The sequence below is a fragment of the Ictidomys tridecemlineatus genome, chromosome 12, assembly GCF_052094955.1.
Source record: "Ictidomys tridecemlineatus isolate mIctTri1 chromosome 12, mIctTri1.hap1, whole genome shotgun sequence".
Lineage (NCBI taxonomy): Eukaryota > Metazoa > Chordata > Mammalia > Rodentia > Sciuridae > Ictidomys > Ictidomys tridecemlineatus.
The window spans coordinates 13,517,871-13,662,049 of NC_135488.1; the positions used below are offsets into that span (position 1 = coordinate 13,517,871).

General features: G+C 37.9%; 1 pseudogene across 1 annotated transcript; it reads right to left on the reverse strand.

The window, feature by feature from the left end:
* Window positions 1-61,459: 61,459 nt before the first annotated feature.
* On the reverse strand, window positions 61,460-110,854 carry LOC144369053 (endophilin-A1-like; annotated as a pseudogene). Its single transcript, XR_013428485.1, has 8 exons — window positions 110,671-110,854; window positions 97,784-97,856; window positions 72,773-72,916; window positions 71,733-71,866; window positions 69,782-69,940; window positions 67,429-67,532; window positions 65,130-65,260; window positions 61,460-63,050 (listed from the first exon to the last, which is right to left on the reverse strand). The product of XR_013428485.1 is annotated as an endophilin-A1-like (transcript).
* Window positions 110,855-144,179: the final 33,325 nt, after the last annotated feature.

Sequence of the window (144,179 nt, forward strand, 5' to 3'; positions counted from 1 at the left end):
TCAGCTGAATAGGCCTTTCTTCCTGTCACATACGTGGTACGTTATCTACGAGGATCTCAACATAACCATATTTTGAAATAAAGAGCTTTCTACTTTTAAGAAAGGAAGACTGGGAAAAGTTGTATTTAAAATGGCATCTGGTTTAGGATCCCTTATTCAGTCTCTCTCAATCATCTAACAAAATACCTAAATAGAAACACACAAAAATGAAAACATAAACCACCACCAAAACAAATGACTTATTTTCAGAAAAGAGGATCAATTTTCATTAATTGTGAGATTGGGGAAAATGGGATTTAAAACACAATCCATGATCCTTTGTGCTATAACTCCCGGAAATAGAGTCAGGCACTCACCCCTGCCATCCCCCCGTCCAAATGAACAGGTGGTAGGTGAGAAGACCTTACCAACACTGCCCCATCTTCCTGTGGGTGATACACGTTGAGGCCTGGTGCCATCCTTTGCCCTATTTTCTCCCTACCCTCAGCTCCTTTTTCTATTTCCATCCAAGATATGAAATCCCAGAGAGTGAGTAGAAAGGGCAATTCCCCAAAGAAAATCATAATAGACAGGGTGCTTCCAGGGAGCAGCACATTCTAGGGATTATGGCCTTCTAGGATTTCCATTAGGCCAAAGTGTCAAGAGGTGGGAGTGGTATTTGTCAGTGTAACGGTGCACTTGCGATTTCTCAGCCTAGATTTGAGAATGGATCTAGAAGCTGGGCATGTAGTACAGTGTTCTTCTGCTCGTTTGAAGAATGAGATCAAAGAGGAAGCACAAATTTGTCTTTGAAAAACAGTGTATCTCTCCTTCTTTGAAAATGAGAAATGAGAGGGAAAAGATATCATCAGACCTACAAAAATGTCAGAGTGACCCTAACACTGAAGATCTACATGATGAACCAAAATCTGAAGATGATTTATAATAGTGACCAGAAGGAATTCATAGGAAACCATGTCTTATCCTCAGTAAGAGGACATAGAAGAACAAAAAACCCTTACTGAAAAGAGGCTAAAATGATAAAACAATATATGAGAGGTAATAAATAATGCATAGGTAAGACAGGGACTACTTAGAAAATAAACACTGAATAGCAGAATTTCAATCTATACTAATAAATAAGAAACTGACATCAACTAAAAATCAAATTAGTTTAGGAGTGCATCATATATTAGGAGTTCAATGGAGATCTAAAAGAATTCTTAGATTGTTGTGACCTCTCTAAAACTGCTAGGTTGTTCAGTGGAACAGCATGGAGAGAAAAACCAGCTCCTTAATAACTGCTGAGTTTGCTGTTTACTTGTGGTAAATTTTACATAAAGAATTTAGAGTGAGGAAAAGAGAATATAAAGAAACAACTTGGCACATAAATAGGATGCCTAGTACCTCAGTTGTGGATCTCAGGTTCCCTAGGCTAGGTGTATTTCCCAGAGGAGAATGTGCTGCACTGGGGACTTATTTTGCACCTAAATTTAGACCCTGATTTTATAATAGATGTGTTTTATTCTGAATTCCTTATTTTCCATCTCCCTCAAGTCAAATCATGTTATAGTATGCACTTAATTTTGCAACACACTTTCATCAAGGAATAGACAGCATCAACTCAAAATGGACCAAAGACCTTAATGCAAGACCTGAAACTTAGAAACATAGGGGGAACAGTTATGATATTGTTATAGGCAATGGTTTTCTGAACAGGACTTCAATTGCTCAGTACCTACTAGCAAGAATTGACAAACAGAATTACATCAAATTAAAACACCTTTGCAGCAATGTAAACAATCTCAGGGTGAAGATACAGCATATTAGAATGAGAGAATATCTTTGAAAGCTGTTCAGCTGATTAATATCCAGAAAAAGAATTTTTTAAAAAGTCAACACTAAAATAATAAATAATCTAATCAATATATGGTCAAGTGATTTGAACCAGCACTTCTAAATAGAAGAAGTACAAATGGCCAATAAAATATGAAAACGTGCTCAACCTCTTCTGCAATCAGGGAAATGCAAATCAAAACAACATTGAGGTTCTATCTCAGCCCATTAATTGGGCTACAATGAAAAAAAAAGACAAGAAAAGGAACCCGTATACATTGTTGGTGGGAATGCAAATTAGTACAGCCTCTGTAGAAAACAGTATGGAGGTCCCTCAAAAAGGAAAAAATAGAGACTGAAGATATAGCTCATTTGGTAGAGTTCTTGCCTAACATACACAAGGCCTTGGGTTTGATCCCCAATACCACACACACACACACACACACACACACCCGAAAAATAGAATTATACTGGGATTGAAGATCATTGTGTTAAGAAAAATAAATCAATTTCACATGTTTCATTTCACATGTAAAATCTTAAAAAAAAGACAAATACAAAGATATGAAAGTAGAAGGAGAAATTTTAGGGGTGGGAAAAGGACTAGAGGGAGGAGGAACTGGGTGGTGAGAAGGTAAATATAATCAAAGCACATTAAATGGATGTATGGAAATATCACAATGAAACCATTAATTCATACAATCAATATATACTAATCATTAAAATTTTATAAAGGCATAGAGAGCAGACTTCCTTACAACTCTTTTAGCATATAAGGAGAATGGGGCTCAAATGGTGATTCCCACATTTATTGTTCAAGGCAAAAAAGTTAGGGGATATCAATGAACATCTGGAGAGTCAGCCAACACAAGCAGCCTAAAACTAAAGGCTAGGAAACCGTACATTCCATGTTGTTAAGCACCTAAATTTAGTCCCTGGTTTCATGTTAGATGTGATTTATTCTGAATTCCTTATTTTTCATCTCCCACAAATCAAATCATGCTACAGTATGCACTTAATTGGGGTTGAAATCCTTCCAAACATGTTTGGTGCTCACTAGCTTCCTCTTTATTTGAGGTTAATCAAAAGACAAAGATGAAAATCTCCACCACCAGCCATCTAAAGGGAAACAGATGAAGTGCTAAAACAATAACACCCAGTGTTAGGACCGTAACTAATATCATCAATCAGGCCACTGGCAGGCTGGCCACATCTCCAGCTGTGAGGCTGTCAGGCCTAATGATCTTAGTAGGGCTGGGCTGGAGCAGAGGGTCAAAAGCAGGCTTCCCTGGAGAGCCACACCACTGACTCACTGGTTGGTCCTCTTCCTCTTAAATTAAACTTCAGAGCACGCATGACCAGGAGGCTGGAGCTGGTGGGGTGGCCTCACCCTGCTTGGCTGTCCTGCCTGCACAGGGAAGAGGTTCCAAGTTGGTGGGTGGGTGGTAGTTGGGTGAGCATGGGTGAGTCAAAGAGGAAAGAGCCTGAAGGACCAGGTTGGAATCAGCCAGTAAAAAGCTGTGTGACTGAATCTCCCTGAACCTCTGTTTCCCCAACTCTAAAGTATGATAGTAATAGTCACCTTGCAGAGCAGCTAAGAGGAGTAAATAAGATAAACAAACACAGAGTCAGAGTCAACATCAAAGCTCCTTAAAGGTTTGAAGAGTTTGTGAGTGACAGCCTGAAGCATAGCCCAGCAAATCAATAGCTAGCAAAAGAAGCAATGTGCTTAGTTAGAGAACCAGAGCCCCGGCATGACTCCCGCACACTTGGAGTCAGATTTTGGTTTTCTACTTAGAAGGTCCATGAGCATAGAGAAGAGCCTTAAGGTACTCCTGTACATGTCTGAGCTCCATAAATTAGCTATAATATTTTAAATGATGAGTAAATGCAGCTTTTTTCCATTTATCTATATTTCATTCAACATGAGTACATAATTAAGTCTTATATAATAACATATGTTATCACATATAATATTTCTTTCCTATGAATTATGGAATAAAGCCTACTGTAGTAGGTTTAGGAAGTCTCCCCCACATATTTCACATTGGTTAACTCTCTATGTGGTTAAATAACCAATAACTGTATAGCAGACACATGTGTCTATTATGGTGAGTTTCCAAGAATCCCTGTTATTTTTATTATTGAACATATACTATTGTGGCGGGAGCTATGCTATGTGCTTTGTGTTATTATTTAAACTTAATCCTCACACAAACTTACTCTTGGATTATTTTATTATTATTATCATTATTATTAAAATTATGAAGAGAATTGCTCCAGGCTTCAGGCCTGTCCTCTTACTACCTCTATCTCCTCAAATAAAATGTATTTCTTCAGAAATATTAACTGGTGGGGTGAGCTATCACTTACTAATGACACCAAGAAAGTATGAATTTTTTTTTTCAGGAACAATAAACTCAGAGTCATGATCCTGTTGATCATAACTTCCTGACACAAAACTCCATTTTTAGGGAAAGGAGTCTTAGATATAAGACTAGTCCAAGAAAACTTCATGACCCCACCAGATCTCCCTGAGAGAATTCTCAACCAGCTCCCAGGGAGGAGAGTGGCAAAATGCCCCAAGTCCCTTCTTCTTCCTGACTCTCAGCACCAATCAGAGATCTATCAATCCCCATTGAAGAGAGGCAAGAATGTCACTGAAACCTGAGTTCTTGGAAGAATCAATGTTCAAGGGGAAGATAAACTCAATATCACCTGTGTAGTCACATAGGTCATCCTGGGAGGGTCTCAAGCTGTGATGACTGGGAACTCTGATGGGTGACCCTGGGAAGCCAGATCCCATGGGCACCAGTGAGCCCAGCCCCAGTGAGGGTCGGCAAGGCAAGCCACGTGTGACCTGGGATTTCTCTTTCCCATGGTCACCTGTGAATTTCGAAGACTTTGGACTTTTTCCAACATATGCAAAGTTTTATTATTTATGGTGCCAAAAGACATCAACAATGCAGATGTGTTAGATATTGGGTCAATCACCTGGATATGACATGATTTTTTTTCCCACATACCAGAAAAGATTTTAAATATTACTTCCTGGATCAATGTGGAAATTTTGGTGCCTTTGGCATTTGTGGCATTTTAGTTGCATATGGACAAACTATTCTGTTGGAACAAATATACAAGCACAAAGCAATTCCTTATCTTGATGTTTACAAGTTGTCCAGATCAGATCATCATCAATTATTTCAGAGACAAAAATAAGGCCTGTCAGGTGATTAAAATAATTGACAAAAGTGGATCTATACTGACATACAGATGAAATGATGCAATAATATTTTAAAAAATCGATTTCTGCATTGTCTTTTACCTTGTCAAAATTATGGACAGAGTTGACCACAGATTGGGACAGATCTAAAAAAGCAGAGAAACAGTGAGGTAAAAGCAGCAAGGCAGACGTGACAGGATGAGAAGGCAGGTGGGTAGCAAAACAGAAGGCAGGCCAGCAGAGAATCTAGTTTAGTCCCAGCCCCTCACAAACCACAGCCCACCTCCTTCCCTTCTGTAGCCTATTTCTTTTTGCCTAGTGTTATGATTTATTTATGGGATATCCCTCAAAACTCATGTGTGGGGCTGGGGTTGTGGCTCAGTGGTAGAGCGCTTGCCTAGCATGTATGAGGTACTGGGTTCAATCCTCAGCACCTCATATAAATAAATAAAATAAAGGTCCATTGAAAACTAAAAAAATATTTTTAAAAACTTATGTGTAAAACAATTTAAGAATTTTCAGAGATGGAAATAGTTAGATGATGAGAGGTGTTACCTGTTCCATGGATTAATCCACTGAGATGGTTAACTGAGCCATAACTGTAGGCAGGTGAGGCATCCCTGGAGGAGGTAGATCCCTAGAGCATGCCCTAGAGGCTTGTTCTTCCTGAGGCCCCTTCCTCCCTCTCTGTCTCTGTGTCCTGACCCTGCCATGAGCTGAGCAGTTTCCCCCGACTGACTGCACTCTTCCCCCATAATGTGCTGCCTCACCTTGGGCCTACAGCAGTAGAGTTGGTCACTCATCTATGGACTGACACTTCTTAAGTGTCAAATAAACTTTTTCTCCTCTAAATTGTTCTCCTCAGGTCTTTCAGTCACAGCAACACAAGCTAACAAAAATACCCAACATCTTGGGAGCAGCTGCCCCAACACACCAATCACCTAAATAATTGCCCCAACTACTCCATCTTCTTAGGCCAAATTTCCTCCTAACCCAACTTCACTCCAATATAACTCCTCAATAGATGGACAGATATCAGGAAAGGGAAAGGATCCTCTCAAAATGCACAGCAAGCCCGAGAATTCAGCACTGTAATGACAACATAGGCCCCTCTTGTCATCTATTGGTGGATAAAATGCAATTTTCCTTGAAATTCTGGGTAACTAAAAATATAAGGTCAACGTAGCTGTCGCGATTTCTAATAAACATCCCCTCCGTGCTGAAGAGCCACAAATTTGCTTTTCCTTAGAGGGAAGGTGAGACTTCCTCTGGCCCTGAGACTGGAAATTTAATATCCAGTAAAGACAGAATAAATTCTGATAACAAATCTCCTCTTTCTTCATTAAAAAAAAAAATAAGAAGCAGACAATCAAAACCATCTCCCCCAAAATAAAAAGGGATTAAACTTTATGACCTAAATGTTAATTAGTGAAAGAAAAACAACAAAATATTGCTTTATGGCTTGCTTTCTACCCCACCTTCTAGAAATGGAGGAGGAGGAGGATGTTAAGGAGGAAGGAGAAGGAGGAGGAGGAGAAAGAGGAAGAGGGGGAAGAAGGAGGAGAGGGAGAAGACGGAAAAGAGGAGAAGGAGGAGGAGAGGAGGAGGAGGAGGGGAAAGACAAAGGGGAAGAAAAAAGTAGAGCCAAAATTCTGTATTTATTAGAAATATTTCCCAGTTTGAACAAGGGCAGCCTGTGGGAGAGAGTTGGCCACTCAGGAAGAAGCCAAGGAAAAGTCTCATAGGATCGAAAGTCCTATACAGGATTAGAAAGTCCTATCTGCCTGAAGAATCCAAGGCTGAGGTAGGAAAATGCTGCTTGGGCTCTGGGCTGATTGAATAGCCAAAGCAAAGGAATGGGGTGTGCTTCAGCAGAACTGGGACCTTTCATAGTGCATTTATGGACTGTTAAAACAATTTATATGCTCTAACAAAGACTGCATCCAATCCCAAATAATCTTTCCCTCTCTTCCCAAAGCCTTCAGGTTTCAAAAAAAGAGTCTAGAATATAAATTTATACCTCAAACTTTAGATGAGAGAGGAAGAAAGGTAGATTTAGAAAAAGAAAGATGTGTTTCACAGAGTGTGCACTCGTAGTCTCTTAAAGACTGGTGAACGCTTCCTACACTATGCATTAAAATATAAACAAAAAGAGAAGAGGCATAGCAACTTTGCAAACAGACACAAAATAAGAAAAGAAGCAACGATATTTAGCAGGCAAAGACAGATGATGAACCTAGTCTTGAAGAAAATCTGTCCTAAGAAACAGAAAGATACTCCTTGGAAATGCTTTGAAATACAACATTTTTAAAATATCTTAATTCTGTAAATGAAGATAATAAAACTACAGAGTTGAAAATACACACTGCAAAGCTAGGGAAACTGATTACCAAAACAATCATATCAATAAGTAATTAATAACAAAGAACAAAAAGAATTACTAGAATTTATTATAGTGAATGTAGATGAGAATGACAAAGTGATAATAGCAAATAGAGAAGAGATGGGGTGTGTGTGTGGAGAGAGAGAGAGAGAGAGAGAGAGAGAGAGAGAGAGAGAGAGAGAGAGAGAGAGAGAGAGAGAGAAAATAGATAAAAATAATTCATGTGGATGAGTTAGAGCAAGAAATATATCACCTGACACATTAGAATAGCTACTACTTTTAAAAAACAGGAAACAAGGGAGTAAGGATGTGTAAAAAGTGACATCTTTGTTTACTGCTGGGATTACACAAATACAATTATATATTATATTTTACATAATGTAAAATGGTGCTGCTGCTATAGAAAATGACATGGCAGGGGATGGGGCTGGGGCTCAGTGGTAGAGCATGTGTGAGGCACTAGGTTCCATCCTCAGCACCACATAAAAAAATAATACAGAAATAAAATTAAGTTATAAAAAATGTTTTTAAAAGAAAATGGAATGGCAGTTCCTTAAAAAATTAAATATAGAATTGCCAAATTATCCAGCAATTCAACTTGTTGATAAATATTCCAAAGAATTGAAAGTGGAAGTCAAATAGATGTATGTATGTTCATAGTAGCATTATTCGTAATAGCCAAAATGTAGTAGCAACCTAAATACTGATTTAATAAGAACAAACAAACAAAATATGGTATACACACACAGTTTAATATTATTGTTTGGTTTCAAAGTGGAAGAACATTCTGACACATATTATAACATGGATGAACTCTGAAAACGTTATATTAAGGGGGATAAAAAGCCAGCAACAATGAGAAGTTCTTTATGATTCTACCTACACATGTCACCTAGAATAATCAAATTCACAGAAAGTTGAATGGTGGTTGCCCAGAGTGGGTGGAGAGCTGAATAGGGAATTATTTAAGAGTTAGAAAGTTTCAGTTTTGTAAGATAATAAAAAAGTTCTGAAGATGGATAGTGGATGTGGTTGCAAAACAATGTGAATGCATTGAACTCCTGCACACATAAAAATGGATGAAATGTTAAATTTTGCTATGCTTATTTTACCACAATTTTTAAAAATTAAAATAAATAAATGAGTCACTATATGGATAATTTAGTATTCTTTCATCAGAGAATCAGTAAAACAGAAACAGATATTCAGAGCTATGATTTAAAAAATTCCATTAAATAGAAAATTCAAAATAGAAAAGACCAGAAAAAATTGATATATAATAATCTGCACAGATCTCTCTCTATATATTTATATATCTTGTCTTCTTTAATGGGCTTCAAACAAACAAATAAGCAAAGAATATATTAGAAATGTAGTCAAAAGAAAAAATTTGCTTATAAGGAAAAAACATATTAGCCTGTCCTTTGAAGTTTTCTATAGCAACATTTACCTAATTTTTCTATTTCTTTAAATTTTCTTGTCAACACTTTAAAATAAAGGAATTAAAATTTAAGAATACTATACCCAGATAAGTTGGTATTCAACTAGAGATAGGCCACAAGATGTATTCACAAAATTGAAAAAAATTATCAAAACATAACATACAATTATGAACCTTTCTGGACAAACCTACTTAATGTTGAAATTTAGCTAATCAAGAGATGAATCAAAATAAATCATTCAGAAATGGAAATACCATGGTAAAATATTGATACTAAACCATAAATATATTTAAATATAAAACTAAATCTAAATAAGTGAAGGAATCATATTTATAGGACAAAATATAAATATATGAAGTTTACAACTGTTGCTGCTTTTGATGCTGTAATAAAAATCAATATCCTAATGGATTACAACAATAAATATTGTTAGCTTGCACATATTAAATAGGAAATCAGCTGTGGTTCTGTTGGGTTCATCCCCACATATTTTCTCCTTGTTTAAGCCAGACTGAAAGAATAGCCCAACTTTAGAACATGCTATTTTCATTGTGGAAGTTCAAACCAGTTGGTTCTAAGCCAAAGCATACATTTACATTAAATACTTTTGCTTAGAAGAGGCAAACATCATGTCCAATCACGGTTCATTGGCCAAAGTAGGAAACATGATTAAGCCTACAGTCGTTGAGATGGGACTTTAACTAAATATGGGATTTGGGGAAAGTGGAGTGGGAGGAAACACAAAAATATTAATCTCATCTTTTCTGTAGGGAATCAATTTATACTTTATAAAGTCAACAATGTTGTTACAAACAAAATGTAATGACTTCAACCTCTTAATGTTTTTATCCTTTAACTTTCAAGGATTCTTGTGTTAACTGGTATCTTCTGTGGTAAAGAAGCAATTATGAGAAGTACACCTAATTATTTTAGCTTTTTCCTCTAATTTTGTTATAGTGTTTTTCTATATTGAATACTAAATTCAAGGAAAATTAAGTGTAATGCCTTTTACTTTACTATTCCACATATGGTTGATTCCATTTCAATGAAATTATTCCCCTTCATTATTTTGGTGTGCTAGTTAGCTTTCCATCAGTGTGACAAAATATCTGAGATAATAAAACTAAAAAGATATGAAAGGTTTATTTTGGCTCATGGTCTCAGAGTTATCAATGCATGGTTGCTTGGCCCTATTGCTCTGGGCCTATGGATGTATAATACATCATGACAGAAGCACGTGGCAGAAAAGGGCTGTTCACCACATGACCCTTAGGAAGCAAAGATCCATATGGAAGGGGATCTCCATATTCACCCCAAGGGCATGCCCCAAATGACCAAACTTCCTTCTACTATGCCCCACTTCCAATAGGTTCCATTACCTCCAAATAGTACCAAGCCAAGAATCAAGAATTTAATATATAGGCCTTTGGGAGACATTCCAGCTCCAAATTAAAGCAATAGGTCACCTATTAGTGATGTTATTTGGCATGATTTATTGCTTCTTTCATTATTATTGTCATTATAAGCATTTATCACTTTTACTAATGAAATTAAGTCACCATTATAATATTGCAATGCAGTGCCAAATATGAGTGAGTATACATCTCATTTACTACCCAGGAATTCTTTAAAAAACATTAACATTTTTTATTTAATAAAGTTTAATGCCTCCCTCAGGTCTCCATGATTTTCAGGAACATGTGCCATCCAAAAAGGGAAGTTATTTTTATTGGATGGGGAAGGGAACATTGGATCCTCAGCTTATCTCTCTGTTTTGGTTTTCCTGTCACAGCTGTTACGGTCTGCGTGTCTCCCAGAATTCATATCTTGAAACATAACCACCAACGTCGTAGTATTGTGGGGGAGGCCTTTAGGAGGTGAGTAGGTCATGAGGGCAGAGCCCCTTTGAATGAGATGAAGGCTTTTTACCAGCGGCTTCATGCTGCATTCACCCTTTTTGGTTCTCCTACTTTTCATTATATGAGGAAATGGCAACAAAGTACCATTTTGGAAGCAGAACCTATTCCAGAAACTAAATCCCAGCACCTTGATCTTAGGCTTTCCAACTTCCAGAATTGTAGGAAATAAATTTCTATTTATTATAAATTACCTAGTCTATGGAATTTTGTTATAGCAGCACAAATGGACCAAGACCACAGACTTCATCTCATAATATCATGGCCCCTAGAGATTTATTCTCTTTTTCTAGTTCTCATTTGAGGTACAAAGATCTCAGTGAGGCTGACTGGCATCATCTACCTAAACGTAGCAGAGAGCAATTTCTTCCCTGCAGTCTTACCTGCTTCCTTGTACTTTCCTCCATGGACAAGAAGCCAGGCTACAGTCAGTCTCTGGAGAATCCCCAGCATGCTGTATAGAAACATGTAACATCACAGGCTAACAAGAGTTGGCACCTCTCTGTCTCCATTTTCATTCCAATTTTTGGAGATATTTCCCAGACTAGGGACTAGAAAGGGAAGAATTCACTCTGCTTCTTGAGGGAGATATCAGTGAATGATGCTCTTGAATGACATTCCTTCTCTTTCAAGGTCCCATTGGAGGCACCTAGCATAATCTTGTTGATGTGCTGAGGTTCGGAGGATACAGACCTAGGGAAGTTTTAAGTCCTGTTACATCCCTGTACTGAGGTTATCTTCTTGTTGAATGGAACCAAACCAAATGGGGGAAAAGACATCTAAAGGGAGGCAAAGGGAAGAAGAAGGTAAGGAGAAATCCATTGGTTAACAACTCAAAATTATTGTTTTATCATACTTAAATTGAATTTAAAAAACACTCTATGAGTTCAACCTAGAAGATAGTGTACCTGCCAGGTTATGGGATATTATTTCAGTTTTTGGAAAGGAGATGCTAATAGTTGACAATGAAGAGGTTGAGAGTGAGTGATTTACTGGAAGATTGTTCTCAGCTTACCTCCAACTCAAAGGGAAACACACTTCATCTTCCTCTCCAACATGCCAAGTGCTCTGCAGACCAAGAGACTGCTGAGGAAGGGTCTGAAATATTGGAAGGGGAGTGAGTTGGACGTTGAAGTAGGCCAGCAAGAGGATTTATGGCTAGTGGGACACTACAGTCAGACTCTCATTCAAAGAGAAGGCAAAAAGAAAAAAAGCAACAACAGCACAGCAAAAGAAAATGTGTTAATAAAGAGGTAAGGGTTTAAAAGTTAATTATAGTTCTCAACTTAGCTTGAGAAAAATCTATCTGGAACAACAAGAGTATATTAAGGCAAGATGAATCAAATAATTTCCTGTTTTTTCCTTAGAATTAAAGGTACATATGCATGATGCATAAGAATGAGTCATAGATGTGCATAAAATTTTGAAAACACCTTTGCTTTCTACTGGAGCATGAATCATAGGGCCACATAAAATGAAGAGAACATCTGCTCAAATAGAATGAGTATCCAGAATGGTCCATGGAGAGCTTATGCCCCAGATGAAACATCTTTCAACTTTAATACTTGGGACATTTTCTGTATTCCTACAGGAAATCACTCCAGTATATCACATTTCCCCCAACAAGTAGTGTTGTTCTTATTGTTAATTCAACTAAAATAGGAAACTTTGTAAAACAAACAAACAAAAAACTCACAGGTAAACAAAGTCTAAAAACAAGTACAGATCTACAAGTGTTATCAGAGAGGAATATTTCCCTAAAGTTGATTTTACATGTTTGAAACAAAAATCACTGCTCAATTATGCCTTAGTATTGTATTAAGCAATATTTTTATATTCCACTTCATTCCAGAGAATCTGATGCATGTGCTCTACATAATGTATATAGTTATGATATAAACATGGCAAACTTCCATGATATGGGTCTCACTGTTTTCCCAGATACTCATAAGCAGAAGGTCAAGTTTCCAAAATCTCTAACACCAACTAATTGAACTGATGGGGGGACTGTTGAAATGTATCTTATCAATGATTTTAAGTTTCATCTCAACATCAGTATCAAATGGTCAGTGGCCCAATTGTGGACCAAGACTCACTTGAGGCAAAGTTCTGAATGTCTTTCAAAGAACTATTGCATGACAACTGCCTCCTTGTCATTTCTGCTCGTTTTCTTCCCAGAATTTTTCATGGATTCAGAGACACATCCAAAATCTAAATGATACTTCAGTGTGTCATCTGCCTTTAATCTCTCAGTAACTTTTAGGCAAAAGAATCTTATTCTGTCACTTAGGACCAGTGTTCACCTAAAGAAGTTTACAAAGCACCAAATTCTAACTTTCCTAAATCAGTTTTATCTTGATGTTTGAATGAATATATTTTATTTAGTAAATTATCACCAGCATTGGCTATCTAATTTTTTTTCACTGCTCCAATGTGAGAATATTTGTGTCCCTCTAAAATCATGTTGCAACTTAATTCCTAATGAGAATATTAAGAAGTGGGGCCTTTAGAGGTAATTTGGCCATCAGGGACCCACCCACATGAATGGAGTTAGTACCTCTATAAAGTATTTTAAGGGAACCTGTTTTGCTATTTTGTCCCATCTGTGAGAACACTGGGTTCATCCTCTTCAGACACCAGATCTGCTGACACCTTGATCTTTATCCCAGCTTCTAAAACTTTGAGCAATTCTCACCCACGTCCTGCACAGGTGGTGGAATTCGAGTTTCCTCTGCATGATTTGGGCTGGCTGCGAAATAAAGCTAAGAAAAGAAGGTGGCAGAAAAACCACACGACATCCAAAGTAATTTAGAAAGTGAGGGCAGGAGGGCTCTTTGACCTTAAGGGTCCACTTCCACATCAGAAAGAGAGAACAAGAGCCCCCACTTGCTTTATTTATATGGGGGAAATTCAAAGGTATTCCATAGAATGTTCTTTTGCCAAATTAGGTAGGAGGTGGTCTGTCCAGGACCAATGGGTCACACCCAATTCCACAGCTAACAGAGCAGCTTCCTAGCAGAGGGACTTGAAGTCACACTCATTGTATAATCCATTAAGTGGGAGGGGCCACAAAATAGTGTGCAATGCCAGACCAAAATCTCCTTGGCTCAAGGCTAAGTGAAGACGCTAAATAGCTCAGGAGTGGCTTCCCACAAGCAATAAATTTCTATTATTTATAAATTACCCAGTCTATAGTGTTTTGTTATAGAAGCAGGAAAGGACTAAGGTGAGCATTACTCTAAAAGGGGCTCTTTTCACTACAAACATTGCCATACTGTTTTATGCTTTATGTTATTTTCCTTTTTAAAGATTGGGAGTTACTGTATTAGAAGCACATTTCATACAATGATCTTGGGTGTTTTTTAGAAAATTTGATGTCCAAAGTAAATATACAGGACAGAATATAAGAATGTGGCTTAATAGTCATTTGTTCCTTGTTGGTACTATGAAAATATTGTTTTTTCTAGACCTCCAATAAGGATTTGGTCTTTGGAGTTCATTTATAAGATTGGCACCTGGCATTGTGATCTTTATGGAGCAGAAAATACACACCTACCTGATTCTGCTTTTAGCTGTGTTTGATTTTTAAGTTAGATATTTGTACTACAATTAAGGCACTTTTTGTTTCCATTTGAAAAGAGTTCATCACATCCTAGGCTATAGAATTCCAATATTTCTCCATCAACCCCAAATTTTTCACTGGTTTTATACACTACGTAAGAATGAGAGTATATTTCTTGGTACATAGCCGTCCAACCTCCTGAACACATTTTCTAATCAAATCCTCATGTTCTCCTCATAGATGTTCTTTATATCTGGGTGGGGACAATCTCCCCAAAGTTCAAGCCTGAGGTTACAGGCCTCTGTTTAAACCACAGGGACTGAGGGCCTGGCAGGAGTTGGGGGTGAACGAAGTGAGCCACAGGCATTTAGGGAGTTGGGGCTGCCTTCTTGCCCCCATGAATTTCGTATTACATCCGATACTACAGGGACCTTTTTAAAGAATGAACAATGTTAGTTCCCCATATATACATCAGCTGCTGAGAATTTGCCATGATTCTTGGTTGAGAATGAAAACATGGATCCAAAAGTGTGTATAACTAATAGTAAAATTGGTTTTCCCAAGGGCTGGAAAAAAGAACACTATAATTGGGAACATTTCAAGGGTGTATAAGATGAGCATTCTACACTGGAAAGCATTAAGCAGGGATTTTTACAATACGTGAAATTCATCACGTGTTTTTCTTTATGCTCCTTCATAGAAAAACTGTTACATCAGTCTCCCTGGAGACAAATCACCCATTTGGGCAAAAAGAACCACATCATGAATGAGGGGCAAGACCAGCTTCATCAACACAGGTGTATTTTTGAGTTTGTCAAAAGTGGGAAATGCTTTTTTTTTTTTTTTCCAATAAAAGTAAGCTTTGCGATCTAATCTTTCAGAGGGCCATTTCTTAACTTATAACTTGTATGACCTAAATAGCACTGAATTTTCACATTGTGGAAAGATCATTACCAAATGCATTCTTGATTCTCAAGGAGATATGGGACACTGACTTTGAAATAAAACAAGTGAACAGAGTTTCCTTCCCAGCTCATAGGCAAGAGAAAAGGCTGGGTAATAATGTTGGAGCCATTCGGAGGCAGGTGTGAGCCAACTTCCCAATGGGGAAGTTCCACATCAGAGACCCCAGCATCACACCTGGAACTAATTGGCCTCCTTTTTGGCAAATTCAGTAACTAGGCCAAAGATTAAATAGACCTTGGAGACTGTACAACCACTTCCGCGTTTCTAAGTGCCGTCAACCCCGGGGCAGGAAGGTGGGATGCTGGGGAGGTGGCCCAGAGAAATGGCTGCCCCACTCGTCCCACACCTGCTGCAGGAACACACTAAACATGTTTGTTTTCATAGCACCTAAATTAAAAGCTGGAACATTATGTGGATGATTTCTTTCAAGTTGTATTTTTCTCTATACTAAAATCATTCACTTTTAAAGGAATATAGGTACACAAATTCAAAATAACACTCAATAATTCTGCATACCCTGGAGAAAGTTAGATGTCAAACATTAAAATTGTCTTACTAATTAGAGGGGTTATTTTTAAATAACTTGTTTTTTTTCCCATTTTAAAAAAGATAATTGAATTTTCTTTCTGTTTATGTGAATGAAATTAATGTGTTTGTTTAAATTACATTTACCCGTCATCTTTTCAACCCACATTTCTGCTGTGCCCACCCTGCACTAGTTTCTCTTTGAGACCCTGAGCAAACAAACAATACATGAAAAGAGTTTGTCCTCAGGAGCTCACTGTCTGATGGATGAGATTAATAACCAGACAATTACAATGAAGTGCTATAATTACATAATTGGCAAAGGGAAACAGAGCCCTGTGTGAACATAGAAGGGGGTTGGGGTGGGAGGAGGCAAGAGCTGTGTGTGTGTTGTTTGTTTTGGAGTCTGTGAAGACTTTCAGCTCATAATGCCACTCCCTATCCAAGAGCCCCTGTGTTTCTAGCATGTCCTGGTTCTTGAACTCACAGAAGGAGATTGGTTGGGTGGAGCTCTGAGTCCAAGGAGAAAGCTCTCACAGGTGAGGCGACAGACTTAAGAGGAAGCCAGGTTGTCAAGAGCTGCATGTCTGCAAAAGAGATCAGGTTAACCCTGGGGAATAGGAAGACTGAAGTCTTTTGAGCCAGGGAGTATCATCAGCAGCTTTGTGTGCTGGAAACGCCCTTTGGCTATAGTGGGAAGGATCATTTGGAGAGTGAGGACTAACATGGAGAAACTTAGCATGAAGCCAAGGCTACAATATAGTGATATGTGGATCTGAACTGGGAATGAAAGCAGAGAGGCAGGAACTAAGTTCAGAGACACTGAGTGGGTAAAAGTGATATTGATACTGAGTGATATTGAATATTGAGGAGAGGAACAAGACTAAGGTGAATCCCAGATTTCTGATGTGATTTATGTAGGACAGTTTAAATCGATTGCAGTGAATTACCTCTTCTCATGGAAAGACATATTGTTCATTCATTCATTCATCCTCTCAACAAATATGTATTGAGTCTGCCAGGCCTTGTCTGAAGCACTGGAGATATAATGCTAAGCAAAGCAGCAAAATTTCCTGCCCTCCTGTAGCTTACAGTCCAAAAGGAGAAAATAGACACATCACTTAAAATATGTCACATGGTGATATTTGCTAAGAAAAGGGGATGTGGGGAGTCAGGTGGAGGATGGAGAGTGATGGAGAGGTGCGAGGTAATAAAAGGTGGTTAGAGAAAGTTACATTCCAGCAGAGATAAGCAGAAAGTGGGGAGGGGAGGTAAAGAATGTTCCAGACATGGAAGGAGGGAGTTGATTGTGCAAAGTTTTGGAGGATAGAACAAGGTGCTATTAGGAAGAATCTTTACATTCACAAAAGGGCCACCACCCAAATGCTGGCTATAACAGGACCTAATTGAGGCAGTGCCCTGCCCTTCCTGCCTCCCAGGCAAATACTGCAATTCATTTTGAAAGAAATGCATAAGACCAGTTAAAATAATTAATTGTGAGCCCATTGGACCAGGCCAGCTCCAGTGCCCTAGGTTTCTACATCAGCAAACCAAAGTCCAACTCATTTTCATATTCTAGGAAGATGAAACTTAAGATTAATAGGTCAGAAACTGCCCACTAACCTCTAAACAGAGGCTTTCCACTAGAATGATCCCAAGTAAGACTGCTTCTCCACTTCAACCAATCAAATGGTTCTTTGCCTTGCTTTACATTCATCCTATGAAAACCACACTCTCGTGCTCCTTTGGAGGAGCCCTGAACCACTCTAGTTTCAAACTGCCCTATCCATGAATCCCTGTCTGCTCAAATAAACTCTGAAATTAAAATGTGACAAAGTTTATCTTTTGACTTACCTTGGAGAGTAAAAAAACAAACCAAAAGAAATGTTCTGCTTGTAAGATAGAAGAACCCTAAACTTGTTGGAAAAAGCAGGGTTGTTACCACCAGGAAGTGAACAGTCAAAGAGACAACACTCACTCCTGCAAAAAAAAAAAAAAATGCAGGATGGAAAAGGTGTGGTTGGGGCAAAGAGGGACTAAGTCCTTGGTGGTGGATAAGTTCACTTGAGGGAGATGCAGGCAGAAAAGCAAGGCACAGGAGAATACAGGCGGCAACAACAACATGGGAAAGCTTAGAGGCTCACTAGGGAGGCCAGAGGTGGCCAGAAAGCCTGAAGAGGATGGGCCAGGGGAGGAAGGAGCTTTAAGAAGCAATGGTCAACAGGAGCAAATGCTGCTAAGGGTTAAGTGAGATAAAGCTGCCACAGGCCCAGTGGATTGGAAGTCTAAAAGGAAGGGGTTAGGAGTAATGGGTGCTGTGTTCCTCTTTCAAAAACACCCAAGGAGGAGATTAAAAATGGACATACAATCAGGTGGGGAATTTAGTTGAGTGTTTGTATATGTGTCTTGATGGGGAAAACATAAAGATGATTAAATGTGAGGTGATGGAAGCAGTAAACCAGGGAGATTGCAGATAGGGGAAGAGAATGAGAGGCGAGGCCAGGCTGGAACAGGGCTCTGATGACAGTGAAGGGAGTAGGCTGGGTGGGTACACAGATGGTTGGAGGTTGCGGTGTAAATAAGAGTTCATTTTTTGCCTTTATTATTCACTTCTTTTCCTCTACCTGCCAAGCAACAGGTAGAGGACAATGCTCATTGTTCTCGGTGGAAAAACTCAGCTGTCTGATTCATGAAAAAGTTCCTCAAGTTCCTGGTGAAGGTAAGTGAGAAGCCCAAGTGTTTTTGATTTATTTATTTTTTTTTTAGAGAGAGAATTTTTAATATTTAGTTTTTTTTTTAATTCTCGGCGGACACAACATCTTTGTTGGGATGTGATGCTGAGGATCGAACCCAGGCCGCACGCATGCCAGGCGAGCACGCTACCGCTTGAGCCACATCCCCAGCCCGTGTTTTTGATTTATAAGAGCTGGTATTAAAGATACAAGCCAGGCCTCTAAGACTAGAGCACAAGCCTATAAAACCAGCCATTGGGCATCACAGGTAGGAGGCATGATATGATATCAAATTAAATTTTCCTGCCAGGCAAACCTGTAAACCTAGGGGCTCAAAAAACTGAAGCAGGAGGATCACAAGTTCAAAGCCACCCTCAGCAAAAGCGATGTGCTAAGCAACTCAGTGAGATCTTGTCTCTAAATAAAATACAGAATGGGGCTGGGGATATGGCTCAGTGGTCGAGTGCCCCTGAGTGCAATCCCTGGCACCCCCCACCCCCATTAAGTTTTTCCATCACACGGAAGGAGGTAAAATTCCCTCTTTGGCTGAGGAAAGGCTGGGGGATGAATAAAAGGAGAGCCAGAAAGACTTTCTCTGAGCCTTACTCCTCCAAGTCAAAACTTATGGGATGGGACAAGATGGAAATACCTAGAGAGCCTCAAGGAACTACAGCACCTCACTCACCTCACTCAATCTTGGTGCCACAGGATAGCCAGAGTAGAGAAAGCATGGCCGGGGAGTCAGCCCACCTTTGACAGCCCAGGATCTAGAGTAAGGGAGCGACAGCCATCTTGATCATGGCTGGTTGCCATGGCAAAGGAAAGAGGTTTCTAGAGGATGTTGCCCAGCTTGAGTCACCTCAGTTTTGATAATTAAATATGTCACATGGCCTCAGCCATTCATTAGGACCCAGGAAGTGTATTCAGATATCAGGTAAAGAAGACATTGGAATCAGACTTATGTTCAAGTCCTGGGTCCTCTAATTATCCCCAAATTACAACCTCTCTGGGGCAGTTGTTCTATCTATGAAATGAGGGGAACTTCAGTTCCCTTATTTGAAAGAAGGTCAAATGAGATAATTCACAAAAAAGTCCTGGAACATAGAAAATATTTGGGCACATAGGAAGCATTTATAAAAAATATTTCCACTTCCTTTGTTTGTACACTGGTGACCCATATGGTTATTCTGAAATTCTGAGAGTTCACAGCCTGCCTTCAAGTAATGAATTTTTCTTTTCACAGTGTTAGTAAATCATTTGAAAATCATATTCAACGGTACATTAAACATGTCAAAAGTATAAATGTCATATAATAACTACACAATGACCTTGGATTTTGACTTTTCCATCGTACTTCTACTCTCAACAAGCCTGTTCTGTTATATTATACACAACATAAGAGAGTAAAAGACTGACAGATTGGTGCTGGGTCAGTGTACTGAGAATTGAACTCAGGGACACTCAACCACTGAGCCACATCCCTGACCCTACTTTGTATTTTATTTAGAGACAGAGTCTCACTGAGTTGCTTAGTGCCTCGCTTTTTCTGAGTCTGGCTTTCAATTGGGGATCCTCCTGTCTCAGCCTCCGGAGCCACTGGGATTATAGGCATGTGTCACCGCAACCAGCAAAGAATGATAGATTTTTTGAATCTTGAAATTTGGCCACAAGATTTAAATGAATAGCTAATGGTTATCTGTGGGATTAAAATCCTTTTTCTTTTTTTGAATTTGTATTGAATGGTGGGAGAAATTTCTGGATTACACACTAAATACTATGATGTGAAGTGAACTGGAATACTTTTCCACTAAAGGTAGTATTCTGGTTGTCTACTGCTGATTAACAATCTGCCCAACACTTAGTGCTTACAACAACAATTTAGTTTTCTTTCTCATACTTCTGGCCTGAATGGGCTCACATGGGCCATTCTCACAAGGTGTTTCCCCTGCAGTTGCTGTCAGATGGTGGGCCAGGGCTGGAGTCACCTAAAGGCTGGACAGGTACCTGTGTGGGGACAGTTGGGCCAGATGACAACCAAGTACAAATCCCTCTCCTGATAGAGTCTCTGCTTTCTCCGAGAAAATTCTAGGATTTTTTTTTTTTAAGTTGAGAATGCATTTTGCTGGAGGTAGCATTAGATGTCATGGTGTATAATCCTAACATTTAGTTTGAATAGGAGAGGTGTGGTAAGGTTAGAGCTCAGACTTGAGAAGGTCTCATGGAAGCAGTAAGGCATAGCAGTTAAGACATGAGCTGTAGAGGTGGAGACCTTGGGCTCCATTGACAGCCCCACCATTTTCTAGGCACTCACCCACTAGTTGTATGGCCTTATAGGGCAGATCCTTATCCTCTGTACTTTATTTTTCTCATCTCTAAAAAGGGAATGATAATGCCTACTTAAAATATTATTTGTGAAGATCAACTACGATAATAAAGAGCAACATTTTGTGATCAGGTGGTGCTTTATTAAGAGTTCGATGACTGTAAGAGACAGTGTGTCTGGAGCTGAGCTTGGATGCAGCCCAATGAGTGAGAAATCCCAGGGCTAAGGAACTGGAGTTCAGGATCTCAGATGATGGCTGGAACCAAACATCCCTTGCACTACTTTAAGCCAAAACCAAACACACACACATACACTTTTGATGAGCAAACTTGCTTTTGGATATACTTGTTTCTACCTGCATATATCTCGTTTAAGAGTGTCTCCTAAAGAAAACCATGGTTGTGGCTTACTCTGGTGCCTTATAAATGGGATGTTTTTTATTACAGTGGTTGAAACTCCTTTCCATTCTGTGTATTTGGCTCCAGGGAAAGGGGAAGTTCAGATCACAGCATGCTCTAAGTGGGTGTGTGCCGGGAATGCCCACTTCTGGTCCTTTGTACATAGCACCTCTCCCATAAACTGTCAGATCTCCTGATGACAGCTAAATATGTGCTTTAGATGTGTGTTAAAAATCAGGCATGCCAGGCAGGTTCGAATTTCATCTTACTGAATTGCCTTCTGCATTGGTCCTCAGGAAGGTGTAACAACCGCAAGTACAGATTAAGTTGCTTTCCCGTAGAATTACAAGACAAGGCCCTAGCTGGGGAGATGTTCTTATGATTGAAGGGCAACAAAGAGGGCCTACTGAATGAGTGCTTCAAGAAAAGCAGAATTTAGAAAGCATTTTGTGGCCATTTGTTTTTCTCTATAGAACTTTAAAACACAACTTTAAGAGCTGGTTAAAAACTAGATAGACAGCAACAATTTATATCTTCATCAATATTACTGCTGGGCATAAGCCTTCTACCCAAGTGACAGGAAAGCATCCAGAACTAATTTGAGTTTCCAGGCAGGCTTAGAAAATTATTATGCCTCATCAGGGGGTAGAGCTGAATCTATCTGCTTTTGACCCACTTTGGAAGATGATCTCTTCCTACTACAAATAAACAAATGATGGAAACTCTAGACCAGGGTGAGAAGCCTGACTAGGTAATTTTAGCCATTGACACAGAATTTTTGCAACTCAACAAGATCAAAGCTTAACTTGGACTGGGCAGGGTTCCTTAGCCTCTTCTGTTGTCAAATATGCAGCCTGGCAATTAGTAAGGAGAGGAATGGGCACAGGATGCAGTGCCTTCCGCAAGGTCAGCCAGCCCAGTCACCCTTTTTACAACAAGATCTGTGGTTTCTTTCTCTCTCTGAGGGAAAGGGCATTTTTAAATAGGATCAGCAAAAGTCCTTGTCCAAATTTGTATTATGAGGTCAAGGAATAAAATCATCAGAAAGCTTAAGTAGAAATAGACACAGAGGCAATCAATCAATCTGAAATTAGATGAAGTAAATACAGAATATTACTTAACAAGTATCGGAAGCCTAATAATATGCACAGTTGTGATTTCTAAACCTATTTTTTTTATTTAACTGTATAGAGATAAAAATGGGTTTCTCATGGAAAGCAACCAAATAATGTAACCACTAAGAACTAAGCAAAATTTAGGTACCATTGAAAATACGGAAGCTAGAGAGAGAACGGTGATGATGTTGCTCCTCTGTACCTCAAATCCTAACACTACATGGATTCTAAGAGGGAGGAGTGAACACCTGGTCCAGGTTCAAATAAGAGAAATTAAGGTAGAAAGGAGATGCAAAACTTTGTCACATAGATACTTCCCAAGAACTGGGGCTGCTTTACGGGAGGGAGAATCAAGTGGAAGAGGGATATGAGGCCTTTTTTTTTTTTAAGGCAGTCATGTGATTTTTAACTTGTTTATACAAATTTCCAGGACAAGTACCTGATAAAAGCTGCAGAAAGTAACGTAAAAATGGAAAGGAGTCCCTCCGTGCAGTGAGTTCCCTGCACTCATTGAGGAGGGTCCATTGATAATATTAGGGCAGAGAGATGTGCACATTGGATAAGGATGAGATGGACAACAAGGCAGAGAAGTGCAACGATTACTTTAAGAGCTCAGCACTATAAACAGTCTATCCATTTTAATATGACCCCTAACACTCAACGGAACTTCAGTCACCCCAACAGGAAATAGAGATAGTAGAGCCTATTATGGTTTGTATGTGAGGTGTCCCCGAAAAACTCATATGTGAGACAATGCAAGAAGGATCAGCGGAGAAATGATTGGGTTATAGCCTTAGCCTAATCAGTGAGTTAATCCCTGAGGGTATTAACTAAAGTGGCAGGGTGTGGCTGGAGGAGGTGGGAATCGGGGCGTGGCTTTGGTGTATATTTTTGTATCTGGCAAGTAGAGTCTCTCTGTCCAGCTTCTTGATCAACATGATGCCAGCTGCGTCCTTCTGCCACACACTCTGCCATGACATTCAGCCTCACCTTGAGCCCTGAGGAATGGAGATGGCCTTCTGTGAACTAAGACCTCTGAAACCGGGAGCCCTCAAATAAACTCTTCCTCCACTACTGTTGTTCTGGTCAGATTCTTTAGTCACAGCAGTGAAAAAGCTGACTATCTCATGTTTTAAAAAATAAATACATTAATGCACATAAAGAACTTCCCATTCCACTGGGTAGATAGCACTTAATAAATTACACCTGTTTCTTACAGTTAACCACAAGTATTAGGATTCTGATTAGCCTAGGAGTCAGATGTAAACTTTCTGAATACTCCAGTTTCAAGGAACTTCAGCTACCAATACTTGTGTTTCTAACCACAAGGTGGCAGACAGAGGGTCTCCCTAACATGCTCTGGGATCCAGTTTGGAAAGAAGCAGTGAAAAAGCAGTAAACCATGGAAGGGGGAAGAAAAACGATCCAGGACCCACATGCTCACAGCCAGAAACAAATCAGGGTGGGACTGTGAAGTCAGGTCATGGGTTGACAAGTTTACTGTGCTTTGACTTTTATATGGTTCCTCTTTTGTTTGGTTTTTGTAGGCATAAAGTATCAGTTGAATAAATAGAAGTTTTGCTGAAAGCTGATGCTTAGAGTGACTTTACCCCATAAAAAAGAGAAAAGTGGGACAATGTGGTTAGAAAAGGGAAGCATGTGTTTACATTCCCGTGAGGTAGATGCTGGACATACAACAGCAGCACTCCTGCCACCCATCCACCGCTCCCTCCAACTCAGGCTGGCATCTCTCTGCATGAAGACATAATCCACACGTAGCTAAGAGCCCTTTCCTGCCAACTTTTCTTCCAAACTGACCCTCCCAAAAGTCCTCGTCAAGAAAAATGAAAGAACAACTTCTCCTGGAAAAGGCATTGACATTGGGTTCAGAGGAGTGGATCCTAGTCCCAACTGGGCTACTTCAATAGCTGTTTGGGCTTAGACGAATCACAATCCCAGTCCTCAGCCATATTTTAAAGCAGATGACTCAGCCCTGATTGATCCCCAAGATGTTGTCCCCTCCTCACATCTTACCCTCTAAAGCAGAGAATACCATTCTCTGAAGTCTAGGACCTAATCCTCAGTTACCTGATCTATGATCCACAGTTCACATGAAAGTATCCAGATGCATAGACAGTTCGAACTGGGGAAGAAATATTTGAAATCAAATAGTGCTGCCCCTTCAGTATGATGAAGAAACTGAGACTCAGAACAATAAAGGAATTTTACCAATGATAGTTAATTAGAGGTCAGGCCAAGGCTGGGGTTCAAGCCTTCAGAAATTCTGCTCATTCCCACACATACACAAAACCCACACCCTTTGCACAATGAAATTTCTAAGAGCTTTGTTGAAAACAATGTAGCCTCCAGAAAATTCACCCATTTAAATGGCATAATCCAATAATTTTTAGTAAATTTACAGAGTTATGAAGCCATCATCACAATTTGTTTTTAGAACCTTTTTACCACCTCATAAAGCTCGATGGGTCTGCCCATTTCAGTCACTCTCCATTGCCAACACCGCAGACATTAATCCGCTTTCTAACTTTACACATTTACTCTTTAGTACATTTTGTTTAAGTGAAATTGAACAATATATAATAATCCTTCTAGTTTTAGAGGGAAAAGCAGACCCTCTTTCATCAATAAATATGCTGCTACCTGCAGATTTTTCATAGACTCCCTTTATCAAATTGAGAAATTTCATTTCCATTGTAGATTACTGAAAGGTTTGTTTTTGTTTTTGTTTTGTCTTTTGACATTGAACTCAGGGCTTTACATATGCTAGGTAAGCACTTTACCACTGAGCCACATTCCCAGCCTGGAATTTTTTTTTTTTTTTTTAATCATGAATGAGTGTTAGACCTTGTCAAATGTTTTTTTCTGTGTGTGTGTGAGTGTGTGTGTGTGTGTGTGTGTGTGTGTGTGTGTGTGCATCTATTGAGATAACATTTTTGTCCTCTATTCATATTACTATATTAATATGGCGTTACATTGATTGATTTTTAGATATTAAACTAACATTATAATAATGGGCAAAAATCCCATTTTGGCATGGTATATAATTCTTTTATACATTGCTGGAATCATGATGCTAATGTTTTGCTGAGTATTTTTGCATCTAGACTAATGAGGACTATTGGTAGGGTTTTTTGTGATATCTTTGGCTATGGTTTTGGGATAAAAATGGCCTCATGGAAGTTAGAAAGTGTTCTTTTCTATATTTTCTGGAAGAGTTTTTGAAAAATTGATGTTTTATAGAACCCAGGTGGGCCTAGGTTTTTCCATGAGGGAAAATTTTCTATTAATAATCAAATTACTTATTATAGGACTACTCAGATTTTTTGTTTCTTCCTCAGTTTCATGAATTTGAGTCATTGTATGAATCTTCCTATTTCATCTAAATTTTCTAATTTGTTGAAATAAATTTGTTCATAGTAGTATTACCTTATAATGCTTTTAATTTCTGTTTAAGTGCATCAATAATGTCTCCCCTTTTATTCCTGATTTTGGTAAGTTGTGTTTTCTCTGTTGTTGAGCAGTCACCCAACCTCAGCACTATTAATATGTGGGCTCAATAATTTTTATGATGAAGAGGCTATTATACATTATAGGATTTTAGTGGCCTTCCTGAACTCTATCCTCTGGATATTAGTCAAACACGCACACACACACACCATGATATGACAATTAAACATTTTTCCAGATGTTGACATGTGTCCCCTGGGCAGCAAAATCACCTGTGGATGAGAACTACTGGTTTAAATAGCTTCAATTTTGTTGATCTTAATCTGTTTTTCACTGATATAACGTAACATACATGCTGGGCAAATTATAAACCATAAAAATGTGTTTGGCTCACAGTTCCGGAGTTTGGGAAGTCCAAGATCAAGGATCTCATCTGGTAAGGGCATTTTTACTGTGTCATAACATGGCAGAAGTTATCACATGAAACAGAGAGGAAAAGGGTGCCAAGTTCCCCTTCTTGTAAATAACCCACTCCCACGATAATGGCCTTAGCCCATTAGGAGGGTGGAGCCCCATGACCTAATCATCTCTCAGAACTCCCACCTCCTAATGCATGGAGGATTAAGTTTCCAATACATAAATTTTGGAGGAATAAATGTGAACCATAACTTAATCTATTTAGAATAATCAACTTTTGTTTTCACTGATTATATCTAATTTTTTATTCTTCATTTCATTGGTGTCTACTCTCTCATCTTTCTTATTTCCCACTTTCTGCTTGCTTTGGACCGAGTTCACTTCTTTTTCTTCCCCCTAATTTCTTCAGGGGGAGGCTTGTAAGACAAATTGCATTTAGGACAATTTGGATTTTAGAAAGCCTTGCATCTTAGTATTTTTTATGTATTAACAACCAGAAAATGTTAAAAATTTCTCCTCAGCATTCAATTTGCCTTCCCTAACCAAAACACTATGTAAAGCATTTTATACTTTATCTTCCCTTATTTTACAGAGAATAAAAATTGAAGCTCACAAACTATAAACTATGTAAAGGAAACATAGCTACGTTGTCCTTCTAGCCTCCTTACTTAACCATGTCTTCTTTAAATTACTTGAATCCTTAGTCATTTCTTGAAACTTCTTTCCTACCTACCATCCTCATTCTGACTTATGGTTTCTCTTTTCCTTCACTCACATTGATAGATTAGCTAATCTGATTGAACAATTGCTGCTGATAATATAGTATTATATATATTATATATTATAGTATATTCCATTCATAATTATAGCACTTTCACTAAGTGCTATAATTATGAATGGAACACATAAGTGATCAATTCACAGTAGTTGCTGGGCTCAGAGTATAGTGCAGTGGTAAAGCACTTGTCTAGAATGAACAAGGTCCTGGGTTCCATCCCCAACACCATAAAAAGAAAAGAAAAAAAGTAGTAGTTTTTAATGTAATTCCTATCTTTGTTGTGGTGATGTAGATGATAAAGGAAGTATCTTGGAAAATTTAGACATTAAAACAGGATACTTTCAGATCATGAAGGGCTAAGAAAATAAAGTCACATCAGAAAGGAAAAGTGAGTTAAGTCAGGCTGATAGTCAACCCCAATTCCATGAACAGCTGGCAAAGCCAGGATGGGGTTACTGCCAGGAGTTAGATGTGACTTTAAGCCTCCTTAATAAGCATTAGAGCCAATGCATGGAGACCAGATTCATTCAGTGAGCACCAGCTCAGGAGCAGAGCTAACAACAGGAGACTACAAAGATAAATGAAGGGCAGCACTTTGCAAAAATAGAGTGTCTTGGATGGAGAATATTTCCAACTAGTCTGCATCTTGCCTTTCTGGGTTCACCAGACCTGCCAGTGGCCTTATAAATTGCAGAAAAGCTGTCCATCAGCTGGTGGCCTCCTCTGCCTGTGTGCTGCTGACAGAGGACAGGCAGTTGCCTTACCTCCCCTTGAGACCCATGCATGCTCTGTAGGACCTGTTCAGAGGGAAAGCAGTTGAGCTGCACATTCCTTCCTTGATTCCAGTCCCCTGCTCTCTCAGTCTCTATCCTTGTCCCTGTCCCTTTACCAGTCCCACTTTATCTTCAATTCTCCTTCACTCTTTTTGCTCCTCTCCCTCTGCCCAAACCTGGCTTCTCTCACATTTTTTAATTACAAAGGGCTACATCTGGTGCTAAGTCCAACACTGGGAGAAATATTCCTTCTTCACTTTAAACCCTGCTTCTTTGTAATATCAATTTATCCTGTTTCAGGGCAGCCTGGGTGTGGTGCACTGCAGTTTACAATACAAGAACATATTGTAGCTTTGCATAGCCACACAACTGAGAAAATGCTGAAACCAGAAAACTTGGGCTGGAGCTGAGATTCTATGGGTAGCTCTGTTCTGGGTTGAAATGTGCCTATTAGCTGAGGAATGAGGGATGAAAATAGGGGAAAGTTAGCAGAAAAAAAAGGTTTTTATTAAAAAGGGGGAGAAGGTGCTGCCTGAATATGCCAGGAGCTTTAAAGGTTTTGTCTGACTTAATTTTTGCAACTCTAAGAAGGGACTTTGATTTTCCTTATTTTACAGAGAAGGAAAATTAGGGCTCACAAACTCAAGTAACTTGCCCCCTATGAGCATGTGACAAAGCTGGGCTTCTAACCCAGGGCTGAATGGCTCCAAAGCCTCCTCTTTTCAGTACCATACTGCTTCACAAACCATTCAATGGAGAACATGATGTGGACCTTGGCCATTCTGTGGTCCTCCTTCTTTTGCTTAACAATAGTCCCTAGGGCAGAGAATCCTGGAAAGTTGACAGCTTGAATGTGTCTTGACCGCTTTACTCCCTTCTCCAATCCAGCTGTATCTCCAGAGTTTAGCACTGTCATGACTGCAGTTGACAGTGGTAAAGTTGGAGATTACTGACTGTACAGGACTCCTCCCACCTGGGCCAGGTAAGAACCTAGAAACAGTACTGGAGAACTTAAGGTCAAGGATTATAATACATGAACCCAGAAACTTAGACCACTGAGATCCATGGGAAACTCACCCTACCCAAGGAATGTGCAACAGGGCCTGGATAAATGTGACTGCCTCCCCACCCCTGAGATGTTTTACCATCATGTTTTTAAAAAGGACTTTCTTCTCTCTACTCCTTAGGTGGGAAAACCTAAGGAGTATGGGAAACAGAAAGGCTTCATTTTTATGCTGACACCTCAGTAGAGAATGATAAACTATCTGTTGCTCCATCACTGTCTCAAAGGAGCAGAGACCATCGAGCTTCCTGTTGCTCCTGGGACAGCACCACTTAATATGCATCAGAGTTGAAGCTAAGCCAAGTGAGCAGACAATCAAACCCAATAACACTTATACAGGAGGGTGTCTGGCAGTCAGCAGGAGGCTGCAGGAGGAGACTAACAATAAATGGGACAGCAAAACCAGTTATTAGAAAGATTAAAGGACAACACAAAAATTGTCACTCAGTACTGAAAAACACAATTGAAAATTATAAATTCAATGAGCAAATTGACAAAAAAAATGATCACCACTGAGACTGAAATCACAAGCCAGACAATTTGAAAAAAAATATTTTAAAGAACTGAGTAACAATATAAGACAAAAAGTAAAAAATTAAGACATGAGGTAAAAACATGAAAGTTCTTGAGGATTAATTGAGGCAGCTTGAAAAACAAATGAGTCCCAAAGGAAATAAAAGAAGACTTAGGGGTAAGACCATCACTAAACATAATTAGATAAATCACAGAAGAAAAATTCCTGAGTTGTAGATGGATCTGTGGCTGCATAGTGAAGGCCTCACATAATTGTATGTAAAAACTACAAATTAAAGCAATGTTTTGTGTGGCATGTAATCTACATAAAAATAAAATATAAGACAACAATAGCACAAAGGATGGAGGAAATAAATAAAAGTATGGTGCTAAGGATCTTAAGTTATATATGAAGTAGCATATCACTCCATGGTAAACAAATTAGATACAAATGTTTTAATGTCTAAAATAACCTCAAAACAGATAAAAATTAAAAAGCAAATACCAAGAGCAAACGACAGCTGCACCACTAAAGACCTAAATTATATTAAATGTGAATGGACTAAACCTAACTTTAGAAAGTGATTGTCTGACTGGTATTCAAAAAAAAATAAGCAAGAACAACTATATACCATCTAGAAAAAAAAATGTATCTCAACACAGAGAAGTTAAACACAAATGGTTGGAAAAAGATACACTATGAAATTATTATTTCTATAAACAAAAGCTATATAATTTAGTATATAAAGACTTCTATAAACAAAAGCTATGTAGTTTAGTATATAAAAATCAGACAAACTAGACTTCAAGGCAAAGTATATTACTAAAGAAAAATACATATAAAATGTCAATTCATCAGGAAACATAAAAATACCAAATGTGTATGTTTCAAATAGAATGAAGTAAATGCTTACACCAACATCTAACAAAATGACTCTGCCTTCCTCTTTCAACTCTCTAAATATCTAAAAGTATAAAAACTATTCTTTTCATGGTGAGGCAAAAACAGATTATAGGCCAGACTATGGAGCTATGCCTTTTCTGATCCCTGAGGTAGAATATATGTGTTTTTAAAACCTATATGAGCTCTGGTTTCTCATTCCCTTTGAAAAAATCTTGGAGTCACCAAAACAACAAAAACAAAAATTTTCCAGAATTAAAGGGTGGAAAAATCCACTATTAGAATTATAGAACTTTATACTTCAAATAAAAGAGTAAACAAAATTTGAAAAAAAAAATTAGTAAAGATACAGAGCATAGGCTCCCAATGTTTGGTCCAGCTTCCACAGCTTCTCCCTGAGACCATTTCAGGGAGTCTGCGAATTCAGAATTAATTTCATAATAATGCTGAGAGGTTATGTGTGTTTCTACTCTCATTCTATACTAGAACAAAGCATAGAAGAAAATCTTCAGAATCAGGCAATATGTTCTTATATGGGATATGGAAAATACTAAGCCTACAAGGAAAAATATATAAATTATAGAACACCTGTAATTCCAGTGGTTCAGGAGACTGAGACAGGAAGATCATATTTTCAAAGGGAACCTCACCAAAAAGTAGGGCACTAAGCAGTTCAGAGAGACTCTGTCTCTAAACAAAATGCAAAACAGGACTGGGGATGTGGCTCAGTGGTTGAGTGACCCTGAGTTCAATCCCCAGTACCTCCCCACCAAAAAAATTTAAAAACTTGTATTCATCCAGAGACACCACCAGCAAAACGAAAAGGCAAGTCATGGATTAGAAGAAAGAATTTGCAATAAACACATCTGATGTAATACTTATATACAGAATCCCACAGATTCATAACAAAAGTCAACCAAAATATTTTTAGTTGAACAAGACTTAGTCACTTTACAAAAGGAGACATACAAATGTCTAAGAAGTATATGAAAAGGTGCTCAAGATCATTAGTCATCAGAGAACTTCAATTTTAAAGTCTAGTGAAATGCCACTTCACCAGAATGACTAAAATAAAAAGGAAAATAATATCAAGTTCTGGGGAGATATGGAACACTTGAACTTTCATATACCACTGACTTACAGTGTAAAATAGTATACTTTGGAAAATAAATTGGCTACATCCTAGGTAGTCAAGCATATGCAAATTTATACATCACCTACCAATCTCAAATACACCATAATGAGCAAAATATGTCAAACATGAAGACCATATTCTGTTAGATTCCATTAATCTGAAGTTTTGAAGAAGTTCTATAAAAGGTAAAATTAATCAATGGTATATATCAGTTTTATAAATTGTACTTCAATGAAAAATTAAAAGAGGAAGTCATTTGCCATTTTCCCCCTCCAAAAAGCAAAGAAAATTCACAAAACCAAGGTGAATTCACTTAGCCAGACACACATGAACTGCATTCTTTGCCATTGGAATTCTACATCTTCCCTCAGGCTATCTCTTATAGGAGATCTAATTGCCACACTGTGGCATAGAGACTGAGTGAATCCACCAGACAAGAATTATATCAAATATAATCATATTAATGTAATTTTATTATACTTAATATAATTTTATGTTAAATATTAATAAATTCTGATTTCTTAGTTTTAGAAAAAGAGTAAGAAGTTTTAATGTCTCCTCTTGCTAACAAGTCATTTCAGATACCCTTGGTCTGCCAGTTTGGAAATTGCTGGTTCAAGTCTTTACATCAGGATATTCTGAAACCTGTGGTTCAAAAATGGTCTCAACTGATAGAGCCCAACATGGAGGAAGCGGCCAGATTGAGAAGGAGATTCTAAATCATGCTAAAGCAGTAATATTTTATTCTGTTGACTATGAGTTGCCTCTAATATTTCTTAAGAAAATAAGAACGTGTGGGAACTAAAGACACAGAGGTAAGTTTGGTCTGGCCAAGGTGGTAGTCTGAATTAAGACAGGGACACTGGGGTAAAGAAGAAATTAAGAGACATTCAACAAGCAGAATCCAAAGATGTCCAGGCAGAAACACTGACAAGTCTTGGTGGTAGACGAGATGTGGGAAACATGGCAAAAGAGATGTCATCATCTCCCTGGATTTCTGGCTCACGAGTTGCATTTGTGGTGGTACCCTTAGCAAGGAGGAAGTCCTGGAGGTAGAGAAGGTAACAGTGAATTAAGCTTTGGGCATCCCAAGTCTTCGGTGTCCAAGAAATGTCCAGTAGGCAGCTGGGAATACAACACTGATTGAACAGTGATTGCTGGGAGAACTGCACCTTTCCTCTCTGGTATGATGCTCTCCTCCTTCCTTGCTGTACTTGAGAAGAACATAAATGAATGACATCATCCTATCCCACCTCTCATGAGTTCTGTCCCAAGGTTTGGTGACACCCTGACTCTGCTGATTGTGGACCTTCAAGCTTATATGCCTGGCAGCTTGCTTCCCAGTCTCTTCATCATGGAACCACGTTCATGTAACAATGAAGCTTTTGGAACATGCCAGGCCTTTAGGCTTGCAGTGGACATAATGATGTACACATAGTTGCTCTATGTTACAATTATTAGATTAATAGGGAGATGGCTGGGGATGTAGGATTTGATGGCAGAGTAAGGCTGCAGGAAACAGGAAGGCAACAGAGAGGTAGTGGCCTTTATTGTGACATTGAAGAATTTACAAGAATCAGCTGGATATAGCAAGATGGAGCAGATGAACAAGTCTCATCAGAAGACCATGAAAATACCTAAGGGGTGAGAGAGCCTAGCATACTGACAGCAAGCACTTGCTGACCATGTGTTGTGGCTGCACGCAATGTATAAGGACAAAGTGTTTGAGGTGGGTCTGTAGGAAGATCACGTGGTTTGTCCACAGAGCAAGAACTAAGCTTAGCATGCAGTTTAATGTTTCACAAGCACTTTCTCATCTGAGCTCTGTTATTTAGATGAATAATATTAACAGTCTGGAGCTAGAGAAACGATGTCCTCAACATCATCCCAGGTGTTCAGGAAAAGAACATTTGCTAGCTAGTTAGGGTGTCTGTAGCTAAAGAAAACCAGGTTATGAGGTCAAGGTGTGAGGGTCCTAGAAAAGCCTAGCCAGTGATAAGCCAGCATTGGGCTCAGAATCTAGCTCTAGCTCAGGGTGCAGACATCCAGAGAACCCACCTCAGAACGGTTCCATGGTCAGGCTGACAAAGAGTCAATGGGGCCTAGAATGCCAAAATTGGCCCAAATGCAGTTTCTTCCTGAAATAGGGCTAATTACTTCTCAGGAACGTAACAAATCAATTCTAGTAGACATGGACATGATCAGATTCCTAGGGGAAGCAATAGTCATGGCAAGGACACAAGCAGACACGGAAACCTTGGGCTAAGACAGTGCAATAGTAGGTTCATGACAAGATGGGGGAAAAACACAGGGCATCCTCTTTACCAGAGGTCACAGCTACCCCATGCACACGCAGATAGCCACAGTCTTAGCACATGTTCCTGAAGAGATATCCTGTGAGCTTCTGGATTCTTCTATTGGCTGTAAGTGTATTTATGATCATAAACTATGATTTTCTTCCCTTCATGTTGGTAGAATGTGGGGACTTGCCAAAAGGACAAGGAGCCAGCTTCAACTGTCCTAGTTTTGAGGCCCAAGTAAATTTTGATGTTATAGATTATAACCCATAGAATGCAATGAGAGTCATCAGTCCATACTATATAAATACCTAAATAAACAGATGACAAAGAAATTCAACTAATAGATACAGAAGAAATGAGGCAAATTTTTAAAAATCACTTTTGGCAACATAGCAATATCTGTTCTAACTCTATCATGAGGAATAGATATCATTTGCCTTCTGAAATTATGCACTGAGAAAAACTTATCTTTTTTTCTAGAGTGTTGTTTTCAAATAGGCATAACATGAATCTAATCATAGAGAAGCATCATACAAACCCCAAATGAAAGCGATCTCATGTATTAACTGGCCAGTAATTTTCAGAAATGTCTGACAAGAAAAAGACTGAAGATGTAAAGGGGAAAAAGAGACAACCAACTGCATCATGTCATCCAAAATTGGAGCCTGCACTGGAAAAGTAACTTTATTTTGTGCTACAAAACACATGAGTGTGATCACTGGTAAAATTTAAATAGGCCTATAGAGTGGAATGATAACTATATGACTATTAATTTCCTGGTCTTGATAATTGTGCTGTCATTACATAAAGAAAGTTGTTGTTTCAAAAACACATAAAAATAAAATAAAGATGTTGTATCCACTGAAAACTAAATGTATATATATATATATATATATATATATATATATATACATATATATATATATATACATATTTATTTATTTATTTATTTATGAAAAAATTCTTTCTCTTTAAAAAAAGAAATACACTCTGAAGAATTAGGCATAAGGAGGCATTATGTCTTGATGTAATTTCCACTGATTCAAAGAAAGAATTATAAATCAAATTTGTAACATGTTAACATCTCAGGAATCTCAAAAGTATATGAGAATTCTCTGAAATATTTTTGCAACCTTTATGAAAGTCAAATTATTTCAAAATATAAATATTTTAAAAAGATTTAAAAATAAATGGCTAGAAAATTTCTGTGAGGTTTCTACTTGAAATAATAATAATAAATTGCACAGAATCCCATACAGGATGCACTGGATTATGGCTGGATGTAGGAAGAGATCTCGTCTACTTACACCCCGTGTGGATCCAGAGTGGTTATTTTTCCTGGCTGTTTCCTATTTCCTAATGTTCTCTAGTCTAATTCCATAGTACATACTGCCAGGAAATGGTGCTTATAGGCCCCTAACCCCGGTGCAACCACATTCAATGCTCTGTTGGCACACCTGGAGTCACCTCTGAGCATTCCCTGAGGTCGCAGTACTCCTGGGGCAGAAAACCCAACCCATGCCTCTAACCACAGGTTCTGATTATTTTGCCAATTGTTTCCCCTCTTCAGCATCAGACCCCTCCCCAACCCTAGAACCTGATAAAAGTTTTACAGGGTTTCAAATGAGCCCATGCACAATCACTTCTGGGTTTTAATCATATTCTGTTTGTGTTCATGTTTGATCATATTTTCTAGTGGGAAAATAATCATAAATTAACAAAAACCACAAGCTGTGGCAGGAAGAGCACTGAACTGAGGGTCTTGCTTCTACCACAACTAGCTGTGTGGGTTTGTGTAACTTACTTATATAGTTCTCATTTATAAAATCAGTAAACTGAACTAAATCTTCTTTTGTTGTTGTTATTTTGTTTTGCAGTACTGGGGATCAAACCCAGGATGCTCTATCACTAATCGATATCCCATCCCTTTTAGTTTTATTTCATTTTGAGATGGGGTCTCATTAAATTGCCCAGTCTAGACTTGAACTTGTGATCCTCCTGCCTCAGGCTGGGATTGCAGTCCTGTGCCACCAGGCCCAGCTCCAAATGTTCTTAATAATGATTATAATTGTCTCTGTCACCTCTCAAAACACTGCTTATTTGGCAAGAATGGGATCCTAATTAGAAAAGTTTACCTCCATGTATGTATAATATGTCAAAATACACTCTACTATCACATCTAAAAAGAATAAATAATAAAAAATACTGTTTATTGTTAAAAAAAAATGGTCCTCTGACTTGAAGTAGGTTGCATACCCGTAAGAACAAACTTTTCCTCCTGAGGTGAAGTGATGAGACCTTTGTTTTTGATTCTCAGAGTTGACCTTGGTTTGAGTTCATGGCATTGACACTGCTTCACCCAAGGGAAGGATTATAGCTAAGAGGCAGCATTCCCACACCCAAGTTCTATTTTGTAACAACACCTGCCAGCTTTGCTATGTTTAGCTTAAACTATTTCTGGATACACAACAGTTAATCACCTCTTCAGTGAAAAATTAAAGGAGAAAAAAATGGGAGAAAAAGGAAAAAGAAAACAAAAAGAGAAGTCCTATAATCATTCCTAAATACCCGTAACTGCCCCCATCCCTGAGATTTCTCTGCTATCACTGCAACAGTGGGCACATGAGCTCTGCCTGTGTCTGGTGTCCTCAGGTATCTATTTCCTTCAGTCCTGGCTCAGATCCAGCAGCTCCAAGTTGTCAAGGAGTTGGGAAAGCTGTGCCCAGTTTTGCATGAAAGCCGGATTTGGGCATATGCATTTTAGAATTATTTTCCAGACTCTTCCTTCTCCCTTGGCTACTCATCCATGCTGACGTCTTTGGCACTTATTCCCTAAGTCCAAACTTCTGATACATCATCTCTTCTCTTGGTGATTATTAAGTACAATTCTATTTACTTTTCAGATTTTGCTTTGATCTGATTATTCCTTTTCTCAAAGAAAAAAAAATTCCAAGTGAGAAAGAAAGTTATGCTCAATTTCCCTTGTGGGGCCAGACAAGGGAATACAATGGGAGTCTTATATCCTGGAGGAATGCAAGGAATCCCAAAGATGGGCACAGGCTGCTTGAGCGGAGTGCATTTTATAACAGAAAACACAGGAGCAATAAGAGTGGGCTGAGTATACTTGGTACAGACAGGATAAATAGACCCTGGGACTCACAAGGCCCGGAAGTTCTGAAGGTTCTGTGAAAGAGAGGTGAAAATATTTTTAGTCCTTTAACGTGTGAATTTTGTAAAGTAATAATAACATAATATGAAAATATCAAACATACAAAAATAAGAGTTAGTATAATCAACACCCATAGCATTTCTCTGTATTTGTTTTCTTATGTTTTGGGGTGCGTTTTCATATTTGCTCTAATATATGCATGTGTGTATGTGTACTGCTGAAGCATTTTGAAGGAAATCACAGGCATTGGGATACTTCAGTTCTAAATATAGACATTTTTCTTTCCAAACATAAGGGCATTTTGACTCAAAAGTAATAACATTGTTACTCTTAAAATTAACAATAATTCCATAATATATGTAATACCCTGGTGTCAGTTGTCCTTCTGGACTAAAATATGTTTTATAGTTGATTTTTTTCAAAATAGGATTCAATCAGAGCAAGCCACTTGCTTGGCTGACTGCAGCATTCTGTATTTATCTAATTGTTCCCCCTCTGGTGTCATTTCACTAATCTTGTTTATCTTTTTCTCTTTTCTAGAGATTAAATCTAGAAATCTTGATCCTCAGGCTCGAGATTTTGGGTAGGATTCAGTGATGCTATGGATCACCACTATCCAAAGAAAAACTTGATAACTGGTTATACAACTAAGGACACTAAATTTGGGTTCCCAGATACTACAGTCAGTTGTACCACATAGATAATCTTTGAAATCACTGTGCTGCATATAATATAAACCACAGGTTATGGGTAAAATTAGGTTATAACATTCAAAAAATTTTTAGTGAAATGTTTAAAAGAAGAGAGAAGCACCTATTAAAAACAGCAGCATACTGTTACATATGTGAAATGACTAAGAAAGACATAAATACCACAACAAATATAGATGGTTCTTAACCTTGAAAAAATCCTAAAGTTTGCCTATGGAAATGGGTATCTGTAAGGAGGAAGCTTGTGAGCTATTGGGAGGTAATAGGAGGATCATTTGAAACTGAATGGATAGGCCCAACACCAGATATGGATAGCTACAGCTCATGACACAGACAGTGACATGGTTAGCTGGTAGATGTGTGCATGTATGCATTTTGTGCATCCTACATGGCTTGGCTTATCTGGGTATGGTTTATTGTGCTTACCTTGAATTTGTGATGTACAAAATCATGTACAAGCATGAAGAATGAAAGGGCATCATGCTGAAAGAGTTCCCTTGTATGTGGAGTGCATTGGAAAGAATTTTTATTTCAAAACAAACACTATCAGAATTGACTAATTTGGTAATTTACTACTTTTGTCTTGATGAATCTAGCTTGAAATTCTTCAATCTTTTGTTCTTGTTGAAGAAAAAGCTATCATTTTCATTCCATTTTTCTATTCTTTTGTTCTCTGGTTTGTTTATTGTTCTCATATTTATTATTTCCTTCTTTCTAGTTACCTTTGATTTGCTCTTATATTTATCTTCTCTACCATGTTACTTACATGTCACAAATTCTGGTGGGTTATGTATTTAATTGTTCTAAAGTTATCTAATTGTTCTAAAGTTTCTCTTTAGATACCATACAGCATCACCTAAAAAGAATCTTACAAAAAATCTTGAGCCTAAAGACCAAGACTTCTTTGATTTAATCTCTAGAAAAGAGAAAAAGATGAGCAAGATAAGTAAAATGATACCAGAGGGGAACAATTATAAATACATACAGCATCAGGTTCAAACTATTTTTTAAGATTTCTACATCTGTGAGGAAGCAGTAGATACCCTCTTCCTTACACTTTTTGTTAGACTTAGCTAAAAATCCTAGATATTGTATATAAAAGGAACATAAGAACACTCTGATAGACAGAAAAATACAGATAAGCTAGGGACCTTACCTACTGCTTATTGTGTACAACATCTTAAGACAAGCATGCATGAAAATGGATTGTGCATCACGGTGATATCCACAATATCGATAGAGACAAAGTGGGAATTCTGACCGCCCACCCCCATATGGCAGTAACATCTTCCTGTCTTCAATGTGTTGGCACCTGCCCTCTTCTGTGTGTCCATGAAGACCCAATAGGTAATGGGCTTCCTTGCCTACCTGCCAGGAACAAGCCACACTTCTCTTTCCCCACCCCTCCTGTATAAGATGCAGAGTCTCATAATACATTAACCAAAATGTTCAGGTACAATTCAAAATAACTTGTTATACCAAGAGATAGGAAAATATTAATGAGAAAGACAATAAATAGATGCCAACAGCAAGATGATACTGAGGTTAGAATTATCTGACAAAATTTTAAAGCAGCAATCCTAAAAAACAAAAATCTAAAAATATGCCTGAAATAAATGAAAAAAAATAGTGTCCTCAAAGAGAAAGGACAACAAGAAAATTTAATATGTAAATAAACACAGAATTTAAATTTTTGAATAAGCAATACAATAATTGAAATGAGAAATTTAATAAAAGAGATCAACAGCACAATGCAGAGAACAGGAAAAAGGGAACTTGAAGATAGAACAATAAAATAACTCAATCTGAACTACAGAGAAAAATCATCTGAAAAAAGTCAACAGAGACATGGGGACCTATGACAAAACATCTAATATTCATGTCACTGGAATCTCAGAAAAAGAAAAGAAAGGCAGTGGGACTGAAAAAGTATTCAAAGAAATAATGACTGAAAATTCCTCCTATTTGGCGTAAGACATAAACCTACAGATCCAAGAAGTTAAATAAGTCTCCAACATGATAAATTCAAAGAATTCTATACCAACATATATTAAGAGTCAAAATTCCAAAAACTAACAACAAAGAAAAATTCAATGCAAGAAGGTTCAGAGGAGAAATGATTAGTCTCATGGAATGAAGCCAGGCTTTTGTGGACTAAGACCTCTAAAACCTCAACTAAACTTTTCCTCTTTCAAAAGTGTTCTGGTCAGATCCTTTTAGTCATAGCAATGAAAAAGTGGACTAAGTCAGAGGGTGTGAACACGGTACCTTTTGGCAGGGCAGCAGGCCTGGCACAGTGCAGTCCTTACCTGATTGGTCATGAGGAAGACCTGGTAACTGGGAAAAAGACTGGTTTCTAAGGGCCAACCAGAAAGGTTCTCCATGTTGCCAGTGATTATCCAGGTTTGGAGCAGCCATGGTATAAAAAGTATTTAACCCATTTGATAACAAATGTTATCAAACTGTGGGATAACATTTGTTTCTTTTCCTATAGCTATTAGGTCACTAAAACAGATTTCATCAGATTATAAGTGCCTTATGAACACAGCACTAACTATAGAACTAATTGATTAGATGATATCAAATATTCTTACTCCCACTTATAGAAGTAAATGGCTTACAAAAGTAAGGTTACAAACCAGGCATGGTGGCATCCACTGATAATCCCACCTACTGAAGTGGCCAAGGCAGGAGGATCACAAGTCCAAGGCCAACCTTACCAACTTAGAGAGAACCTCTGTCAAAATTAAAAAAATATATACATTTAAAAAGGGCAGGGGATATCGTTAGTTCCTTGGTAGAGTCCCTCTGGGTCCAGTCCCCAGTATGTGGGGGAAAAAGTTACAAAATTTAGCCAAGGGACAACACCACATATATGAAAGAGACTTATATAAAGACAGAGTTGGGGTGGAGTATATTTTCTGGTGGCAACTTTTTTTTCCATTTTTGTTTTAGCTCCCATAACCCTGTAGGTTTCCTAGTTTGAGGACTGGGCCAACAGTCTTCTTCAAAGGAATGAGGATCTCTTGCTGATAGAGCTTCTCGTAGGACGTGGCTCCTTCTCTTTCTTGGAATACTTTTCCTCAGGCTTTCCATCCCCCTTAAGGATAAGCTTTAGGTATCTGAGATCTCAGTGTGCATTTGGAGAAAGAGAGCACAGAAAGTCAGAGACTCTCTGAGTCCAGAAGAGCTGGACAATCCTGACACCAGGTTAGGTTCTAGCAAGCCTTTCACCTTTCCTCTTCCTCTCTTTTCTCAGGTTCCAGGGGATCAATGCTGGGACCAGATGGGGGTCTGAAGTTTCTAGGTCATCTAAACACCTATGAATCTAGATAGAAGTCTTTTCTACAGAATTTTATAGATGTTTAGAGTTAGATGTTTGTAAAACTCATAGAAACCTTGATCACTATAATCAAATTATTTAAATCTAACTACTTTCAAAACAATTTAGCACAGTTGGGTAATTGTGAAGTGCTGAAAAACAGCTATGGACCCAAACAATTCCACCCTAGCTCATGCTCAAATAACTGCATCAGGGTAAGATGTTCCCATCATTTTGGAATCAAAAAAAAATGTCAACTAATTTATAATTATTTTAGAAATGAGAGTGGAGTTTTTGTTGTTTTTTGTCAATGGAGGTCTCATTCAAGGATTCTCCATAGCTCATCCATAAGGGTAAGTTATCTTCAAGTTACTTGGGAGATACAATGATGTTTATTATGAAAAGATGTTTTTTTCTAAACTGTCTTCATTTGATTTCCACTTATATAAAGATTGGGTCTGAGTATGTAAGTTATCTCTACCAATTTTCTGCTCTTTAAAATGTTCATATGTTTGCTTGTATTTGGGGGTTTGTCTTTTTGAAAATTAATGCATCCTCACAAAGGTTTTGATGCAGGACAAGGAGGGGCAAGAGGAGGAGAAAGCGAGGAGCAAGGGGAGCAGAACATAAACAAAGAAAAATAAAAACAAAACACATGGTAGCGTGCCTCATCTGCTGCTGACCTTCATGGAGACGCCCATGACCCACAAGAGAAGTTGCTGCTGGTTCTCAAGCTTTTATTCCCTTAAACTCACCTCTTATCAGAGACTGAGAAGCATGTGAACTACTGGATGAAAGGGTTGGATTAGGAATGTGCAGTGCTTTGTTCTATATCAGAGCTCTGGGAGGCTGGGCTGTGTCTGCACAGTCTAGAGAGCATTTCTGGAGACAGTAATATAAAAACAAAACAAAGTCTTTTTGTCTTCCACCCACTGAAAAGGCCTGTCAAACATGCATCAGTTCTCCCCAGCCCCACCTGCTGAGATAAGCAATTATTCTTAATCCTGTGCCTCTGAAATGCAGAGGATTATGCTAGGAGTAAACGTTCTCAGAGATCATGGAAGTGTTTTTTTTAGAAGCATGTGGAGTCAGGCTTCAGTGCTGGAGGGGCCAGACTAACTCCTGATATAGTCATCCATTGATTTTTCTCCTAAATTCATTCATTCAACAGGATAGATTGATAAACCGAAGTGCAGGTTCTGGGTTGGGTCTCAGAAGTACAAAACTGAATAGCACATCCTTGTTTTTATTCACAGTCTGGAAAGGGATACAGGTACACAATCAACAAAGCAAGGTGCCACGCAGCATGATGGTGAAGAAAACGCTTTGTGTGCTCCAAGGGACACACACCCCAGGTCAGTCCTTATGAACCAAGCCTGGGCAAGATGACTGGTATCACAACATTTGGATGAGTTTGGGGGTATTTTGTGCTTGTCTACATTTTCTGTTTCCTTTGTCCTTAAATGAGAAACCCAATCCTAGCTTCTCTTGGACACTCATTAAAATTAGTAACTGCTGCCACTTCATCTCAGGTACTGATATTTCATTTCCCCCACAGCAGCCATTGAGGTGCCTCTGGTACCACTGATGCCATTCTTTGCTTGCCCACAGGGAGGTTTCCTTTGGACTTGAGGCTGATTCTCTTTTATCACAATTATTCTGGAATCGAAGGGGAAGACTTCCCTTCATAGCAGTATCTATGACCCTGTAATAGGCTCCAAGATGGAATATACCCCTGATGATATTTGAATGTCCTGCCCTAAGGTATTCAGGTCCATTAAGAAACAATTTCCTCTGTCCCTGGACTAGAGCATACCGCTCTGGTACTCAGCAGGATGCCTCTGCCCAATACCATTTGTGTCTTAATATATATATATATATATATATATATATATATATATATATATATATATATATATATATATATATATCAATTAATATATATATATATATCAATTAATATATATATATTAATAATATATAATTAAATGATTAATTGATATATATTAATATATATATATCAATTAATCATTTAACTACCTACATTTTTTTGCCTTGTCATTCTCTCATGGAAAAATATTCCTTCACACCCAAAGCTCCCCTGGTAGTATTCAGATCTTCCTCTTCTTCCTGCAGATACACCTGCAGGTATTTGCAGATGTTCTGTCCTTCTGAGTCCAAAGCAGCATGAGAAGCAAGCCAAACCCACACAGTTCCCTGCATTTGTTACACTCTGAGTTCCAGCACAGTGCAGAAACTCTGGGTGACCCTTGAAACTTCAGAATGCAGGGAAAATGCTTTGTATGCTCTGTTTTTATATTGGAACTCCTTAAAGAGTTAAAATTGCACAAGGGAAAAGGAGAAGGGAAGACAAAAACCAAGTTATTGACTTACCACATACATGAATAAAACTTTATAACACATTGAATAATTTAATTACATTTCATCTTACTATCCAAAACATGTTAAATCTACAATGAATGCCAGAAAGTCAGAAATACTCTTGATAGGAGATGGGGTGATTTTGTTTACCATCTGGTGTAAATTGCAACATAGCCCAAGGTTTATAAAGTGAAACATTCCCCAAACCTCATCCCATGAAAAGGGGCATTTCTTTTTTCTTTTCTTTCTTTTCTTTTCTTTTCTTTTTTTTTTTTTTTAGGTCTTCTCTGAATTTTTATAGGAACTCTCACAGAATCTTACAGGAACTCTTTCAATCATCAGGAAGTGTGTGAGAGCCAACAAAGTCAAAAACAAAATTTTTGGGCCTTTACTCAACAGGCAATTTATAAGCATGAAATATGCCTCTGGTACATTACTAAACCCTGAAAAATTACAGAATGTAAATAAAACATGATCTTCCGTAATCTCCTACAGAAAACTATTCATATTATCATAAATAGAAAAGGCTTAAAGGAGTCACAGGCACACAGAGATCCCTTAGCAAACAGCTCCTTCAGTCATTAGCATCTGTGCTACAATGGAGACACAAGAGTCTTCAAAGATCTTGTGGCAGCACAGGGAGGAAAGGTGGAGGAAGATAATGCAAGATCCTCCAAGGGGGTGTCCCGCTCATGCCCCATGAAGGCAGTGGAAATGGGGTTCCCCTCAGTGGAATGGGCTGGTTGAGAAATAAAAGCTAGGAAAAGTAGAATAACAAAAAGACCACAGGGCACAGAAAGCAGTTTCAAAAACAGGGGCAGGACAGGCAAGCTGTTCTGATGGATGGAATTCCTAGACTCTGGCCAAAATGGAGCCCGTGCCTGCTTTATTTATATTGGAAACATCAAAGGCCTTCCATAGAATGTTCTTCACCAAAAAAGGTTAAACTTGGGCTTTCCAGTTCCCAGTGAGTTACACCCATCTCTGGAACTATTATGAGGGATCTTCCTAGCAGAGCAGAGATAAAGGTCACATGCATTGGGTAATCTATTGCCCTAGGAGAGCCATGGATAGATACCAAGGCCAAGCCTAAATCTCCCTGCCTTCCATGCAGAGAGAAGATCCTCAAGTAATTCACAGATGGCTTCCCGCAGGGTGCTCTAAGATGAGCATTGGAAAATCAGTGAGCTATTCCAGTGAGGAAGAGGAAAGAGCATTCCAGGCAGGAGGAAGAGCATAAGGAAAGCAAAGACCTGAGTTGACCCCCTGACTGAAGGAATGTGAATGTGTCCTATGTCAAGAAAATGCAGGGTTGAAAAGATGGGTGTGAACAGATGCAAATATCAAGGCAAGTTGGGTCCAGATTATGAAGGACATTTGAAGGTCAGACTTTATAGACAACAGGGGCAAACATTTTTTGGGGGGGGGAGGAGTTGATGTGTTCAAATCTATAATTCTGGAAACTACAATCAGGAGGTTCTTGTAAAACAAGAGGAGATAAAATGAGGAGACCAAAATAGGCACTGAATAGCAGAGAAGTTGACTTAGGAAAGAGTGAAAAGGCAGGCTTTTCTTGTTATGAATTACTGTTAAAACGGTCTTTCCAAGTTATTGGGTACAGTTTTTAATGAGATTCATTTCTATTAACTGCAAATCTTTTTTAATGAAAGGAACAACTGGATTTTTACAATCTGTTCTTCCTCACTCCTTTCCCCAGAGCCTAGGGAGGTAACCTGTTAAATTTTGCAGGCACCACTTGGTGGCAGCTGCTGGAATTACAGGCATAGGACCCCAGAGACTGTATAACCAAGGTGTTTTTGCCAACCTATTGGGAAGTAATGACAACCGTCATGCTGAGGTTTCATTACTTTCTCAGGATAGGAAATGATTTGGGAGGGGGGCGGCTCTAAGAATAAACATTATAAAGGTTCTTGCTGCAGCTAATGAAATGAAATGCTGCCATTCCACATGAGACAGCAGAAAGGGGTGGAGGGCAGGAGCAGAGGACACCAAGAGAAAATAGTCCAATCTTACACATCATCCAAGCCTGACTAATGGACTGCTGGACGTTATAGGAAGAATGATGTAGGAAGACCCCTGTTATTTGAAATCAGAGATCCTTGTTGTTAACCATAGTTGTTTGGTTCTAGGTTTGGCATTAGGGTACAAAAGAACTTAAAATAGATGATTCGTTTAGACTTTGTTTAAATAACACCTTCAAAAATGAAAGAAAAATAATGAGTCCTCTGGCTTTGGCCATTTTGTAATACCCTTCATAAAACCATCCATCAAAACTCCAAACCAATTCCATCATTAAAATCTTTCAAGTACAGCCTAATTTGACCACTGTGGGTCACCTCACTACTGCCACCACTATCCTGCCTCTAGCACCTCTTGACTGTTCCTTGCTCTCTGCAATAACCTCTTGGCTAGCCTCCTTGCTTGCTTCAGCTGCAGATCACCCTTCCCACGGTCAGTCGGGATTTTCTTTCTGAAGAGTAAAACAGATCAACTCACTCCACTGACTTTGAGGTAAAAATTTCATTCCTTACCAAACCTACCAGGTCCTCCCTTATCCACCCTTGCTACCTCTCAGACCTCATCTACCCCCACCCTTACTCCCTTGCTGCAACTCCTGTTGGCTCCTGGCCACAGAAACATGCCAGGCACCCTTCTGATTTTAGGATTTTCTGCAACTTCTTAACTGTCCAGAGTGTTATTATGCCCTCTATGGCACCTACTTCTAATACACCTTCCTCCAGCCCTTTACTATGCCCCTTTCTGTCCCCCATAGGATTTTTTCCTTATACTGTATTATACATGTTTATTTGTTGGTCTCCCTCCCTGGAAAGTAAATTTCATGAAGTCAGGGGTTCATTCTGTTTCATTTAACTGTTTTGTCCCTATTCCTAGAATAATGCCAGGTACACAATAGGTTCTCAAACATGTATTAAAGGCATGAACAACTGGATGAACAATATACTATATTTATTTCCTAACCCCACAACCACTGCTCTTCAGTTCTGAAATAACACTTACCTTTACCTGCACAACATCCTTGGCCAACCTGGTCTAAGTGATTTTCCATGAGGTGAAGGCATAGAATAGGCTTTAAAGCAGATGACACCAGACTATGCTCTTCAGGCCACTTCAGCTCTTCAGATAACTTCTCAGGAACTCAACAGCTGCACACATTCTTCCTACGAAGGGGAATTTAAAATGTGCATCATATTAGCAATAAACCTCAGAAAAGTCAATGGAGGTATGCCATAACTCTAAATGACCTCAATGGAGTCCAGGGATGCATTACCCAAGCAAGATATAACTTTAAATAAACAATGCATGATTTCAATCTTTTTATTGAGTAACTCAGAAACGGCCACTTCTTTGAGGGAAAATAAAAACAAAGCAAGCTTTCTGCTGCAGGAATCAGGGAGGGCTGAAAGGCACTCTAGCCAAAGCCATAGTGCCCTCTACTGGCCATTGGTAGCTAACAAAGATGTGGGCAACCACAAAGAGGAAGCCACTGTTTGTATATTCAGATCCATTCATGGGATTATTAGAAAACATTTCAGTGCCTTCAAAGAAAATGAGCTATAGCTATAATAGAGGAAGATATTCAGTCTGTATTATCAAGCAGGTTAAAGATTACTACAAGGAACAGAAATTTGGAATTAGAATGAGATAGACATTTAATCCAGCAGGTAGAGGTGTAAGAAGTGTGAGATGATGCCTGAGCTGAGGTTTCAAAAGAAACTAGGAGGTGGCAAGGTGCAGAGAGTGTTGTACACACGGGGATTTACATTCCAGTGATGAAACCACAGATGCGGAGGCATGGAGGTGAAAGAAATGTGGTTAGGGACTCCAGGAGTAGAAAGTTAGGATAATTACTTTTGGCTGCCTATCTACCAGTCATTCTCCCACCCATCTTTCCTTGCTGATTTGCTTCTTCTTGGCATCTGAGATAATAATTTTCCTAGTTGCTTTTATGATTAAAGATATACATCTGACCCAATTCTGCTCAATGAGATATCAGGGGACATTGCTGGAGGGATGGATGAGATATAATTTCTTCCATATCAAAACAGGAGACACCCATGAGGGGCACCCTCCACTTTCAATCTACTTGTTGATGTCACAGGAAGCTATTGCTGTTACATGAAGGTGTTGCTATTGCTGCCATCTGGTGACCATGAATGGAGACATTACCAACACTCTGGAGATGGCAATATTTGGTGGCCTCATGGAGATACTGAATCACCCTGATACCACCTATCTCTGGATATTTTATTATGAAGGGGAAAAATAAAGTAGCCTCTTGATCAGATATTCTATTATTTGTAGCCAAGACATATCCATTGCCATGCTCACATTCCATAACATGAGGAACCAACGATTGATTTTAAAAGGTTGTAATATAATGAAATTTGTATTTCAGAGAGTCCAGGTTAAAACAAGCAGAAAATTTATTTATTTTTTTAAAGAGAGAGAGAGAGAGAGAGAGAGAGAGAGAGAGAGAGAGAGAGAGAGAGAGAGAGAATTTTTAACATTTATTTTCTAGTTCTTGGCAGACACAACATCTTTGTTGGTACGTGGTGCTGAGGATCGAACCCAGGCTGCATGCATGCCAGGCAAGCGCACTACTGCTTGAGCCACATCCCCAGACCCAGAAAAATTTATTAAACAAAATGGGACAAAAGGCAAGAAGACCAACTAGGATGCTTATGATGGTGTACATGGAGATGGAGAGAAGAAGGCAAAAATTAGGGCCTTTTGAACTGATGTACACATACACACAATTTTAGAGGTAAAATGGACAAGATGTGGTCATTGGTGGGAGAACTAGTAGGTAAGATAAATGAAAGAATTAAGAGGTTAGGTAATTACATAGGTGGATGAGTCATATCCTGGTGATTTAGATTTTTGAAGAAGAACCAGATCAAGGATGGGATAGAAATGATTAATTCTGTTTGGGACATACTGAGTTTGAAGAACCCAGAAGAAATGTCCAGTGGGCAGCTTAATCTTATATCTAGAGCTCAGAAAATCTGGACTTGAGGTAAAGAGTTTCAACATTATCAACATGTACATGGTAAATGGATCCCTGAAAAAAGTTCAGTCTTTTTAGAGCATATGTATAGAGAGGGAGACAAGAGGACTGAGTTGGAAAGGAGACTTCATGGTGACCAACATTCTCAGACAGAAGGAAAGTCTCATACAGACTATGAAACCACAAAGGGAGGAAGCAAAGAGAGAAAAATGCCTCCAATGGTAAATACAGTTTCCACAAGGAAACCATCTACTTCAGAGGATGTAAATGAAATAGGGTCAGAAAAGGACACCATGGTGACCTTCACCAGAGTGGTTCTGTGGAGTGCTAAGTGCAGAAGTCAGAGTGAGTTAAGCAAAAAAGATGAAGTGAATCTGACCTAAGTTTATTATTTTTTATTTTTTGTGTTCTAATTAGTTATACATGCAGCATTTCTGTTCATTTTACACAAATGGAGCACAGGTTTTCATTTATCTGGTAGTATATTACATAGAACTGCACCATATGTGCAGTCATACATGTACCCAGGGTAATGATGTCTGTCTCATTCCACCATCTTTCCTACTCTTGTGTCCCCTTCCTCCCCTCTCTCCCATTTGCCCAAAGTTCCTCCATTCTTCCCACTCCACATTATGTATTAGCATCCACTTATCAGGGAGAACATTCAGCATTGTTTTTGGGGGATTGGTTTACTTTGTTTAGCATGATATTCTCTAACTCCATCCATTTATCTGCAAATGCCATAATTTTATTCTCATTTAATGCTGAGTAATATTCCATTGTGTATATATACCACAGTTTTCTTATTCATTCATCTATTGAAGGGCATCTAGGTTGCTTCCACAGTTTAGCTATTGTGAATTGAGCAGCTATAAACATTGATGTGTCTATGTCACTATAGTTTGCTATTTTAAGTCCTTTGGGTATAGACTAAGGAGTAGAATAGCTGGGTCAAATGGAGGTTCCATTCCAAGTTTTTTAAGGAATCTCCATACTGTTTTCACAGTGGTTGCACCAATTTGCAGTGCCATCAGCAATGTATGAGTGTACCTTTTTCCCCACATCATTGCCAACACTTATTGTTGTTTGTATTCTTGATAATTGCCATTCTAGTTTTTCTTTTAAGAAGATTTCTATGAAAGGAAGGAGGAAGATTGAAGACAGGGAGTGCATGGGGTCCAGGAAAAGGCATCTATTCAAGATTGGGAAGATTGAATGTGTTTATATATTGAGGAGAAAGAAGCACTGGAAGGGGTGGAGCAGGTTTGAGAGGAATACAGGTGGCAACTGATGGAGTGAGGTCCCTGAAGATTCAGGGGGGAGTTGGAGGCATGAGCCTTGCGAACAATTTCAGATTGCAGTTCCCTCTAAAGAAACTTAAATCCAACTCTCTAAAGGAAAGTTCAGTCAATCTATACCCATTTCCCTAGGATCGTGCAAGGGTCCCAGCACAGCATCAAAACATCTGGATGGACATTCCTATTGCTGACCACAGTGGTTATCACAAAGATGCCAATTCTTCGAGCCTGCAGGACCTGATCTTCTTTGGGTGATACTGATAGCCCATAGAACTGGGAAGTCAGCATTATTAGATTTATCACATAGACAACTCCACATTCCCCAGGGAACCACCAGAGGGTTCCATTAATGATTGGAATTCCCATGTCTTGTCCACCTCCAGTCTCCTCCTAGTACTCAGAAAATCATTCCGCTCCTACATATGGTACCTTCATTGTGTTGGTTTTTGTTGTTGCTGTTGTTGTTGTTTTTACCTAAATAAGCTGCCTCTCCTCATAAAGGGGGAGAAAATGAAAGGAGTAGATGAGATGAAAGTGAAAGTTGTGTGATTCTCCAGAGGGGGGGGGGGAAGCATGCAGCCAGCCTCCCTAATACAAGTATCATAGGAATATTCATGTCATGATCTAGAGAGACTTCAAAACATGGCAAGGGTACAGCTTAGGAGTTGTATTGCTTTAATATTGGCTGGCAAATGATACAATGTCATAATATCTCAGGGTCTCACTAACAGATTAGGATTTAATCACTCCCTACCCTTAGTCTGATAGTCCCAAACCTAAAAAGGTAATTTGTCATTCTTACCTAAAAATCAGCTAGCTCTGTGAATCAGATGTTCCTTCTGAAGACTGAACTACACATTTTCAGTTCAGAAGAAGAAAGCAACTTTATTTTGAAAAGTAAAGGCAACAATCCTCTTTAGATATTTGGATAAGGACCAAAGTAGTGCTGCCTATAAAGCCTAGAACTCCTCTGAATAAAGATTCCAGAACCCATTAGTTAAGCTGCATCATAAAACGCAATATTTTTAAGAGAAAAGGGGAGGTATTGGTGGTAACTGATGTACAAAGAGGAGTCTTGCTTTTTACACAACAGTCTCCAGCAATATGCAGGGAAAGGGGAGCTTGGTAGATGGAAAGGTGCATTCCCGCTTTCCTGTAGGAATGCCCCCAAGGTGGAAATAATTGCATCAGGCCATCAGAAAAGCTGAACCTTATGATTAATGACTATCTGAAATCAGATTAAGCACAATGAGGTTAAAATTTAGCTTTTTGCACAGCTCAGCTATACAAACAACACTCGGATCGGATGATCTGGCCTTTCCAGCCTCTGCGAGCATTTCCTCACCAGCTGGCATCCCACATTGCTTGAATGAATGTTGAACCATCGTTAAATAAATAAATCCTTGCCGCCAGTCCTCCTGAGGCCTATTACACAGGACTGCCCATGTGAGAAGCAGCTTGCTCACACAAATCAGTGCCTGAAATTCAAAGCATCTGGCCTAGTGACTTCAATTTTAGACTTATATTTGAAAGCAAAGCTTGATTTCTCTGTTCATTAAGCATATCTCACGTGGTCAGCAGTCCCACAGGCCTCTTATCAGGCCTCAAGTTCAGCTCCTTGGGAGGATAACAGCTGATATCTTTGAGAAGCCCCCAAGGATAATGGGGGAGGAGGTGCGGATTGCACAAAACCATTTAAACATAAACATACTGTCAAACATAACTTGAAAATTTTCTAAAATCTATAAAGCCTTGTCATGGAATTGGCAACAGTCAGAGCTTATATATTGCTTATATAAATTATAATTGAATAATATGGCATTCTCATTAATGCAGAAAACAAAATGACCCTCTGGCACCTAGTCTGAGGTCTTAAGACTCTATCTCCTGCTCAAAGGAAACAGGATTCCTTGAATAAATATTCAATTGTAGTTCCAGGGCAATAAATCTACCAGATATGTCACCTTTCACCTCACCAGAAAGCAAAAAAGATATAGGTGGGAAACCTAGGGTTGTATGGAAAAACCTCAGAATTCAACTCAAATGGAGTCACACTTCACATTGGCCCAAACAGTAGCAATTTGAGTATCAGTAAGAATAACTGAAGCATATCAAATATGCTAGATCCATGAGTTCACAATGGTACTTACTGGTCACTGTTAGAGATGCTAGTGAATGAACTCTGTTTTCAAAACAGGAAAACAGAAGGAAAAAATTCCAGATTTTATGCTACTTTTTGATATAGTCTGTACCACTGAGAAACAAGTAGTAGATAAAAGAAAGTTTCTTTTTATAGAAGTATTCTAGTAAATAAATGAAAAATAAATAAGTTAGGATATTACTTTGCAATTCCTGATGAAGTAATGTGTCCAAAGAGACTGCCAAAATCACAGAAAAATAAATTATCAAAGATTAAATGTCACTCAATGAAAGAATTCACTAAGGGCCTGTCCTGTCTTGCAAAAAACTCAAGGTCCTTCTCTAGATCTAACTTCCTAATTACTAGAAACAAAGAGGATGTCAGGAACATGCATACCACCACCACGGGGATGCAAAAGAAAACTAAAAACTGTGGGGTGCTCTGCAGTGAATGATTTCATGCCTTTATCAAATGGCAAGAAAACTATATGGAGTGAGAACAGATTGAGTCTTAAGAGACTATCAACCCTCCCACAAATAAAAGAAAGTAGGACATCCATGTTTTTCATTGACCCTGGAATAATCCCTCAGAGTTCCCTTTTTCCCAGGATCTGAACTGAAGCAATGCTCCACTCCGATACATTGATAGTCTCCAGTCCTATCTCCTACCCTAATATTTCTCATCCTTCCCTAACATTGAGATACCAACCCTCCCCCATTCCCTTTAGTGCTCTGTATAAACTGCTTACTATCAGCCACATGAGCCCTAAGATGCTGCAACTCGGATATCACCAAGAGGTCTGGTTCTGGGAAGCTCAAGGGGCTGGGAAGGTAAAACTAGTGCTAGAAGCTGGGTCTGTAATGGTTGGCCAGTGCAGGGAGAGTAATGGAGCACATCTGAACCATAATCCCACAGGTACAGCCAGGAGACAAGCATCAGGGCATCAAATGTAAATATTAAACTTAAAAGTAAATGAAATTACAAATGGCAAAAAAACCAAGAGCCAGAAATTGGTTGGGACCTAGACTGGAGGGGAAAGAGGAAGGGAATAATTGAGAATGTTTGAGATTGAGGTGGCAGGGTGGACACTAGTTGATTTTTGCTTGTATGGCTTCTTGCTTTCACTTTGGGAGCTGCTGCTTCTCCATCCCCAAACCATAAACCTCCTATTCCACAAGGGAGAGCAATGACAATTACGGGACTACCATAGGGCCACATCCACCTAACAAGAGAGATTGAACCAGAAAACTGGCCCAATGATGAACACAGACCCAAGTGGGGCCAATCAGAGTTCTCCCATGAGATGTTTCTATTTGGAAGAAAAAGGGACTCTCTTCCTATAAGGATGAAGATTTGTACCTGTCAGCAATTATCTTTCTCGTGACATGCAAAAGATGTCTACAGCAGATGAGAATTAAGCCAACACATTAAAAAAGAGTGGAAACATGCACAGATGAGAAATTAAAAAAAAAATCCTAAAAATTAAATTCCAGGTGCAGCAGCACACATCTGAAATCCCAGCAGCTTGGGAGGCTAAGGCAGGAGGATTTCCAGTTCAAAACGAGCCTCAGCAATTTATCGAGGCCCTAAGCAACTCAGTGAGACCCTGTCTCTAAATAAAATATTAAAAAGGGCTGGAGATATGATTCAGTGTTTAAGCACCCCTGGGTTCAATCCCCGTAGCCCCCTGGCAATTTTTTTTTTAAGAGAACAATAAGCGCCAATGGCATTTCTTAGTTCCTAGAATTGCTTTTGTTTGTTTGTTTGTGACACTGGGCTTTGAACCCAGGAGCGCTCTACCACAGAGCTACATTTCCAGTCCTGATTTTTTATTTTGATACAAAAATCTTGCTAATTTGCCTAGTCTAGCCTTAAACTTGCAATCCTCTTGCCTCAGCCTCACTAGGAGCTGGGATTATAGGTGTGTACCCACCACACCCAGCTACTTCTAGTCTTGTCCAAAAGTGAATTCTACCCTAAAGTCTACCGATTGCATTTACCAACTCATTCCTTTTTTGTTCAGTTTTGTTTTAGTGTATGTTGGTAATTGTCACTTGCAATCAAGATCTTCACTGTTGTAATGAATAGGAGAGGTATGAGCTATATTCAGCCCAAAGATTCACAAGGCATGACTTTTCCTGATTGATCAACATCCATTTATTTGGTCTCTCCAGTTTGATACCTCCCATCTTTAAAGTCTGATTGGCTCGAATCTTATGAGTTCCTGCTTCCCTTGCCTAAAGAATAAGGGAATTAATTTTTTTAATATTTATTTTTAGTTGTAATTGGACACAATATCTTTATTTCACTTATTTATTTTTATGTGGTGCTAAGGATCGAACCCAGGGTCTCGCACATGCAAGGCAAGTGTTCTACTGCTGAGCCCCAGCCCCAGCCCAAGGGAATGAATTTTAATAAGTCTATACTGGTTGCAGTCTACAAATAATCAAAACCATGAATTGTCACTGTTTAATATCATGTTGGCTGAAAAGAGTATTTTGGAAAGTGAAAATCATTTTCCCATAGATTAAATTACCATTTTAGATATATATCATAAAGGAGGACTTTAGAGTGGAGATTAGAAGAACTGATTCTAGCCCCAGAATCTGTGAGCCTTGTTTGGGCTTTGTTTCACTAAACCACATGGCATGCCTATACTGTGTATTCCAGTATTTTAAATACTTCACATGTATGAAATCACTGAATCCTCAACAAATGACCATAACCATTAGGAAGGTGCTATTATATCCCTTCTTTTACGATGAAGGAATCTGGGGCTCAGAGAGTCTCATTTACTCAGTATAACAGAGCTCTTGAATAGGAGTGAGAGGTTCTGTGTTTTGAATTTGAGGACTTGTGTTCCTCATCTACAAAATATGAGTTACTAGATAACTGCTGTTGTACAAGAAAAGCCTGAACTTTGGAGTCAGAAAAAATTGGTGCTATAATGCTCAGCCACGGTTTCTTCATATGTAAAATTGACACCTTTCTCTTGGGTTTGTTGCATAAATTACACGAGACAGTATATGTCAAGCATCTATGGAAATGCTCAAGAAAATCCCCTACCCTGCCACCTCTGTGAAGCAAATGAACTATGCCCTATATATTTTTAGGCAAGATACAGGGGCATTTGCGACTTTCTTAGGACAAGAAAATATCTGCCACAAATGAAGAAAGAGAGTTGAAATTAGATGCCACCCCAGGCTTATGATTTCTACCTTGAAGAAAAATAATGTGTCCAGACAGGTATCTCTCTCCCAGAGAATACTTACCAGTGGCCAATGCAGAAGTTCAGCTGTGTGTGCAGACAGAAGCCTTTTCTATCCACAGCCCACCAAGAGAATCATGCCAGCTTGGGTCAGGACTATGAAGATGACTGAAACATCCTCTCTTCAGCAGGGGGTTAAAATCAGCAAACTTAGCTATGGGACAGCATCTGGCCCTGGATAGAGAGTAACCCAGATGAGAGTGAGGCTTAGGATTCATCCCCCACTCATGGACCTGACATTTCCATCTCCTTGTGATTTAAAGAATTAGAATAGGAATTCTGGTATAAAGACAGCAGTGAAACAGAAATTTTCTAGTCCTCTTCCAGGACAACAAGATGAATGGAAATAAAATTGGTGGGGGCAATGCCATTTTGAGCACAGCTAGAAAAGAGATATAATCCTCAGGCTCAAAAGGCATCTAGGGATGGTCCACAGTAGCCAAGCAGGTGCAAAAATGTCATAGGAAGAAGTTCTGCAGGGGTAATGCTTAGTGAGCTGTCTCAGGGGCTCACAAGGTGCCAGCAAGAATATACTTCCTCTAGGTAAGCAGCTTCCCTTGATGTGACAGATAAATATCCTTGATATAACAAGAGTTGCAAAATCTGTGGAGAAGGGTAGAATTGGATTGAGGATGAGCTGCCTGCGGTAGGAGGTAGGGTATATATTGTGCATCACTTCAAAATCCTCTTGGCCCTACTTCTTACTCCTGCCAAGCTGCAGCATACACTTGCATGCAAGTTTCACTGATTTGTACAGATTCAGCTAGTGCCTTGCTCTATATTAGGGCTGCCTACTTGATTCTTGGAAACCTACTCTTGTATTCAGCCATGAGATACCCAGAAGTGTCAGGGATAGGAGCCAAAAGACAATTGTTTCCCATTTCACTCCCCAAGCAAATATTCCTCCTCAGCATTTTCCAGTGGGATCTAGTACTAGTTGCCAAAACATGACACCTCTAGAACAGCTTGGGGGACCAACCTGAGAAAGGCAGTACCAGAAATGGTCCCAGAATGCATGTACTCAGAATGGAATTTTGGAGATGATTACCCACCAATCAGGTGGCATTAAGGACACCATTTGTAGTGGTCATTGATGGACAAATAATCACAATTATCAACATTTTCCTTTGGGGGTTAGGATTAGGTACAGAGGGAAGGTGAAGTTACACATGGGACTTGAAGGGTATAGGGCAACTGTAATTATAAAGACTGTAGCACTATTTTGGTAATTGCTTTGAATATCCTGAAAAAAAAAAGATGGCTACAGGTCAGCCAACCATGAGCTATAAAAGCCAGAGAATCTCTAAGGAAGCCTTTGGGAGGTCTCTACCTTCTGCAGCAAAGCAGACTCTAATAGAAATCTAAATCAGAATCTGTTGAGATAAAACTGTAAAGAAAATGGAATATGCAATTTTAATAGTATCTTACATTGAAGTCAGGGAACGTGGAACCCAGAAAACAGCAATGGAACTGCCTAAGTGCATGAGGCCCAGAATCTTGAACTTGGGTTTTTCTGAATTATCCCACCTGACAAATTCTCCCTCTACTTCTCTAGGGAAGACCAGCCCTCCCCTTGCTTGAAGCCCCTCAGGTTCCATCCTCCTCCACCCTCAGGCTGCTGTTTTAAAATCTCAGCCCTTGCTGCCTCTCTCTGCCTCTGGGCCAATATTGTCACAGATTAGTCACCCACAGCAGAGAGATGCAGTGTCTTCCCTGCAAGAAATAATCCACACCATGAAGAAAGAAGAGACTAATGCACACCAATAGGTACGAGTTATACATGTGGGAGTGGATTTCTGGAGAGTGAACTGGGGATGGGAGTTAGGAATACAAGGCTGAACTGGGAAAGATTTATTGGCAGACCTGATAAAATTGGCTTGTTAAAGGATCAAGGGCTTCAGCAGCATATGACAGGGAAAAGGGAGATCTTAAGTACTGCCTACATTTGAGGATTTTAAAACCACCAGGGGAATTTGTCAGTTTTTACTTTTTTTTTTTTTTTTTTTGCCAGCAGAGAGCAATCTAGGCTCCATGAAACTACTTACAGGAAAAATAAGAGAAAGGCGGGGAGGATATAAAATATATAATCATCAGATGACACTAAAATGTTGGTGTTTGGATACATTATGTCAGTCAATCCAGGTTTCCGCAGACTCATGAACTATCTTCCTCCGCCCAATTGCTATTTCCTACGCAACAATTTCAAATCCTTGATTTTTTGGGGGGTGGGGGCGGTATTAGGGATATCCCTAATATGAACTGAGCCACATCCCCAGCCCTATTTTAATTTTATTGGCAGGGTCTCACTGAGTTACTTAGTGCCTTGCCTTTGCTGAGGCTGGCTTTGAATTCACGATCCTCCTGCCTCAGCCTCCCAAGCCGCTGGGATTATAGGCCTGTGCCACCTTGACAGTCCTTGATGTTCTTAAACAGAAAAACCAAGAGAAGAGGCTATGTTGCTGTCAGCATCCGGAGCTGACTTGTGCATTCTGCAGTGCTTTTCACTGTCTTGTCATGGAAATCACTTGCACTACAAGGTGAGAGGAAGCTGGTTCCTTCTTTCTCCTCAATTGCCAGCCCATGTCTATTAATTGATCCTCCTCCAACATACTCACAAATCAATATTCCCAAGAATGAACCAGGGTTTCTCAGAGTGTGGCTTTGTCAGGACCTGCAAACAAACCATAGGGTGGGACAGGAGCTGTAAAACATGAGAACCCTGGCCTTACTCCTGGTGTGCTCAGGACCCAAGAATCTGCATTTTAACATGTGTCCTTCGTGATTCTGATATGCACTGAAGCATGTGACCCACTGATCTAAACAAGAAAAGCAAGAACTCTGGCAGTGGCCCCATGTGGGGCTTTTGAGACTACCATAGACAACCCTTTCTCCTGACCCCTCAGGATACAGGAAGTTAGCAGTGAGGCATCAAGGAATGGCAGGGAAGAGAGAAGATAGAGACTCCAAATCAGCACAGACTCAGATCAGGATGCCTTTTGTCCTCAATTTAAAAAAAAAAAATAAAAGAAAAATCACTGGAGTTCCTGAATTTGCAAAATCACTCTTGAGTAAGGGTAGAAAAGCATATATCAAATATTATTGAATCAATAAACATGAATACCTTAAAGCAAAAAATTAACAAGAAAAAGTCAGTGAGCAGTGTCCTGCTTATTTAGAACATTTGTATCTAGAGGAGTACTTCCCAAACTTGTGGGAATCTGAGTCATTTGGGAAGTAGACTGGGACTCTCCAGAGCATGTTGAAGCAGCCACCAAAGCATGCCTGAAGTGCCACCTCTCAGGTCTGCAGAATATGCCTGGATTTTCCCCACTCGTCATTCTACATAGAAAATTCTATTGTGTGTGAGAGCACAATGAACAATTATTTGGGGAAAATAATAATAGTGAATAGTGTGTCAATGTTTCCTTATCATGTTCAACACCACAGGCAGGGATTAAAAACCAGGAAACAAGAAGCTGATCTAGTAGAACAGTGATACTCCAAGTGTTGTCCAGAGATGGGCAATAACACTATGGAGCTTGGTAGAAATGTGAATTCTCAGGTTCTGGCTCCAGACTTAGGACTGGTTTCTGGAGGTGGGGCTCAGACATCTGCTTTAACAAGACCCATGATTCTGCTTATTTAGAATACTGATTCACATCAGCACTGCAGATTTTTCCTAAACCTTTCTGATGGTAAATATAATTTCCTAGGCCCCTCTGTGGGCAACTCTGATTCAGAGCATCTGGAACAAAAACCTTGAAATTCAGTTTGTACAATTAACCCCAGGTGCGACTTTTAGGAAGGTTGAGGTACTCTAGGTCCCTTCCTAATCTCTTATCTACCTGAGTTCTGATGAAGGCAGATGCTTGGATAAGAAATATACATTAGAATCACTGGTAGAGCTTTTTAAAAATAGATTCTCACGTTTTCCAAACTCCAGCGAATCCACCTTCTGTTCTAAGCAAATGGTTTTGAGAAGCTCTTTGCTTTTGCTTTTAATGTGGACAATTTCACTTGTCAAGCATTGTAGCCTTCTCTAAGTGAAAGGCCACCATCATCTACTCATTTGCACTGAGTGACATTCAAGGGCCTGAACTTTAAGTAGCTAGCACTCAATGAGCCCTTAAAAACAGCTTTGCTGGTCAATTTGACAGCTCCTTTAACCTGGAGTCAGAACAGGTCTCAACAGTGGCGCCCAGAAAAAGCTGGTATTGGCCTTGTTGTATTGCATGTCTTCTCTCCCAGCCACCACCCAGAGTTCTTAGCGCAGGTGTCACGCCTCTTTCTTCATCTTAAAGTCTGTCCTTCCACTCCATCCACAGAAGATGAAGGGCAGTGGGCATGTTAAGCAGTTGTTAACCTGGCTGGTGAAACAATGGGTTTTAAAATGTGTCCACATGGTTTCATCCAGTATGTTAGATGCTATCCTGGAAGTAACAGCCTGAGAAAACACCGATTTCCTAAGCAATATATGCAGTGATGGTCCAGGTTATATACCACATATACATAGTCCCACAGAAGTTTCCATTTCTGGTCATATTCTTATTGTGTACTTATTTACAAAGAAGATAAATTGAGTGTGGGAGGGAGGACTATGTTTCCAGAGTTTTCTCTTTAAGACCTATTAAACCTATTTGAAAAATAGAGAAACAATCGTCCCACTGAACTTGTTTACCATTTTAGATTCAGTTTAATTCAGTTCCACTTCCATTTCTGAAAGTTTGTTCTGTGATTACTTTGAAGGGCAAGAATTTTCGAGAAGTTTAACTTCCACTGATAGTCCACAGAGTTGTCTATTCTTTTCTATATTTATGATTTCATTACAAACTATTTACTACATAGTTAAATAAAAATAAGAAATTCAAACAGTTATGAATCTGCTAAGTGTATTAGTAATAATCTCCAGAAGACTCCCTGAAAAAAAAGGTTTTTTGAATCCTGGAATCTATGGTCAGGGCACTTTTATTTCAATTCATATTGACTCATAATGATATTACTCTATTTCGTCAGGTTTTGATGTTCGTTATCCTTTAGGTCACAAAAATAACATTAGACAGATACAGCTGATATGACTATATCACATTAAAGATAATGGAATGCTTTATTGGTTCAAATATGATTGAATGTCTCTTTCTGGATTCACTATTCTGTATAGACTATGCTTCTACTGTTACATTAACAGTATACTACCTTAATTACTAAAACTTTATGATGTTTTAGATTTATATAGGGTAAGTCCTCCAAGTTTGTCCTTCAAGAAAAAATATCCCTTTGCTTTTACATGTAAATTTTATAAGGCTTGAAGCTGAATACAAAGAAACAAACATTCTTAGATTTTGGTAGAGACCACATTGAATATTTCAACAGGTAAATTTGGAGAAATATCTTACCTTTACTGAACCGACTTTTCCAATCCAGAAACACAGAATACCTCTTCACTATTTTTCCTAAAACATATTCCATAATTTCATATGCAGAGATCTTGCTAGATTTCTATCTATAGGTTTGACCTTTTGATGCTTCTGTAAATTTTTTAATTGAAATTTTCATCTTATACAGAGTAATCCTATAAAAATCATTTATTAACATTTTATCTTGAGATCCTTCTGGATTTCTACATTCACAACAATGTCATTAGTAGTTTTTTAAAACTGAATTAATCTTTAATAATCTAGAACTCATGTAGCTTCCGAAAACATTGTTTTTGTTAGGTTAGTTCACATATGTAAGTTTTTAAAACTCTTCATATTAGTTTCAAAAATCTGGATTACTAGTCTGAGCATAAAATAATTTAAAGGGTGCCTAATATACAAAGAGCATGTTTATTTTCTTGGAAGCTTTGGAAATACCTATTCTGTGTGCAACTTCCCCTGTTGCCACCTGCCCAGTGCTGCTACACACAACACAACAAGAGAAAAAGAATGCTGGATTTTTAAATTTAATTTAATTTAATTTAATTTAATTTAATTTATTTTATAATGCTGGACTTTGACCCAATTGTTTTTCAATATATATTTGTTTCTCTTCATGTATGAGAGGAAATAAAAAGACTGGTTGATGTGATATATTTCATTTGCCCTTTGTTGTATTATTATCTTGCTGTTGCCACTGGTGCATCTTATGGGATCTTGAGACCTCCCCTCTTCACTTGTCTCATCTCTCAAGTTCTTCTCCTTCCTGGAGTTAATGGAAGTTACCAATGTCCAGCTGGCTTCTTGCTGCCGGAACCTTCCTACTTACAGTGAGATAGAAAGGTGGCTGGAGTCAGGTCTGGGTGCAACAGGAGATAAAGGAGACTGAAGTGAGTCCTCTTCTACCCACCGTCAGACCCTCAAAATGGACACAAAATGAAAAAGCAGAGCCTCTGTGTTTGTTTTCAGCAATATTTATTGGAAACAGCAATGCTTCCCGGGTGAGAGTTTATACGTTAAGCAGTAAGTAAGATTTGCCTTTCACTCCACATGATCCACTACTGCAGGTGGCACATCGGAAGCAACACATTAAATCTCTGAAATAGTCTGTACAGCTAGATAAATAGAACTCTGGATACCTAACAGGACTTTCATGACTGATATAGGGGGAAAAAAAACAACACTGGTAAGTTTACACACAGCACTGTACACACCAGATGGAGATGGGATAGAAGGGACAGATGTAGATGTGATGACTGAATTGGGAGAGGTTTTGCATATGCAGTCACAAACCTTAAACCGCTAAGCACAAAAATCATTTTATTTGGTCCTCATTGAGGGCAAATTCACACAAATGATGTTCAAGGAACACAAGGTAAAAGTGGAAAGGAAAGACATTTACTGTTTCTTGGTCTATGAAGTTGTGGGAAATGGTTACTAGTATTTTTCTCCTTGTATCTCTGTGCCTAATGAATTTATGTGATGAAACATATATTTCATGAATAAAACTGAAGGGAAGATAACTGTTCCCCCTTCCCTGTACCCTCCAGATATGGTCTAACTATGTACATGGCTTCTGTACAGCAAGAAATTTGAGCTTGAAAACCAGACCTTTTCCCAATTCCTCATAATAGAGAACTTCATCTTTTCAGCCCTTTCTACAATATGCCGATTGCTGTCTCACTTCAAAATAAATGAGTATCTCTCTCCCCTGGCCCACTGGATTTAATAACAGGGAGTAAAGAAAACAGGCTGTATCTCAGAAATAGGCATCAATGGGGAGAAAAAGGTGACTGTTTCCAGAGGAATGCTCTGAGCCCACCATTAATACTTTTCTACTGCTGGCATCAGGAAACTTATTCATTCAGACCAGAAGATAATTTGCTGGTGAGGGAGGCTTTTTTGACAATTCCATGCCTCACATATTTAGGAAGGGACAAAGTGAAAAAGAAAGAACTTTCTCCTCTTTGAATGAAGAAGTTGAGGCCTGAATGGCCCCTAGGTGATAGACAATATCTTCAATAGGATGTTTTTTTTTTGTGATGTGGCTCATAGTCATATTCTAAGAAACCACAGCCTCCTGAGAACTGGGTAAACAGTAGTTCTGTGACTACCAGCTAGTCTCAGATGGTGTTTAAAAGCACATGCCATGCCCACTAGGCTTGGAAGATACCATCCGTCACCAAGGCTCCTGTGGGAGCACACAAGTCAACCCAAAATACTTGTGGGGCATGATGACTTGGTCCACTGCAGCCTGCACTCAAGATGTGTTGTAAAGCAGCATTATCAAAGCAGTAGTTAAACTTAACTATCTGGGTCAAGAAAAGGTGAGCCAGCCAGCATAACTTTCTAATGGGGCAGGGAAACCAGAATTTCTACATAATTGATGGGGAAGAAGCCTGACTGGCCATGAAGCATCCCCTCATACCAGTTCTCATCAATTTGGTTGGTGAGTGTGATGATGTCACCCTCTTTAAAACCCAATTCCCCTTCATTTTCAGGTTCAAAGTCATACAGAGCTCGGCAGCAGGGCTGATCCATTGGGACACCTGGGAGTAGGAACAGGAGAGAAGAACACAAAGGATATTTAACTTGCAGTATCTACTGCCTGCTACATCCAACTGGCTTCTTGTTCCCCTTCTTCCTTCCCATATACCTCTCCCTGCCAATGCTCCCTCTTGCTACTAGACTCCAGCATCGCTCTAGGGCCATCTTGACCCTAACAGTTTTCAGACGCTTACTTCAATCTTTGGAAGTTGTTGGATATTCCTGTTTCTATTCTCAATATGAAAAAATGGCCACATCTATTCTTGTGATACATACAGCAGCATTCATTAAGGTTTACCTTCTCGACAATACCCAGAGATGGGAGACCCTATGACTTGGGGAGCTTATAATGAGATCTAGGTTAGTAACACAGCATGGCCAGAATCCTGTTATATTAGCACTTTAAAATCCCTGCACATTCAAAATAGGACAATTAACTCCATGTACAATGCTTTGCATCCTCAGAATAACAGTTATCATTCGTCAAAAAAAAAAAAAAAAAAAAAAAACCTCACCTCTGGAAAACTGCTGTAATGTAATGAAAGCACAATAATAAAATACACTGGGTTCAAGTTCTTACTCTGTGTGACCTTGCACAAGGTCACCCTTGGTTTCATTTTTTTCCAAATTGTAATTAACAATAGAATTTACTTCATATGATTATGTCTACTAAATGAGATGATGTTAAAAGAAATATAATTCATTCTTGGTAAAATGTTGAAGCTCAGAGCTATGATGGTAGATAAAAATAATGTATTTCACTTTAAGTAAAATAATAAGGGTTGGAATCATATCTTAAAATATATCTCTCTGGGGCTGGGGATATAGGTCAGTTGGCAGAGTGCTTGCTTCACATGCACAATGCCCTGGCACCACACACACACAGTGTGTATATGTCTGTATGTGTGTGTGTGTATACACGAAATGACCAAATATTTTAATATAGCCCACATATACTTATGAATATGGACCCAAGTACATATAGCTCCCATACAAACTAGCTGTCTTGGCAGAGAAACAAGGTAATTAATATTTTATTTAGAGAAATCCCCAAATTCAAATGAAAAGCAAAATATACTACTGGTTTCTGGATAGAAGCACTGTTACAGATAATTTATATGAATAGTCCTGGTAGCCAGAAGCCACTGCTGTTGACACAGGGAACTCAGCTCAGAGTTGCAGAGGTGAAAGCAAGGACAGAGCTGAGATTCATCTGCGGGTTTCTGTCTCCTTTCCTTTTCAGCTCCCTAAGAACATCTATCCAAAGTTTTCTCCTAAAGAACATCAAGCAATGAAGATTCATAGAAAATAGGATAAAGCTGCATATATCGAAAATTCTGTATCTAGTAAAAGACAGTTCCCATGTTTTAACCAAGCCGTGTCATGGAGTTAGCAATGCTTCAAGCACAGGCTTTGTCTGTCCTATGGATAGGGGGTGGAGAGTGATCGTGATAACTGAGAGAATGTGTTACTGGGTGTGCATCAATATTACTTGGAGAAAACAAAACTTAGCTTTCGTAAGACCAACCTCAGTTACCACCCCACCACGAACTGGTAGAGGGTGGGAGTAGAAAAAAAACCTAGCAGGTGCTGAGGTTCAAAATACATCCATCTGCAAATATATTGAACCATATGTTCCTGTGACTCAAGAAATCCAGCTCCACACGTTCCTGGAGCTGCTGTCGCTGGGTGATGTAGGGTATATGTGGGTGCACACTGCCCAGGGGCTTCATTTTCATGTGTTGGATGCACAGGAGGGAAAAGGCAGGGAAAAAATAAGACATGCCTAGCACCTTCCTGTGGTACTTGACCACCACAAAACGAGGCCCACAATCAAATATGTCTCCTAGGAAGTCTGTGTGTACTGCTGAGTAAGAGAAAAGGGTCATGCAAAGGAAGTTTTGCAGAAAAGTGGTGGAGGAAAAGAAAATGAAAAAAGATTCCTTTAACAGTTTCTACCCAGCAAGCCACTCCATGAGACTTGTGTTACCATACATTTCTCATGCAGATTGAAATCCTGGAAAAATATTAGCCATGTGTCCAAAGCCTAGGTAGTGAGGTCAGTGATGTGTGCTCCTTACCTGCAGGCTTAGGAGTGCCCGTGTGGGAGAGGCCTCCATTGGGCTGCGTGCTGTCTCCAGTTGAAAACTCCAGGCTCATTCGAGGTTTAGGCTGATATTCTCTTCTAGGCTGAGATGAAGCTTGTCTTATTCTGCACAGAAGAGAGAGAGGAGAGGAAAAAAAAAGGCTGGGTTGATTCAGGAGCAAAAACAGAAAGCAACAAAATCAAGGAGATGTTGGGCCACTTGCCAGTCTACTATGACAGAATGTGGAAAATCAAAGGAGCCGTAGTTTCCTTCTGTGTGTGCACCTGTGCTCTTGGTGATGTCCTCCTTCAGTGTTATCCTCACTGTCTTTATTCATCTATCAGTCCCTCACTTCCTCCCTCCTTTATTCAGTGATTTATTCCACTATGCACTGTGTGAAGTGCCAGGAACAGAGAGGTGATTAGGATACACTTCTTGCCCTCAAGCAATTTATGTTCTGTAGGGAACAGCACAACAGATTATCAAATTATAATAGTGCTGTCAAGGAGAGATCTACAAAGTGCTGTGGAATTTGGGGTGAGACTGGGGGTAGGGAGCAGTCCTCCTCACCTGGGAAAGGTAGAGAAGTTTCAGGAAAGATGCAAAAGATCCCTAGGAGTTATTTCCAAAAGAACACTGTGGAAGAAAGCTACTCTAGAACAAGAGCAGGTTTAAAGAGAAGGAAGAAGGAAATACTGAGAGGAGTGAGCAGTCTAAGATAGTGGGGGAAAGGGAATAAGGGAAAGCAGGAGAAAAATGGAAAGGTATGGCTGATAACACATTCTGCATACCACTAAGTATTTTCCACAGCTTTAGATACTCGATAAGCAAAGAACACCAGAGATATGCAAGCATGGAAGGGGCTAAGGGTATGGTCACTGTAGAATGACACTGACTTTCAACATATTTCAGAGGAAAGAAAGGAAACTGGTCCCTTTATGTTCAACAGGTATCACAAAGGCACATACTTCTTTACTAGTCTGACATGTATAGTTTTAACTCTTTCTAGAGGCTTCAGCGATACATACATTCCCACAAGGCACAGTGTACCAAAGGAAGCTGCATGATCAAAGCACCGAAGAAGATACTGAGGAGAGGAAGAGCCTAGCCAGATGCAAACAAGTGACATTTCCAACAGTGCAGCACAATACCAATGGTGTATTTACTGTGCACTAAGCCATCTATCTGTTCAGCTATGTGAGTCTAATCTGGCCATAATCTGAGAGTAAAGGCTGCTGGATGATCTTTTAAGGTATATATATATATTTTTTTTTTAAGCAAGATTATCCTGCTTCATCTGGCTAAGTAAAATAACACATGTATATAGTTGCCAGCCTACAATGGTTTGACTCAATAATTTTTTGATTTTTGAAGGTGCCAAAAGGATGCAGATGGAATAGAAACCACACTTCAAATTTTGATCTTTTCTGGGTTAGCAACATGCAATACAATATTTTCTCACAATGCTGAGGGCAGGAGTCGGGGGAGGGGAGCCACAAATCCCAGTGAGCTATATAATCACAAATATAAACAATCCCTATTCTAAAGTGCACTGTGCGTTAAGCTATGTTGTTCCATAACTTAGGTATATTAAATGCTTTTTATACTTTGGGTTTATTGACTATAATCCCAATGTAAGTCAGATAAGCAGCATCTGTAGGATAGTGTAGAGTCACTGCATGTAGCTCTGCAGGCTGTGTCCCCAAATCCAGAAAGCCCATTTGCACAGAGAACTACTATACGTCTCTTTGAAGTGTATCTATGGAAGTAGAACAGGTATATGAAAATGGCTTTCTCTGTTAGTGAGAGAGGACTTTATTATTCTGTTAGGACTTTATTATCATTCAAAGAAACCTGATATGAAAAGATGCAGGTATTCAAATAGGTTGTACTTGCCAGTGAGCCCCAGATCCACCACTGAGTGTGGCCATGGGCTCCCTAAACCTCAGTTTGATCAACTGTTACTTAGACTACAAGGATGTTTTTAGAATAATTATATGCATTAAGTCTCTTGCTGAACATCTGCTCACAAACTGCATCCATCATCATCAACAGTATCCAGGTGTCCATCTGTGACAGTCAGTATAGAATCCAATCTATCATAAACCCAAGCCTAGATCCAAAAGAACAAAGTAAAATGAAGCACAGACAACTAATCCACAAGATGTCTATGTAGGATCAACAAAAATTTTGGCAAAAGTTTTGTCTCCAAATGTATTCTATTATTTTGGTTTCTTTACATCATTTTATATCAAGGAAATGTGAATGAGAAATGCAAGGAAGTGTTACCCACCTTTCCTCCAGTCTGACTGTGACCTGCTGCAGGATCTGCACTGCCTGCTTGTGGTACTCCAGCTGGGCTTGCACAAGCGCAGAGAGCTGGATCACCTGTTCAATCTTCAGATAGAGGGGAAATCATGCCTCAGTTACTAGGTTACTGTCCTGAAGCTCCTACTACTTACTGCCCCACACATATGACTGTGCCTGGCAATGCTGATGACTGTGTGGCAGGCCAGGCTAAGACAGATGTTCTGCAGGCTCCAAATTCCTTACAGATAAGAAAGCATCCTTGTTCTCAGAACCACATATATCAGTACCAGGAAGAGCAGCATAAGTAAGAAACCCCGTGAAGATGACATCACTCTATTAAACAGTCTGATGTCTAGTTACCACCTTCTGATGATGATGTGGCTTCCTTTATGGATTTCTTAAAGGAAAAAGATCCACTGACTAAAGGACTCTTTGTTCCCTATACTTTTTATGCTAAGTTAATATCAGTGTTGTAATAAAGATGTGAATATTGACTGCTCACATAGGCACCATGGAGGTAATATAGTCTGATGGAAAACCTTTGATCCTCTCAGAGCTTCATTTGTAGTGCAAAGGGGTTTGATTATGTGACATCTTGAGTTCTTTCTAGCTCTAATATTCTTAGCATCCTTAGCTATTCTTTTTTTTAAAAAATATATTTTTAGAGAGGGGGGGGAGGGAGGGAGGGAGGGAGGGAGAGAGAATTTTTTAATATTTATTTATTTTAGTTTTCGGCAGACACAACATCTTAGTTTGTATGTGGTGCTGAGGATTGAACCCGGGCTGCACGCACGCCAGGCGAGCACGCTACAGCTTGAACCACATCCCCAGCCCCTTAGTTATTCTTCATTTTGAATCTCCTGTTGTGTTCTGACATGAGCAGTAGCCTCCTAGTGAACAGAGGTGATGTTACCCTGAATTTGAGGTATAGGGAAAGATCCCTGAGATTCAGGTTTCCTATGTTATTCCTCCTGAGTATTTAGGTGGACAAAAGTTATTTCACATGAACACAAACCTATACAACTTCCGGATGGTGAAAAGGACCAGATTTGTTCAATATGCCTTCCCTGCCACAGGAGGAAGGCAGTTAAGTGATGTAATGGTTAATTTTAAGTGTCAACTCAACTAGATTAAAGGAGACCCAGATAGCAAGCAAAGCACTATTTCTGGGTATATTTGTCAAGGTATTTCCAGAAGAGATTAGCATTTGAATCAGAAGAATGTGTAAGGAAGATGTGCCCTTATCCAATGTGGACAGGCACCATCACACTGCATAAGAAAGGAAAATATTTACTAGCTCCTGAAACTAGGCATCTGTTCCTGCCCTTGGACATCAGAGCTCCCAGTTCTTCAGCCTTCAGACTTGGTTTCCAAGACTTGCACCACTAGCTCTCCACCTCTGTCTGGTTCTGGGACTCTACCCTCAGACTGAGAATTACACATTAACTCCACTGGTTCTCACAACTTCAGGCTTGACTGAGCCATGTTACTGGCTTCCCTGGTTCTCCAGCTTTTGGATGGCATATTGTGGGACTTCTGAGACTATAATTTCATGTGCCAATTTCCCTGATAAATTCCCTCTTACCTATATTCTATTGGTTTTATTTCTCTGGAGACCCTAACCTAAGTAATAAATACATAATATCTATGAACATTTTGGCAAAAGTTGCTGAGCAGCTTATAGGGTAGGAGGTGGAGATGAACAAGGACAGGAAAGCTGGTATAACAGGTCTTATTGCATAAGTGAAATGAGGAAGGAGGATCTTTCGTTGTAATTTCAAAGCTAAAAGAATTTAACAGAATGTCTATAGCAATAAACAATAATTTAGCACCCTGGGTATGCTTTTAAACCATCTCATCTATATCCCAAGTGTAATACCTATACTACAATCATCATTCTCAATAAAAATTACCTTTTCAAAGACAATGTCAACTTTACTTCAAAATGCAGAATGTCTTAATCTATGTTAGATGCTCAATTCTAAATGTATTTCATAATCTCAAATCAATATACTTTGTATTAACAAAGTATTTTTTCAAATATTGGACTTATTCATGAATCATTACCAACATTCTTTTTCTCTTTGACTACTAGTAATGTTTTAAGATTCCTCATCAGAAATAAAAATCTAGGTAAATCAAACTATAACAGTGCAGGAAAATACTACTTCTTTGTATACTTTATCACTTAAAATTATTTAAAAGAAATAAGCATCTATGTGTTCTCACCACATAGTATAATCCAATCTTAACATTTTTAATATCAGACTCTTTAACACATTAATCTACAGCCTCAATGATAAGATTAAATTAAAAACCACAGAAGAGTCACTTACATCCATCTCCAAAAGATTGAACATGCTTGACTCAGCAATTTCTTTAGACTCATCAAATTTCTCCAGAGCTTGACGGAGCTCTTCATCTGGAATCTTGCCTTGTCATTTCTTCTTATAATCAAAGTCCAGGCGTCGACCTTCCAACTTCTTTAAATGATGCTGAAAAAGTCAAGGGCATGAATATTCTATGAAAGGACTTACAGAAAAGGTCCACTTGCAGCTCACTTATACGTCATGCCTATCAGCCTCCAAAATAAGACAGGCTACATTTCAAAATGGCACACTGCCAGAGAAACAAAAAAAAAAAAATACACATTAAGGAGGCAAATATTTCCAAATGTGGAGAAATATCTTCAAAACTAATTAAGAATGAGAAAGACATTGTGGGAAATGACATTGTCCTTTATTTTCTGCCTTTGCCAGGCCAAAGTCAAGCTGGACTTTGCCTTTCCCTCACAATGATAAGGGAATATGTGTGCATATCCTACACATACTAAAAGAATATACTCAGCCCACAAGTCTCCATCTTCAAGAGAAACTGTATCTCAGGAAAAGGCAGGGCAAAAACACTTTCCCTGAAATAATGTGAAAAGGAATGGAATTCTTGATTTTGTAATCATTCAGTCTGTTAGAATCACCTAAATTGTTCATCAATAAAATAAATAATTCCTAATCACCTAAATCAAAACATCCAGGGCTGGGCCTGGGAATCTCTATCTTAACCGTGTTCCAGTTGATTGTGGCAGGTTTTGGGGATGTCCTGATTTAGCCTAAGCCTCCTCCTGACAGGTGATACAACTCAATCAGAAAGCCTCACCCGGAAGGATTTCATCTAATGCTCCACAATGAGCTTCAATTCTTCCTTGTACTACCCCAGTCAGGCTGCCCAGCCTCTGCCCAGCACTGTTAGTGGCCAGGTGGGCAAGTTGCTTTCCAAAGTCAAAAGGTACTTTCCCCACCCTGAGAGCTGCAGTCTTCTATTACTAATGACTGGAAGAAAATGCTGGACTTTCCCTTTTTTCTGGATATGTCTGCAGTGGAAGGAAAAGAAAAGAAAACAGAGCTTGGAGTGACAAAGAACTGAGAAAAAAAGGAGGATGAAAAATATCCTTCCCTCCCACTTCAAAACCTGCCCCCAGTCCATGGCTGATCCAAACTAAATGATATCTGTTCCTCTGTTATTTTAAAACATCTTAACTTTCAGCCAGCTGTGGGGTAGAGCATGGGATCAGTTACAGTTTGGATGCAGAGTGCCAGTCCACCATTTACTGGGTGACCCTGAATGAGTAGTAGGGCTGAAGGAGACTTACACTAGAACAGGGAGAACCAGAGAACCCGAGTTCAAGCTATTGAAGTCCACTTGACAGTCAACAAAATTTAAGCTACATCAGGTTCAACAAATATTAATTGTTCAGTTTTAGGTTCAGTGATTGAATGAGCAAACATCATATATCCAGTCAGAGACAAAGCCCATTGAATTTATTAGAAATAGCTCAATGGTTCTGTAAGTTTCAGAAAGAGGATTATTGGCTACTCCTGATCAATCCCAATCATATTTTTTATAAAAATTTAAAAAAATACATTTAAAAGTGAAAGAATATTTACTTAAACTAACATATAGTCCAACTACATTTGGGGAGTGACATCAGTCTGGCAAATCATTCCAACTGATAAAATTATGTTTTCTCAGGTTGAGTCCATTATGCTTCCAGAGGGAAAAATGTTTGAAAAAACGAATGTGGAAATTGAACATAAAGAAGTCACATGTAATACACAAGAGTGGCACATCACAACAGTAGGCAGAAAGGTATTATACTTCTAATTTCTCTTGTCTTGCCCTGTTGTTTTAAATTTCATGTGCCCAGTTCTGTCAACATAAATATTAACTTCAAAAATGTTTTCTAAAGGAAATGAGCATCTGGACAACTTCTACAGGACTAGTTGCACATACCTGAATTTCCCTTAAATCTTTGTCATGAAGATTCTGAAGGGGGTCAATGAAGTTCTGCTTCACTTCCATGTCCAAAGAGTCTTTCACTTCTGAAAGTTCCCGCATGGCCTCCCCTACGTCACCAAGTGCTGGACCTGGAAGGAGAGAAGGAAATTCTTCTAACTCAAAGAACAAAGATGAGCTACACTTGCAAAAATAGGGCATTCACAGATGAAAATTCAGGATTACACATCCTAAAGATGACGAAGACCAGAAGGAATGTGTAATGTCTTTTCCACTTAGGATGTTTATTTTGAGAACCAGACTCAAAGCCCCATGCTAATGGGGAATAACCCTTATCATCAAGAATGTAACATTTTACTTTACTTTTAAAAAGTAATTTGTGAGGCTCTCTGCCCTCTGCTGGAAGTACCAGCTCTTGTTGATAGAGGACCAGTTTCAGATCAATGTATTTAGAAGAAGCTCATTCACTAGGAATGAAAAGCAGGTTCAATCAGGAAGAACAATCATCATGTCAAGAAGGACATGTCCCACATCACAAGGGGGTGAAGGAAGACAAGAGGTATTTAGTGTCATCGCTGAGTGCTGGAAAATGTGGGTAGTGAAGGAATAAACCCTGTCTCACTTGGAGAAGTGGGATTAGGTACATATACAAAGGAGCTAAGATCTAAGAGAAAGCCCAAATGGCAAGATGTTGCTTTGTGCTGTGACTGTTTCCTCTGTCTCAATTCTCAGTTCCTCCCAGACACACCAAATAGAAAGTACAGAGGCACCTGGGTATGTCAACCAAAGGAAAATATTCAATTCTAGAAGTCTGTTGTAAGCACTGGATCCAATCATAGAAAAGAAAAACAAACTAACCAAAAAAAGACAAATCACCTTTAAAAAAAAGGTGAAAATTTAAAAAAAAATTGTTTCATATATGTAAGATCTAAAACAAAAAATAGCTTGACTAACTGCCTACAGAGTTTCTTACCAGAAATACAGCCCCCAGGGCTAACCAGAGTAAGTACACTGTGAAAAAGCATGGCACTCCTTACCAAAGTTGCAATCATCTCCAAGCTCCCTTCCAAACTTGAGCATGGCCTCTGCAAGTAGCGCCTCTGCCTGAGGATATCCTGGCCCCTTCTCCTGGCCACGGATTTTTGACATGGTGTTGATCATGCTGAGCTTAGCTCTGGATGCTGAAGGCAAAGAGAGAACAGGCTTTTGAAGTCAGCAATGTGGCACAGTGGAAACAGGGACAGATGAGGAAGCAGACCTCAGACCAGCCTATAATCGGCTTAATGATCAAAAACCGTACCTTTATCCTTCATGGTTTGGGCTTTACTTGAAATATGTGGGTGTTGATGTATAGATAGACATAGATGTACATATGGATAGAGACATAGATAAATAGAGATAGAAAGATATCAATATAACATATATATGCAAATAAATATAGACTGTGTTGATATATAATCGCTAAGCTCTCTCTTTTCCCTTAAAGTCCTATGAGAAATTATAAAGAAAAGGCAAAGCTATTCTCAAAGAAGCAACAGTAGAGGCTCAGATCCTATCCCCATCTGTCCCTGTCCCCTCTTCATTCTGGTGGCTCCAGCTGAGAGTCTGTGGCACTTGGTGGCTCCACAGAGACCATTTTGGAAAATCCTGAATTATGTGATGATCTCTAACTTTATTCCAGTTTTATATCTCAATTCTAGAAGTCTATGGAATAAAGTCCAAAATCAATGGTAAATTATTGAAGGGTGAGCCTTTATGCCGTGTTTCAATGACATCATCTATAAAATAGAAGTATGTTCAAAATAGTCTCTTAATTAAGATTATGACCATAAACAGATTCATGAAGAAGAAACATAGTGTGCTCATTAAGAATTAATTACTTCTTTTGCACATAGTTACATCTGAAAATTAGTTTAATGCCTCAAAGATAGCATTTCAATTATTTATTTGGCTTTAATTTTTATAATAGAAGATGCCTGGAAAGCAGTTTCAATCTTAGTAGAAGAAAAGGCTTTATTACCAAGATATTAAAGCTATGGTTTAATTTATTCTAGAATGCCTGGGTTCCTTAGGCTCATTGTTAGAGCTTGGATTGTACATTAACCCAGTATTGTGCCTAAGATCCCAGTTGCAGGGAAACCCCTGTCAGAACCACATCTAAAGGTACTTCTGGCATTCAGTGGCTGATCTAGTTCAAATAGACTCTTATTTAAACTCTGGGCCTCAATGATACAAACTGGAGATAAGAGAGTTATCAGGGGAGGATTTCCCAACCCTGCCCAGGGATGTTATAATGAGTGAGATAATTAAGGCCACAGCTGTCACAGTTTATAAGGACCTGAGGGTAAAGTCTATTTTAAAAGTAATTAGTGTGACATGTACATACTAAGTGCCATGATGGGGGACTTCTATGAGTTATAGGAACATGGCACTGTCCAACTTGTGGGGTGGGACACTGCAAAGGATTCTGAAAACAACAACTCACTGAGCATAGAACCATAGAGAGTACAGGCTGACCAACGACACACGCAAAGCTGGAGGTGACTGTAAAAATGTAAAATTCACCTTTTATTTACCTCCACTTTCCAAAGAAAAGTGTATCAGATATATTGAATTTTTAAAATTAAAACGGTCTCATAATCACCCGTTTACTAGAGGAAACTGTCATTAAAGTGGAATTGCAGAGCTGTTTCTGTAATCAGCCCCGGCTGAGACCCAGGAAAATCACAATCCCTGCCCTCACGGTGTTCACTGAACACTGAGGAGTTGGGCAGACAGGCAGTAGTCTGATAGGATAAATATTATACTGGCTGATACACACAAGGGGATGGGGAAAATGAAGAAGTAGTAACATCCGTACAAATAAAAGAAAGAAGCCAACACCTGATAATAAGGCACACAGAATGAACACATGGAACAGAGACCAAAGACAGAGAGTAGTAAAACCACCCCTGGTGGGTAAGGTAAGCCTTCAAATCCTGTTTTGAACATTTTACATTCCACAGATATATTCTGTTTATGAAAGCTGGGTATTGGTTAGTGTTATACCTTCTTCTGTTAAAAACTGTCTTTGGTAAGCAATTTTAAACAGTTTAATATATTGTAGCTGATTTTAAAATTCCTCATTTTGACTGTTGCTGAATTATGAATAGCCCTGTTCTCTTACTAATTACTTAAAAACATCTTTGATACATTCCACATCTTTACAACAAGGAAGAATAAAGCCATATTTTATTATTTTATCTATTTATTCAAATGATCTAAAAAAAACTATTAGCCCACATTTGAAGAGGTTGGCTTTTAAGTTCATTCACAAACTCATTAAATTTTTATTAAGAACCTTGGTTTGGTAAAAACTCTCTGTTCTTGAAAAATAACATCAGATCTTGAAATTACCATATATGTATGTATGTATATATATATGTTAACAATCATTTCAAATGATTTTCTAAAGGAAGCTGAGTATGAGCCTGGAAAATACAAATATAAGACATTAAAATTCCTGTAATGGGACCTCAGCCTGGATTGTTTGTCCAAGTTGTATTGTGACCCTGGAGACCTAAATCCCTTTTCTCCAAAGGGGCCTGACTATTCTCCAAAATATCTTCCCCTGCTTCATCACTTGGTTTTCTTACAAATGGTTATATTCTCTCTGAATATGCCAAACCTTTACTTTCCCACCATCACTATCTTAGTTCATTTGAGTTTACTGAAAAAGTGTTTTCCTATCCTAATAGCAATCTCTCCCCTGGGCCATGAGAGTAGGACCCTGGCATATTGGTCTGTGTATCTCCCAGTTAGGGTCAACACAAAGCTGTGCACACTGGAGATGTTCAACACATCTGCTGAAGGCATGAAGAAATGAATGAGAAGACCATCCTAGAAAAGACAGAGCAGAGTAGTGGTTTGCATAAATGGACCGCTCACGTGCTGACCACCCCCTGAAGCACAACAATGGGAATTAGAACCTTGTTTCTTTGGTTGACAAATAAAAGGTATGGCAATTCAACAGATTTTTTTTTTAAAAGAAAACCCCTGACCCTGTGAGCTAGGATTCTGTGGCAGTCACTATGTGCACTGTAGGACTCACCAATTGATGTGTTCAGAGTGTGGTTAGTATCCCTCAATGTCCATATATTAAGGGCTTGGTCCCCAGGCTGGCATTATGTGGAGGTGTTGGAACCTTTGGGAGGGGGGTCTAGTGGAAGATTCTTGGTCACTGGGAGTGTATGTGTACATGTCTCCTGCTCTGACTTGAGAGGTAACCATTTCTTTCTACACATGCTCCCAAGATGATGTGCTCTAATCTACTGCCCTCACCAGAGACCACACCAGCATGAGCAACAGAAGTTTTCTTAGAAAACAATGAAACAATACCTCCAAATTTCTTAGAGAAAATAAGGAAAATTATACTAGTCTATATTTGAATTATTAACGACAAATAAAGATCAAACAGTGACATTTTCAAACACACAAAAGGAAGGTCACAAATTTTTCCCCTTCCCAGACTAATGGAAGAGTTCCACTAAAATGAAATTATAAATCATGAAAAGGGATAGGTATGAGACCTAGGAAATAAACAGGAACCCAATGTAAAGAAGCAGACAGAGGGAATCCCAACATGACTGCAAAGGGAGATAAAGACAGTCCTAGAGCAGGTGCGGTGGCACATGGCTGTAATTCCAGGCATTCAGGAGTCTGAGGCAGGAGGATCACAAGATCAAAGCCAGCCTCAGCAATGGTGAGGCACTAAGCAACTCAGTGAGACTGTGTTTCTAAATAAAATACAAAATGGGGTTGGGGATGTGGCTGAGTGATTGAGTTCAATCCCCAGTACACCCATCCCCACAGGGAAAAAAAAAAAAGATTAAGAAAAAGATAGTCCCAATATTTCAGGCATCACAGGCAACTAGACCAACATAACCAAATGTGTGCAGCCCTGAGAGCCATGAGCTGCGAAGGTGCAACAATCTCTGTGGATCCACAGGCTTAATTCTGAAGTTTTCTTTGCTCCTATGCTCCCACTGGGATCATTATGCTGCAGTTGCCTGCCGTCATACCATGATTTATAATGTCCCCTTTACTGGGTTCCTCTTCTTCCCTGTTCCCCTCACAGGGTTTGCTGAAATCACCTTGAAAACCAGTACTTGTGCTAAATCCTTGTCTTGTGGCTTGCTTCTGAGGAACTCAAACTGAGGGAGTAGTCAATCCAGAGTACAGCATCAGATGTTTCAAAGATGATGAACACCTGATGGGTTTCACCATATTTTGTGAGGAAATTCATATGTGAGGCACAGCTTGGGAAAGAATCAGTGAAAGGTACACAAAATGTTCTGAAAATTTAAAAATAAGACAAAGATTAGCTCCATGAAAACCAAAAAAAATACATGAGAAAGAAAATACTATTATATTATTCTACATGCCTCAGCTTTGTATAAAGTTTATAAGGACAAAAAAATTAAATACTGATGTAACAAAAATTATGCTACAAACATACCAAAAAAATGAGAGAACAGAGGTATGTGAAAAATAGGGAGGTAGGAAAAAAACAAGTGATTCCAATCTTCCAAATTGGGAATCAAATGGAAAACATCTAAAACTGGAAAACTAAGCAGGATCAACATAAATATATTGTTTTAGGATTGGAAACAAACAAACAAGCAAAAAAAACCCAAACAAACAAAGAAATGGCCAAAAGAGCCTTCAAACTGTTGCTTTGTGAAACAGAAATGGAGAAGGGCTGTAATCCTGGGGGGACTACTATGTTTTATAAAATGTTTGTAAACTACTTGCTTTTTAATGTTTGTGTATTACTTCTATTCTAAAAAACTAAATTTAAAATATTTCCATATATTTTTCCCATAGGGAAAAAGGATGTTTAAAACAAGTCCTCAGTTAAAGAGGGTTGGGGGGATAGTTGTCAGAACTAAGCTAAAAAAAAGAAAAAAAGAAAAGTCAAGTCTCAGTTGGCCATGATAGCACACACCTGTAATCCCAGCCAACTGGGAGGCTGAGGCAGGAAGATTCCAACTTTGAGGCCAGCCTTGCAACTCAGTAAGATACTCTCTCAAAATAAAAAATAAAAAGGGCTAGTGATGCAGCTCAGTGGTCCATGAGTGTCCCTGGGTACTGACAGATAGTTGAATTGATAGACAGTCAGACAGACAAATGAAACAAATCCTCATCTAGTGATTGAAGTAGATAAACAGTGTTCTGCCTTGTGGCCACTGCCCCAACCTCAGGGACCTTTCAATCAAAAGGTTTGATGAAAACATATACTCACTGGTATAAAGACAATTGTCTGGGAAGAGAAAAGTTAATAAGGATTGACAGGTAGAATCTTATCAGGAAGCACCATCAGGAGAGAGGGTTTGATGTCTACAGTGAATTCTGGAAGGAAATTTTTGGATTGGATTGAAACAGCAGGAAGTGAAAATGGGATAACCAAAAAGGGCTCTACTTAGATAAACAGGACAGTTTCTATTTTGAAACTATGCTCAAAATCTATGCTATCTTTTAAGGAAGACAAATGAGGGCACCTAAGCCTCAATCTTCATTAACACCCAACTCTGAAGCATAATCTGCAGCACCCTGGCCATCTTTCTAATTCTGGGAACAGCCAAAGGGAAGTCAAGGCTCTGCTGGGAGTTAGACAGCAGCTCCACATGCCTTGCCTAAGCTATTTTCCTCTGACCTAAAAGCAGTGTCCACGTGAGTCAGTGGACTAAAGCTACCTGTCCAATACAGCAACTAGCCGGAAATGCTGAACATCCAGTATCTCTGCTAACTCTTAGTTTTTAAGATTTTTATTTCTTCATCTAAATTAATGAATAGGGAAATAAATCACTATTAGGTCTTGTCTTTCATGGAAAGAAGCAGAGTGTGTTAAATTAAGCATTAGTTTTGAACACATGCAGACATAGGTAGAAATTCAGCCTATAAATCCTGTTGTTAGCTATGTATCCCTGAAAATTATCTCATTCATAAATCTGTCACCACTACTCAAGAATAAACAGAGAACCAGGCTCTCCTCAGGCAGCATGTGTTGCAATGTTCCATGGATATCTTGGTCGTGCAGGGAACCTCATTTCTGAGAGTTCCTATTTCCATGGACCAAAGGGAGGTTGTGCAAGGGCTGGGAGGCAAAAGTAAAGTGGCAACTATGACACTTTGAAGGCTGTCATTGGAAGAAAGAGCCAGAGACAGATGCAGAGGAGAGAATGGATTACAATTTGTCCATGATGTTTCCCATTGTGAGCCAAGTAATTTCATTTAAAAATATTAATCTTCTCATAAAATTCTTCTGTACACATCAATTTTTCTAATCATTAAAGAATGCCTCCCTCCCTATTCAAAAGCACCCTGACCTTCCTCTGTGCTCTGAAATGGAGCTAGTGGCTGCTGGTCAAGTCTTATCACTCCAACTCTGTCTGATGGGCTGGCTGGAGTATGGGTCAGGCTTTGGGCAACTGGCCTGCCTGTCTTCCCTTACATGCATTAAACAGTATGAGTCCCAAGATGGCCAGGCCTCTCCATTTCTCCATTGGTACAGAAGGGTGGAGTCCTATATCTCAGGTGGTCTAAGAGCCACGACTTGGCACTTAACCACACTACTTTTCCCTGAGCAACCTGGATTTTTGAAACACTTCATCTTTAAATCATACCATGAAGTTCTGCTTTATGTGATAATGACAAAAATTGATCTCACAATCTCCTTGAATTAGGGAACAGACTCTCGTTTCCCCTAACCAGAGAGGGTTCCTAAGCTAAATGAAGGGCTCTAGCTAAAATAATTTTTTAAAAGATCCAATTAAAAAATAATAAGTTGGGGCTGGGGATGTGCCTCAAGCAGTAGCATGCTCGCCTGGCATGCTCGGGGCGCTGGGTTTGATCCTCAGCACCACATAAAAATTAAAAAAAAAAAAAGATGTTCTGTCCCCGGGGCGGGGGGTGGGGGAGTATGTTACACTGGAAACTAAATTACTACCCTTTATACAAAAAAGAAAATTCTAAAACTTCGGTGCCTGGTTGAATTGTTATTTACCAAAAATATGTTTTTAAAGGATTTTTCATGGAATATAATAAAATTAGTATTTAATAACACCTGCTATGTGAAGAAGATTGCTCTGGAGACTGCTGCAAGAAGGGCCCTGCCTCTGACCCCAAGGAGCCGTCATCCATTGGAGACCCAGAAAACTCATTCCCCAGCACCAGGTAAAAGGTAGGGCCATGCTTTAGGGGAGGTTATAAATTCACACAGAGAAGACATAACCAGCTCCCCTAGAAGAGTAAGGGTGGGGAAAGCTAATAAAGCAGGTGACACTGATCTGATCTGTGTTTTCTGAAAGAGTCCACTATACAGGCAGAGTTGGGAAAGGCCATTCTCAGCATCTGGAGAAAAGAAACAAGGCACCAGAAAAAGACATCAAGTGTTCAGAGGGTGCAGAGCCACCAAAACTCTCAAGAACAGCAGGTAGGAAGACAAACTGGTAGAATATTTTGGACAATCACTTAGCAGCATGATTTGACCTGAACTACAAGCTATAGTTCCACCTCTAGGTATACGTCCACCAGAGGTGTGTACACATAGTACAAAAAAGGGACTATTTAAAGTAGCCAGAGGATGAAAACACCTTTATTTTGCTGGTGACAAAATGGACAATAAACAGTCCGTTTTCCCATGAGGGAACATTCAGAGATGAGAAAGGAAATGATAACTACACACAATAGCAAGTACAAAGTCAAACAGAAAAAGGTAAATCACAGGAGCACCTGATGTGCTTAGGGTTCTATTTAAGTGAACTTATAAGACAGACAAAAGTGTCTGGTGTTGGAAGCCGGGAAGCTGGCATCAGGAAGAGCTTCTGGGATCCTGAGTATTCAGCCTGAGCTGGTTGCCTTTGTACAGATCATCAGTTTATACTCTGCAACTGAGTAACATACTTTTGATCTGTGTACTGCTCTGCTAACACTGGTCCAAGCCATGTCATCTTCAGCCTTGATCATTAACATATGTCCCCTGCTTCTATTCTTGCCCCCTAGAACCTATCCTCCATATGAGAGTCAGGGTGCTCCCATTCAGTGTAAATCATGTCACTCTTCCACAAACCCTTTAATGTATTCTCATGTCATTCAGGTGTCACTCTTCCCCAAACCTTTTAATGTGTTCTCAGGTCATTCAGGGTAGAAGGCCCAGTCCTAACAATGATTCTGAAGTCCTATGGGCTCTGACCCCATGGACATCCCCTCCTGCTATAGCTCTTTACTACTTCCTGAACACACCAAGAATACCATCTTCCTAGACTGTTACTTTCTATTTTCCTTACTCTTCACTTTTCTTCATTGCACTGAGAACCACCTAACACTAAATTTTTATTCTGTATCAACCTCACTCCACTGGGGAAGGGGCTTTGTTTCATTTGCTAATGTATGCCCATGGCTTAGAACACTGCCTTAAGGTAAATTTGGCAAATAATTGAAAATCTGAAGACTTTATTTATCCCCAAGTGGAAAAAGTCAAAGCTTCCTTAATGTGAAGACCAGAAATGATGTCTGTCCTGGCTGAGCTTGGCACTTAACAGAAATACTCATTAAAACAAGTTACAACCATCACAACAAAGTCAGTGTGGTATGGAATTAGGTGAACAATGAGGATACTGAGATGAACAGATGTGGTACCCCAAGATTTCCATTGACAAGAGGAAAGTTTACACAGCAGAATAAACATGGCTTTAGGTGTAAACATCTGATGTTGCCTGTGGTGTAACACTGAGGAGAGGGACAAGAGAGCTCAATCTGGGACAATAGAATGAAGCTGGTAAGTGACTAATGTAAAAAAGGTAAGAAGGCTGCTAAGGGTTGGATTGTGTTCCCTCAAAATTCATGTATTTGGAAACAGGAGTTTTAGAAGTTAACTAAGATTAAATGAAGCCATAAGGTTGAGATCCTCATCTAATAGCTATTATAATTCAGTTATGTGTACTCTATTCTGGATATTTTAAAGAACAGAGTTTGTTCAGTAAACACAAAGGAGAAAGACGAACTCTAGAAACAGGATCAAAACACATGAGTTCTTAAACAGCAACATGCACCAACTTTAATTTCTGTGTTTCAAATAAAAAGAATATAGAAAATTACGTATAAAGTAGATTTTAGGGTTTATTCCTTGTAAAACGTATGAGAAAACTATGAAGAGATTCCTTATAAGAAGACTTGTAAGAAGGCTACATGGGAGCTTGGTGAGAAGGTGAATGTGCTGCAGGCCAGGAGGAAAGCCCCCATCAAAAAACAAATGGCCACACTTTCAACTTGGACTGCTCAGCCTCAAGACTATGAGAAAACATTTTTTTCTATTGTTTAAGCCAGCCATCTATGACAACACAAGGGAACAAAGGTTACAGTCTGAGGTTCTGGGACATGAATTTAGGAGGAATACTATTCAAGCTACTATACTGTCTTTATATGATTATTTTAGCAAACTTGATATAAAAGTAATTTTTATGAACTTGCTGAATTGCTACATTTATGATAAAACCATTTATTATAATTTTCACTTCACATGGATTTCTAAAGTTCTATCTCTTAAAGATTCCATCTGGGGTTGCTATTCTTGGATTCAGCCACTAAAAAAATTAACTTTGAAAGAAGCCTTATAAAAATAAAAAAATATATTGATTTCTAAGTGATTTATTTATTTCTTGGATAATAAATTTTTTATGGAAGCTTTATTTCCATAAGAAAACACATGAATGTGATCAATGAATGAATGTGTGATCTAAGGTTTTCACAGATACAAAAGAGACAAGTCCCTAACATCCTCCCTGCTCTGAAGGTCTCCTTGCCTCAATCTCAAGGTATTCTCTGGGCATCTGCTGCCTACTTCCCTGTGGGGACTACTTTTCTGTGGCTATGGTATTTCTGAATTCATCCAGCAGTGCTTTAGAGAGACAAATGGCAGTGTGTTTTTCCATGTCTACCTTTAGTGATACCTTGTTGGCAATTTTAAAATGGCCATAGGAGACTTTGCAACACAGATACTGGCAACTGCCACAAACTAAAGTTTTTCTTCTAGAGAGATTGTTAAACTATTAGCACCATTAAAGCACTGAGCAGTGATTAACCTTCCAGCTAGAGGAGAATTTTAATGTTCTCCAATTCTCATCTGTGCTGGCTATACTATTTGCTTAAAAAATGAAATAGTTCAAACACATGAAAGAAGTATCAAAAATAACATAACACTCATATACATACACTATTGAGATGTTCTTTGTTGAATACCATGTTCCTGATTATCTCTGAACAGGTACTTCTTGCTAGTGGTTCTATCTATTGTGTCTCTAAAATAGGGTACAGCACACTCATAAATAAGTCAGTGTTGAAGTTTTATATAATTTGTTGGAAACACATTGATATTTGCTTTTTTAAAAAAAGCCTCAGAGGACCAAGCACAAATGATGTTTTCTAAGGGGGTTTGGTCCCAAGGGCAATAATGCCAGAGTTGAATTGCTCCTATTCCTAAGGAAAAAATAGGGGGTTCTAATGACACCTTTTTGATTTTAAGTTTCATTTACAAATAATTCAAAATCAAAGTTTATAATGGATGGAAGTTCTGTACCAGCAGTCTCCATGGAATAAGAAGACTGAATAGAGAAGTCCAGCACAAATCCAAGGCCAGGGTGGAGTGTGGAGGGGGGAGGGGACGGGGTTGTGCAAATGAGTGCTAATGCTTGAAGGAGCAGGGAAGAGGGTGAGTCTGCCCTTCTGCACCCCATCTTCCTTCCCACCACAAATGATTACGACAGAAGTGTTTGGAGAGAGACCATTTATAAATTTAAGAAAAAAATACAACCTACTTTATACTGCTGTTATGTTCTCAAGTACGGTTTTCTTCCCTCTTCAACTGTGAAATTTCAAAGAAGAAAATATATTAAAAGGATATCTGTGCATCACAACAGGGAGAAGAAAATCCACCCCCACCTTTGGCTCATGTTGATGAACACAGCAGACACATTCAGGCAGAGCAGGTGGCCACAGTACTGAGTCACATCTTCGTGGTCTGTGAGGAAACCTGATGGATTTAGCATTTACCACAGAAGCACCAGAGACCTGGAACAAGTTTTGTGGAGCCTTTTATTGCTTAAAGGGACTTAATTCTTTTGTCACCTTTATTTACATTACAGAAATGAAGCCAAGCTTCATTGCTCCAAGAGCAGAGTTCCTTAGCAGGAAAAATGCTGAATGATTTTATTCTAATATTCATAAATGCTACCATCTGGTCTAAAAACTTGGAAAAATCCCCCCAAATATCTTGGAGAAACTGAAGATCATGACCACATTTCATTTACAGCTATCACTTCAGAAGTATCTACTCTCTGTAGTTCCCACATCATCTCTTTAATCCTAGCAATGACACAATAAGTTTTGTTTCTCCCTTTTACAGGAAAGGAAAATGAAGCACATAAAAATAATGTCATTGCCCAAGGAAATGCAGCAACAAAGCCTCAGAGCCAGATCTTGAATCATAGTTAGGTCTTCCCAGAATGCTGCACTGGCTCTCACTGCTTTATTAGACCTTCTCTAAACTAGGTCAAATTAGGAAGGAGCAGTAGCAGAATGCAAAGCTTTAGCTCTACTTACATGCATTAAATGTTTTAAAATACAGAGGTGAGGAAGTATGATCATTCAGGAAGTGGGCATGCATTAAGAGGTTGGAGGTCTTTCTGAAACCTTTATGACCTCTGGTGACCTGCCTAACCTCAGACCTTTGGTGACCTGCCTAACCTCAGACCTCTGTTTCTTCACTCAACACAAGACTAGCTTACCCCACACATTACAGTGCCTTTCAGATCCCCAAATTTCTGATTCTTTCCATGAAAATCTTCCAGGACAAGTGGACTACATTATTTGCAAATGAATAGATGTATCTATCTCGATGCACAGAATTTAAATGTAAAATTTCAAAACCCCAAAACCACAATCCTTTATAAAACCATTACCTAGAGTGAAACAGTTATCACTTTAAAACTCCAATGAACTATTTTTTAAAATCTGTCTTTAATTTTTTTTCCCCACATCAATGTATACCACAGCCAGACCATTTTCTAATGATATAGTTTCTTTGTACAGGTCTGAGCAAAAGAAAAATTTTTTTTAAAGCCCCAGTGGATATGTCAAAGAAAACAATAAGGTAGCTTATTCTTCCTTCTAGAAACTGTCAGATTTCATTAGAGATAATTAATTCCTAAAGACAAATAGCATTGTGAACAAGCATTGTTAAAATGTAGAGGACCAAAAGTGACATATAAATTTTGAAATAGAGCCTCCTTTTGAAGATTAAAATAAAATTAGAACTGCTTTCTCCAGTGACACAATCTATAATCATTTTCTGCTAAATAATGTAAGTATACATTATATCAAGGAAATAATATAGGACTAGGTTCAAATGTTATGATGATCTCTAGTCAGAATGGCAGCTATTATGAAGACAAACAACAATAAGTGTTGGTGAGGATGTGGGAAAAAAGGTACACTCATTCATTGCTGGTAGGATTACAAATTGGTGAAGCCATTATGGAAAGCAGTATGGAGATTTCTTGGAAAATTGGGAATGGAACCACCATTTGACCGAGCTATCCTTCTCCTCAGTCTATATACAAAGGACTTAAAAACAGCATACTACAGGGACACAACACAATTTACAATAGCTAAACTGTGTAACCAACCTAGATGCCCTTCAATAGATGAATGGATTAAAAAATTGTGGCATATATACACAATGTAATATTACTCATCAATAAAAGAGAATAAAATCATGGCATTTGCAGGTAAATGGATAGAGTTAGAGAAGATAATGCTAACTGAAGTTAGACAATCCCCCAAAAAACAAATGCCGAATGTTTTCTTTGATATAAGGAGGCTGATTCATAGTGAGATAGGGAGAGGGAGCATGGGAGGAATAGAGGAACTCTAGATAAGGCAGAAGGGTGAGAGGGGAAGGGAGGGGGCAAGGGGTTATTAATGATGGTGGAATGTGAGGATCATTATTATCCAAAGAACAGGAATGAAGACATGAATTGGTGTGAATATACTGTGTATACAACCGGAGATATGAAAAATTGTGCTGTATATGTGTAATAAGAATTGTAATGCATTCCACTGTCATATATATATAAAAAGTAAAAGAGAAATTTAAAAAAAGAGCAACAAAGGAGAAAAAATGTTGTGATTGTGAATGAGATGACGTATTTAAGCAAGGTAGGTACTACACAAATTAAATCCAAATGGATCAAAAACCCAAATGCAACACCTAAAATTATAAAACCTTTAGGGAAAAAAACATAGCAAAAGCTTTATAACATTAGACTTGACAATGATTTATTGGATATGATACCAAAGGCACAAGAAAGAAAAAAACTGGATTTCATGAAAATTTTTTAAATTTTGTGCGTCAGAACCCATTACAAACACTAAAACAATAACCCAAGGAAATGGAGATAACATTTGGAAATATTATCTGATAGGGATTAATATTAAGAATATACAGATGTTTCCTAAAATTCAATAAAAACCCAACAACCCAATTTAAAAATGGGTCAAGGACTTGAACAGCCATTTTTCCAAAGAAAACTTTAAAATGGCCAATAAGCATATGAAAAACTGCTCAACATCATCGGGATACTGCTAGTCAAACCTCAGTGACATACCATCTTACACTCCATTTGAATGATTACTGCCAAAAATAGAGAAAAAGTGTCCATAAGGATACAGAGTAACTACAGTCCTTACACACTGTTAAGACAGGAGATGGTAGGACCACCATGCCAAACAGTGCCATGCTCCTCAAAACATTAAAATAAAGTTGCCATGATCCAGAAATTCTGTTTCTTGGTATATATCTAAAAGAATGGAAAGCAAGGTCTCAAGAGATACTTGTGCATGTATTCACAGCCGCATTGTTCACAACAGCTAAGACGGGGAAGAAATCCAAGTGTTCATCTAAAAGATGAGCAGATACACAAAACGCAGCATGTACAAATATCTGATGGAATATTATTCAGCCTTTGAAAGGAAGAGAAAAGGAAGGGAAATCTGACATATGCTATGATATGAATAAACCATAAGTATATTGTGCCAAGTGAAATGAGCTGGTCACAAAAGGACAAGTACTGTATGATTTCACTTGAATATTTAGAGTAGTCAAAATTGGTGACAGAAAATGGAATGGCAGGTGCTAGGGTCTGGGACAAAGGAGGAAACAGGGAGATATTATTTAATGACAATAGTATTTCACTTTTACACATGAAAAGAGCTTGGATAAGGATATGGTTGGTGATATGATTGTATGGCATTATGAATGTATTTCTTATCACTGAATTGTTCACTTAAAATGGTTAAGACAATAAATTTTATGTATTTTACTACAATAAAAAATTTAAAAATTAATTCTCAATTATTGTAAATTTGTAAAGTGTAATAGAGAACATAATATTAGAGTGAGTATAAATCCCAAAATCATGCTACATTAAATTGTGGGCTTAGTATTTGCAGTAAAATGTATGTAGCAAGGAGCTCGGCATCTTTTCATGCTGGCAATGTGATGATTGTGTATAACAGCCTAATTTTCCTGAATGAAACCTCAGAACATCTGTAAGTCTGAAATGTGGCCTTCTGATGCTCCAGGCACTGTGAGCAATGTAATTCTCTATCTTGCACACTAACAATTACTAAAGAACCCACAAAATTTAGGTGGTAATTCAGTTGTGTTTGAAATTAAGTATTTTAAGGGATTGAGGAAAGGGAAGAGGAAGATCTGCTGTTGTCTTTCACAAACAGGTAACTCCAGCACTGGATCATTATGCTTGCAACCCAAATAATGGCATTTACGTAAGGGCTCTCTTTGAGGTGATAGAGTTCTTTTATGCCCCTGAGGGGGAAGCAGCAGGGAGGTATTTTTAAGACACTGTGTTGTGGTAGTCAGCAGCTGTAAAAACTCATGACATTGGACAGCAAATATCTCCCATCTCAGGACAGGGTATTACAAGGTGCCAGCGCAGATCTCACAGCAAGCCCTGGGAGAACAGACAACGGCACCCCAGGAGCACAAAAAAGTTTGTGTAATTTGAAAAATACACAAGCATAAGTATACTAACATGATGAGCCTTTGATTCTTCAAGTTTTTAGAGTAAGGACTTATGACATTGTCATGGGAAAGGGTGCACAGAGGACTTTTCCCTAGACGTCTTGCCTGAGAAATGGCTAAGGACACATCTGAGACGCTCTCAGGTAGAGCTGAAGGTCTCTGGGAAGGGTAGGAGAGTAACATTTCTTGAGTTCCTACAAAGTGACAGGCACTATGAGAAGTGTTGTTTACTATCATAGTTCAAAACAAGAAGATAACTTTAGTTTCAACATGGAATGGATTACCCAGCCACTCCTTAACATGTTCAGGAGACTTCCTCCTGAGCTGAAGAGACAATGATAAGCACTCCCAATCTATCTCCTACTTCACTGCATTGTATCCAGTGAGCCAAAATTAACAGGAGCAGATATGCCTCACATGGAAAACAACTCTGTTTCCCATGCTCTGCTTGGGAAACAAATGCACTATAGCCACACTGTATTGGTTTAGCTTCAAACAACAGTTTATCTCAGTTTCTATAAATTGGAAGTCTTCTGCTTAAGCTCTCACAGTAGGACAAATAAGGTGTCAGCCAGGCTGTCATCTGAAAGCCTGAGTGGGTTAGAAGCTGCGTCTGGGCTCCTTCAACTTGTTGCCTGAATATGCTTCCTTGTGTCTGTGTGACAGGTCCCTAGCTTCTTATTTGCTGCCAGGTAGTGGCCATCTTGTGGTTCAAGGGACCACCTCAGTTGGTTCTCTCTCCTTAGGCAGTCATAATATGGTGGTTGCTTCTTCTAGGTCAGTAAAGGAGAATCTCTCTCGCTCTAGTGGGCTAAAACAGACTCACAATGGAAGATAATCATGGAAGAAACAGCCCATCTACTCTGCCATATAATGTTAGCTAATCAAGGGAGTGATGAATGGTTGGTCCCTTGACTTCTGCCATACTTAGGGTTAAAAGCAAATCACAGGCTCCATCCACTCAAAGGATATGGGTTACATGGGTGTGAGGTATTAGGGGTCAACCTAAGAGTGTATCTGCCACGTACCAAGACTGAAGTTATCTTCATATTTTGCAACATAAAAGACAGTGAAGGGCTGGAGATGTGGCTCAAGCGGTAATGCACATGCCTGGCATGCACGGGGTGCTGGGTTTGATCCTCAGCATCACATAAAAATAAAAATAAAGATGTTGTGTCCACTGAAAAATAAATATTAAAATTTTTTCTCTTCTCCTCTCTCACTCTCTCTTAAAAAAAAACAGTGAAAAGAAAATGAAATTTAAAGACAACTATATCTAAGAATTCTGGTTTTTCTATTGAATGATTTTGGGAAAATTAATCTATTTTGCAGCTTTAGTTTTTTCATTTCAAACAAGAACAACTATTATCTAGGTCTACAAAAACAAATGTTTTGTCACTAGCTTCGATCCAATAATCTCACCCATGATAGTGTGCACATATGCATTTTCCCAAAGCAATTACTTGTGAAACATATCAATTGTGACATGAAGGAGATATTATAAAGACAAACTAAAAGCTGATTCTGGCCTGCAGAAGCCTTCAGACCAAGATTTTACCAGAAAGGTTTGCGGCTCCTACAGGGTGGAGTTTAAATAGACTTAATGTGATCTGAATCAGCTATTCATCAAATTATCTAATTGCTAAGCACTAAGGAATGTGCTAGAAACAGTATATAAAATAAGCAAAACAGACATAGTCCTTTGTTGAGTTATGACATAAAGAGAGGTTCATTCCCAAAATATTTATGGAGGGCATTGTGTATATATGAGGGATATATCTTTTTAACAAACAAGACAGACAAGTTCCTACCTTTGTGGAGATTATATTCTGGATGGGAAATGGGGGTGATGGACAGACAATAAACAAAAAGATAAGCTGGAGTATAAATTCAATTGTGATAGAAAATAACAAAAGGGATAAATAATGAAAGAAGTAGAAACAGGTTATTTTAAATAGGATGGCCAGGAAAGGACCACACCAGGAGAAGGCATCTGACTGCAGGTTGAGTGATGAGAAGCAGAAGCTATCTTGAGAGCTAACCCTAGCCCTAACCCTGTGCAAGAGTATACCTGAGACAGGTACAAGATTGGGTGTCAATTCTCAGTCTATTCTTCCTTCGGTAGAAAACACTTGAGAGTTGTAAGCAAGAGTGACAAGATATGATTTACATCTTGAATGTATGGAAATGGCTAGGAGAGTAAAGGAATATGGTAGTATATTGAACAAATAAAATGACATACAAAGTAAACATTCCAAGTACAGTTATGAAAAAAAATCAGGATCCTTTCAGTGTATCAACAACAATCCTACTCTCAGGATTCTATACCACTTGCAGTATTTTAACAATGAAACACACAGTAAATGTACTAAAGATAAGTGCTACAAAGAAAAATAAAACAAGAAAAGGGCTTAGGGAGTGAAAGGATTGATATTTTAAAAGAGTTGTACAAGAAAGCCATGCAAGGTAACATTTGAGCAGAGACATGAGTCTAGAGTCTGAGAAGACATGGAGAGGGAGGACTCAGGCCAAAGGACTGACGAGGCCCACATAAGTGAGAATGTGCCTGCATTTGAGAAACCTGGCAAAGCTGGCGAAGAGGGAGCATGATGAAGATTGTTTGAAATGCAGAAAACAAGGTGGGACCACCAAGGCCCTGTCACCAACAGTAAGTGCTTTCAGTTTTACTCTATGTGAAATCACTTGAGAGATGTGTGGAAGGGGCTTATGTGATAGAAATGTGTGGTGAGGAGGCAAAGCTGCAGGGGCTGTGCAGAATGAAAGCGCAGCAGATGCCTCTCAGTGGAGAGGATAATTTGAACTGAGGAAGGATGAGTAAGATGACAGAGGTCAAAAAGGAGCCTGTGGGGCACTCCAGGAAGTGGGAACTGCTACCACAAATTCCTGGTCCAGGAAAGAGCTTGAGGCAATGAAGAAACCAGGGTGAACAGGAGGGAGAAGGAGCCTGGAGAGGCAGAAGGTGCAGGGCTCCTCAGCTGTGGCGCAGCGCTGGGCACATGCTGAGCATTCCTGAGGCCTGGGCTCAATCCCAGCACCAGTGTAATAATGATGACAATAGCAACCCTATTTTAAATAATGTCTGGCTTTAGTATTCTTTAGAGACATAGGGAATGAGTATCATTAATCCACCATCAGTTCCAGCCGACTTAAAATTATGAATTACTTAAAGTCTCAAGTATATTAGGAACCTACTAACTTTCCATATTTTTCCCAAAGATGTAGTAAAAATAGGAAACCATGCCAGCCTTTTCAATACATACAGTATATGGATTATACTGCCTATTGCTTTACTTACATTTTCCTCTTTAATATGTTATCCTTGTGAGACCCTATTCCTTTGAAGTTTAACATTTTCCTCACAATTGCTTTTGTAACCAGTCCTTTATTCATTTGGAAATTTTTCAGTGTCAGGATTTGGAAAGGTAAAAGGTACTGGCTACCAGACAGTACATTCCTCATTCTTCAAATGAGGGGTGAATGCTGCAGATTCATCAGACACCTATGTGGCAGACATACCGAGGGCAAACTACGTGTCAAGTACAATCCTAAGAGCTCTTAAAGACACTGGATGAAAATGTCAGGCCTGTCCTCCAGGAAATAAAGAAAATACAGTGCTGTGGGAACAAAGATTCAGTAAACAAAAGCCAGGTGATCTGTGCATTACCTTTCAGTTCCGCCAACACCAAAATATCTTATAATCATTATATTTATTCATGTTTGGAAGAAGATGATTAAAAGGACAGCCTGTGGGAAAGAAGAGTAATTTTGATGTAATATCTTTCCAGGGACTAATGAGATGTTTTAGATCTAATGCAGCTAACTTTTTTCCCCCAAAGGCAACATTCCACAAATGAGATTTGAAATTATTATTTAAAAATACGGAATAGAAATCTAATGACCCAAATTTAATACCTGAATCTTGGATACACTGGAAAAAGACCTCTAAGGCATTTAAGGGACTAGAATTTATGTAGAGAAAATCTCTACTACCCATAATATTTTTATGTTCAAACTACATTTTTTCTAAGCAGCCTAGAAATCTGTATTGGTTTATGACATTAGGGTCAGAATAATTTCTCAGTGTTAAGTGAAAAAGTCTCTACCTTAACAAAGTATGCTACAGCAGGAAAGGATTCATACTCCAATCTGTGATTCTGTTTGAGGGAGAATCTCCACAACATTACCATGAAATGAATTTTCGGATGTTTAAAGTACAATAACTTAATGGTCTTCAGCTTGATCCTAAACACTTCATTTTTCTATTGAAAATAAAATATACTAATGCATAAACCAAGGTGGCAAACATTAAACATTTATTAACTACGTACACATTAAACATTTATGAAACTATGTAGTGTATATTTCAAATTTTAAACTGGTTGAATATAGAATTCTCTGACACTACGCTATCTGTTACAGAAACCACTATCCACACAGAGCTTTGGAGCACTTAAAATGTGGCTAGTCCAAACTGAGATGTGCAGGAAGTATAAAATACACACTGAATTTCAAAGACTTAGTATGACAGGAAAAAAAAAGAATGTAAAATGCCTTTATAATTGTCTATATCAGTATTTTACATGTTTGGTTAAATAAAATGTCATTAATTTCACCTTTCATTTAACTCTCTTGATGTAGCTCTTAGAAAATTTGTAATTACATACGTGGTCTGCATTATATAAACTGACAATGCCTATTTAGTGCCTTTTTCTTCCCCACAAGGCATCAGAACACTTAAATAAAAAACTGATTTATATTTTATGCAATGATATTTTCTCTTAGAGCAAGAATTTGTACTAGTACTTTTCATGTTCAAATTACTTCTTATCTACAAAGGGGGCTCTTGCACACTGGTGAAGATAAAGTTAACTGGTACAACCATTATGTGAACCAGTATAGAGGTTTCTCAAAGTCTCAAAAAATTAAAAACAGAAATACCCTATCACCCAGCAATCCCATTATACTATAGCTATATACTCAAGGGAAATGAAATCAGTCCCTGTCAGAGAGACACTGGCACTCCCACGCTCACTGCAGCACTACTCACAAGAGCCAGGAGATGGGAACAACTAAATAAGTATCTATCAAGGGATGGATGAATAAAAAAAACTGTGGTACAGATACACAATGGAACTACTCAGTCATAAAATGAATAAAGTCCTGACATTTGCAACAACATGAATGGAACTGGAGATCCACATGGTCTCACTCATATGTACAATCTGCAAAAGTTGACCTCACAGAAGTTGAGAATAGAATGGTGGTTACCAGAAGAAGGGTACAGTCAGGTGGAGTATGGATGGGGAGCGGTGGATCAATAGGTGCAAAGCTACAATGAGACAGGAGTAAGACGTTCTGGAGTGCTACTGCACAGTGGGATGGCTACACATAACAAGTAGTATTGTATAGTTCATAAAACTAGAGGATTTTGAATATTGTTGCCATAAAGAAATGGCCAATGTTTGAAGAGATAAGTATGAAACACTATGCAATGTATACATATATAGAAACATTACATGGTGCCCCCGAACATGGATAAATTTTATTTCTATGCATCAGTCAAAAATAAATTTTAAAAATATTTTCTAAAAATACCTTATCCAGTCAGCTTAGAAATTGGCACTGGTTATGCTACTCCTGTCTGAATGTCACAGACCCAGCTGGAAGACCTTACAGATCTGTTTCACACCCTTGAAAGCTCTGCTTCACAGGGAAGAACTGCTGGCCTATTGAGTGCCTGTGTCCCACTTTTCCTTGCCTCATCAATCAGCTGGAATTTCCACAAGGAATTAGCTGTGAAGCCCCCCCGTGTTCCACCCTCCTCAGAGTGTGTGTGTCAACTACACTGTTACACTGTCAAGTACCAGAGAGATGGACCTGATATGGGTCTTATTTTAACCCAGAAACATCTAGAATTGGCCCATTAGAAGAATATGCATGTGATAAATGCCTGTTGTATGTGTGGTTCCAATGGTTTGGGAAGAGAAAAGCTTTTACCTCCTCTCCTTTGTAGAGCAGTTGTATTGTATTAGCTACTGACTGTTAACTGTGCTTCCTAATTCATTTATTCAAATAGCCATGAGCTTGCTGGCTGCCTGAACTGGACTGGGGGCTTGGGATATAGCGGTGAATCAGATAGGCATGATATTGACCTCACAGAGAGGGAAAAAACAAACAAACATGTTACATAATTTCAATAAGGATGACATGTGCCACTGCTGAAAAGCAGCTGAACTTACAAGAGGAACAGAACAATGACACGGCAAAGGAAGGCTTCTGCATGCCTTGTATACCTGGACCTGAAAGAGCTGTTAGCTTAGCAAGGTGGAAGGGAAAGGGCTGATGAGGAGGAAGGCAGGACCCTTTAAGCCATGGTGAAAATTTGAAACTTAATCCTAAAAGCACGAAAAGCCATTGAGGGTTTTATGAAAGATAGTCATATGATCAGATTTGCCTTTTTAAAATGTCACTGTTGAGGTGGGCAAGTACAAATGTGGGACTTTCACAGAGCATATCCATGAATTCCTAAAAATTAATCAGCACCTCCTTGGTCATCATTTCAACAGAACTTAAGTTTTGAGAACATAAAAGTTGTGTAAGCTCCACAACCACAAGATCTGAAACCCAGAAAGCACCTTTGAGAGTACCTCTATTTCAGGGCACTCTCAAAGTACCCTCAAAGCATTAATTTCTACTGCTTGTACTGGCTACCCATGTCAATTTGTCACTTGGCATCAGCTCCAGTCCTGAACCAAGCCCGGTCTTGCTTATTCAGAACCAGAATCCAGCTATCCAGACTTACTGACCCAGCTCTGGTCCCTAAGAGCAAGGCAGTTAAAATACTTAGAACAAGGCATGAATCTGGAATATTATTTATGTTCTACTGTACCCAAAGACTGAGTGCCTCCAAATGTTGGCCAGACTCCTGTGCCAGCTCCAAAAGGACACCTGGGTTCTGAATAACCAGTGTACCTTCCAGGAGTTCTATGCTGTGTCTGCTCCCAAGGCAAGAATTCAAGGAGAATCTAAACCCCAAACATGGATAAACTTTATTTCTATCTCATAAACCATTAAACACAGATTGTTCAAATTCTGAGGAATGACTATATGAAATTTCATTTGCTTCTGAATGTTTAGGAGTGACACTTATTTATTTGTATATGTGACTTTCCCATAAATAAATGCTTTTCTGAAACCAAACTGAGACTGTTTGGTGATGGTCTTAATTGTTCTTCTGGACAGTAGATAACCATTCAATTCTCAAAGAGACATAAAACCATATATTGGCAATTAATTAGCATGTTCATTTCTAAAAATACATATCTCCCTCAATTACATCCTCCTTTAACCATTTTTAATCAAAATAAAAAATAAGCCTCAATCTCACAATGTTTCCCTTCTGAATTTTCAGTATATCTACTCGGAAAGTAAAGAACCCTTTAAATATAAATGAAATGGAACTCATTCTTCTAAGGGGCAGGAGGGCGTTAACAGAAATCATGTGGACTTAAGAGGCCCAGCTTCCTCCCTTCTTGGATATGTGACTGCAACAGTTTCTTAATTTCTCTGGCCCTTGATATTTCTGTGCATAGAATGAAGCTGTCCATAGCATTTGCTTTATCAGGCTGCCATTTCATATTACTACAATCTGGATGGCTTAGACAACAGACTTTATTCTCTCACAGGTCAGGAAATCTGAAACTAAAGTATCAGCAAGGTTGGTTTCTTGCAGATGCTCTGTGGGAGAAATCCTTCCTTGCCTCTTCCCACCTGTGGTGGCTCCTGACATTCTGTGGCTTATGCCAAGGTGTCACAACTCCCACCTCTGCTCTCATTCCTCCCATAGTTGTCTTCTGAGTGTCTGTGTGTCCTCTCTCTCCTTCTCTTACAAGGGCACCAGTTCTTAGATTTAGGGTCCACTGTAAATTCAGAGGAAGTTCATATAAAGATTCTTAACTAATTATATTTTCAAAGATACTATTTCCAAATTAGGTCACTTTCTGAAGTTCTGAGTAGACCTGAATGGGGTGGGGGTGTTTGCAGGAGAACATACTATTCAACTCCCTACACCTACCCATGACACAGTATAATTCTATTACACTCAGGAAAAAGACAGGTTCCCAAAGAGGATTTGTTAACACAGTGAATTTTTAGTCCATTCTTTACACTATAAATTGTTCAGTTATATTTCATTTTTATATTAAGAAAATCTTCACTTTAAAAGATGAGACAGTGACTGTAACTAGCACTGTGCTGAAAATGCATTATTGCTCAATAAACATATTTCTCTCCCTGTCCCCTATATTTAGCCCCAAACTGTGAATTACTAGCATAATTCATGTGTGAATCTCAGGAAATCATAGGTACTTTAATATCCTATGCAAAAATAAAGAGAAAAGTTTCTTGCCCAAAACAATTATTTCCTGGGGTGAAGCAGGATAAGTAGTTCTCTTTTCAAAATCTGACCAATTACTGTTGTCTAAATATTATGGCCTAAGCATACAGCTAAGGTATCTTTGTATTTCTGTGGAATAAAAAGGTTATGAAGAAGGCTTTGGGTAAAAATTAGGGGCTTGTATTTTGTTATTTTTTATGTAACTTGCCAATAACCATTTGAAAATTTCTTTGGTCTGCTATCAATTAAATTCCTGGTTCCCATCCTTTCCCATATTTTTTTCTATATTTTCCACCCTCACATTATCTCATCTCTAGCATGTTTTAAGAAAAAAAAAGAAAACAGAATGTTATTCCCACATAGTTTGTTCATCTTCAAAATAGCAGCTGTTCTGCCATAGGTAAACAAAATGTGATTGAAAGCTGCAACACGGGGGCTGGCGGGGGGTGGTGGCAGGAGAGAGTAGCCCTACTAGGAGCACTGCGACGTCATTTGATCTCAAACACTCCACTTTCCTTGTTTCTTGCCCACTTAGGCTCTGTATCCAGACCCACCAGGGCTGAGACAGTCTCCTGCACTATCTTTCCAAGAACCACCAGGGACATGGCAGTCCAACCTAAAACTCCCAAAGAAACTAGTCTCAAAAACAAATGCTTCCAAATATCCATATATTTAGCCCTGCTTTGAGTTTTACACCCTGTGGTCAGGAACAGATATAGAGAAAGTATAATGAGGAGGCTTATGATATAGGTTGTTCTACTTTGCTACACATTAAGCCTATTTAAAGAGCCAGTTCTATCTGGTTCTCTTTTCAAAGTATAGCTGCATTATTTCTATTACAATTCTTTCCTCTAAGGTTAGAAGAATCAGAATCAAAGACAACCCTCTGATGCCAGAAGAATAAAAACCCTTTGTATGTCACCAAAGTATTCATCTTCCGACTTTTTTCACATCTTCTGGGATTATATCTTATCTTAAAAATACATACATTTTATTCCTTACCATCTCTTGCAAATTAAAGGTCAAGTGATAAGAGCATGAGACATGACATTATATGTCAATCAAGCTGTCCATGCACACCATTTGTTAAATACACCATGGTTGGATAAAATATCACAGATCCTCTGGTTACTGCAAAGTGAGCTTTAAAAAATCACCCTCCTGGGCTGGGAATGTGGCTCAAGCGGTAGTGCGCTCGCCTGTCATGCACGCGGCCCTGGGTTCAATCCTCAGCACCACATACAAACAAAGATGTTGTGTCTGCCAAAAACTAAAAAATAAATATTAAAAAATTCTCTCTCTCTCTCTCTCTCTAAAAAATAAAAATAAAAATAAAAAATGTCACCCTCCCCCAGTTGAAGTGCTATATGTGATGTCACTGAACCTCCAGAAAAGCAGACTGATGAAGAAGCCCACCAAACTGAAAATGTCTATCAAAGAGAAGCTAAAGATTAATTGGGAGGCATGCTAAATACAGGTAAGACAATCCCTTACCTGGATTAGGTTGAAGGTATTCAATTGTTTTAGTCATTATTTCCATCACAGCCCTGCTGGTGACATCCACTTTCTGAAATGAGAAAATACACATCCTGAATGACAGAAATCATTAGTGTTTTTGTTAAGTCTATAGAAAACCACTATTGGGATAATAGAGTAATATCAAGTCCAGCAGTAGAAGGTGAGGGACTGTGGGGAAATGCTAAAAGGAATAATGACTGTCTATCAAGATCTGAAAAACATATTTATTCAAGGAGGAAGCTAGTAATTGCCTAAAATTTGTTTCAAAATATGCTTCATTATCTTCTGGCAAAAATAAGATCGAGACAGTGAATCATACTTTTTTTCCAGAGGCATTTAATGGATGTCTATGAAGAGCCACGTATGGTGGCAGATTTCACTGCTCAAAAGAAAAAATAATGTGCCAGGTGTGATGGGGCCTGCCTGTAATCCTAGGGGCTTGGGAGGCTGAGGCAGGAGGATCACAAGTTCAAAGTCAGCCTTAGCAATTTAGTGAGGCCCTAAGCAACTTAACAAGACCCTGTTTTAAAATAAAAAATTAAAATTAAAAAGCCTGGGATATGGCTCTATGGTTAAGTGTCCCTGGTTTCAACTGCGGCTACCAACTAAATAAATAAATAAATGACAGAAAAAGAGAAAAGAATGCAGTATCAACTCTGCTTACTCAAGTGTGAGAAGGAAAGATTGTATTTAACTTCTGAGAACATCCTAAGGATACAAAAATCTTCAGTTAACATATTTGACCAATCCTTGAACATAAGGTAAACTCTAAATAAAAACTGTGATGTTAGAGTCTATCTCAAAAAAATTCTGCGTGGTCAGCACTTGCTGTTCACTAAGCCCTCCCTGTCAGGCCCGTCTTCCCATGGGAAGAGATGATGGAAACTACTCAATGCAACCAGATCCCCTCCACCTTGCTCCACCAAATCCTTTCTTGTCAACATGTATGGTACATTCATTCACACTATAGGGAAAATGACTGATGGAAATAAATGCATCCATGTGTTCCAGGTACATGCACGTACTATATGGCATACATATCAGGCATAGGAGGCAATTTTAATAGTGAAATTTGGATATTAAGTGCATGAAAATTTTTTCATCTGTTTATTGGAGATCAAGGGCTCCTCCCTCAAATCTAAAAAGCTTCCATAGTTTATTGTATACACATATAAAATCAGCCTTGCATGGTGTAAACCTCCTTGTATTCCATAATCTACCTATTAAAAGATTTCATCTTGCAGTTCAGTTTTCAATGCTTAATAATCTCCCATTCCATGACAGTAACATAACTCTTTGTATGCACTGTTACAGGGATAAACAGAGGAAACAAATTTCTTTTGTCAAGGAATTATGGTATAAAACTATCTTTAAAAGCATACTATTTCAGATTTACCGGCTTGCAAATGAGTCTTGTACCAAGTGCTTTTGATTGACTCAACTTCTTTAAAATTTATTCTCATTAGTTATACATGACAATAGAATGTACTTTGAAATATTATACATACATGGAATATAATTTCTCTTTCTTCTGTTTGTACTTGTAGAAGTACATAGGTCATGTAATCACATACGCATATAAGAAAGTAATGTCTGACTCATTCTACTATCTTTCCTATTCCCATTCCCTCTCTCTTCTCTTAATTCCCCTTTGTCTAATCCAAAGTATTTCAATTATTCCCTAACTCCCACCCCTATTGTGAGTTATCATCCACATATCAGAGAGAATATTCAGCCTCTGTTTTGGGGGGATTGGCTTATTTCACTAGCATGATAATCTCTACTTTCTTTGAATTTTTTTTGTTAATTAATTTTGAAATAACAATAATATAGACAGTGAATGTAAGCATAAGTAACACTTTTTTTAAAAAAAATCTATATTTTCAGAAAAGATATTGTGAATAAAAAAGTGGCAGTTTTACAAATCTTTTAAATGTCTTCCTTAATGGGAGTCAGCTGGAATCTTCTAGCAGCTTCCACATTCAGTCTGTTGCAATGTACTGGTTTGTGCTGAAATATATCAAGGAAATCCAGCATCATACAGATATATAGTAGAAAAAAGGGAAAATAACTTATTAGGCTTTACAGATAATTGTGAATATTCATTGACAAGAAGGACTTAAGGTCCATCTCAGTTGCACTCTACTAGTCTACCGTGTATTTTTATTTTTTATTTGTTTATTTATTTTTATTAGTTGCACGTGACAGTACAATGATCTTGACATATCGTATATTTGAATCAAATGGGGTATAATTTCTCATTTTTCAGAGTGTACAGGTTGCAGAATCACTTTGGTTATACAGACACATATATGCATACAGCAATACTAGTGTTTATTTTATTCTGCTGTCCTTCTTAACCCCCCTTCCCCACCCCTCCCCTCCCATCACTTTTTTCTACCCAATCTAATGTGACACATTTCTTTTTTTTTTTCCTCTCACATCATCATACATGTATTTTGTATAACGATGAGGGTCTCCTTCCATCTTCCATGCAATTCCCCTTCTCCCTCCCATTCCCTCCCACCCAATCAACAAATGGGCCAAGGACCTGAACAATCTGCAGTAAAATTTAAGGTCTGGTGTTGTGATACCTCTTGCTTTACTTTTCTTGCTATGGATTTCTTTGGCTATTCTGAGTGATTGGCTCAAATTTTTAAGAAGTTTTGGGATGGAACATATAGTTCGGAGATTAGTTCTAAAAAGAACAGTAGCCCTTGGAGTTATGCACTGCATGCCTCCTGCTACCACACATGGAGGTCCTGGTAGTATTAGTAAAACGTCAGTATCTATGTCCTCAAGTCATGGAATGGTTTAGGGTCAGGACAATGAATCCAAAGGGTATATGCAGAACAAACATGCAGAAGCTTCAGAGAACATGAGTGGTAGGAAGACAAATGCAGATCACCTGCTAACTATATATCAGGCATTAAGGAAGAAGATGTTGGATATATCCAGAAATCCTCTGGCTATGATAGGAAGGAAAACAGTTCCAAAAATCAAGATTTCTAAGAAGGAGTGCCAGAAGACTGGAACTGTCAGATGACCCTGATGTCTTTTGCTGCTAGAAGACCAATTATTTCTAACTTTCTTCCTTCTCTGTCCTTAATAATAATAATAACCATTACTATCACAAGATGTTTTCTATTTGTCAAAAACCAGTCTAAGGGATTTAAATATTGTTACATGGATGAGGAAATAGAGCCTAGGACACCTGCTTCAGAGACTGTGTTCCTAAACACTACCCTATATCTTCCTTAGAGGACAGGCAGCAGGGGAAGGCCCCAGCCTGAGGAGAGATACCAAGTCAGAGTTGAGAAGGAGTTTGTACCCTCCCCCACATGGACAAAGAACCTGACAGCAGTCAACCAAAAAGGTCAGGAGGAAAGCAGCTGTCATCCCATCTTCTGTTTCATTTTGAACGTCCTCAAATTCTATAAAGCTCCAATCACAAAAATTATTCCACCCTGAGCCCTACAGAAGGAGGACTCTCCCATGCTGAGCTGCTGAGACACAAATTCTCAGTTCTAAAGGTGCCTCTGCAGAAGCTGGTGCCAACAGCACACACCTCACATTGTCCACAGGAGATTCAGCAAGGAAGGCTGTGAAACGTAGTTGTCATTCAAGTGGGGGAACCCCTAGCCCTACCAAGCTTTGTAAATATAGAGCTTAACTACTAAGGCTCTCTACAGAGAGGCCATTCACTTGGTTAAAGCCAGTAGTCCCAGAGGCACAGGGATCTTGGAGATATCAATATTAGAGTACCATTTTGGGTACCTAGAGTGGATTCAACCTTTAAAAGACTTGGGAATAGAAAGTATTCCAGTGTTACTGATGACTTGACCAAAGTCTCCCAGGACCATTACAGGTCCTGTTGTCCACTGAGGCTGACTCCTTCAACCTCTCTGGTTACCTAATCCAGGCATCATACAGAACCAGCTCTATCCAAGCACTGTTGATCTGAGCATAAAATGGGCTTCTTTGTAAGTCCATCTTTGGGGAAAAAAACTTTATCCAGTAGAATTATTTGTGTATTTTCTTTTCACAACATACACCAACAGGGAACAGCTTTTAGCAAATCCATTCATGGGCCCTTGATCTTTATGTACTCTGACAGATAATCACTCGATTAAGTTAATAACCATAAGAAGAAGAGACCAGAAGCACAATTAGTCCAAAGCCTTGATTTTTCAAAAGTGAGAGTCTTAAGGCCTAGAAAAGGGAAGGAGCTCCCTAGGGTCACATAGCTAGTGTTATTATGGGAAGCAAACTCAAGGTCATGGATTAGGTTTCTAAGAAAGAGTACTAGAGCTGAATTGTCTCATGACCATTTGCTATTCCAGAGTCATCTGCCAGGAGGAGGCTGACTAACTTCTCATCTCTCTCCATCTCTGTCCTCAATAATAACGTTCAGGATTTTTGCTAGGTTATACTGTATTGGCCACAGACAAGCCATGGATCACAATCCTAAACGTGCCTTGCAAGGTACTGGCTAGGAAAGCTATACCTTAACTGGCAAGAACATATTCTCTTATTATCAGAACTGATAAAATGAACATGAAGAAGATGTACCCTTACATCATTTATTATAAGCAAGAGTTTATTTTCACTTAAGAAAAACACAGTGTAACTTTGAAATTATGACATATAGTTCTTTATTTCTTCAATTCCCCAATTTTCCAATTACTTAAAAATAAGCTTTGATCATCCTAAATTACAGCAACTTCCATTTTTGTGAGCTCCTGAGCTAACTATTCTTGCCTGGGACTAGTAAGGAGGATGGTAGGGTAAGGCTCTTTAAAGGAGGTGAAAACATAAATATCTGTAAATATAGGCATGCTTTTAGGAAATAAAAACCTTTGAGTGAAATAAGGTTTTTTCCTAAAGGTAAAATCATGGGCATACATTCTGGGTATTTTCCTTCAATTTTCTCAATGCCAAGATTTTAGCAACTTCGAATATTTTAGAGTTAGGAGGTCCTTTCTCTACTATCCAGTCTTATAATTTACAACTTCAGAGAGGGACAAAAATAGCTGTCAACTTTCTTTACTTACTATAATAGTTTTGTCTTCATGCTAAGTCAGAGTTTGGCAAACTGTAGTCAATGAATCAGATGAGGCTGGTCACTATTTAGTCTTACATTTTTTAAATGGAAAAAGAAATTAAAATAAGACTACTACATTGCTCATAATTCTAAAGGTTTTGTAAAACTCTGCTGTATACCCATCCGGTCCTGGGATTTTCTTAGTTGGCAGTCTTTTGAAGGTTTCTTCTATTTCCTCAATTGATATTGGTCTGTTTAGGTTGTCTATATCCTCCTGACTCAATCTGGGCAGATCATATGACTTAAGAAATTTATCGATGTCTTCACTGTCTTCTATTTTATTGGAGTATAAGGATTCAAAATAATTTCTAATTATTTTCTGTATTTCTGAAGTGTCTGTTGTGATATTGCCTTTTTTCATCCTGTATGCTAGTAATTTGAGTTCTCTCTCTTCTTCTCTTCGTTAGCATGGCTAAGGGTCTGTTGATTTTATTTATTTTTTCAAAGAACTAACTTTTAGTTTTGTCAATTTTTTCAACTGTTTCTTTTGTTTCAATTTCATTAATTTCAGCTCTGATTTTAATTATTTCTTGCCTTCTACTTCTTTTGCTGTTGTTTTGCTCTTCTTTTTCTAGGATTTTGAGATGAAGTATGAGATCATTTATTTGTTGGTTTTTTCTTTTTTTAAGGAATGAACTCCAAGCAATGAATTTTCCTTAGAACTGCTTTCAATGTGTCCCATAGATTCCGATATGTTGTGTCTGTGTTTTCATTTATCTCTAAGAATTTTTAAATTTCCTCCTTGATGTCTTCTATAACCTATTGATCATTCAGTAACCTATTGTTCATTTTCCAAGTGATGCATGATTTTTCCTTCCTTCTTTTATCATTGATTTTCAGTTTCATTCCATTATGATCAGATAAGATGCATGGTATTATCTCTACTCCTTTATATTGTCTAAGAGTTGCCATGTGACATAATATATGATCTGTTTTTGAGAAGGATCCATGTGCTGCTGAGAAAAAAGTGTAACTGCTTGATGTTGGGTGGTATATTCTATATATGTCAATTAAGTCTAGGTTATTAATTGTGTTATTGAGTTCTATAGTTTCCTTATTCAACTTTTGTTTGGAAGATATGTCCAGTGGTGAGAGAGGTGTGTTGAAGTCTCCCATGATTATTGTATGGTGGTCTATTAGACTCTTGAACTTGAGAAGAGTTTGCTTGATGAAAATAGCTGCACCATTGTTTGGGGCATATATATTTATGATTGTTATGTCTTGTTGGTGTATGGTTCCCTTTAGCAGTATGTAGTGTCCCTCTTTATCCCTTTTGATTAACTTTGGCTTGAAATCTATTTTATTTGATATGACACTACTGCTTGTTTCCGAAGTCCATATGAGTGATATGACTTTTCCCAACCTTTCACCTTCAGTCTGTGTATGTCTTTTCCTATCAAATGCGTCTCCTGTAGGCAGAATATTGTTGGGTCTTGTTTTGTGATCCATTCTACTAGCCTGTGTCTCTTAATTGGTGAGTTTAAGCCATTAACATTTAGGGTTATTATTGAGATATGGGTTGTTCTTCCAGCCATATTTGTTTATTTATGTTACTAAACATGGTTTGTTTTTCTCTTTGATTATTTTTCCCCCCTTTACTGTCCTACCTCCCACTGTTGGTTTTCATTGTTATTTTCCATTTCCTTTTCCTGTAATGTTTTGCCGAGGATGTTTTGAACAGATGGTTTTCTAGCTGCAAATTCTTTTAACTTTTGTTTATCGTGGAAGGTTTTAATTTCATCTTTCATCCTGAAGCTTAATTTTGCTGGATACACGATTCTTGGTTGGAACCCATTTTTTTTCAGTGTTTGAAATATGTTATTCCAGGATCTTCTAGCTTTCAGAGTCTGTGTTGAAAGATCAGCTGTTATCCTGATTGGTTTACCCCTAAATGTAATATGTTTCCTTTCTCTTGTAGCTTTTAAAATTCTCTCCTTATTCTGTACATTGGGCATCTAGGTGTGGATCTCTTATGATTTTGCACATTCGGCGTCCTGTAGGCTTCTAGGATTTGGGATTCTGTCTCATTCTTCAAGTCTGGGAAGTTTTCTCATATTATTTCATTGAATAGATTGCTCATTCCTTTGGCTTGGACTTCTATACCTTCATCTGTTATGACAGATGCTGCCACAGGGAAGCAAATCAGAGTTTAAGAGAATGTTAGACGTCTTAAATGGAGCACAGGTAGTTTGTGGGTTTGGCAATTGATAATAAATAGGTAAATTAAGCACCCACTTGGATATGGGGTAATGAATGGTGGTTACATGAAAGAAGTTAAAATGTCACATGGAACATTAAAATATTTTCAAATTCTTAAGTTTTCTATCACCAAAGTTAAGAAAATGCAACTATTAGGAATGTATACACACTTACTTGAGAACCATGGAATGAGAATAATTGAATAAGCAGGTCACAGAGACATGAATAAAACAGCACCTGGGAAAGGTTGGCAGGAAGATCCAGGCTGATCCAACAGTGAGGCTTTTAATCATTTCCTACAAGGCAAGAAGTAGTTGTGCCTGTCCCCCAACTTCCTTGCTTAAAGGAAGATACCCCATGTATTCAGAAAGTTTGGTAGTGTTTTCAAAATATAATATTAGCAAAGGTGTGGTTACTAGAAGGATGGTGAAAAAAAAAGAAAAGAAAGTATTAGGTTGAGATTATTCTATCATTGACCATTATCATTCTTACCATTATTTTGCTAATCTACTTGAGCACTGCCTTTAATACAAATAGTCTGGAAATATACTATAAACACATAGTCAAAAGGAAGCTTGTCTTCATGAAATTTTAGGCCAGGCAGAAAGATGCCATTGAAGATCATCATCTGTGGGACTCCCATCCCTCTCACAGCTTTATACAAGCAGTTGAGTATCTCAGTCCCATGAGCCACATCTTTGTCACCACACTCCATGAAGGATACACAATTGGCATGGTGGGCACCCATTTGCCCACTCAGAGATGTGTGCTACTCTAAACATGTTGGCTGCACTTTTATTCCTTTGCTCCCATTCGAGAGACATCTCTGGAATCTAAGTAAGAGTGACATCATTAAAAAGAGATCTTGTTAGTAATGCATTACTTGCTATGAAACTCAAGAGATGACTAGCATTCTTCACAATACAGCTAGGAACTATGGGTTTAGCCTGTTTCAATGTGGGCGTGATAGGGAATTCAGTAGTTTCTGGGTCTTTTTTTTTTTTAACACCTCTGATAGCCAAAAGTTCTTTCTATATTGAGCCAGAATCTGTCTACCCATGGTTTCTACCCATTAATCCCAGTTTTCCCACTTGGGGTTCAACCCCTCTCCAACTCAAAGACACTGTCCTATCAGCCTTTCCCCTCATCCCACTCTACCAGCAATCATCACCTTCTCACTCTCACTTGCAAGGACAGTCTTCTTGTTCTTTCTCAACATCCTGCTTTTATTAAAACTTGAGGCTGCCCCTTAAGAAGAATTCTGTTTACCAAAGGGCCTAGAAACATGTTTCTAACCATAGAACCTCTTCTAGTTAAAACATAGAGAATTTCCATTACAAAAAAATAACAATAAATAACAATAAATCCCTTGGCTAGGAATTCTGCATTATCCATACTTTCAGAGACAAGAGAAAAATTCAAGTAGTCTCTCCTCTAGGAAGCTTCCACTGATCTATCCAATTGAGTTAGGCATCTATCCTAGATCTACAGAGGTTTTCCCCATGGCACTAAGAACTATGTCCTATTTGCTACAAATTTATGTGTCTTTTTTTCCCCTCCAAATTGGCAGCCTCTTTCAAGCAGTAACTGAGCCTCATTTATCTCTGTACTTGGTACCCAGTATAATGCCTGACACATTATCATTTACAGATTTTCCAAGTGAATTAATAAACATAATAACACAACAAAAAAACACAGAATCATTACAGTAACTAATAAAATCTGAGAAGGAATCAGAGAGCCCTCAAATTCTAGAAGTTTCATTTTTAAAAAATCTATAGCTTTTCAAGGAACAAACCCACCCAGTGTCTGTACCATAGTAATGAATTTTGCCTGTGTTTAATGAAGCTTGTAAGCAACAGATAACATTTAAGCCTAAAACAGAACCAATTTCATTCAAGGTACTTAAGAGGAGGAGACAGATCATTATGGAAAGGGTTCCTGCAGAGCAACATAGCCATAGGCTCCCCCAAATTAGCTCAGGGAGGGTTAGGCTGGAAGGCTGGGAGACATGAGGGGATCTGACTGCATCTTAGCAGGAAAGTGTGGGGCAGCAATTAAAGAAGCAACCTCCAGGAATATCTACCTCTCTCTCCCAGTAGCAGCGATGCCTAATGCAGACCTCTAATTTATTTTGTTTTGTTGTCTAATTGCACATCTGAGAATACAGCTGAACAAAGGGCTCTCTACCTCAACTGTTTGATGATCAGAAAACCAATTGAGGGTAGACAATTCTTCTGAAGACCTGGGAACGTTGAGCTAAAATATTATAATATACAAATTAACCGGAAAGAAAAGATTTGAGATTCTAAATCCAAAGCAAGTACTTTTCAATTAGTGCAAATCTTATAGCTTAAGTAAATCAATTATGTGTAGAGTCCAAAATTTGAAAGAGTCACAGATGAGACAAAGGATGCATGAAATAAGATGAAGTAAAATAATTTCGACACTGAACTGAAATCTAAATCTCTGAATTTACTTAGATAAAACCCTAAATGCAAAATCATTAGTAGGTCCTTTAAATAATTAGAGGTTTATTTTGTTGCAGGAACTCTGGATTTTAAAAATAAAACCTTCAGAAACTTTATATAATCGATCATGTGGGATTAGGCCCCAACTTCCTTAATAAGAGAAATGAATCCTACATTTCATCTTCATCCTCTAGGGACACCTGTACTTGCCTAAATAAAATACTTGTAAGATTCTCTTTTATTTTAATTAGCTTGTAAGACTCACATAGGTTTCATAGCAAAATAAGTCTCCAAAAAGGTCTAATGAATTGCTTGTTGATAAACTCTATTCTTCAGATTTGCTTTTCTTTTTAGACTCACTGAAGAAACAAAAATTTTGTCTTCACATAGTCAGTGAGCTATGTGACTTATTTGCTTTAGTCCTGCAAGATGCTGAAATCAAGACCAACTTCCAACACTTGGTACTTAGTTTCAAACTTCTAAATCCCTGCCTAATCTGTCATAATGGCACAGCCCTGGCCATGTGGTACTCAGGAAGAGAATCAAAGGATAAAAGGAGGACTAAGCAAGACTGGGCACAGAGTGAGGCTGAGCCTAACACAGCCCTGTGGCTGTTCCTAGAAGGGGTAAGAACTCCACTATTAGGAGTGGAGAAGTCAAGACATTCTGGGAATGTGTGTCAGTGTTTAGAGACTTAGATGCTGTAGAAGGATGGGCAGAATACTATTCCCAGAACTATAAATATCAGTGGTTGACAGCTTTGCCTGAAGATAGGTGGTATTAATAAGATGAAAAAAAGGGACCAACACAGACATTTTAGTCCCTGCTGATTAATAAACAAAACAAAACAAAACAAAACAAAAAAAAAACACAAATAACTCAATCCATAAATGGGACCAAGGACCTGAACAGACACTTCTCAAAAGAGGATATACAATCAATTAACAAATATATGGAAAAATGTTCATCATTTCTAGCAATTAGAGAAATGCAAATCAAAATTACTCTAAGATATCACTAAAGTCAGAATAGCAGCTATTATGAAAACAAACAATAAATGTTGGTGAGGATGTGGGGAAAAAGGCATACTCATACATTGCTGGTGGGACTGCAAATTAGTATAGCCAATATGGAAAGCAGTATTTTCCAGTATTCCTTGGAAAACTGGGAATGGAGCCACCATTTAACTCAACTAACCCACTCCTTAGTCTATACCCAAAGGACTTAAAAACAGCATAACCCATTTGAATCAAATGTATGATATGTCAAGATCATTGTATTGTCTTGAGCAACTAATAAAAAAAAATGAGGCTTCTTACAATAGAGATTAAATGAGAAAAAAATTTAAAGATGTGTTTATTGTAAATCTTTATTGTACCAATAAGCCTGATAGTCCTTCAATGTAAAATTTTCTCCCAGCATCTAGTAATGAATAATGACTTGTATGTTCTTCTGATACCAAATAAAAACAATGAGTTAACCTCTTAATAGAATTTGAAAAAACAACAACAGCATACTACAGGGACACAGCCACATCAACGTTTATAGCAGCACAATTTACAATAGCTTAACTGTGGAACCAACCAAGATGCCCTTCAATAGATGAATAGATTTTAAAATGTGGTATATATACACAATGGAATATTATTCAGCAATAAAAGAGAATAAAATCATGGCATTTGCAGGTAAATGGATGGCGTTGGAGAAAATAATGCTAAGTAAAGTTAACCAATTCCAAAAAAACAAATGCCAAATGTTTTCTCGGATATAAGGTGACTGACCCATACTGGGGTAGGGAGGTGGAGCATGGGAGAAATAGACAAAATCTAGATAGGGCAGAGGGGTGGGAGGGGAAGGGAGGGGGCGGGGGTTAGCAATGATGGTGGAATGTGATGGACACCATTATCCAAAGTACAGGTACAGAGACATGAATTGGTGTGAATATACTTTATATACAAACAGAGACATGAAAAATTGTGTTCTATATGTGTAATAAGAATTGTAATGTATTCCACTGTCATGTATTTAAAAAATAAAATCAATTAAATATTAAAAAAGACTTTACAAACAAAAAACATCAAAACTGAGACAGTCACTGGAAATGATGTGGACAAAATGAAAAAAAGTTAAATCTATCTCTCAGGCCTCTAAAATATTTCTGATATAGGCAAATCAGAATATAAAGAAAAAATGCTTTTTTATAAAAATGTACAGAAACAAAATTCTTAATTATGCTTAAATGTATTTTCCAGGTATTATACAGGCTTGGGATAACCTTTATCAAGTACAGGATTTGTACTCCCAGATCCATCACCATCAACAATTGAAAACCCAAGATATTTGCACAATTCAATACACACTCTTCATCATAAGCCTAAATACCACTTGCTATGAATAGCCTCAAAGTGAAAGAGAAAATACAGCTTATACCCCAGGAAAAATGAAATGAGACATTTTATTCATTACCTCTACCTTTATTTATTGAGAACCTGTGATCTTTTAGGCAGAACCTTAAATTAATTATATTAGTCTTAATCCTTAATAAAAATTTTCCAAGTGGGTATAAGTATTCTCATGTTATATATTTACACACTCTGAGCAATAAATGTACTTTGCAACAAGCGGTGGAAATGGAGTTGGAGCCAAGGCAGATATGCTCCAAAACTGCATTCTGTCCATACTACCCTGCTGGATCTGGATGGCACCATCCTGTCAGAAAGTCCTCTACAGTCAGAAAGTGACTCAGCCTTCAGCTTCTCCCAAAAACATTTGGGACATCTTTCTCCAACTTCTCCACTTTTCTTCCCACCTTACCCTCATTCAACCATCAGCTCCACATAATCCTTATGTAGAAAAGAGATGATAGGACCTACTAGGAGTAGAGCATTATGACACTCTACTTTTCACTGAGCACAGCACTGAGGGATGATAGGATACTTAAAATCTCCTATTTTGGAATACACTTCAAAAGGACAATATCTTTGAAAACAATGAAATTTGTTCTCAGATATCAGTAGAGAGCAGCTCCCCCTGGCCATCTAATGGTGGAAAACTTATGGCAAAGGAAACTCATGGTGGTGGGGACTTACCCTCTCCATCTCTTTGAAGTCATCTTCTAGCTTGGTTCCTTCAGCTCCTCCAACCTTCTCACTTACTTTCTGCAGGGGGAAAAAAAACAAGAAAATTAATATAGTTTCTTTTACAAAGATGTAATTAAGCACTTTCAGAAACATCATTTTGTCATCAAAGGTTCAAAAAATTTTTAAAAATAAAAGAAACATCATTTAATGCACTCTCACAATCATTTTCAGAATTAGGTGGATAGTCCCATTTTCATAGTAAGAAACTGTGGTTCAGAGGGTTTAAAAACAACCTTCTGTGGGTATTGAAGCAAGTTTTTAAACTTCTATCTTCCTATTTCAATGCTGGTGCTCTTTCTGCTACATAAATCATCATACAAATATACCTAATCACTAACATTTTCCTTATGGAAGTTCTAAGGAGCAGTATCGTATAATAGTCATTTCCCTCCAATAATGGCTCTTAAATGCTATCTAGGTAGAAAATTGCTACTCCTTCAACTTATTCCTCAGTGGGCTATTGAACAGATAATCACAAGTATTTATCAAACTATTAAACAACAAAAAAAAGAAATCAGTCTACTTGATCTTCAGATAAAAGGACTTGAATACCTATCTTTCACAGCTCCCTGTAGCTCTCTACACATCCAGAAGGCAAACTATATGGAAAGATAGTAAAGGTATTTCTTTGCAACCAATCACTTCCTATTATCATACATTTTATATTTATAAATTAACACATGCACATTATCATTTTCCACGTGTAATTTATGTTCACAAAAAATAAGCTGATATTTTCTGAAATAATTATTCAAATTAAGGATAATAAAAAATACTCTGATTTCACTGAAGATAGGAAAGAAAGTTGAATACTGATTACACAGGACTTCATTTTCCCTTAAAATACCCTAAGTGTAAAGGTAGTTAGAAGTATTTCCCTAAGATGTCATTATATTACATAGCTATCTCACACTGATAACCAATTATGTTCTTAATTTCCTTCACTGGCTGTTGGGCTGAGAGTCACTGTGGAGGATCCCCACCATGACTAAGGAACAGTAATGTCAGCAGCAACTTGGGTTATCCTAGTAAGCTTGGCTCATCTCTTTCTAAAGAGGCCTCTGATATCTAGCTCCAGCTCCTGCCAAGGAAGCTCTGATAAATGATTTTTGGAGCTGGAGGTGTCTTTCTTACCCTCACTTTCTCTCTACCCTTCTTACCTTCTTTCTGCCATAGGAAAACCTTCAGAATAAACTACTTTTGGGAAAGCTGAGACTTGGATTTCTATCACTCTGAATATCAGATGCCATCCCTTCCCCTCCCTTACCCCTAATAATAACAGAAGGAATAAAGTGTAGGGGCTGAGCACGGGAACTGACTCCTCTACTCTGCTACGTACATGGAGTTGTTATGAAAATTATGTGGCATAATAACCAAAAGAACCTATATCTGAACCCACAATGTATAGAGCAAATCGTAGCTCTCGTCTCTCACCAATAAAGCTTGTAGTTGTTTGTGGTATTTTGGTTTTTCTATCAGTTTATTTAACTGTCATTTCACACTTAAGGAAAAGTGCTAGTTTCTTCTCCAACACAATTCAATCTTAGGTTAGGTAAAGGTCTATGATTCAAACTGAAAGGTTAATGAAAACAATATTAATATCTTTAAGTTGTATCACTGACACATACTTTCATTTGTAATTTACCATTTAATGTGTTCCCCAAGAACTATGTAGAATAAACTTATGCAAACTGAGGATTGCATAAATTAAATTACTTGCCAGTTATAGACATTTTTAGCTAGGCAGAGGTGGAACCAGGACCTGAACCTTAGTTTTTCCACATCAACTCGCAGGATTTTTCAGATTCACATCACATCATTGAAGAGCTGTCCTTGGTGCTGTCCTTCTCTGCCTGCTGTTCAATCAGAACACCAGATGGGCAGATACAGATTCCCTGCCTTAACTTTCTGTATTCAACATCAGCCTCTTTCCCTGTGCCCTGAATAAGCTGATTACCAATTCTTTAAGCAGTCTTCACAGATCCAAGATTTGTCTGGCATCGATCTTACTAATGGGATCTAGCTCAGCAGCTAGTTTTTTGTTTTGTTTTGTTTTGTATTTTTATACCTGCATCCTAAAGGATTTTTGCCAAACATAAAATGGAAGGGAGAGATGGAAGAGGTTCTGAACTAGAATCCAGTTTAGAATCTGCCAGTGGAATTCCAAGTGCCAGGACTTGATCTACAAGTTCATGTTCAAATTATAGAAAGTTAGGAATAGAAGAGAGAGACCTTAAAGGTTATTAATACCAAAATTTCCCTATGATCAAATTTTTACTGTGCCACACTAATTTCCTCTCTCACATCTGCTCAATGAAAAGAGTTTCAATTCACATTACTCTTCATTGTATTCTTTTTTATTAGAGCTTTATAGTTATGAATAATAGTTGGGTTCATCCCAACAAATTCATATATGCATGGAAGTCAATTTGAGTTTTCATCTTGTTCTTGAAGTACATGGTTTACTCTTAAATTTGGGCTGTGAAAATTAAATCTTGTTGAACTTTCACAATAAATACATATTTGCTACACAATTTCAGTTGTCATCTCCATTTTATAGAACTGTCTCCATGATCAAGAAACTCACTATATCCTAAAGTGCCACAGTCTGGCTGGGCACAGCATCATGAGCCACTCAAGCAGAAACAAACTTTATTTTTGAAAATGCCGCCAATACCCCGTACACGTCTGGGAAGAAGCCGATCCCCACACGCGGGGACATGTTCCTCCCCCGGAATTCCCTCCTACTGTACTTCCCCAACCAATGGGAACTCTCCAGGAGTCCCTTAGCAGGCCGAGGTGAACAACAGGAGTCCAATATCCATATGAATGTAAATCTTAACATAATCATATCATCTCAATGGCTAGCTGGCGTCACCTTACAACCAAAAGTGCCATGCATCATATTACTTGGCTGTGGCTCTTAGCACTAAAGTTCTACTTTTGTCAAAGAGAATTATTACAGTTAGACACCTCACATGACTTGTGGATCAGACATTTAACTTTATTTGCAAAACGTATACAAAAAATCAGCCAGCTGAGAAATGCCACCATGTATAGAAATATTAGAGATTACCAGGGTAATCTTGGTATAATCACATTTTGACCACTCCTAGGGAATGAAACATGGCCCTCATCCAAATCCCAAGGGTCTGTGTCATAGTTTCATTACCACAGTGCTCAAAGGAGAATAATTTTAATTCCCTTCTTTCTGCAACCATCACAAACTCAGCACCACAGTAGCTGGCTTACTGTATCAAATGAGAAACTGGGATCATTAGGTTAGAACTGACAACTGGAAACACACTGAGGCAAATTCATCAGTCCACAGGCTTTAACGCTTTAGCTTACAAATGCATGCACAAAAAAATTACAAACAAACAAACAAAAACTGTGTGGGAAGAGAGGAAGAGAGAAAGAAAAGGGAGCACAACAGTGAGAATGAGAATGTAACATAATTTCTCTTCTCTATAAAAGCTGCCATTTGCTCTGAGAGAAACAGTTCACTAAACAAGGTGAACGATGCTAGCAGTTAGATACTGATCTGGCATGATTGGTTGGTTGATACAAAAATCCTTATCTAATTATGTTCCTAAGGGGAAAAAGGTATTACTGAAAATTACATCTACTTTGTTATCTGGGCTATTTTTCCAAGTCACAAAGGATCTAAATATATCAAGGCACTGAATAAAACATTGAGCTAAATAACAACTGACTCATTCCTTAGGAGTATGGCAAAGATCTTGTCCTCCTTTTATTTTAATACATTTCAAACTTTCTTTTGTTTTATGCATAAGAATCCATGTGAGGAATACAGGGTTCCTGAATCCATATGGAGGACCAGAGTTTTCTTTTTCTTACCTGATACTATTTATTTTGTTCTATTATTTTCCAGTGAGATGGTTTCCAAACCTAGGATTCCACAGTTCTGAATATATTGTGAATCATCTAGTAGTCCTTAAGTGCTTGCCATTTGATAAATTGATTACCTATTTGAACAAACTTCAGGCAAAGCATTTGTATAAAGCAAAACAGTAGAAATGAACCCATAGGTCTCTCAGAATCATCTACAAATCCTCCTGTATCACCTAAAATACCTCCAAAATTGAGGATTCAAGATGTTCAATGGCACCTTTAATACAACATTAAAAGCTTGAGGTTTTTATCTGCCATTACATTTCCCTTACACTGTCTTCCAACCAAACCTAAAATCTTATTCTTCATTGTATTCCTCACAAGAGGTACTCAGAAAAGATTTATGAAACCGAACAGCAATGTAGTTTTGTGAATATTGCCATTATGGTGACTGAAAGGTGCCATAGCTGGGAGAGTCTTTCAAAAGAGAAAATGAATAATACAATCAGCTGACCATCAATAGTCTTCATTTCAAGTCTGCAATAGTTGTTGCCTCATGCTATTTTTCCTCTATATACCAAGTAAGAAAAATGTCAAAGAGAGCCAACATCAAGACACATCTTAAATAAGTGACCACTGTTCCCAGCCTAAAGGATGCTGCACTGCTTTCCAGCAATGACTCATCCACCCCCGAGTTATCTGTCACCTCCAGGCTGTACTCTAGCTGCAGCTCTGATTCTCCTCAGCATTGTATTACATTTACTAAACCCTTTTAAGAACCAACTGCAGTATCTCCAACTAAGATTTCCTTGAAAATGACATCATCAGTGAAATTCAATAGACTTTACCAAATTCACTCCCACACTCCCAAATCTATAAAGTTATTTACCTCTGAACTTCCCTGTTTCTGCTCAGTTTTATCTCACACAGTTCATCACACAAATCCAGGTTTCCTTACTATCTACCAAATGCACTGTATTTATTTCCACCACTTTATACTTGGACCTATTTCCTTTTTGTATGCTTTGAATCCTAAAAATTGTCTTACATGTCTAGATATCACCTTTTCCATCATCTGTGAGTGCCCAGCCCACCTAGAAGTTATCAAACTTCCTATGCACTCTTAATGAGACTCATTATCTATCAGACTACCTTGAACTAAATACTTCAGGAGCAAAATTGCTGAAGAATTTTGCTCAGCTGAATTATAAAATGCTAAAGCAGGAATGACATTGAATGTGTTTTGAAAATGTCTGACATTGCAGTATCTAACAGTGATTACAATGCACAGCAGAAAAAAACAATTATCAATAAAGTATTCTAAGATAAAAATTGCATGTAAATTAAAGGAATGTGTTAATTATGAGTTAGCATTGGTTCTGTTTCTCCTTTATAAGTGTGTAACCTTCCCTCTAAATATAGTATCTCTTTATCATAAATAAGCAAAAAATTAGAAAATTCAATAAGCTATGACATATAATATTTTATTTATAGTTAAGCCTAAAAAATGTCTATCTTCCAATATCTTCATTGTAACCATTCCACATTCATTTGGGCTAACTACATATAGATCTCAATTTTCCAGATGGTGGTACTCCACATATGAAAGAGAAGGGGGCCTCAGTTGATGAGAGACGAATTTCACACTAGTGTTTCTCAGCTGTCATTATATTGGAATGCTTAAATGCCAGGATGTTTTGAAAATAGATTTCGAAAAATTTATTTTTTCCTTATCCAGAAATTAAAGATTTTCTTAGAAAATGAGCAAAGGCATTTTTGTCTTTCTAAATTGAACTAATTCTGACCATTTCCCAGTACCAAGCAGTATTTATACATTGAAGAATATTAGAAAAGTTTTTCTGACATGAAAACCAGTGATTTTCTCCCCCCAAACTGAACAGAATAAAGATTGGTTATCTTCCAATATCTAGAGCTAAAAAGTTTAAAATGAGTTCAAGTGAGCTAAGTGCTTGGCCTGTTTCCCAGTTCACACCCTACATTGTTCCTTGTCAAATACCATATAGAAAATGCAGAAATCAATTTGTATATAACTCTAATTGTTCTTTGTGTGGCTCAATTGGGTTAAAGGCAATAACCTTCTAATCCCCACCTCCCCAAAGTGAAATTTCCCAACAACCATGGAGCTAATTACTTACAGATACCCCTCAAAGGAAGTTGGTAAGTTTTATTTTATAGGTATCGTTCAGAGTTCTTGACACCCCACTGGAGTGATACCATATAAGTGCTATCATTTGCAAGTGATCTTATTGTTTTTGTCTTGTAGAAAAATTTTTGAGTGTGTACAATATTCAGACTTTTGGTTCCTCATCAGATAAAGGGTAATTGGAAAGGGGAATTGACTAGAGCAGATGATATTTCTGTAATGTTTCTCCTCTCGGGGAGTAGGAAGAATTTTTTTTTTCATTGTCATAGTCCACTGCAATAAGATACTACAGGTGAAAATATCTGTTAAAAATGTACTTCAAGACTCTAGGCAGAAATTATATCATGTACTAGTTTTTAAAAAATTCTATTGAAAGTTGTCACAAACTCCCTTGAATTAAAAAAAGAAAAACAGAATTCCTGAAGAGAAAAAGGGTGCTTATAATTAAATTGAGATTTCAGATCTAATTAACAAATGGTCTAGAGCCTATTGCTTGATAAATGAGTTGATAAAGCAAAGAAGGAGATGATCTGGGCTTTCATTGTTAAGAGAAACTTCCTAGGAAGCCCTTTTCTACTAGCCAGTTTTGAAGAACAATCTATAAACATCCCTGGGCATTTTTCCTCAACCATGAAATGGGACCAGATATGGTAGCACTGGAAAAGAAAAGAAAAAAGTTCTAAAACACCGTACAACTAAAATTGGATGCCTATTTCTGTGACAGTCGGTAGGTGACAGTACCCACTTATTCAATCAAAACCTAACCAGGTGTTGCTGTGGAGATGTTTTATAGCTATGGTTAAAATCCACAATCAGTTGAGTTTAAGTAAAAGAGATTATCCTTAATAATGAGGGTGAGTCTCATCCAAACGAAGGAAAAGCTTTAAGAAAAAACCTTGAGGTTACTCTGAGGGAGAAAAATTATCTGCCTCAAAACTGTCACATCCACTCCTGCCCAAGTTCCTGCGCCTGCTGGTGTGCCCTACAAATTTAGACTGGTTAATGCCCACAACTGCATGAGCTAATTCTATGACATCGAACTCTCTCCCTCTCTGTATACCCACATCCCTATCCAGCTGGTTCTTTCTCTTTGAAGAATGATGATACAATTTCTACCTTCTGCGATATTACGTGGATTTCAACAAAGGTAGGAAATCAGGAGAGGGAGGAAAAAAGAAAAAATGATGCAGGGTTTGAAAAGAGAATTCTATGATATTTAGGGGTTTTTCCTTTCACATCAAGGTTATTTGGGAGCAAATAATATTTTTTTTTAAAAAAAGACAACAAATAATTTTTGATTGATGAAATCAATAAAACAGAACACAAATTAATGTACCAAGGACTTTGTTAGCACTAAAAGTTGGGCCCTGATTCCACACCCAATAAATATCTATCTCCTTCCTAGAAAAAGATTAACTATCTGGGTTGACTATAATCAATATGCAAATTTATTGTGCAAAAGTTCTTTAAAGTTTTAAACTGTTCCATACTGTTTATGTTGCTAAAAATTGTTGGCAAACATTTTGATAAGAATTAATATCAGTTTGGTTTTACTGTCCTTCAATAATAACTCTAAATCCCTCTCCCTTTGTCTATACACTATTATTGTTACTATGTCAACCCTATCCTGCCTTTGAAGACTTCTAAACCTCTCTGTGCTTCCACAGCCTCTGAACCTAACTATGGTAGGCTCACAGTATTTGTTAGACTGTATTTATCATCATGGTTTGTTTGAATGTCTTTCTGGAGTTTCTTGAAGGCAGTGACTGTTTTTTTTTGTTTGTTTGTTTGTTTGTTTTGTTTTGTTTTGTTTTTGTACCGGATATTTAACCCAGGAACACTTTACCATCGAGCCACATCCCCAGACCTTTTTATTTTTTATTTTGAGTTAGGGTATCACTAAATTGTTTAGGGCCTCACTAGGTTACTGAGGCTGGCCTTGAACTTGTGATCCTCCTACCTCAGCCTCCCAAGTTGCTGGGATTACATGTGTGTTAGAAGGCAATGATTTGATCTTGTTCTCTGATTCCCAGAATCCAGTGGACCTCTGGCACGTGGTCTGCAGTGTAGGAGCAGACAAGAAGGCAGTGCAACAGGACGCCAAACTCTGCATCAGATTTTCTTCCACTTCCTTTTTCTATTCAAACCCCTTAGAAGTCACTTCCTGAATAATCCCTGCATTAAAGTATTTCTCTTCCCCACCAAACACCCATCTGCCAGTGGCAAAGCAGGAGTACAAGAGGTGGTTACAGAAAACAGGGTAATTAGTAGAAATTCTGGTCACATACTCCAACAGTATTTTCTTAAATAGGTTCTTTTTTAAAAATATTATTTTAGTTGTAGTTGGACACAATATCTTTATTTTAGTTATTATATGTGGTGCTGAGGATCAAACCTAGCACCATGCACGTGCTAGGTGAGCTCTGTACCATGAGCCACAACCCCAGTCCCTTAAACAGGTTCTTTTAAAAAGGAAATATGTAGGCATGACTCTTGATAAGCATATGATGAAAACAAGGCAGAAAAATCAGGGTAAGAGCAGAAATCACTTAACAGTCAGACAAAGCAATGTGTTGCCTTTTCCCCCCCTTGGTAAGTCCTTCCTCTTTCCTTCTCACCTCCATTCCCTTCCCTCTACCCCACTGATCTTTCTTCTATTTATATTTTTTAAGTTAGTGCCTTGTGGATACACATGAAGATGTGTTGACTTTTTTTTTTAACACTTTCTCCCCCATCACACCATCTCCACAACCACCATCATATTAGAATGCAGCTACCTTCTCATCTCTGCCATTTACTCATTTGAAATGTTTACTGGATGCTTTTTATGAATCAGGCACCAAAGACACTGTGAGGAAGATGTGCAAAGACCCTAGGGATTATCAGGGGAGCACAGTTCCTCTAAGAAGCCTGCACAGAAGATGCTCAGAGAGGGGAGGGAGAAAGTCATCAAGATGCAGCTGGAGATGCTGACAGGAGCCAGATCGTGCAAGTTCTTTCAGACTAAATAAAGCCCTTTATCCTAAGAGCAATGAGGCATTATATTACTTCAGTCTGTCAAAACATAATATCATAGTCTGGGTGACTTAAATAATGAAAATGTATTTTCTCAAAATTCTGGAGGCTGGAAGTCCAAGATCAAGGTGCTGGCACATTGGGTCTCTGTGAGGACTCTCTTATTACAGAGAGCTGCCTATTCACTCCACCCTCTCACATGACCTTTCCTTCATGGTTGTGTGGAGAATGCTCTACCTTCTTCTAATGTTACTAATTCTATCATAAAAACCAATTCTCAATATATCATCTAATTCTAATTACCTACCAAAGACCACATCTCCAAATATGCACTGGAGTTAGAGCTTTTGGGGGCATACATTCAGACCATAGCAGGAAGAAACATAGCAGGATTTATGATGTAAACGCTTCATTTGAGATATATTTAGTGCAAAGCCACTTGGCCAAATGAGAGCCCAGCGTGCTGTGTTGAGAGGAGATCCCATTCCTGTCATAAGGGCTCTGCCGCATTTTGCTTTCATTTGCAGGACCTCAGAGTCGTGACTGTCACAAGGCTGGCATGCACAAAAGAACATATGGCTTCTCTCTGTAAGAAGCCCTGCATACCTCAAGCTCCAAATTTGCTAATAAAAACATCCTGTTCTCTAAGCAACCTCAGGAAACACATTTTTTAAAATGTTATCCTTTTGTTTTGGTTTATTTTGTTTTCCTATTTTTTTTTCCTTTTGGTCTTGGTTCTCCTCCTTACATAGCATATAAAATCTCCTACTGGGATTTAATTTTCTGGAACCTAAGAGAAATTTTCCCAATAAGCTATTTTATAGTTTTCTGCAAACTGTGTTTCTCTCGAGTGAATTACCATCCACTCTTATGTAATATTTCCCAACTTAGACAGAGCCTGTTCTACTTGTTTAAATCTCAGAGGAATCTCTTCAGTAGAGCAGAAAGTTTTAGATACATACTACTACCAGAAGAGAAAGCGATACTATGAAGTGCACATGAAAATGGAGGAAAGCCCCTTTCAATTTAATTACTATATGGTTCATCATCTCTTCTACCAGTTAAATACAGTCAACTTTCTTTGATTCTTAAATTAATTTTGTTCAAGATATGATAACCATGCCAAGGTAGAAACCAGAGCTTAAGCAAAATTAGTATCAGGTTCTTGAAGAAAAAACAAATTAAGTTTTAAAAAGCTAACCGTTTGCCATATTAGTTACAGATATTTTCAAATAAAGAAATAGCAGGTAATAAATTCAACTAAGGTCCCTTTTATTCTGCTTGTCTGCTCTGGGATAACCACTCTTCTTCCCATAGGCAATCTTGTTCTTTTCCTGCCCACATCTGCCTTATTCTGGTGTTCTCCAAAGCAGAACTTGGGACACATACGAAGAGACAGCAGATTATTGGGACTGAGGTGTGAGCAAGCAAAGGAAAGGCAGGGCAGGACAGGTAAGGCCAAGGTAGGGTGTGTTCTGTAGCTGGTTACCACCACTTTAGGCCACGTTGCTCAGTGTTGCTGGGGTCCCTGTAAAGCACCACATGGACACACCTCAGCATGGGCTTTTGGATAAACAGGAAGTTATGGCAATCTTCATTAGCTGATTCACGTTGCCTCTGGCTGAAGATTGCTTTGAGGTTTTTTAACTCCTGACATTTCGGGATGCACCCAAGAACAGCTGAAGTTCCAAGGCATAGGACAAACTCCTGAAGAAAGGCTGAAGGTGGGACACAGGAGCTGTCCACCAAGCCCAGACTGAGGTCATGTAGCTGTGGGCACAAGCCCACCTGTACGGTAGGGGCCTGCAAACTTGTTTAGTAAAGGGACAAACAGAAACATTTAGGATTTGAGGGTCAGATACAGTCTGTGTCACATGTTATTTGTTGTTGTTGTTTTTACAATACTTTAAAAATATAAATATCATTCTTTTTTGTGGCTCTTGAAAACAGCCCATGGATCAGATTTGGCCCTCAGGCCACAATCTGTTAATACCTGTGCTATAGTATCCAGGATAAACAAGGATTTATTATCTGTTTGTTAAATGATATGTTATACTGTACATGCCTTCCAGTAACTTATTACATATCTAACTTATAATTGTGCTATAAGTAGAAGTAGGTCATATATTTTAACTACTACATAGTTATCCGTTAAAAGAATACATCAAAATTTGTTTCTCCATTTCATCACTGATATATATTAGGGGTATTTTATGTTTTTCAAAAACATTCAGTAACAAGCATGCCTCTGTGTTTCCTGCTGCACAAGTGAGAATATCCCCCAGAATTTGTGCCTTGAAGTAAAATTACTGACATAAGTCAAAGATACTATACATAGAACTTATTTAGATATTGTAACATCACTCTCCAAAGTAGTTCTACCAATTTATGGCACCATGGGCAGGAAATTTCCTGTTCCTCCATATTTTCCCCAATACTTTGTTATGTTAGCCTTGTTTTTGCAAATATGGGTTATAGTGCATCATATTATGAATGTCATACTCTTGACAGATTCAACAACTTTTCATGTTAACTAACTCCCTGTGATTCCTAGTCTACGGATGCCTTTGCACATCATGTATCTATTTTTTTTTTATTGCTACTATTGTTTTTTCTGCTACTGGGCTGTCTTCTCTTACTCATGTACCATGTAGCAGTTCTTCACATTCCCTTTGTTTTTTACAATTCTGGCTAGCTATGACTGGGCTGGTTCAGCAGAATCTAGACCTATCGTCCCCATAGCCACAAAAACCCCTATACTGCTGTATCAGTCCCTTTGGGTAAAAACTTAACACATGACTTGGAAAATATGGTATCAAACCTGTTTATTCATCTACTCATTCATTCATATACACTTATTGAGAGCTCACAATTAAGCAGCATTCCTAGTACTATACACAAGGAACACAAAGATATAGAAGGTCACAATCTAATGACCACATTCAATGACAAAGAAAGATTAGTCCTCCAGGTGAGCTAAATGTCACTTCACTTGGAGAAAAGTTTTGGAAATAAAGGAAAAAAGAGGGACCTTCCAGAGTGGCAGTGAAATCAGTAGACACCCCCTCTGGCACCACCACCATTTATTTAACTGGTAAGGTTTATTGAAAATAAACTAAAAAAAAATTTCAAGTCCCTAGAAAACTTCCTAAAAGCCCACAGCAAATGGAGAAATTTCTCTTCAATAAAACATACTAAACCTTGATAAGAATGAAGTCCCATGGGGGCTGTGACTTGCTCCTAGCCTTTTCCCCAGTTGTGTGTAAAGGAAGCTCCACTGTGGGCAGATATGGCCAAGTACAGAGGAACTCCTGGCCTCCCAACTCCTAGTGTAAGGGCTATGGTTTCATCTGAAGGTGAAATATTCTTTTCCAGCTTCATTTGAAGCTGCCAATGTCCCTTATTGGCCCCTAACCTCAACCATGCAAAGCAGAAGAGTAATTCCTAGCAGGTGCTACTAAAAGGACTCCATCTTCCTCCTCCCACTGTCTTCATATTACAGGGTCGTTCTTAGGAGAAGCAGGCTACTATTCCTATTTTCAAATGGTTTAGTGATAGAGGTTCTGTCAAGGATGAGAGACTGGCCCTAAAGATGGAGAGCTCACTACTGCCTGAAGGGACTGACTTTATTTAGAATGCAAAGGGGGGAAGATCATGCCTAGGGGCATTATCAAAACCAATGGAGATTGTGGTGGCAAGCAATTAGCTAGCTGCATATTAGTAGCAAAAAGTAAAATTGTGAAACAACCATAATTTAACAGAATGTGCAAGACATCCAAAGAGTGTTTCTGAGGTCACACTCACCTCTAGGGGCCCAAAAGACTAATAAGCACATGACCCAGGCACACATCACTTTTATTTTTAATCAGGAATAATCAGAGTGGAATATAGAGGAGACCTGAAAAAAAATGCCTTAAGTCAAGTACAGACCCATCAGAAAAATGAAAAAGTCTTACTGACTCAAGAGGTATAAGCACAGCCTTTGATCAAATAAACATTAAGTTACTTTAGCTCAGGGGTAACCCCTGGGAAGTCAAGCTTAAAAATAAAATCACATTTATCTTTCGTGGTCTTTAAGACTGTAAGTCCACACTGCACTTTCTTAGGAGAAACCAGAGAGAGAACCTCTTGAGCTACTAGAACCTGGATGAACTCAGCACAAAACATAGATTTTCCTAATATGGAAACCACACACACATACCCAACTGCCCAGGGCAGCTTATGCAGAAATTGGATTAATAAAGGTTTAGGTAAACATGGTAGGGGATGGGACTCCTAGGAAACCAAGCTAATACAGACATAGAAGAAAAAGAAAATTTGACTAGTGAACATCAGAGGATATACACACTGGGAAGAAAATAGACTTCAAAGAATTAGTTCAGTCAAGTCACCAAACAAATTATCAAACAACTTCAATAAACTTCTTCCACAAGAAGGAATCAGTATCCAGAGATGTTGTGTTATCTTAATGTGCCATTTTCAACAAAAAAAAATTATGACACATGCAAAAAATACACACACACACACTCCCATCCCAGGAAAATATGATCCATACACAGAGAGAAAAAAAAAAACAGGCACTAGATACTACTTTTACAGGGCCCAGATGATGGACTTACAAAGACATGAAAGTAGCCAGTATACATATGTTAAAAGAAATAAGGAAAATCATGCTTATAGATTATTTTATCAAAGAGAATATGAATAAAAGACATTTTTAAAAATGAAAATTCTGAAGTTAAAAAGTATGATAAGTGAAATTAAACAATCACTAACTAGAAGGGCTTAGCAATGATTTGCAATGGTAGAAGAATCAACCTACTTGATAATATATGAGTGGAGATTAAGCAAACCAAATAATAGAAAAAAAAAGAGTAAAGAAAAAATAAACAGAATCTCAGAAATACGGCACACCATCAAGAACACCGAGAAATTCATAAGGAAAATATGAGACGAAAGGAGCAGAATGAAGTAATAATGGCTAAAAACTTCTCAAGGTTATTAGAAACACTAATCTACACTTCCAAGAAACTCAGTGTACTCAGAGAGAACCACACCTAACACATCAAAATGTTGAGAGCCAAATATAAAGAGAAACTCTGGGAAATCAAGAGAAAATTGTTTACTCATTGTGTTACAATGGACTCCCAATAAGATTAATAGCAGACTTCACATCAAAAACAATAAGGACCAGGAAGCAGTGGCAGGACACATTTAACATGCTGAAAGAAATCGATTTATTTTAGGAGACATGAAAATCCAGGAAAAAAGTTTTTGAGAGGAGTCCTGTGGCTACTAGGAATCCTCAGGCAAATAAAGTTAAAAGAGGGCAGTGCAAAAAGGAAGTAATGAGAGAGAGTGATAAAGGAAAACACAGATATTACTTGTCCAAAGCTTTTATCTATTAAAGGTCAAGCAGAGAAAATCCCTCATGTACATTATTTGGGAGTTTATGAGACATTCCCACCTATTTCATCTCTGTTCAACCAGATATGCCAGTGAATCATTGTGAATTTAAAGTTGATGTATAAAAGAAGCAGAGAATCATTAGTTAAATTTTAAAAAATGAGTGACTAAACTTGCAAGCAGTACTGAAGGCAAAATAATATGATGCCAATTGCATAAAACAACCAAAGAATTTATTAATTCAAATATTTTGTTGAAAACATAAAATATCAAAACTTGGTAAAAAGAGTGGGCACAAGAAATATTACAAGGGTCTCTGAACATGAATTAAAAATAATAATTGCACGAGGTGAGATTTTGGAGGGGCAATATGAAAACTTTGCTGCAGAAATAACACAAATGAAATATTTTAAAAAACACATTTGTTTGCTACAATGAAATAAGTTTGTGTTAGCATCCTAAAAAACGTTGTTTTGTTGTTTTTTGAGTGCACTTTTAAGTGCTTTGACTGTAGAGTGTTATTTATCTTTTACAATTGAAGCAAAATTATCTGGCACTGATTATTTAGATAAAAGACATTTGTGAAAGAAAGGGACACAATACATCAGGGAAGCTGAGGTAGTAAACTAAGAACCAGTTATTCGATTTCCAGCACCTGGCTATGCATGTCCCCTGTTACAGCCTACTAGTCCTAGTTGTTGTAGTCAGATATGGTCATAAATTACTGGCAGAAGAAAATGGCTAGTTTATAAAGAAAATATGTAGCATCCCTATTAGACAATGATAGTAAGTGAACCCAAGGTGTAAAAATAGTAATTAGCCATTTGACAAACAGAAGAATTTTGGTAAACCAACATTTCACTGCACACTCCATAGCCAAAGGATCAGATTACAATTATACAATGAATATTTTCAAGAGAAAATGAATGTAATTGCATGCAGAAAATGTTGTCTCTTGAATAATGGGATGTTAAAACCATCTCCAACAAGCTTTTGTCAGCAGAAAATAAAAGACACAAACATTTTAGAACCTATAAGTTGGTGTTGCATGTATGAAAAACTGATATTTTGTGCTAAAAATGGAAATTAATAAAGCTAATTTAGAAGATTTTCATAATCACATTTGCCTTCTCCTGAAGACACAGACCAGAATGAGGTTAATTTAAATAATGAGAAGAAGTCCCAAAGCCACACTTCCTGGGTTATCAATCCTGCCACTTCCTGGTTATGTTGCCTTGGGCAGGTGTTCCACTTTCTCAATGCTCTGAGATTCCTCATCTACAAAATAAAGTCCATAGACTACGCTTCTGAGTGGACATGGAAACTAGGTGAGAGAACATACTTAGCTATTGTTATTAAAATCACATGAGTCTTCAGTTACACAACACTGGACGGGGGTTAAGAATGGCACTAAGAACACAACCAGGCCATCACTTCATCAGAACTTTGGTTTTTTTTTCTTTTTTAAAAGTTGAGAAAATCTTGCCCTTCTGTAATCAGGGCATTTAAAAATAACTACTAGTGAGAAATTTATATTTCTAGTGCTTTATCTGCTTTCCACCTCTATTTTCCTCCCTTGTTGAGTTCACTGATGCAGCAATTAGTGCAAAGATGCTCAGTGCAGAAAGGTCTTCTTATTTCTGTGGTGCTGACCTCCATCTCTACTCAAAATATCATCAATTTTCATAGTTCAGACTTTTAGAGAATATAAAAATTTGATTAATCTTGTCTAGTTAGGGGTGAGTTGTGATTTAGCAATCTGAAATATTCCTTATATTGCTGTGTTTGGGGATCCAGACATTCCATAAGATGGCTATAAAGATTAAACAAGCAAAAGTGTGTGAAAGTGCTTTGACTAGTGCATGGAACTCAGTTAATCCTGTAAATATTGGCTATAATTCTAATAATATTATTATTTATTATACATTATATGCATTATTAATATTTTATTAATAGTTAATAGTAATTACTATTGTATAAATGCATAATGAAGGGCATTAGGTTCTTAATCAGCTTGCAGCTTCATTGTCTGCCTGGTAAGACATCATCTGGGATGACGCAGACCGAAGGCACCCGCATTGCCACTGACATCCTCATGCAAACCTCACTGCACTACTCTCCAAAGCTGTCCCTGCCTCACTGTCCTATTTTTCCTATTAGTTGTTCTATTAGTTGAAGTTCTCAAAGAGAAACAAAAACAATAGAATATACAATAGAGAATTTATTAAGGGCACTGGAGACAAAGAAGTCCCATGATGCACTGTTTAGAAGCAGAAGAACCAGGAAAGTTGGTAATATGTCCAATCCAAGTCCAAAGGCTTCAGAAAATGATAGGATGATGGTGTACTCTTACTCTAAGACCAAAGGCCTGAGAACCCAAGGGATAGCTGGTGCAAATCACAGAGACCAAAGACTCAAGAATCTGGAGCTCAGACGTCCAAGGACAAGAGAAAATAGGTGCCTCAACTCCAGAAAACAGAAAACACAAACTCATATTTATTCTGTCTTTTTTTCTATCTGGATCCTCAGAAATTAGATGGTTTGGGCTCAGATTGCATAAGGAAGGTCCCTAGGAACAATCTACTAGTGCAAATGCCAAATCTCTACCAGAAACAACTCCAAAGATTTAATGGAAATAATGTTTCACCGTCTATAAGATTATCCCTTAACATAGTCAGGTGATACCTAAAATTAACCACCAGTGTAGTCAAAGGTACAAAAACATATTGAGGAACATGTATTTCAAAAATACAAGTATAGCTAGAAATGTAATGGGACATTTAAGAGAAACTTTCCCAACAAATTAAGAAAACAACAACAGATTGGTTAAGTAAAATATGGTATATCTGTCTAAATGGAAAAAAAAAACAAAACAAAACAAAATAAAAACAACAACACTTAAAACCATGGAAGTGATTGCTTGCCAGACTGTTTGGTAACATGCCCTCTGCAGAAGTACAGTTTGCCCTTACCAAGCTAATTCGATTTCTTGCAGCACACAGGTATTTCTAAGAAATTTGGTGCCCAACATGGAACAACATGTATTGTCTCAGGGGTCATGGAGTCTTCCTCCTCACAGAAGACCATCATGCTGACTTGATGTGGCAGCCTCAGAGTAGGGAAGGAAATCTGTGACTCCTAAGGCTGACAATGGACCCCACATTGAAAGTGGGGGGGGGTGGTGAAGGGCCCAAGCAAGCAACACAACAACCAGGCAACTCCATGCATGGACCAAGATAAGAAAATTTATTCTCAAGAAAAAGGTGCTTCCTTGGTGGTTAGGACATCCTGGAGATTTTGTGAGTGTGACTGAGACACAAGTGAAAGAAACCTCGAAAAGGGTATAGGGGAGCAAGTATTCGGAAATATAAGATCACACACAGAACAGAGGGAAGGGGAAGAGCAAAAACCATCCAGAGTGGAAATTGAGCCTTTAAATAAAATAGTCTAGAAAAAGAGGAGGTTGGCAGGGTAAAGACAGCGAAATATCCTCAAATACCTCTGGCCCTCATGTTAAACTATAGGAAGACAGTCCTAGGACAAAACGGAAAAAGAAACCAAAAATAAAAATACTGTTGTTTTATTTTGACTCACTGAGCACACAAGAAGCTTGGGGTATATAAGAAATCTCCAGGAAAACTTGTAGCCATAGGAACAGGGAAGGAAAATGGAAAGCACAGGCCCTTTCCATGTCTGAATCACAATGTAAAAATCTGTGACAGGCTCTATTTCAATTTCCAAAGGGTTAAAATTGATAGTTCTTTTGCCTCTTACCTGTAGGCATTTAACAGCTGATAAAGAGCTACCAAATCTTAGTTTCCTGTTTTTTTTTACATATACTAGTGCATACCAGTGTATTGTATGTCATATCTCTACACGTGATTCTGCCTTTATCATGTACATGGTATGGCTTACATGTACTGGCTTACAGATGAATGAGTACTCATAAATTTAAAGAATGAATCCAAATGCCTTAAGTTCATGTGACTTAAGTAAAACTTTAACCAAAAGGGTCAATTTAAATTGGTAAGGGCAAAGATGCCTTTGAAATTATTAAGGCATGCATTTTTCTAGGTTGTCAGCCAATCAAACTGTTGCTTTCTATAAAATGTTTAAAGTGTAATGACCATTGCTTCTAAAGGTTTTTCTATGGCAAGAATAACTGACAAAGTGTTAACTAGACTTGTTTAATACTTTGGTTTTCATTGGTAACATGCATAGTAAATTAGTTTTAATAAAAATGGGATTAATCTTTACAAATGTGTTTATTAGAACAGACATCTGATTAATTAGCAAAGTTAAAATACTAACACATCAACTAAGTATAAATTCAGGTATTCTCGGCTTTTTGAATTCCATAAAGGTAACATATATTTGAGTATATTAAAAGTGTTTTATAAATTTATAAATGAGGGAAAACAGTGAGATGCTTGTTTCTGGGTCTTAACCCAAAAGCAAGGTTTCTAAGAGTTAAAATTCTAACAGGTAATTCTATATGCAAAGAATAAAAAAGGTTCAGCTATGTTTCAATTAAAGTGCTATAAAAACTCATTAAAAGAAATATTTTTTTTCTAAATTCCAAAATTTCATAATGATTATTTTAGAATGTAAATTTAAGAGTCAGCAACTGGAAAAAGAGAGACATAAGAAAGTTATGGTGTAGAAATATATTTCAAAATGGAAAATTGAAGGAAAAAGAAATGTTTCCAGATGAGACAGTCTTTTTTTATGGTGGAATAAACAAGTTGTAGAATGTCCATGTAAGTTCCAAAAGATTTGTGGAAGGTAAATCTCAAAAAGTTTCTGTGTGTGATTTAGTCAGCTCTAATCAGCATAGTCAGTTAAAGTTATTGAAGGTTTATTTCCTAAAGTTAACAGTTAAGGTGCTAATAATTCTTTTTGTTTAGAAGGAACATGGCTCCTCAAACCACTGATCTGCTCTTATGATAATTTCTTATGTCTGTTAGGTTTTATTACTTAAGGAAACTAAATCTTAAAGGGATTAAGGTTTTTAAATGTTTCAAAGTCTTCTAAATGATAATTTCATACTGGTTAAATAAACAACTGTTATATATACATCTGAGAATGGTTTGAGCCTGTCTAAATTGTTGTATTTATTTATTTATTTTATTTAGGTATATATGACAGGAGAATGCATTTTGATTAATTGTACACAACTGCAGCACAACTTTTCATTTCTCTGGTTGTACATGATGCAGCATCACACCATATGTACAGTCATACATGTACCTAGGGTAATGATGTCCATCTCATTCCACCATCTTTCCCGCCCCCATGCACCCTCCCTCCCCTTTGCCCAATCAAAGTTCCTCCATTTTTCCCATGCCCCCCTCCCCAGTTATGGATCAGCATCCACTTATCAGGGAGAACATTCAGCCTTTGGTTTTTTGGGGTTGGTTTTGAGGGACTGGTTTACTTTGCTTAGCATGATATTCTCCAGCTTCTGCAAATGCTATAATTTTATTCTCTTTTGATGCTGAGAAATGCACCATTGTGTATATATATCACAGTTTCTCAATCCATTCATCGATTGAAGGGCATCTAGGTTGCTTCCACAGCTTAGCTACTTTGAATTGCACTGGTATGAACATTGATGTGGCTGCATCATTATAGTATGCTAACTTTAAGTCCTTTGGGTAGACCAAGGAGTGGTGTTGGAATAACTTTCAGTTCACAGCTAGTAGCTATGAGCAGCTCAGAGTGCTAGGGAAACCTAATCTTGTACAGGCCTGACAGGCACACCTGCAAGACGGGGTGCTCTGCTCTAGCAAGCTGTCTGTGAAACCACATCCTCAGTACTTGTGGTCAGCGTTGCCAAGGTACCAGACTACCAGGTCAGGAAACCGAGTCAAGTGCTTCAAGTGCATGTAGCCCCCCAACTCATAGCCCCCTCCCTTAGGGACAAAGACCCTTCCAGACTGCCTTCCATCACGACAGCAATATTTAGTGCTTCCTCATAGTGCAGTTACATTAGGCAAAAGATGATTGACTTATAGATATTAAGGTGTTTATGTGTGATTGGCGGGCACGCCCTACCCATCCTATAACAGCTGTATGCATTCCAAAAATAAACAGGAGCTTGCTGAAAGTCCACTACGGTTTCTCATCAGCCAGCTTTCTCACTAAGCTTCTGGTGTCCTTGCATTGATTCCACATCTATATCCTCCACGACTGAGGTAGCCGAGTGTATGAGTGTGCCTTATTTCCTCACATTCTCGCCAACATTTATTCTTGATAGCTGTGCCATTCTGACTGGTGTGAGATGAAATCTTAGAGTAGTTTTGATTTGCATTCCTCTAATTATTAGAGATGTTGAATATTTTCTCGTATAATTGTTGATAAAATGTATATCTTCTTCTGAGAGGTGTCTGCTCATCTCCTTAGCCCTTTTAATGATTGGGTTGTTTTTTTTTGGTATTAAGTTTTTTGAGTTATTTATATATCCTGGAGATTAGTGCTCTATCTGACGTGTGTGGCAAAAATTTGCTCACAAAATGTAGGCTCTCTCTTCACCTCTGTGATTTTTTCTTTTGCTGAGAAGAAGCTTTTTAGTTTGAATCCATCCCATTTATTAATTCTTCATTTTATTTCTTGTGCTTTAGGAGTCTTGTTAAGGAAGTCAGGGCCTAATCTGACATGATGAAGATTTGAGCCTACTTTTTTCTCTATTAGGCACAGGGTCTCTGGACTAATGCCTAGGTCCTTAATCAACTTTGAGTTGAGTTTTGTGCATGGTGAGAGATAAGGTTTTATTTTCAGTTTTGCTTCATATGGATTTCCAGTTCTTCCAGCACGATTTGTTGAAGAGGCTATCTTTTCTCCAATGTATGTTTTTGTCGCCTTTGTCTAGTATAAGATAACTATATTTATGTAGTTATGCCAATACCATGCCTTTTTTGTTATTATAGCATTGGGGTATAGTTTAAGGTCTGGTATTGTGATACCTCCTGCTTCACTCTTCTTGCTAAGGATTGCTTTGGCTATTCTGGGTCTCTTGTTTTTCCAAATGCATTTCATGATTGCTTTTTCTATTTCTATAAGGAATGACATCGGGATTTTAATTGAAATCATGTTGAATCTGTATAGCACTTTGGGTAATATGGCCATTTTCACAATATTAATTTTGCCTCTCCAGAAAGATGGGAGATCATATCTTCTAAGGTCTTCTTCAATTTCTTTCTTTAGTGTTCTGTACTTTTCATTGTAGAGGTCTTTCACCTCTTTTGTTAAGTTGGTTCTCAAGTTTTTTTTTTTTTTTTTTTGAGGCTATTGTGATGAATGGGGTAGTTTTCCTAATTTCTCTTTCAGAGGATTTACTCATGTATAGAAACCTAGACCCTCAAAGCCAGGAGATCCTGGTATGACATATACCAAGCTCTGAAAGAAAATGGATGTCAACCAAGAATCTTATATCCAGCAAAATTAAGCTTCAGATTTGATTTTAAAAAACTTTTATGAAAAACTGAAGAATCTACAATGAGAAATCCTACACTACAGAGCATCCTCAGCAAAATATTATAAGATGAGGAAATGAAAAACAATAATGAAAATCAGAAAAGAGAGGAGCTACACTAAAGGAAAGGCCAATCAAAGGAGAAACTAAGTCAAGTTTAAAACCAAAAATAAAACAAAATGTCCAAGAATACAAATCATATTTCAATAATAACTCTGAATGTGATTGGCTGAAATTCATCAATTAAAAGACATAAACTGACAGATTAGATTTAAAAAAAATACCCAACAATATGTTGTCTTCAAGAGACTCATCTCACAGGAAAAGACATTCAAAGACTGAAGGTGAAAGGGTAGGAAAAAATGTACCACTCAAATATACCATGTAAATAAGCAGAGGTTTCCATCCTCATATCAGATAAAGTGGAGTTCAAACCAAAGCTAGTGAAAAGGGATAAAGAAGGACATTTCATACTGCTGAAAGGATTCCTATGACAACAAAACATAATAATCATAAATTTCTATCTCCCAAACAATGGGACATCTATATGTGTCAAACAAATCCTTCTCAAATACAAGAACTAAATAGACCACAACACAATAATACTGGGTGACTTTAATACATCTCTCTCACCACTGGATAGATCTTTCAAACAAAAACTAAAAAAACTATAGAACTCAATAATACAATCAATAATTTGGACTTTACAGACATATCTAGAATATTCCATCCATCAACAAGCAAATGCACTTTCTTCTCAACAACACATGAATCCTTGTCTAAATTTTAATGTAAAAGTAAAACTTAGTTAATAATGATATCTGTGTAACTGTGACTCTAACCTTTACTAACTGCCCTGCATTTTAGATGTCTTCATGTTCTTTAAGTGCACAAGACTTTTAAAATGTAAAACTTTGGATAATACCAGCTTGGTAAAATTCTGTCCTAACTAAAACTGTCTATAGCAATATTCTTCTTCAGATTTATATAGAAATAACCAATCTGGGTAGTATTTATGTCATTTAATGTTTTGCAACTGAGTAAATGTAATTTTTTATCAATAAGTTTTTATATATCCATATATATAAAATTTTATGTTCCTTTTCACAAATTTAAATGTACTTTTGGAAGGTAAATAGAAAAATAAGATTTAAGTTATGAACTCTCTTAGCATTTCTGTTTGATTAATGTTTCAGACATAATGTTGTATTATGTTAACTGATATTCAGATAGATTCAGTAAATAATATGTAATAACTTTGTAAAATGATATGTAAGAAAGAGGCAAAAATCAGCTTTAGAAATAAAGTAGTTTAAGAATTTTCAAGAACCCAGACTCACCTTAAGTTATGATTGCCTCTTACCTTATTTCATGTAAGGATGGCTCCAAAGTAGGCCAGAATTAAGCACATTTAAATTTATGTTCAAGAGACAGGTTTATTGTTGTAAAGATTAATGTGATCTCAAAATAAACAGGGTATAAAATACATAACTAAATAAAGGTTTAGGATTATATAAATTATATTTCTTAGTTCATAGCCATTATGCAAATTGAGTATGTTTTTGCCTTTGTTAATTTCATTTTGTATTTTCCTTGTAAAATTTCTTAACAGCTTCCTGTCAGAAGCCATGTTTCTGCAATACCCTAACAGAACAACCTGAGTTAATTTGAAATAAGTCATCATCTATGGCACAGATAGAATATAATGCCAGCTTCCAGTACTAATATGGACCCCAAGTAATTATAAACATTAAAGTTAAAACTCAGTACTCCTACTTCAAGACTGGTGAAACTGACCTTCTAGATGTTTAAAATAAAAATTTGGAGAACACAATCAAGCAAGTAAAAGGGACAAGGAAAAATCAGTCAGTATTTTTGCCCTTTCTCTCTAAGTTCAGTTAGAATTCAGGGAATGATGGGACCCTCTAGGAGCCCTGCAACTCCAGTGAGTCACCTGACCTCCTCTTGATCAGGGGGATCGTGAGGACCCCAAAGAACAGGAAACCAACCAATGCACATTCTGTAAATAGGGAGAGGCAAATGTCCTTGATGCGTCCATATGTGATCAGCAAAATCCTGACCCATTCTGGCAGAGGGCATCACTAGTAGAGGAAGGCTAAAGAGCCAAGGGATTTTTTACAAGTTCCCAAGAGTGATCCCTGACAAATCTCAGCTTATTCTTAACTGCACACAAGAAAAAGGTCAATTTTGACCATCTCAATCTTAAACACCTGGCAGGAGAGTATAACTAAAGCACAGACATGGACATTTAAATGGAAAGAAAATGGTTCTTTTAATGTAACTTGAGATGCATATTTGTGTTATTCCTCCGGAAATAAATAAAATGAAGGGGTTATAAAGGAAGGGTATTTATAAAGGGGTGTCTGATAAATATCACAAAAAGCTCTGTCAGAGTCACAAGTTTGTTCTGAGTCAATTGGAGATCTATAAATTTTCTTAACCTCTTGTATACATGGACTTGATCTGTGTCTGTTTTTGTTGTTGGTTTTGCTGGTATGATTATTATGATCTGTTGCTTAGACTCCTCCTCTGGAGTTCACAAGTCATCATTTCCAGCCTGGAAACTTGGTTTTAATCAAAACCTGAAAGAAGACTAGGTTCAACCAAGTTGAAGGACCTCACCAAGTGCTCCTAATCACTGGAATGGCAGTCCAAACTACTAAAAAGAGAAGTCATACTATGGACAATTTAGATCTTAAAAAGTTAATATGTTTAAGATGGGTGGCAATACCAAAGGGTACAAGAACAAAAATGAGAGAAAGGTATAAAAAGAAAAGGGAGACTTGTGAGAAATAGAAAATAGAGTGGTCCAGTTACAGACTATAATATGTAGCCTTAACTGGATTGTAAGATTCAATCATAGTCTTTTTAACTATAGCCCTTGCCTTTGCCCTCCACAATTTTAAAATCAGCCAATCACATAGATTGAGACCCCCATCTCCTCCTATTAGAACAAGAGACAGTGCTGCATTAGGGATAAAAACAGGTGGACTGCCCATCCAAGTGTGCTTGATTGCCAGACTTTGTTGGGTAGCACACCCTTTTGCAGAAGTAAAGTGTGCCTTGCTAGGATAAAAAAAATAGTAATAAAAAAGAAGAAAAATGATAGAAATACATATCATTAAACATAAAGTAAAAAGAAATTAGCCTTAAAACTGTATGATTCTAACTGTTAATAATAGTATGTATAGAGATGAGATAAATAATTCCTCAAAAATATCAAACCTAACTCCATTAAAAGAATTATAAACTATTTAATTTTTTGTTTGCTTCTACTTTCCAGAATGAGTATTTCTTTTGTAATCCTTAAAGAAATCCTGAAATGGTAAAGTTCCATGGAAACCTGTAGTGTGGCCACTTCCATACTAATTTCCTAATCCAGATAAGGGGCTGAGATGGCCTGCATCCGGACCCAAATCAGAATCAAACACCAAGCAGTCAGTTTTACCAAACTGCCAGTCTCAGAAGGTTGTACAGAGACTGTGATCCAAGCAACTGGAAAAATGAGCCAGACAAGAGAAGGAAGGTTCAGAAAGCAGAGTGGGTATGGCCAGAAGTACCAAGTACATTTTGTTACCAATCTAATCTTCCAATAGGGTGACTCATATCTTATTTGCCACCAGGTGCACAGTGCTGCACAACACACTGCCTTTCCGTCTATTAAAGCTTTCCTTCTGGAAGATATTTTAGTGACTACTGAAGCAAACACTGTCTACACTGATCAAATTTCAGTGATTCATCTGTGAAGAGGTCATAGCACAAATGCATACTACAATTCATAAATCAAGAACTACCAGAGCTGTGCATTTTTAATCTCCAAGATTATTTAACTCTTTTAGAGTTAAATTTAGAACACCAAGTGCTAATTCTTATTTCTCACATTTGCTCAGATCTCATTTCACCTAAAGTATCAAAAGCATACTAGAAAGTAAATTTCTTATTTCTTCTATTCTTTCCTATCTTTGAAGAGGTAGAAGATCATGCAGTTAATTCACTGGCAGGGTAATCTCTTTGCTGTATTATGTCTTAAGTATTGAATTAATATTTCTGTATGTGGAGGAGAGTCTGCTAAAATTAAAATTTTAAAACCAATCCCAACAAATTGAAACATCTTTTCTTTTATTGAAAATCTACAAATACTCCTACAATTGACATTGATGTTTTTGTGGGTTTTTTTTTTTTGGCCTACTATACTTTACAAAAAGGATAATCAACATATCAAAAATATATTGGAAATTTTGCAAGTGAAAGTAAAAAGAAATTCTACATACTAAAAAAGACATACACAATGGATAAATGTACTTAAACATACAGAATGACTATGTATCATTTAAAAAGATATACAACTTATAGCTTATTCAGATAAGATACAGTCAAATGCAGGATGGATTCTTCACATAGTACTAAATCCTTTAAACCTCAACAAGCACAAGGGTATTAAAAATGTGCTGAGCAAGACATGATGCGTCTGACTCCAAAAGCTTAACTTCATATTTTAAGTAAGAATCCGTTTCACCTTCATGTTTATAAGCTCATCATGAAAACATTGACTGGAATAAGGTTTTGAAACAGTTCCTATGAACAGGCTAGAAACAGTAAACCCACATACACAGTTCTTTAAGTTTTAAAGGTTAGGGTCTTACTTAGCTTAACCACTTTGGAAGGAAGTAATATTTGGCATAATATCTTCTCTAAGATGATGAACATTAGCTACGATTGTGGGAAGGAATTTGATTTTAACCTGTTTCAACCTGGTTGACTGTGCTATCTCAATTACACTCAGTGAGCTTCAAAATAACACACTCAAGGTTCCATGGTTATAGTGACCAAATGAGACAGGCTATACTGAAGACTTTGAGAAGAGAAATGTCTATCTCACTTTTTTTTGACACTCAGAATTTAAATTTCTGATAAAAATATACCCTTATAAGTTAGTAGAAGGAAGGGTGGCAGAAAAAATACAGAGCCACAGACAGAAGAAGGGAATATGGTACTTCCATTTCACAGGATCAGTCCCCACCACCAGTTGCAGCAAAGCCATCTAGAGACTAACTAAAAGGACACTGCCTCCTACACTTTCCTGAACTTCTGATGACATTTGAAGGTAGGGTTTGGAACCACATTCTTAACACATTCCCTGAATATAAGAAATGCTGGGCTGGGGATGTGGCTCAAGCGGTAGCGCGCTCGCCTGGCATGCGTGCGGCCCGGGTTCGATCCTCAGCACCACATACCAACAAGATGTTGTGTCTGCCGAAAACTGAAAAATAAATATTAAAAATTCTCTCTGTCTCTCTCTCTCTCCTCTCTCCTCTGTCACTCTCTCTTAAAAAAAAAAAAAAAAGAAATGCTGCCACACTGTGCCCTCCCAGGTCCAACCTCAGCAACATGTCATATCAATGTATAAGTTCTTCCTCTTAATTTAATTTGTGGTATTGTTGGCAATGTAATGAGATGCTTAAAAAAATCATAATTAGAAGCTCCAAAATCCTACAAGAGAGGCACAGTTGGATCTGGTGCTACAAAACTATGAGATCTGAATTTGCTGTGGCTCACTTCTAAAAGTTGTTTTTTATTTCTCCATATGGCAAATGCTAAAGTATTACCACTGCCATCTGGAGTTGTAAAGTGTTAAGCAATAAAACATCAGTAGAGCTTTACAGTGCCCCTAGCTCACAAGATTCCAATTCACACGAAGATTCACTGAGTACAAGTTGCCTTTCTCATGAGCCAAGAAAAAAATGACTTGCAACAAGCAGGAGGAAAAATGAACTTAGTGCATGCTTCCACCCCTGTGGGCACCATCATACACTAAAAATCATTAATTATGTGGAAACCAGAGATTTCCAGCAGAACGTTAAAACTGAAAAGGTCAGAAGCATAACATGATTCAGGGAAAATAAAGGGAATGGATCAACTGTGGACACATCTTTGACTATTACCACTAATAATACCAGACATGTTTATAGTCTCTACAGAGTACACTTTGTGTGCCTTCATTAAGCTGATCTCCAAAATCCTGTGAAGGGCCCAGCACACCCCACACACTTCTGTTAGCATCTTTATCTCTGTGCTGTATTTTTATCTTTTTATCTCTTCTCTTCCCTATGTTTGCTTATGAGTTTCTGGAAAGGAGAGATGGCATATTTTCTTCTGCATCCTTAGTATCTAGCATGGTTTCTAGCTCCATAAAGAAGGCAGAAACAGGAAACAATTGAGACTTACAGAGACCAGAGGTTATAATTCTGGACAGAGACTTGGAAGGAAGGGAGCAATAAGTCCTCAAATATAAGTGGGGCTATGGTATGGAGAGGAGATTAGACTAACTACACATGACTTCACTAAACAATCTGAATGGAAGATTTATTCCAGCTAATATATTAAAAATTCCTAATAGTGAGAAATGTCTAAAATATGAAATGTGTTCTTCAAATGGGAGTTGCCTAATACAACAATACAGGAAAGAATATGCAGAAAGAGTTTTATTCAGAGTTGGAGGCTGAGCCACATGACCCAAAAGGTTCCTTTTAATTAGAGACTCCATAAGTCTGTCCCTTGAGACATTTTACATAGCTGGTGATTGGTAGTAACAGAATGAAACCCTCAGCCTTATATCACCATTCCCACTGTACCACAATGGAAGATTCTGCAGACCACTTAGCTAACAGGTTCTACCAATTTCAAAGCAGGTCATCAAACTGCAGCTTCAAGGCAAGACAGAGTAAAATAGACTGGATTTATCCTACTTCCCAATGACAATCAGCGTGTGTGTGTGTGTGTGTGTGTGTGTGTGTGTGTGTGTACTCCTTCCCAAAGACAATCAGCATGTGCGTGCATATGAGAAACAATCATTTTAAGACTGAGTATCAAGCAAATAAATAGTGAACCCTGATTGACAGGAAACAAATGAGATTATCTCTACACTGTCCCAACTTAGGGCTCTGAGAGGTTTTTCCAGGCCACAATACAAGGACACTGGTAAAGCCTTAGAGATCACAGTTTAAGAAGACCAAGACAACGAGAATTTGTAGGGCAGAGTCACAATGCACAGGAAGAACATCTTGGAGATCTCTAGAGAGTCTCTTGACTATTCAGCAAAGCACATCCATGTGAGGAAAGTAACCAACACTGCAGGAAGAATCATCTAACAAGATTAGAGGGAACCATGCCCAGCACTTATGTGGAGCCAGAAATAATACCTACTCCCACCAGATATGTTGGGAAAGCTCATAATTGACACGGAATTTAGTAGAGAACTCAAGAAGTCTTGGAAGTACAAAGCAATGCACTTTGGCTATATCTAAACATTGCTCTGGTCTCCCCAATAAATATTAAAAGCAAGATCTAAAAGGACAAAACTATTTCCAAGTAATTTTGCTCTGTACAAAAAGGAAGTTCAGAATTTTTTTTTCAGTATTGGGGATTTAACCTAAGTGTGCTCCATCACTAAGCTACAGTTCCAATCCTTTTTATTTCTTATTTTGAGATAGGATCTCACTAAAATGTTCAAGTTGGCCTCAAGCTTGTGATCCTCCTGCCTCAGCCTCCTGAGTGGCTGGGATTACAGGTATACACCATTTCAACCAGCCCAAAGTTCAAAATTTTTATAAGAATATAAAAATACCCAACATTCAGGGAAAATTCATAACACCATGCAAAGAAGGATTATTAGGGATACAAAGAAGCAACAAATAAAGACTATGATCCATATTGAAGAAAACTAACCAATTAATACTAATTCAGAATGACACAAATAATAAGATCAATTCACAAGGAGAGTAAAGAAATTATAATTATACTACATATGCTTAAAAAGATAAATAGAGATAAAGAACGAATAGATATCAATATAGATAATATTATAGGTTTCTAACTATAATTTTACAGATAAAACAAGATATAGGACAGTATTAACACCAAGAGACAATGAGGGAGAAAAAAATCAGAGACATTAAAGATAGCAATTGAGAATATAAAAAAATTAAACAGAAAAATGAATTTTATCAACCAAACTGACTTTATCAACATATATAGAACACTTCAACCAACAACAAAATACACATTTTTCTCAAGTATACATGGGATATTTACCAAGATACAGAATAATCTCAGCCATAAAATTCATCTCAATACATTTGAAGGGATTCAAGTCATACGAGGTGTCTTCTCCAGCCATATAAAATTAAATTTGAAATCAAGAATAGAAAAATTCTTAGAAAAATCCAAAATTCTTATGAAGTAAGTAAATAATCTACTTCTAATTACCACACTGGCAATCAAAGGAAAATTAGAAAATAATCTGAACTGAATAAAAGTACAACATCGGACTTGTGAGATGACACTAAAGTAGTGTTGTTATGAAGAAAATTATAGCACTAGACAAGTATGTTACAGGCAAAGAAAGGTACCAAAAAAATGACTTGGGCCTTCTACCTTAAGAAATTAAAGAAAATCAAAATAAACCCAAAGTAAGCAGAAGAAATAAAATTCAAATCAAAACAATGAATTTAAAGGAGAAAAATGATAGAGAAAGCAGGCTCTTTGAGAGAATCAACATCAATAAATTCCTAGGTATTTTTATCAGGAGCAAAGAAAGACAGAAATTAACAATTTAGTACTATTAGAAATGAGGGAGTTGATATCACTACAAATTTTACAAATTCTAAAGAATAGTAAGTGGAGTTTGTCTAGGAATATTTTTAATATTAAAAAAATCAATTACTCTATTAAGAAACTAAAATGGGAAATCCATATGATTACCTCAACAAATGTATAGAAAGAATTCAACAAAATCCAACATCTACTTCTGACCCAAACTCTCAGAACCAAAAGGAATGCCCCATATGTTAAAAAAGACATGCAAGAAAAGCCTACAGTTAATGTCATACTTAATAGTAAAGGAATGAATGCCCCTCATCATCAGCACAAATCAAGAATATGCACAACAATGTTCACACTTAATCATTTCTACTCAACACTGTAATAGAGGTTATAATGAATAGTAATACCCATAGATGGATACACAGGCAAAAAACAAAATGTTAAAAATAAATAAAAGGCATCCAAAATAATGACATAATTACATATAAAATCTAAAGTAGTCACCCGCCCAGGTACAGTCAAAGGTGCCAAAAATACACACTGGAGAAACGACAGACTTTCAACAAAAAGTTCTAGGAAAAGTGATTATCCATAAGTAAAAGAATGAGAGGATTCCTCACCCTACACAAAAAAATCAACTTAAAAATCAATCAAAGACCTAAGAATTATACAGGAAATTGCGCAACTCCAAGAAGAAAATGTAGGGTCAACACTCCAACATATGATCCATATTGAAGAAAACTGACCAATTAATACTAATTCAGAATGACACAAATAATAAGATCAATTCAGAAGTTTTTTTAAAAAAACCAACTTCTACATGCTCAACATCATTGCAATTAGAGAAATGTGAATTAAAACTTAACTGAGATTTCATCTCACTTCAGACAGAATGGCAGCAATCAAAAATACAAATAATAATAAATACTGGAGAGGTTGTAGAAAGGAACACTTTCATACTGTTAGTGGAACTGTAAATTAGTACAACCACGATGGAAATTATTATGGAGGTTCCTCCAAAGACTAGGAATGGAGCCACCATGTGATCCAGCTAAACCATTCCTTAATATCTATTCTAAATAATTAAAGTCTTCATACTATAGCAATGCATGTGTACCCATGTTTATGGCAGCACAATCACAACAGTCAAACTATGGAACCAGCCTAGTTGTCTATCAGTGGGTGAATAGATAAAGAAAATGTAGCATATATACATAATGAAGTTTTATCCAGTTAAAAAAATGAAATTATTTCATTTGCAGGAAAATAGACAGAACTTGAGAACATCATATTAAACAAAATAAGCCAAACTCCGAAAGCCAAGGGTTTTATGTTTTCTCTCACATGTGAAAGCTATAAAGAAAACAGGAAAAGTAAGGTAAGGTGGGAGAGTCTTATAAAAATTGAAGAGGGATCAGCAGAGTAGAGGAAAGGGATCAGGGGAAGTAAGGAAGAAAGGGGGAAAGTAAATACTGGAGAATGATTTTGGCCAAATTATATAGCTATATGGTATTCATGTACAAATACGTAACAACAAATCCTACCATTATGTATGACTATAATACACCAGTAAAAACATGGGAAAAATAAATAAAAACCTAACGTGATTTACAAAAAGCTACTGCAATAAGGAGTTGATTGAGGCTGCAGGCTATAAGTTCATATAAACTATATTTTCAGATACTAGTAATGTATAATCATAAATTAGCATAAAAGTAATGTTCAAAATAGCATCAAAATATAAAATATTTAGGGATAAACCTAATAAAAAGATGTATAAGATCTATACTTGTGAAACCAACACTGGGCAGAGAAGTTGTAAAAGATCTAAACAAATGGGGAGCTCTACTCTGTCATTTCACTTTGATCTATAGATTAATACAATGCCAATCAAAATCCTACCTGGGGAGTGGTGAATGTGTACGAACAAAATCAGGCTGATCCCATATGGAAATATGAAGGACACAGACAACCAAAACAACTTAGAAAAATAAAGTTGGAGGACTAACAAATGGGGCTTGAGGAGAAATAAGTTTTACAAAGATGAAAGGACAATTTAGTGAAGAACAAACAAGAGTGTTCAACAAATAATGTAGAATAAATGGATGTTTATATGGAAAAAACCTTCAATCCATACTTCTACAGTATACAAAAATTAAACTGATCATAGATCTAACTCAAATATCTAAAATTTCTAAAAGGAAACATAGGAAACATCTCTACAGCCTTGGATTAGGTAAGGATTTTTTCAGATTATGACATTAAAAGCACAAAAAACAACAGGCTTATTAGATAATCATCATCAAAATTAAAATCTTCTAATTACTAGAAGACACTGTTAAAAGAATGAAAAGTCAAGCCATAAACTGGGAGGCAATATTCACAAAGCAGATATCTGATAAAGGACTTGGATCCATGTGACAGAAGCAGCTCTCAATACTCAGTTAAGAAAAGAACCCAATAAAGAAATGGGCAACACATCCGAACAGAAACACCATCAAAGAAAATATAGAGAATGGCAAATAAACACATGAAAAGATGTGCAACACAATTAGCCATTAGGAATAAAAATTTAAAGTACAGCTAACTATTACTATACAGCTTATTGGAGTGGCTAAAATTCACCTGACATACCAAAGTGTTGATGAGGGTGTGGAGCAACAGAGATTCTCACTCACCACTACTGGGATGTGAGATGGAACAACCCACCTTGTAAAATTATGCTGGTATTTTCTTGAAATATTAATCATGAATTTACTATATGATCTAGCTATTCCAATCCTAGATAGACCCATAAGAAAAGAAAGCATATGTGCATTAAAAAAAAAGCTTGTAATCATACCAAACTAGAAACCCTAAAAATACATCAATGGCTGCATAAGGATAAACAACAAGTTGTGGTGTATCCATACTTGGCAATAT